This window comes from Neomonachus schauinslandi, chromosome 4 (assembly GCF_002201575.2).
Source record: "Neomonachus schauinslandi chromosome 4, ASM220157v2, whole genome shotgun sequence".
In the NCBI taxonomy this organism is placed as follows: Eukaryota; Metazoa; Chordata; class Mammalia; order Carnivora; family Phocidae; genus Neomonachus; species Neomonachus schauinslandi.
The window spans coordinates 77,221,064-77,365,242 of NC_058406.1; the positions used below are offsets into that span (position 1 = coordinate 77,221,064).

At 40.0% G+C, this 144,179-nt stretch overlaps 3 protein-coding genes across 8 annotated transcripts in view; 1 reads left to right on the forward strand and 2 right to left on the reverse strand.

Moving 5' to 3' along the window:
* The first annotated feature begins 24,030 nt into the window (after positions 1-24,030).
* FNBP1L (formin binding protein 1 like) lies at positions 24,031-90,199 on the forward strand. Of its 3 annotated transcripts, XM_044914564.1 has the most exons (17): positions 24,031-24,078; positions 34,555-34,670; positions 55,073-55,126; positions 56,353-56,500; positions 57,247-57,309; positions 62,714-62,818; positions 66,305-66,433; positions 68,219-68,365; positions 70,534-70,737; positions 72,136-72,294; positions 76,903-76,917; positions 79,428-79,537; positions 82,070-82,202; positions 82,576-82,670; positions 84,548-84,696; positions 86,512-86,670; positions 87,931-90,186. In XM_044914564.1, the coding sequence occupies exons 1-17, from the start codon at positions 24,052-24,054 to the stop codon at positions 87,936-87,938; spliced, it is 1,821 nt and encodes a 606-aa protein (XP_044770499.1). In that variant the 5' UTR covers positions 24,031-24,051; the 3' UTR covers positions 87,939-90,186. The 3 variants fall into 3 exon arrangements, with proteins under 3 accessions (XP_044770499.1, XP_021545670.1, XP_021545668.1); XM_021689995.2 differs by lacking the exons at positions 72,136-72,294; positions 76,903-76,917 and having other exon boundaries at positions 87,931-90,199; XM_021689993.2 differs by lacking the exons at positions 72,136-72,294; positions 76,903-76,917 and having other exon boundaries at positions 86,512-90,186.
* LOC110580321 (40S ribosomal protein S24-like) lies at positions 27,227-27,720 on the reverse strand. Its single transcript, XM_044914565.1, has one exon. It carries the CDS (start codon positions 27,714-27,716, stop codon positions 27,324-27,326), a length of 393 nt encoding a protein of 130 aa, XP_044770500.1. The 5' UTR covers positions 27,717-27,720; the 3' UTR covers positions 27,227-27,323.
* A 10,315-nt stretch (positions 90,200-100,514) lies between the features above and the next one.
* Positions 100,515-144,179, reverse strand: part of BCAR3 (BCAR3 adaptor protein, NSP family member) — a 110,588-nt gene continuing 66,923 nt past the window's right edge. For 2 of the 4 annotated variants that reach the window (XM_021690012.2, XM_044914067.1), the window contains 9 exons: positions 130,785-130,913; positions 127,683-128,125; positions 124,424-124,527; positions 122,716-123,368; positions 117,505-117,620; positions 113,778-113,949; positions 110,910-111,021; positions 104,452-104,664; positions 100,529-101,135 (listed from right to left, as the gene is read on the reverse strand). In XM_021690012.2, coding sequence (XP_021545687.1) covers positions 100,957-101,135; positions 104,452-104,664; positions 110,910-111,021; positions 113,778-113,949; positions 117,505-117,620; positions 122,716-123,368; positions 124,424-124,527; positions 127,683-128,125; positions 130,785-130,913 — 2,121 coding nt within the window. In that variant the 3' untranslated portion in view covers positions 100,529-100,956. Of the gene's footprint in view, positions 101,136-104,451; positions 104,665-110,909; positions 111,022-113,777; positions 113,950-117,504; positions 117,621-122,715; positions 123,369-124,423; positions 124,528-125,341; positions 125,524-127,682; positions 128,126-130,784; positions 130,914-144,179 lie in introns of those variants that run through there. The other 2 variants (XM_021690011.1, XM_021690013.2) reach the window with 2 other exon arrangements.

Here is a 144,179-nt window from a genome sequence, read left to right on the forward strand (position 1 = left end):
GGCCATCAGCCTGGAGTTACTGGCACTTGCTTTTCTATTGATACATCAGAATGGTACATTTCTTACAAATAATGAATATTAGTATATTATTATTAACTAAAATCCAAAGTTTATTCAGATTTCCTTAGTTTTTACCTAACGTCTTTCTGTTCCATGTTATATTTAATTTTCATGTCTCCTTAGGCACTTCTTTTTTTTTTTTTTTTTTTTAAAGATTTTATTTATTTATTTGACAGAGAGAGAGATAGCGAGAGCAGGAACACAAGCAGGGGGAGTGGGAGAGGGAGAAGCAGGCTTCCCGCAGAGCAGGGAGCCTGATGTGGGACTCGATCCCAGGACCCTGGAATCATGACCTGAGCCGAAGGCAGACGCTTAACGACTGAGCCACCCAGGCGCCCTCCTTAGGCACTTCTTGTCTGCCATTTCTTCAGACTTGTTCTTGACCTTGAGAATTTAGAGGAGTATTGGTCAGGTATATTGCGGGGTGCCTCTACTGGAATTTGTTTGATGTTTTTATTTGTGATCGGACTGGGGTTACGTGTTTTGGGGAGAATGATCAAGTGCCATTTTCATCACATCATTTCAAAGGTACATATTATCAGTAGGATTTATTACTGTTTGATTTTGCTCACTTGGCTGAAGTAGTGTTTTTCATATTTCTTCCCTGTAAAGTTATTTTTTCCCCTTTTTCTATACTGTACTCTCTGGAAGGAAGTCACTGTTGTAGCCCACACTTAAAGAGAAAGGGGTTATGCTCCCTTTTTTATGATTGGAGTAGCTACATAATTTATTGGAATTCTGCATGGAAAATTTATCTCTTCTCCCCCATTTATTAATTTACTCATTCATTTATAGCAGTATGGACTCAAGGATATAATCCAATGCTGCTTCATTTATTTTGCTCAGATTGTTGCAGCTTTGGCCATTGTGAGCGCTTTCAGTTGGCTGCTGTGCCCCTGTAACACATCTCCATCAGTAAGGACTTTTTTTTAAAAAAAGATTTATTTATTTGAGAGAGAGAGAGCGCGCGCATGAGCAGGAGGAAGGACAGAGGGAGAGGGAGATAGGGAAAGCAGACTACCCACTGACAGGGAACCCGACATGAGGCTCGATCTCAGGGTCCTGGAATTGGATGCTCAACCAACTGAGCCACCCTGGCACCCCAATAAGGACTTTTTTAAAGAACAGCTTTACTTCCTTGGACTATAAGATGGTCCAGGCTCATCTTGCATATTTTCTGTCCCAGTCCTAGAATCAGCCATTTCTACAAAGGGCCCTGGTTCCTTTTATTGGAGAATGGTATTAGAGACCAAGATACAGGTGGTAGATGTACTTGCTACTGCAGTTTTATTCTTTTAGTCTCTCTCAGCTGATAAAACAAAGAAATACATGTGTAGGTGCACTGTATCTATAAATAATTCTATATGTCATAATATGTGTCTATATTAAATTAAATATTTAATGATGTCTCCAACAGTAATCCATTTGTATATGTATCCTCCTAGCCTCTTCTTGCTTCTCTGTAAATTCCCACTTGGGACAACTCCCTTTGGCTGCCATCCATTTGCTTAATTGTTCCTTTTCAGTATAGCTGTAGTATAGCAATATCAGAGTTATTAACCTGTAGCCCTGTGGGGAACAACTTTATCAACTAGAGTACAGTGCTTATATGCAGTTCCTTTTCCCCCCAGTTCTACAGACTCTTAATTCTTAGTTACTTACGTCAGCACCATTTACTCCCCCCAGCCCCCTCAGTGAACTTGTTTCATACATTTATAATACAGTTAGATTTTTTTTTTTTTTAAATCTCAGTCTGCATTCTTTCTTGGGATCCTCTGACTTTCTCAATGATTTTTTAAAAAATTGCATAGATAGGGGCACCTGGCTTGCTCACTTGGTTAAGCTATCCTGTTGATTTCAGCTCAGGTCATGATCTCAGGGTTGTGAGATTGAGCCCCATTTGGGGCTCCAGGCTGGGCATGGAGCCTGCTTAAGATTCTCTCTCTCCCTCTCCCCTTGCCCCCACCAGTACCTCCCCTGCTCGAAGTCTCTCAAAAAATAAAATAAAATAAAAAATTGCATACACTAAGGCTATGACTAATAGACTAAGGCTCGTTCCTTGTGCTGTGAATTCTGTAGGCTTTGACAAAGGTATAATGTTATGTATCCAACATTCCAAGATCATATAAATAATAGTTTCACCTCTTAAAAATCCCCTGTGGCCTATCTCACCCCTGTTAGGATAGCTACTGTGAAAACAACAACAAAAAAAACAAGTGTTGGTGAGGATGTGAAGAACTTAGAACCCTGTGCACTATAGGTGGGAATGTAAAATGGTGCAGCTACTGTGAAAAACAGTATGGTGGTTCCTCAAAAATTAACCATGGAATTACCGTATAATCCTGCAATTCCATTTCTGAGTATATACCAAAAGAATTGAAAGCAGGGTCTTTTTTGTTTGAAGTTCTACATCCAAAGTGGGGCTTGAACTCAAGACACTGAGATCACAAGTTGCATGCTCTACCTACTGAGCGAGTCAGGCGGTCTGAAACCAGGATCTTGAGAGAGATTTGTACACCCACGTTTATAGCATTATTCACAGTAGCTAGAGAGTAGCAGTCCAGGTATTGATCAACAGATAAATGGATAAGCAAAATGGTGTGTAGATACAATGGAATGTTATTAAGCTTTAAAAAAGAAGGAAATGCTGACCTTTGCTGCTGAAATGGATGAACCTTGAGGACATTATGGTAAGTGAAATAAGCCACAAAAAGAAAATACTGTATGATTCCACTTATATGAGGTACCTAGAGTAGTCACATTCATAGAGACAGAACATAGAATGGTGGTTGCTGGGGCAGAGGGGAGGAGGGAATGAGCAGTTATTGTTTAATGGGTATAATTTTAGTTTTGAAGATGAAAAGAATTCTGCTGATAGATGGTGGTGAATGTACTTAACACTGAATTGTACAGTTAAAAATGATTAAGATGGGGGTGCCTGGGTGTCTCGTTAAGTATCTGCCTTTGGCTCAGGTCATGATCCTGGGGTCCTGGGTTCGAGTTCCGCATTGGGCTCCCTGCTCCACAGGAAGCCTGCTTCTCCCTCTCCCACTCCCCCTGCTTGTGTTCCCTCTCTCACTGTGTCTCTCTCTGTCAAATAAATAATAAAATAAAATCTTAAAAAAAATGATTAAGATGGTAAATTTTGTCTTATGTATATTTTTACTCCCCTCCACCAAAAAAAAAAAAAAAAACCTCCCGTGTGCTGTTACCTGTTCATCCCTCCCTACCCAACTGGTGATTTTTTTTTTTAGTAGACTTCTTTTTAAATTAGCAGTTTTAGGTTCGCAGCCAAATAGAGCGTAAGGTAGAGATTTCCCATATGTCTCTTGCCCCCAGGTATGCATAGCTTCCTCCATTATCAGCATCTTCCACCAGAGTGGTACATTTGCCACAATTGATGGACCTACATTTACAGATCATTATTACCCAAATCCATAGTTTACATGAGGGTTCACTCTTGATATTGCACATTCTATGGATTTAGGCAAATGTATAATGACATAGCCACCATTCGGATATCATACAGAGTAATTTCACTGCTCTAAAAGTCCTTTGTGCTCCACCTATTAACTCTTCCTCCTTTCTAACCTCTGACTACTGATCTTTCTTTGGACTTTTCATCACCCTTAAAGCCAGTACCCATTAGGAGTAACTATTTCTCTCTCGTCCTCAAACTCAAGGGACCTTTAGGAAACCTTTAGGACCTTTAGGAAACCACTAATCTACTCTCTTTCACTAAGCATTTGCTTATTCTGGACATTTCATATAGATGGAATCATACAATATGTGGTCATTTGTAACTGGAATTTTTCAATAAGCATAACGTTTTCAAGGCTTATCTATGTTACAGCATATATAATTAAAATTCACTTTTTTCGGGCGCCTGGGCGGCTCAGATGTTAAGCGTCTGCCTTTGGCTCAGGTCGTGATCCCAGGGTCCTGGGATCAAGCCCCGCATCGGGTTCCCTGCTTGGCGGTAGGCCTGCTTCTCCCTCTCCCACTCCCCCTGCTTGTGTTCCCTCTCTTGTTGTCTCTCTTTGTCAAATAAATAAATAAATAAATAAAATCTTTAAAAAAAATTCACTTTTTTCATTACTCAGTAATATTCCATTGTATGCATGCATATACCACATTTTATTAACCTATTCATCAGTTTATGGACATTTGGGTTGTTACTTTTGGCTGTTATGAATAATGCTGCCATGGACATTTGTGGATAAGTTTTTGTGTGGACATAAGTTTTTATTTCTCTTGGGCATATACTTGCTGGGTCATATGGTAACTCTGTGTTTAACTGTTTGAGGAACTCCCAAACTGTTTTTGCATTTTACATTCCCACCAGCAAAATAGGAGGATTCTGATTTCTTCACATCCTTGTCAAAACTTGGTATCATGTGACTTTTTGATTATAGCCATCGTAGTGGGTATGAAGTGATATCTCATTGTGGTTTTGATTTGCATTTACTTTATTGACAAATGATGTTGAGCATCTTTTTATGTGCATTTACATATATTCTTTGGGGAAATGTCTTTTGGCTTCAGTTATTAATGTTCACCTTAATTTGCTGTGGTGGTATGTATTAGTAAAATATAAATAAAAACCAGTATTGATGGCAGTGGTATTGTATTGAGAAAAAAAGAAATTTAATTGCAAAGCTAAGAAGATACAGATGTTTGATTTTGGCATTTAATTAGAGAAACTTAAAATCCAAGTGTAAATGTTAGCTATGCTCTCTTTTATGTTTAAGAAACTTTTCAGCTAAGTGGCACTCCACTTGGCTTTCTTCCTTTAGCTCTGACCATGATGGCAGTGCTTGTCATTGTCAAGTAGAAACTTGATGTTGTTCGATCTCAGTAGTTTCGGCTATGAAAGGCAAGGAAAGGTGGGGTCTAGGAGATACTTAAAAATAATGAAAACGTGGGGCACCTGGGTGGCTCAGTTGGTTAAGCAGCTGCCTTCAGCTCGGGTCATGATCCCAGGGTCCTGGGATCGAGCCCCGCATCGGGCTCCCTGCTCAGCGGAAAGCCTGCTTCTCCCTCTCCTTCTGCCTGCCACTCTGCCTACTTGTGCTATCTCTTTGTCAAATAGATAAATAAAAGATATCTTTTAAAAAAAAAAAAAAGAAAAATAATGAAAACTTCCGTATAATTCATACATGACCTTTTGAATTTTGAATTTTACTGCAGAATTTAGTTAATGTCTGGAACTAAGATAACTTTGTTCTTCAGATCTAGTCTAAGAAGACTAATGGCAATATTCTTTTTTAGTGATGCGAGGTAACAAATGCTGCAGTAGTGTTTATTTACTTACTCTTTTGCAGATATAACGTTAGTTGTTAACTGAAGTCACATTTTTGTTTTTCTTAGTATTTTGCCTATATTATCTAGGTCGAGTACCTAGATATGTTTTTTTTTTTCCCTTTTTCTTTTCCTCTATCCTAATTGTTTCTTGGTTAGGTAAAATGTTGATCTGTTTCTGCATTCAACTTCTGATAGTCCAGAGGATATTCTTTATTTTGTGGATTTCATACACTTGAACAACAACAGTTCCTCTCTAGTTTCACTCAGCTTTTGATTATTTGGCCAGTTTGTCCTGGAGATCTGATTTATTAAGTTGTGGGGGTGTAGGTTGGTCAGCCATCTGGAGTTTTATAAAACTTTACTGGTGATTGTGGCTCTTACCCCTGGCTGAGAAACATTGTTAATTAGCAGACCTTAAAACTAACTTGGTGACCATTAGAATCATCTTGGGAATTTAAAGGCAGTAACAAGAAAACAAACTCCCAAGCTCTACTCTAACCTCCTTGATCAGAATCTGAAATATCTTTCTCCTTGGGCGTCTGGGTGGCTCAGTCGGTTAAGCGACTGCCTTCGGCTCAGGTCATGATCCTGGAGTCCCGGGATCGAGTCCCGCATTGGGCTCCCTGCTCAGTGGAGAGTCTGCTTCTGCCTCTGACCCTCCTCCCTCTCGTGCTCTCTGTCTCTCATTCTCTCTCTCGCAAATAAATAAAATCTTAAAAAAAAAAAAAAAAATCTTTCTCCTTTAAAAGCAACCAGAGCTCCCTGGAGAAATAGCTAATTCCAGGGCTGGGGCAGGGAAAGTACAAGATGAGCCTGAACTACATTGTTCTACAGGTAAGGAAGTGCTCAAAGTATGGTGAGGACATGTCAAACAGATCCCAGCTTAAAGGAGCTCCCACTGGCTAAATAATGGGACAGTTTAAAAATCAAAATAAATGGCGCCTGGGTGGCTCAGTCATTAAGCGTCTGCCTTCGGCTCAGGTCATGATCCCAGCGTCCTGGGATTGAGCCCCGCATCGGGCTCTCTGCTCAGCGGGAAGCCTGCTTCTCCCTCTCCCACTCCCCCTGCTTGTGTTCCCTTTCTCTCTTTCTTTCTGTCAAATAAATAAATAAAATCTTAAAAAAAAAAAATCAAACTAAATAATGATGTTTTGAATGATAATCTATGGAATAAAATGGGAACCCATGAATACTGACAAAAATAAATGAATACATTGAAAGTTTGATGAAAAAGATAATTCATAGTTTCACAGTTAATCACAAAGGGAAAAAGAGTACTTTACACTGGAGAGGCTTGGTAGTTATCACCTTAATCAAGTGATCAGTTAGCATCACCAGTAATGGGACTAATTTAAGTCCTGTGCCACCTGACTGAAGGCAATGAGGAGACTGCATCATTTCCTGTGAAAGATGCTTAATCTGAATCATGGGGAAAGATCAAACAAACTCAGAATTGATGGTCATTATACAAAATAACTGGCTTGAAACCTTCAAAAGTGTCAAAGTCATTAAAGATAAGAAAAGACTAAGGAACTGTTACAGATTGAAGAACACTAAAGGAACATGACAATATTGTCACATATCATTCTTTTTTTTTTTTAAGATTTTATTTATTTATTTGAGAGAGAGAATGAGAGAGAGCAGGGTCAGAGGGAGAAGCAGACTCCCTGCAGAGCAGGGAGCCCGATGCGGGACTCGATCCAGGGACTCCAGGATCATGACCTGAGCTGAAGGCAGTTGCTTACCCAACTGAGCCACCCAGGCGCCCGTCACATATCATTCTAGACTTGGTCCTATTGTTCTAAAGGACATTGTTGGACCAATTGACAAAACTTGAATGAGGTCTGAGAATTAGATGGCAGTATTGCATCATTGTTAACTCTGATTTTGATGGCTATATTTTCATGTAGGAGAATTTCCATGTTTGTAGAAAATATATAGTAATGGATTTGGGTGTGAGGAAAAAAAAGTAAATGGGAGGTGCGAGAAGTAGAAACAGCAAGTACACAAACAGCTCTTTGGAGGAATTTGCTAAGAAAAGAAAAATAACGTGGGACTAAGTAGGGGAATGGAGTAACCGACTTTCTTGGTTTTTGTCTTTTTTTTTTTAACATGGATATTAATGGGATGTATGTTTATGATGAATAGGAAAGATCTAGAGGATTGGGGAATTGATAATGTGGAAGAGGGTACAGTTTTAGAATGTACTTAAGTAAGAAATGGCATGGGGTCCATGCACAAATGAAGGAATTGATCTTAGGAGCAGGGACCAAAAGAGCAGAGAAGAAGGTAGAGCACAGGCAGATAGTTTAATAATGTGAAGATGAGGTAATTAGAGATTGCTTCAATTTTCCTAGTGAAAATAGAATCTAAATTAGTAGTTGAGAATGAGGAAAGATGGCATTGGAGGTTTCATGAGCAAGAGGAAGTGGCAAATTGTAAAGAGTAGGAGAGTGAACAGACCAGGAAAATGTAGGATTAAAGGTCACCCCTGAAGGCCCTCCTGAATTTTGTGGTCAAAAATTTAAAAGTGAGACCAAGTAATATGGATGGCTGTTTTTCTCCAGCTCTGTTCAGCTGACATGATATAGGCCTATGGAGGAATTAGACAACTGTATGTAACCAGGATTGGATTTTATCAGAAGTACAACAAAGCAAGAGAAGGGCAAAGGAACTGAGGATGCTTGCAAGGGAATGATTACTGTGATAGACCAAAGAAGACTATTTAACATTGACCCTCTCCCCGTTGATGTTTTATTATTCATTTAGTACATTGAAGAATGTTTGGGAATCCAAAGAGTTCAGTTCAAATACTGAGTAAATTTAAAAGATTTTACTGGCTTTTTTTCAACAGTTCATGAGTCAGGCAGGATCCAGTCTAGTAGATAGAAAAGGACCTCCGAGGAGCTGTACGAAATGAGACTTTTATAGGCAGAAGGGAGCAGGAACAAGGAAGTTAGCATATTGGTTATTGCAAGGTTACTTTCCTTTAGGGGATGACTGGTCTATCAGGAAGATTATCTAACTAATGCTGATCAGGTGACTCCTGATCAGTTTAAGATTTCATTTCTGGGAGAGCCAAAACTGTAATTAAGTCTCAGTTTGGTTATGTGTGATTTAGCATAAGCAAATCCATTTTGAGCTGTCTTGTTTTTAACATCCCCTGTTGCCTTTATCCTGAGGCAGAAACATTAAATGGTATATCTCTGGATATGTTACAATTTTGAAATTGTTGAATTCTCAGATTCTGTTTCCTTGTACTAAAAATGTTATCATGGAGATAAATATCTCCCTTACTACTGGTTTTCATTATTTAATGAACATTTCCAATTCTAAGTTTTGGCTGCTGTCATCTTCTCTTTAACATCTGACCCAGAATCTCATCACCCCCATTTTTCCGTTCTTTAAAGTTTAATTTAAAACTCTCTTGGCTTTTTCTCATTTATGTGTGTTTTAAATCTGTGAGGGCTCATAAAGGGGACACCCTGTTTCTCTCATGTGTCCTTTGCACCCAGGTCACTTTAGAGCATTCATTGCTGTTCTCTTACGAGTTTTCATATAATTTCTGGGTTTCCAATCTTAAGATTACCAGCATATCTTCTAGAAGAAGCATGGACTAGGTTTCTCAAACTTGGCTCTATTGACATTTGGGCTGGATAATTTTTTGTTGAGGCAGAGTAGGAGCTGTCCTGTGTACCATAAGAGATTTAACAGCATCCCTGGCCTCTCTCCACAGGATACCAATAGCAGTTCCCCCTCCCGCTTCTCACCATTGAGACATCCAAAAATATCTCCGGACATTGTCAAATGTTCCCTGGGTTGGGAGGGGTTGAAATTGACCCAGCTGTCAAATGTCCCCTGGGTGGGGAGGGGTTGAAATTGACCCCAGTTGAGAACCATATTGTGGACTGTTGAACTTTTTTTTTTTTTAAGTACGCTCCGTGCCCAGCATGGAGCCCACTGTGGGGCTTGAACTCAAGACTCTGAGATCAAGACCTGAGCTGATATCAAGAGTCTGACGCTTAATAGACTGAACCACCCATGCACTCTGTAGATTGTTGAACGTTTAATAAAGATTGTTCATCTACCTTCAAGTCTGGCATAAATCTAACCTGTATATAATAATTTAGATTTTCAGAAAAAGTGGGATATAAGCTTAAGTTTTGTAAACTTTAAATCATTTTAAGTGAACTGGATGAATATATCTTTAATATGATAGCAGGACATCGATAGATTTTTACTGAGCTGAAATAAATGAAAACAACTTATTCTCAAAGAAATTTGCTAGTGAGTTCTTCTTAAAGCAATTAATTTGTCCATTTAGTTTTTATAATTTAAAAAACTCTGAATTTCTTCAAAGAAATTGCATATACAGGGGCACCTGGGTGGCTCAGTCGGTTAACTGTCTGCCTTCTGCTCAAATTATCCCAGAGTCCTGGGATCAAGTTCTGAATCGAATCGGGCTCCTTGCTCAGCAGGGAGCCTGCTTCTCCCTCTGCCTGCCACTCCCCCTGCTTATGCTCTCTCTCTCTGACAGATAAATAAATAAAATCTTAAAAAAAAAAAAAAAACAAGAAAAATATCCAAATTATAAAAAAAAGAAATTGCATATACATACACATGTATAATGACTGAGCAATAGTCTTTTTTAATGACCCTGAATGCATCTTTTCTATGTTCAGTATAAAGCCACAAGATGGGTCAACATTCAGTATTAACTGATACTTGCTATTAAGAGATAAAGTTTCTACGTAGTCTTTATATTTAATTTTTATAGCGTCTATGTATTATACCTTGACATTAGCAAGAATAAAAATAAGAGTAGAAAAATGTAACTCAGTTTGCTTATAGTTAAAAAATTTGACTAACATAAACTCAAATACTAGTCTGTAAAGAAAGCATTCTATTTTTACATATATATTTATATATGTATATTTATATATACATATATAAATATTTTTAAAAAATTTATGTAGTCACAACATAATGAAGATCACTGATCTAATCTATAATCTATATTTAATCCTAAGGAAGGACAGTCATTCCTTCTCAAAACTTTATGCCATAGATGACAACCCATAGCTCATTTAAAAAGTTAAAAGTCAAAAGATTCTCAAGTCCATTGAGGACTTGCATTTTGGCATATCCAATAAAAACGCTTACAGGTGTTCAGGGCCATGTTAGCTTGCTTTGCCCACTATTAATCTCATCTGGTAGAATGTTTAAATTGACCTGAAGTTGGAGCGCATGCCACCTTTTTAAAAAAAAAAATCAGTTTGCTTAAAATGAGATCAGGAGTTTTGATGTATTGAGTGTTTGATACAACTTAATTGTTATATCATTGTGTATGTGATAACTTCATGAGAATTAAAATAATATCCTTATTCAGTTAAAAAGAAGTCAAAAAGTGGGGTGCCTGGGTGGCTCAGTTGTTTAAGCATCCTACTCTTGATTTCGGCTCAGGTCATGATCTCAGGGTTGTGAGATGGAGCTCTGCATTGCTTCTGGCTCTGGGCTCAGCGGGCACTCCGCTTCCTCTTTCTCTCCCTCCTCCCCTCCGCCTGGCTTGTGTACTCTCTCTCTCAAATAAATAAATAAATAAATAAATAAATAAATATTTTGAAAAAAGTCAGAAAGGTCTGTAAAACTGGAATCAGTACTTGTTCCAAATTAGTCAAAGCAACATATTGAACACTTACCATATATGTTTTACACATACCCATTTACTTTTTTTTTTTTTTTTTAAAGATTTTATTTATTTATTTGACAGAGAGGGACACAATGAGAGAAGGAACACAGGCAGGGGGAGTGGGAGAGGGAAAAGCAGGCTTCCCGTGGAGCAGGGAGCCCGATGTGGGACTCGATCCCAGGACCCTGGGATCACGACCTGAGCCGAAGGCAGACGCTCAACGACTGAGCCACCCAGACGCCCATACCCATTTACTTTTAATAAAAACCGTAAGAGGTAGGTAGTATTATTATTCCCTACTTTACAGATAAGGAAAATGAGACACAGAGACTCAGTAGTTTGAACAATGTGCAAAAGCCAGTAAGAGGTGGGATTGGGACTCAAATCCAGATGGTCTGGCTTCAGGATCTGAATTCTAGACTGCTCTGCTATTCTGTGTCCTACACATACTGCTGGTGGCAAATGTTCCATCTTGGATTAACTTTCATCTGCCAGCCAGGTCTCCCAAAATGAATTGGTATATACTGAAAAAAATTCACATTAATATAGATATCAGTTGAAGAAAAATGTTTGGAAAGTAAACCTGATATAAAAACTTAATGTTAACTGTATTGCAGAGTCACTTATTAGGGTCTTACAAAATTATAAACAATTTTGTTCTTTTCTACAACTCTTGATAACTGAGAAAGATCTGTGTATTATTTACTTTTATTGTGAATGTTTTTTTCCACAAGGAAAAGGTCCTTGTTCTGAACTCATGAGTGTGATATATTAAACCTGTTACCCTATCTTGTTTTAAATTGTGTACATTTCCCAGAATCTCAAAACCTTTTCCAAGTGTGGAAGAAAAATACAGTTTAAAAAAATGGTTTTTTTTGTTTTTTTTTTTTAAAGATTTTATTTATTTGACAGAGAGAGCACAAGCAGAGGGAGGGAGAAGGAGAAGCAGGCTCCCCGCTGAGCAAGGAGTCCGATGCGGGACTCGATCCCAGGACCCTGGGATCATGACCTGGGCTGAAGGCAGCCGCTTAACTGACTGAGCCACCCAGGTGTCCCTAAAAAAATGTTTTAAAGTAAAAATTGACTTTACTCAGTGCATATATATTGAACATTTCCTATGCATAAACACTGTGTTAAGCACTTTCTTAGTTAATCCTTAGGGAGCTTAAAATCACAGGGCTTAAAACAAATGACATTTTCCAAACTTGGGATTTGCTGAGATGGTAACTCTAAGTAACAATACTATATGCCACGGTGGTCCCAGTGAAAAACCTGTATTTTTGCCTTAGTTTCTTCTTGGTTATTTAGCCTGCGTTGAGTGTTTTAATCCCCCTGGAGAACCATGGCCCTACTACCCTTTCCTAGTTCCTGCCAACACTCTAGCTCCTGGCATACTATTGTTTTAAGTACACCTCACCCACTAAGGTAAGTCAGATGTACTCTTCTTAGTACATCTGCCATATAAACATAACTGAATTCCAAGCAGCACTTCCACCGACTTCCCAAAGGATTTCTTCCTGGAGCTTTTGTTGCCTGCATCAACCAGATTGGACGTAACTGTTATGAAGAACTGCCTAAATTATACTTGTTTATGAAGCACTTGGCTGGCTCAGTTGGTGAAGCATGCGTCCCTTGATCTCGGGGTTGTAGGTTTGAGTCCCAAGCTGGGTGTTGAGATTACTTAAAAATAAAATCTTTTTTTTTTTTTAATTTAAATTTTACTTAGCATATAGTGCAATATTGGTTTTCTGGAGTAAAAATAAAATCTTAAAAAATTGTACTTATTTATATATATTTTGGACCGATGTTCCCAAATCCAACTGTACATCAAAATTCCTGGGTACGTAACTCCAGAGATTGATTCAGTAGTTCTGGGGTTGAGTCCCGGGATTCGTTATTTTTAAAACTCCCTAGGTGCTTCTTAACTAATGATCATGTTTGGGAATCTTTGCTTTGGACTGTTGATTCTGATTCTCAACTGCTGGTCTCACAACAAACATTTCACAAATAATTGCATAAAATGAGAAAAATAATACATGATTTTATTTTAAATATAAGTTGCTAATACTAATTTAAAGGACTCTTACTCTGAAATTATATTTTCTTCTGGGGGATTGTATTATTTCTTTTATAAAATGATGGTAAGTGAAGGCAGTAATTTATGGATTTTATTTTTTAAAGTAAAGACATAAACACAGTGTTGACAGTCTTTTGTCATTTCCCAAATCTAATCTGAAATTGTAGTGGTCCATGAAATTCAAAAGTCCAGGAACCCCATGTCTTAGACTACTCAACTGCCAGGTCAGGTAACGAACCCAGGCAGTTTATCCAGGGGCCATTTCCCCCAGTTTGCCTTGGCTGTTCACTCTTCCTGCTTTGTACCCCAGATAGCCTCAGAACTATTCCCCATGCTTTATAACTTGGAAACTTGGAAGTGTCTTTACAGTGGGAACCTCATGTTAAAAAATTTAATATGAATAGGTCCTTAACATTTTTTTATTGATAACAGTGATGATCATTAGACTGTGAGATATATGAATTTTTAGTAATTAAAAAATTTAAATTTAAAAACAACAGAAATGCAGTCAGCTATATTTATAGGAAAGTGAGAGAGTCAATACTTCATTATAGAGTTGACTGTTACCAAGAATTACAGTATTAGGTTTAAGGCCTGAATCCATGCTAAGATTTGGATATTGTACCTTTCAGCTTTTAGCAGTTTTATGAAGGAGAATGAACTTCTTCCCAAGTCAGGTGGACACAGCATTACACAGAATTTAGCCATTCAGAAATTCCTGGGGAGTGCTGAGATTTATATAGCAATTTTGAAAAATCCCAGAAATAATATTTCTTCTTATGGGAAGTTTAATTTTGACTCAGGTTTTCTCTAATTCATACAGTCACATTGACAGGAAATAATTGATGATTCAGACACATACTGAGGTTTGCTTTCCAAAAGGCAGCCATTGAATCATCAAAATTTGTAACTCTTCTAAATCTCTTCATTTCACACTTCCCTAAAGTACTGCAGTTCTTCACAGTTTATGATTTTACTGAACTCGGGACAATTTAGCAAGGAGAAATGAGTAAACCTCTATTAGCCATAATACCAATAATACTCATGCACATCGTACCAGCCTGAGTCTGAATACAAATACAAATCATTAATGCTTTTGTCTTTTCTGCAGTGTCAAATGGAAAGGCTCCCAACTTTGTACCCCTCACAAACCGCTCAACTTCTGAGAACCCATTCCTCTCTATACAAAATAAGGATAATACCACTGACTTCATAGGTTTGTGGGTTAAATGAGATAATGCACATAAAATTCCTCCATGCTTTGGGGGCACTGGAGTGTACATCCCTTGAAGTATCTTTATACATCCTCACTCATGAACCCCGGGGGCCCTACAAGTCGGGTCTCTCAGGATCTTTTAATTCTAAATCCTCCTAATTTATTTTATTTATTTATTTTTAAAGATTTTATTTATTTATTTGACAGCGCACAAGCAGGGGTAGCGGCAGGGAGAGGGAGAAGCAGGCTCTCCACTGAGCAGGGAGCCCGACATAGGGCCCGATCCCAGGACCCTGGGATCATGACCTGAGCCAAAGGCAGATGTCCAACTGACTGAGCCACCCAGGTGCCCCCAAATGCTTCTAATTTAAAGAAGCAGCTTATTAAATCTCTTCAAGTTTCTACGTAATAAAGTTTCCAGACTGTATTTCACGTCTTCCAAGAGCAAACAGTGGTTTAAGGTAGAACTGTGAAAAAAAAAATCATAATCCTGATGATCACTTCTTCTGATGCCTGTTATTAATAATCTTACCTGTGTTACCATAGAATCACTCCCAAATAAATGCTACAGTAGAAGAGGTACATAACCAATAAGTAGCTGAAGCTTCCACTCTTTTGTTGTAGGTGTCTCTCCATATTGTAGAACAGACTTCTTAATGTCTATATAAGCAGTTAGATAGGCCTCAGTTTAAGTAGGCCTATATAAGAGATTTTGGCTAAAAATCTCCGACAGTCACTTGCTGAATACTACTCTCTGAATATTTTAGTGACCGCACGCTTTAGACCCAATCTTCAGCACTACCAACCTGTCAATAGTCATTTGGTATTAATACCATCAGAAAGGAAGACAGTATTGACGGCTGAAATGATTAAGAATTTTTAAGAGGAAAATTCAGGAAACTAATGGACCATTAATTATGGGATAAAATAACAATTCTCAAAAAAATTTAATCAATTTAATAAGTCATACAAGCCTATAATTGTGTTCTGTGCTTAAATGAAGGCATAGTAAAACTCAAGAGAAATTGAGATTCAAAACAGATTTTACCTCTGAGCTGGGAATACAACAAAAAGTAGCAGACTGCTGTCCATTTATAATATCTTTTTAGCACTTTATTGTATTTCCTTGCCACCTGTGAATAAACAGTCTAATTCTGAAAAACTGTTGGTCATTTTCCTCAATCCTTTTCGGAAGTAGAGAAATAAATTGAAAGAAAAAAAAAGGGAAAGTATTTGTATGTAAAATTTCAGTCTATTCTATTTGAATACAAATCTACCAGAAAAACAAGAGTGCTAACCTGAAAGTTTTTTGTTTGCCTTATTTCCAACTTTTCTTAGCTGCTAATCCTCTTTTGTTATTCTAAATATATGATGTAATTTACATTAACAAGTACAAGTCATTCCTTTTCTGTTGACAGTCATTTTGCTGTAGACATTAAAAGTCTAGGTAAGAATTTTAATAGTTCCTCTTTAAATTTATCTCATAGATATAATACTTGTTAGTACATCTTCATGTGCAGTATAAGATTTACTCCAGTGCTCTTTTAGGAGTAAAAAAGGATCAATCTTAATAGGAAGTTTTTTTTTAAAAAGTCTGAAGTTATATTCACTCAGAGTACTATGCACAGTGATGGGTATGTGGGAATGAAAGCTAGTATTAACTACCCCACCTGCTCATAAGCCAGTTTTTTTGAGGTTGAAGTAAGAATCCTATAGAATCAATATGAAAAGGGCAAGGTGGCCATGTAAATTTAAAGAGGTATTAATAGTACCTATTTTATGTTAACATGCAAGAGAATTCATTTACTTGACCATTTTACCTTTTACTCAGTGCCTACCAGCAATAATCTAATTGCATTACATAAAAGAAAGAATAAATAGCTAAGTCATGTATGTTTTCTGAATATTCCTGCTTTTGGATCTTAGAGACTCTTCTGAGTAGGTTAATGTACACTACTTTTGTACCATATAAAAATTTACTTTAATATTAACAATTATAATTTCTCGATTCTACGGATTAAGATTTTCTCATACTATTTAGAAAATAAGCCATAAAAATTCAGTCTGGGCCAGTTCTGCTTCTTCCAAATATAATAGAGCATATATAGATATAGCTAAATTATTTCAGTACTTAAACCATAATTATATGCTAAGAATAGTATGAGGTCACTCTTTGGAGTTATTCCCATGAATATACCAACAACTAAGTAATTCTTCAGATTAGATTAGGGCCAGGAAGCCCATTTGCTCTCTAAATAATATAGTCTTTGAGCATTTACTTAATTAAGTGTACTCTTTTTTTTTTTTTAAGATTTATTTATTTTAGAGAGAGTGCGGGGGTGGGGGCAAAGGGAGAGGGAGAGAGAGACTCTCAAGGAGATTATCCTCTGAGTGAGGAGCCCTACACAGAGCTGATGTGGCTTGATCTCGTGACTTGAGATCATGACCGAGCTGAAATCAAGAATCAGTCGCTCAATGAACTGAGCCATCCAGGTGCCCCCTAAGTGTACTAATTTGAAGGAAGAAAACAGGAACAACTAAAACATCTGTATCCTTAATTCAGCTGTTACTCAGCTCTATTCCCTTGGACAAATAGCATAATCTTGGCTTTAGTTTTCTCATCTGTAAATAGAGAGGCTGACCTTTGATATCCCTTCTAGACATATGATCTGTGATTAGATTTCATACTTAAAATTGTGCTCACAATTTTAGATTTAAGAGTCTGAAATGGGGGAAAGGGAAAGAGGCTAGGATAAAAAGGAAAATGAACTCAGGGGGAAGAAAGCCAAGAAATCAGAGATTATGCAAAGGGATGCTTAGTACTGTTCTGGAGAATGTTCATATTAAAAATTTGAATGCGTATATATAGGGACTGGTTCTGCTCTTGACTCTACCTTTTGTTAATCATGTTCTTTGGTCTGAGGACAGAAGAGAAAATGTCTGCTCCAGGGGATTGATACTGTATTATTGGTGTGAGGGTAGAGGAACATTGGCAGGAAGTTGTCCAGGATAGAAGGTAGCAGGGACAAGGATGAAAGTTGATGACCAGAGAATTTGAGCCAGGGCAGAAGAGTATAGCATAAAACTAGATTTAAAGTAGTTAATCCTGGGGCACTGGGTGGCTCAGTTGGTTAAGCATCTGCCTTCAGCTCAGGTCATGATCCCAGGATCCTGGAATCGAGCCCCACATTGGGCTGCCTGCTCGGTGGGGAGTCCACTTCTCCCTCTTCCTCTACTGTTCCCTCTGCTTGTGCTCTCTCTGTCAAATAAATAAATAAAATCTTAAAAAAAAAAAAAAGTAGTTAATCCTATTCTGTAGTCTCAGCTTTACCCTTAAGTAACCACTGAATGACCCTGAGCTCAAGTTTGAGATTTGGGAAGCAGAGCAGTGCTAAACAAGAGGCTAATGTGAAGCAAGTGAAAATCAGTAGGATCCTCAAATTACAAAGAACTGTGAAATGAGAGGGACAGGTGGGAAGATGGATCATCAATATAGATGCTATGGTATTGTCAGAAATTGTAAAATTAAAGAAGATGTTAGATAATTTACAGGTGTAGTCCTTGCTTTGAACATTGTTTCATAGAACAGATATGTCTGGTAGTATGTAAATTTATTTTGGATCAGTAGAATCATTTTAAAGGTATTTTAAAAATTTATTTTGAAGGTCTACAGAGAACAGTTATCTTGTAATTTAAGTGTCTTGTAAACATGGCATTTATATGTTGAGTTTACTTAAAGACATAAAACCTGTATGTTGATGCACGTTCAGATATACAAATCTGACCACTGAAAATTAACCATCACTGCAGTATTTAATTATTCTGAGTATTATTCTGAAAATACTAGCCAATGAAGTTAAAGAGAAATTGTGATTATTTAATTATTAACTCTCCTTCCCACTAAATATTTTTGCTCACATTATGTCCCTACTGCCAAGCTCAGCACTCTTTCACTTGTTGAATAAATGAATAATAATAGACACCAGTGCCAAGTACTGTGTTGAATGCTTTATATCGTTTAATGTTCTCACTTTAGAGTCCTGTAATTACACTAGTTTTATAGTTGTGGAACCTGAGGCTCAGGGGTCAAGAGCTACTAAATAATACTAGTGTATGTGGGGGGTATGTGGGTGGCTCAGCCCATTAAGTGTCTGACTTTGGCTCAGGTCATGATCTTGGGGTCCTGGGATCCAACCCTGTGTGGAGCCCCGCATTGGGCTTCGCACTCATCTGGGAGCCTGCTTGTCCCTCTCCCTCTGCCCACCCCCCCAACTCATGCACGTGCGCTCTCTCTCTCGCTCTCTCAAATAGTAAAATCTTAAAAAAAAAAAACAACAAAAAAACCCCTAGTCTAGGTGGGAGATACAAAGAATTATAAATAGATCCTGCACTTAGAGCTTGTAGTCTACTGAAAGCTGAATAAATGCTTTAAGTGAACGCAGGAAACATTAGTAGTCTGTTTGCATAGTTATTGAAGTATTGATGTTTGGTCTGATATATCATGTGCTATTTTAATGTATTGATGTGCCACTATTTTTGTTAGTATAATACCGTTATTTTGGAATCTAAAAAATCTGAATCATTTGCATCTTGAGATGTAACCGGGTAGTTATATATGTACTCCACATTAGAATTTCAGATTAAACAAAGGTCAGAGTTCTATAATTACATAATTTTCAAGAGGAAAACAAAAATCATTGATAAAGCGTAACTCTGTAGCAAGAATAATTGTAATTTAATTCAGAGAATATGAGCATGAAAGTACAAAAAATGATGTATAGATAAATATGTTGGAACCTCCATCTCTACATGATGAAACTAAAGGAGATAAAGACCAATCTACAAATTTTTTTTGAAGTAAAAGCTATAACTTTCTAACAGTAAAAACGATTTTAGTTCCTGTTAAAAGACAGTTCAAAAGATTTTCTCAAAAGCTATTCACGAGATGAGATTACTTGAAGATTAAAGCATCATAGGAAAATACGTGGTGGTAGCTTGTAGCTATCTCCTCACTGCTCTCTTCAGGCAGAAAATGTATCAGCAGCTGGAAAACTGCATAAAAATATGCACAACAAAAAAATGTTATTGGCTCTTTCAATGAAAGATTACTTTTAAAAAGTCAAATGAAATTTTATTTTCAGGTGTCATAATTAAGTGATCATCAGTGTATGTACTGTTCAGTTTATTTTAGAATATTTTTATTAAATGTGCTAGTTTATGTTAAAAATAACCATGTGTGTTTTACATTGTTTTGTAAATTTATATTTATGAAAGTTGCCATTTTGTGATGTTTAGTGTTGTATTTATAAAAATGTATTTGTAGTCTATATTTTAATTTTTTAAAAAAGATTTTAGAGAGCATACGCATGCAGGGAAGAGGGGTAGAGGGTGGAAAGGGAGAGGGAAAGAATCTCAAGCAGGCAATGCATGGAGTGGTATGTGGGCCTTGATCTCACTACCTTTAACCAACTGAGCTACCCAGGTGCCCCCATAGTCTATATTTTAAATGCTTTAGTTTCACTGATTTTTTTTTCACCTGTTTTTTTTTAAGGAGTTACTAAATTGTGAACACTTCAAAATACTGGTATTAAAACTGATGTTTCTATGGTAAATGAAGTAAATGCCAAAATAAATAAATACTGGTATTAAAATTAGTATTTTAGTATTAAATAAATTCTGAGAATATTTTTGTAGTAGAAACTACATATTCATTGCATACATTCTTTTGCATGTTGGGTATGTTGTGCAATAAAAAGAAAAATATAGAATTGAAAAAAATGCACTGCATAGGCTGTACCTTAGATTTGGGTATTCAGAGAAAAGAGGAATTTTGTGTATTTATTTTATTTTATTTTTCATTTCTTGGTTTTTTTTTTTAAAGTTTATTATTTTTTTGGTAATCTCTATACCCAGTGTGGGGCTCAGACTCACAACCAAGAGATCAAGAGTCGCATGCTCTTCTGAATTTGGTTATTTTAGAAGTATATAGATTAAGGTCTTTAAAATTTTGTGATTTTTCTGAAAATAATATCAAGTTTTGTATGTGCTGTTCTTTAGAAATTTGTAGCTTATAATGATGTCCTGAATGGTGACTAACATAACATAATTTAAAAAAAAAAAATTTGTAGCTTAAAAAAACCCTTCGAGTGTGACTTACCAAAGATCACATCATTTGCTTCCTTTGTGCACATAGTGAACTATTCAGAAGTTAACCGGATATTTTTCTTTCTAATGGCCACTTTTTAATTTTTTAAATTTTAATTCTGATATAATTAACATACAGTGGCATATTATTTTCAGGTATGCAGTGTAGTGATTCAACAATTCTATACGTTACTCAGTGCACATCATGATGAGCTCATTATCAGGGAGCTTCACCTATTTCACCCATTTCCTTCCCCTACCTCCCCTCTGCTAACCATCAGTTCTCTATATTAAAGAGTCTGGTTTTTTGTTTGTGTCTCTTTTTCTTTGTTCATTTGTTTCTTAAATTCCATGTATGAGTTAAATCATACAGTATTTGCCTTCACTGACATATCATTTGGCATTATACCCTCTAAATTCATCCATGTTGTTGCAGATGGCAAAATTTCATTCTTTTTTAAGACTGAATAATATTCCAGTGTGTGGGTGTGGGTGTGGGTGTGGGTGGGTGTGGGTGTGTGCGCGCACGCGCGTGCATATCACATCTTCTTTATCCTTTCATCTATCAGTGGATAGTTGGGCTGCTTCCATAATTTGGCTATTGCAAATAATGCTGCAGTAAACATAAGGATGCATGTATCTTTTCAAATTAGTGTTTTTGTATTCTTTGGGTAAATACCCAAAGTGGAATTACTGGATCATATGGTAATTCTATCTTTAATTTTTTGAGGAACCTCCATACAGTTTTTCACAGTGGCTGTACTGGTTTGCATTCCCACCAGTGGTGTACTAGGGTTCCTTTTTCTCCACGTCCTCACCAACACTTGTTTTTGTGTTTTGGTTTTAGCCATTTTGATAGGTGTGAGGTGATATCTCATTTGTGGCTTTGATTTGCATTTCCCTGATGATTGCCGTTGAGCATCTTTTCATGTGTCTGTTGGCCATCTGGACGTCTTCTTTGGAGAAATGTCTGTTCATGTCTTCTGCCTATTTTTAGTTGGATTATTTGATTTTTTGGTGTTATGTAAGTTCTCTGTATATTTTTGGATACAAACTCTGTCAGATACATCATTTGCAAATATCTTTTCCCATTCAGTAGGTTGCCTTTTAGTTTCCTTGATTGTTTCCTTCACTGTGCAGAAGCTTTTTATTTTGATATAGTCCCAATAGTATATTTGTAATTTTGTTTCCCTTGCCTCAGGAGACATATCTAGAAAGAAGTTGCTGTGGCCAGTGTCAGAGAAATTTTTGCTTGTGCTCTCTTCAAGGATTTTTATGGTTTCAGGTCTCACATTTAGGTCTTTATTCCATTTTGAGTTTATATTTGTGTATGGTGGAAGTAAGTGGTCCAGTTTCATTCTTTTGCATGTAGCTAACCAGTTTTTCCAACACCATTTGTTGAAGAGGCTTTTTCCTGTTGCATATTCTTGCCACCTCCTAAAGATTAATTGACATTATATAATTGTGGGTATATTTCTGGGCTCTCTGTTCTGTTATCTGTGGGTCTGTTTTTGTGCCAGTACCATACTGTTTGATTACTACAGCTTTGTAATATAACTTGAAGTCTGAAATTTTGATACTTCAGTTTTGTTCTTTTTCAAAATTGCTTTGGCTGTTCAGGGTCTTTTGTGGTTCCATACAAATTTTAGAATTATTTGTTACAGCTCTGTGAAAAAAGCTGTTGGTATTTTGATAGGGATTGCATTAATGGACATTTTAACATTATTGTATTAAAGGCATTATTATAAAGCATGGAATATTTTTCCATTTGTGTCATCTTCAATTTTTTTCATCAGTGTTTTATAATTTCCAGAGTACAGGTCTTTTACCTCCCTGGTTAAGCTTATTCCTAGGTTTTTTGTTATTTTTGGTGCAACTGTAAATGGAAAATTTTTTTTGTTGTTTTTTCTGCTGCTTCATTATTAGTGTATAGAAATTAATGGATTTGTGTATATTTTGTATATTGAGACCTTAATGAATTCATTTTTCAGTTCTAATAGGTTTTTGGTGGAGTCTTTAGGGTTTTTTATATGCGGTATCCTGTCATCTGCAAATGTTGACAGTTTTACTTTTTCCTTACCAATATGGTTGTCTTTTATTCTTTTTTCTTGTCTGATTGCTGTGGCTAGGACTTCCAGTACTATGTTGAATAAAAGTGGTGAGAGTGGACATCTATGTCTTGTTCCTGATCTTAGGGGAAAAACCCTCAGTTTTTCACCATCAAGTATGATATTAGCTGTGGGTTTTTCATATATGGCCTTTATTATAATGAGATACGTTCTCTCTAAACCTACTTTGTTGAGGGTTTTTATCATGAATGGGTATTGTACTTTGTCAAATGTTTTTTCTGCATCTACTGAGATGATCGTATGGTTTTTTCCCTTTATTCTGATGTGAATGTATCATGTTGATTGGTTTGCAAATACTGAACCACCCTTGCACCCCAGGAAATAAATTGCACTTGATCGTGGTGAATGATTTTTTAAATATATTTGTTGGATTTGGTTTGGTAATAGTTTGTTGAGGTTTTTTGCATCTATCTTCATCAGAGATATTGGCCCATAGTTCTCTTTTTTTGGTAGTGTCTTTATCTGGTTTTGTTATCAGGGTAATGCTGTCTTCATAGAATAAATTTGGAAGGTTTCCTTCCTCTTCTATTTTTTGGAATAGTTTGAGAAGAACAGGTATTAACTCTTCTTTAAATGTTTGTTAGAATTTACCTGTGAAACCATCTGGTCCTGGACTTTTGTTTGTTGGGAGTTTTTTGATTACCAGTTCAATTTCATTGGTGGTAATTGTTCTGTTCAAATTTTTTGTTTCTTCCTGATTTAGTTTTGGGAGGTTATATGTTTCTGGGAATTTATCCATTTTTTTCTAGCTTGTCTAATTTGTTGGCATAAATTTTTAATAATATTCTCTTATAATCCTTTGTGTTTGTGTTGTTGTTATTTCTTCTCTTTCATTTCTGATTCTGTGTTGTGTATAATTTGAGTTCTTTCTCTTTTTTTTTTCTTTGATGAGTCTGGCAAAAGATTTATCTATTTTGTTGTTCTTTTCAGAGAACCAGCTCCTGGTTTCATTGATCTGTTTGTTCTTTCAGTTACTATATCGTTTATTCCTTTTCTAACCTTTATTATTTCTTTCCTTTTACTGGTTTTAGATTTTGTTTGTTCTTCATTGTCTAGCTCCTTTAGGTGTAAGGTTAGGTTGTTTGAGATTTTTCTCACTTTTTTTTTTTTTTTTTTGAGATTTTTCTCACTTCTTGAGGTAGGCCTGTATTGCTCTAAATTTTCCTCTTAGAACAGCTTTTGCAGCATCCCAAAGATTTGGAATGTTGTGTTTTCATTTTCATTTGTCTCCATGTATTTTTTTATTTCCTCCTGATAACTTGGTTGACCCATTCATTGTTTAGTAGCATGTTATTCAACCTATCTATATTTGTGTTCTTTCCAGATTTTTTCTTATGGTCGATAGCTAGTTTCATAGCATTGTGGTTGGAAGAGATGCATGGTATGACTTCAGTCTTTTTGAATTCAGGATCATGTCTTACCATATATCTTCATGAGGACCACTTCTGTTGAATTCCAGGTAAAGGTGTTTAACTGCCTATTCAACATATCTTGGATATCTAAGGATATCACAAACTTAACTGCCTAAAACCAAAACTTTTGTCTTCCCCTTGACCACACTTGTTTACTTAATTGCCTGTTTAGTTCAAAGCAAATTTATTCTTCTAGGTCATGGTGCTCAAAATTGATGTCTCTCTTTCACAACCCATACTGAAAACGTCAGAAAATTTTGTTGCCACTGCCTTCAGAATATATCCAAAATCTTACCACTTTTCACTCTGCTCTTCTACCCTGGTCCAAGCTAACCTGATTTCTGGTATGGATTATTGCAGTAGCCTTCTCCAAAAGTCTCCCTTGCCCAGAATAATTTTTTTTTTTTTTTTAATCAACATAGAAGCCAGAGTGATCTGTTTAATAATCTGAGTCGGGTCACGTTAGGCTTATGCTCAAGAACCTCCAGTGTGTTTTCATCTCAATCAGTGTTAAAGCCAATGTCCTTATGGTGGAAGATAAGGCTTGTGCAATCTCCATACACTTCCCATTTTAACTTCTACGCTTCCCTCTGTTCATTCATCTGTGGCTTGCTTATTCAGCTTCTTACTCTTCCTGGAATACATCAAGCATATGCAGGCTCAGGGTCTTAAACATTTTAACAACTACACCTGAAATCGCACTCATTTTTCAGGTAGGCTGAAACACTAAGGCTGTGGATGGTTATCCAAAGTAGTAAGCAGGAGGGCAGAATAAAAGCACATAGGTGTTCATGGTAAAAATAGAGTTGGAGAATGAGGAATTATCTTCTGATTGTGTCTTTTATTCAGGTAGGAAGCAAGGTTATTGGCTGAGAGTGAAATGGATAGAAAATCGTGTGAATTTAAACTGAAAGAGGGTATAAGATAGTTGGCTGGGATAATGGGATGGGGAATGGGTTCAGGCTAAGTAGTATTTAAGCCTTTTGGGTTGATAAGCACACATTTCAAAGTGTGACCAGTCAGTGTGGTTGGTTGGTTGGTTGGTTCTTCTGCCTGTCTGTCCTTCCTTCCTTCCCCCCCCCCCCACCTTTTTCCAGCAGCATGAGGAAGGGTTGGTAAAGAGTTAAGTATAAAACCAGGGTTGAAATTTGACAAAGCAAGAGAGGGCAAAGACAGTATAGGCTATTTGCATGGAGTGATTACAGTGATGGCTTATGGAATCCAAGCTGTGTCAAGATGGAAATGCAGATAGGAGGGGGATGAGCAATAGAAGTAATTTGTCAGGATCAGTGGATTGAGGTCTGTGTGGGGTCAAAAGTTACTCTCCCTGGGGCGCCTGGCTAGCTCAGTCAGTAGAACATGTGATTCTTGATTTCCGGGTCATGAGTTCAAGCCCCATGTTGGGTGTAGAGCTTACTTTAAAAAAAAAGTTACTGGCCTTGGGGTACTGGAGTTTGTGAGTTGGCAGACAGGGTTAGCCATCTGAGAATGAGAGTCTTGAAATTTATTGGAGGAGGAGATGTTGTAGTTATTGCTAATAACAATGGGGATGACCATTGGAATGAGTTGCTGAGATAGAGTGGAAGAGAAAGTCATGAGAAGAAAAGTAAAATAATGTGCTGTAGGGATTGGAAATATTATCTGTATAGATTTTGAAGTCACTGAGAGCTTAATTTAAAATTTAATTGAAAATTAAAACGTAATAGGTAAGTTTTCCAAATATACAAGTTTTTTATCTATTTTTTAAAGAACGGGGGCACCTGGGTGGTAGCTCAGTCGGTTGAGTGGCTAACTCTTGATTTCGGCTTAGGTCATGATCTTGGGGTCCTGGGATTGAGCCCTGCATCAGGCTCCTTGCTCAATGGGGAGTCTGCTTGAGGATTTTCTCTCTCTCCCCCTCTCCCTTTCCCCACCACTTGCTCTCTCTCACTCAAATAAGTCTTTTTAAAAAAAAAACAACAAAAAACCACAAGGAAACAAATCCAAATAATTATTTAATTTAAAATTAAAATATCCCTGTTTACTTTGGGGGTAGATGTTGTTGACTCTGAATTACAGATTGATTTTTTAGCTCCATGAGACTTAAAAAAAGTTTCATTCCAGTTTCGTATGAATCCAAGAATGAGAAAAGTCAGTTGTGTTAGATCTTAAAAATGTTTTTGGTAGTACTTTGGTATTCAGAAGTGCTGGAGAAACTTTGGCAGAAAACCAGAGCTATAGAGTAAGCCCAAACTAGGACAGCAAAGTCATTATTCTGGTTTTTAGTGAAGAAAGTTGGTTTTTTTTTTTTTTTTTTATAAATAGTGTGACCCTTGGTGCTTTACCAAAAGTACTTTACTGGGACTTCATTTGGATGCAAGGCTATGTCAAAGTAATTAGAAAAACAAGGATTGAATATAAAATAGTGACTTCTGAAAAAAATTACATTTTGTGATACATAAAATACTTATTTTTAAATTGCATTAAAGATATAATTTTATAGATAAAAGTAAGGTGACTGAGTAAATTTAGTATTTATTATCACACATCACTATACAGTAGAACCAGTAGAACCTTGGAGCAACATGTAATTCATTTGATTTATGCTGAATAGTGTGGACATTTAGTTGGTGTTGATGCCAACTTTAATTTAAAATGTTTTCCTTGTGTTCCCAAATGAAAAGGTAAAATAACTTTAAACATTTTACAGAATTAAAAAACAATACCTGAAGGAAACAAAGTAATAGCTTTCTTGAATTTAAATATAAGATAACATTTAATTAGTGCATACCACTGAGGGGAGAGAGCACATTTCACAGAAGCTGTGTAAGAACGAATGTGTTGGAAAAGGAAGTGAGGGGTTAATGAAGGCAAGGAAATGGAAGAAGTTGGACTCTGCTAGTAATCTAGAGTAAATCCATAGAAATAAGAGCAATGCTAGAGGTAGGAAGAATGGGGGAGTAAAGATAAATTGCCTGTTTTGATAACTGAATATTATTTATTTGTAATCCATAGGTGGTTTCAGAATACTGCTTAATTTCACTTCTTTGGCTTGTTTTGAGCATTTCCTGACATTTTCCACTATATAGTCCAAGGTATTTGCTGGCATGGACTGGGGAAAAATGTGATCTCGGGCTTTGAAACTAAAGGGATTAGAGGGTTTTACCTGTGAATACATAAGGCTTTATGATTGATTCTTATTTTTTTTTTTTCACGTTAACATTCTTAGTTTATTGATCCTCTCATGAAAAATCTGCACAACCAGATAAAGCCACTGTAGCATCTTTACTCCTTCTGTTGTCCAATCTCCAGCTCACTTTTTGCCAGCACCAACATTGGCTTTTGCAGTCCCCCTGACTTTCTTCATTCTGTTCTTGCGTTCCTTTCGCTGTTTTCTTGATGTCTTTTTCTTCTCATACAGGCCATGTCTTGCAAGTCTGTGTTTGGGTTCATTTTTCTTTGCATAATCCAAGGAATCATATATCATGCCAAAGCCGGTTGTCTTGACACCACCAAAATGGGTTCTGAATCCAAACACAAATATGACATCTGGTGTGGTCTTGTACATTTTGGCTAGTTTTTCCCGAATTTCTGTCTTAGGTACTGTTGCCTTTCCGGGGTGAAGAACATCAATGACCATCTGTTTCCGCTGAAGTAGTCGGTTAGTCATGAACTTCCTGGTCCGGATAGTTACTGTGTCATTCATGATGGCGGCCTGATTCTTATTTTTTGACTTAAGAGTTTTCTGCTTTATTTTGTGTTAGTAAAAAATTAGCATTCCTCGATGTCCAGCCATGTTCTCTCATGCTTTTGGAGTTGTTCTGACCACTAATGATATGACTGCTCAAAAAGGCTGAACAACTTACCAGGGATCTTGTAAAGAGGGTTTAAATAGTCAATGTGTGTTTGTGTTAGGCAGTTTCTAACTTTGAGATTTTTTAATTTGTTCCTTTCATGGTGCTCAAAGCTCCCCAGTGACCCAGAAATTTTTTTCAAACCATCTATTTCTTTCCTGGTGAAAGAAATGCATCATTTTTAGTAATAATATTCATAACAGTTACTCATTTGGTTATTAAGAATATAAGACTGGCAATGATTTTAGAAGATAATCTTTCTAGCCCCATCCCATTTTGATTGCTAGCCAGCTATGGGCAAATCACTTAAGCATTCTGGGCACCAGTTTTTATATTTGTTTGGAGTCTATGATATTTATACTGTTTTTAAATGTATTGTAATTAATATATCTAGTTGAAAACCCAGATAGGTTATTCAATGGATTAAATAAAATTTATCTTTAAAATAAAGTGTTTCTTCTGCATTTTAAGTGTCATAACATTAAATCTATATTTGACATAAATTCTTATTTACAGTTTGTGGATTGACTGAGGCAAAAAATCATTCATAATGTGGGTATATATGTAAAAGTACTTAAAATTTTCTATTTTAAGACTTCTGTTTTTCAGAGGTACTTTTTTTCAATTCAGATTTTTTTCCCCAAAGTAGTTATTAAAACAGAGAACTTTGTTTCACTTTCAAACATGTGTATCTTGCCTTATCCTGCCTTTTAATGCTGATTGGTATGTTTTTTTAGCTGGCCTTTATTTGGGATCTATTTACTTAATAGGTATATGAAAATCTTAGTTAAACATAATTAACTCAATTATTTGGCTGTCTAATTTTTTACTTGTACAGTTGTCCAGTGATATTTTTGAATATTTAAAAAATAAGAGATGAAAAATTTTATCAGAAGAGATTTTATAGGTTGTAACTTAACCTTCAGTAGCTGAAAAATAAAATTTTACTATACTTTCTTAATATTCTGATTGGGCTTTAATACTTTTGTTACGGCGACCAACTCTAAAAATACCTTTTGGTGAGTTAATGTATATAGTCCAAGATTCTGTTCAGTGGAATTATAACATAAATTATTTTGAGTATTGGGGCACCTGGGTGGCTCAGTCGTTAAGCGTCTGCCTTCAGCTCAGGTCATGATCCCGGGTCCTGGGATCGAGCCCCACTCGGGCTCCCTGCTCGGCGGGAAGCCTGCTTCTCCCTCTCCCACTCCCCCTGCTTGTGTTCCCTCTCTCGCTGTGTCTCTCTCTGTCAAATAAATAAAATCTTTAAAAAAAAAATTATTTTGAGTATTGGAGGAAATAGGAATGACACTTTTTAAGCAGTTTGACATAGGTCTTAGATACGAAGTTCTTTAGATTTAATTTTTCTTTGAGAATCCTGAAAGAGCTTGAAAGAGACCTGGGGGATATGTAAATTTGGACCAGTATTCTTAATTTAATTTGGAAGGTGATTAACTAAAATAGAAAAGTAGAATTCTATGTGGATACAAGAGAAGGTAAAGATCACAAAAAGCAGTAAGACCATATAGTAGATTAGGGAGGACTTGATATAGGTCAGATAATAATGCATAATTTAAAGCAAGGGTCTTCAAAGTAGAGCATACAAGATGATCCACTGAGATAAGGAGAAAAGAGCTTAGAATTTTTACTTATATATGTTATCTAAAAAAGAAGAACTAGGGGCTAGTCCAACTAGGGTGGCTCAGTCGTTAAGCGTCTGCCTTCGGCTCAGGTTATGGTCCTAGGGTCCTGGGATCGAGCCCCGCATCCGGCTCCCTGCTTGGTGGGAAGCCTGCTTCTCCCTCTCTCGCTGTGTCTCTCTCTGTCAAATAAATAGATAAAACCTTAAAAAAAAAAAAATGAAAAAGAACTGTAACACTTTACTAGTATTTATTTTTATTTTTATTTTTTTTAAAAGATATTATTTATTCATTTGACAGAGACACAGCGAGAGAGGGAACACAAGCAGGGGAAGTGGGAGAGGGAGAAGCAGGCTTCCCACGGAGCAGGGAGCCCAATGCAGGGCTCGATCCCAGGACCCTTTGACCAAAGCCCCCCTGAAGATTTAATCTTAATAGTAAATGATTTGAACAGTGTTTTATGAAGAAATCATATAACCAGTGATACAGCAGTGCACTGACTGGAATTTTAAAAAGGAAATGGGGATATGGTTGCAATTTATTCACTTCATCATTTATTGGTAAGCAAAAAAAGTGAAGCCAGAAGTTCACAGGATATTACAGCATATTTTTATTATGGTCATTTATAAAAATGGTCATTATTTATAAAAATAATGCCTTTATAATACAGTAGATAGACTTTTTATAGTATCTTCAAATGAAATGGGGAGGGACCACTGAAAATCTTTGTTTCACACAGGTTTGTTATTCATCTCCTGGGTGTTTCAAATTTGTTGACCATTTCTTTTTTTTTTTTTTTTTTGAGATTTTATTTATTTATTAGAAAGAGTGAGTGAGAGAAAGAGAGCACAAGCAGGGGGGAGGGGCAGAGGGGAGAGGGATAAACAGACTCATCCCTGAGCAGGGAGCCTGATGTGGGACTTGATCCCAGGGCCCTGGGATCATGGCCTGAGCCGAAGGCAGACGCTTAACCGACTGAGTCACCCAGGCGCCCCCGACCATTTCTTTAATAAGTGGTGGTTAGTAATACGCTTTCTTAGCAAGTATTTTTGAGAAAATTTAATCTGTTCCTTCAAGATAAGGAACATTTTATTTTATTTTATTTTAAGATTTTATTTATTTATCTGAGACAGAGAGAATGAGAGAGACAGAGAGCACATGAGAGGGGGGAGGGTGAGAGGGAGAAGCAGGCTCCCCACCGAGCAGGGAGCCCGATGCGGGACTCGATCCAGGGATTCCAGGATCATGACCTGAGCCGAAGGCAGTCGCTTAACCAACTGAGCCACCCAGGCGCCCAAGATAAGGAACATTTTAATAATGAGTGAATAGCTACTTTTCCAAAGAAGTTTGAACTGTGGAGAAAGCATTTTGATGATGAATGTTTGGGAATGCTTCCATCATTATATAACTTTGTTGCTGAAAATGATGTGTGTACCTGCAAATATTCTATCTGTAGTACCAATAGGTGTGTGTGTGTGTGTGTGTGTAGAGAGAAAATAAGAGAGATTGGTTTATAAGAATTCAGTCACATGATTTTAAAGGTTTAGCAAGTCCAAACTCTGCAAGGTAGGCCCAGGGAAGAGTTCCAGTTGCAGTTCTAGCCCAAAGGCAGTGTGCTGGCAGTATCCCTTCTTGCAGGATAAAGGTCAGTCTTTGTTCTGTTAAGGCCTTCAACTGATAGGATGAGACCCACCCACATTACAGAGGGTAATCTGTTGTATTATAAATGCACCAATTTAAATATTAATCTCATCTAAAAAATGCCTTCACAGAAACATCCAGGATAATATTTGGCCAAATATATGGGCAACGTGGCCTAGCCAAATTGACACACAAAATTACATCACAGTTTCAGTGGAGTTTGAACTTACATGTTAAAAATACAAAGATGCAGTGCTCTCTGATTAGTTAGTAAAAATAACAGACTAACATCAAGAACGTTTATTAGCCAAATTTTAACACGAACTGTTGCGTATTAGTGAATGAGATTGAAAAAGGATTTGGAAAGTATTGTCAGTAGTGAATTTTTTTCCACTTAGATCTTTAGATCTTTGTGAGGTGTCTTTTGTTTCTACAACTATGACAGCCACTAAAAACTAAATGTCGCAGTTTGGAACCAAGGGTTTAGATTTCTTTGCCATTAAATTTTTTTTTTTTAGGATTTATTTTAGAGAGAGAGAGTGCGTGTGAGTGCATGTGTGGGCAAGTGGGGTGAGGGCAAAGGGGGAGGGAGAGGGACAAGCAGACTCTTCACTGAGCTTGGAGCCTCACTCAGGGCTTGATCTCACAACCTGAGATACTGACCTGAGCTGAAATCAAGAATCCAGTTGAGCCACCCAGGTGCCCTGCCATTAAGTATTATACCAAGATTTTAGAAATAATGAAGCATATTTAATTCATTGATCTCACTAAAATTGTTAATATTTTAAAAAGTCATGGCCCAATGACTTTTGTTTGTTAAATAAATTTAAAAAACTATTTAAAACTAATATTTACCTCATTTTCATTTTTTAAGATTTCTATTTCTATGGATTTCACAATTACATAATTTAATAGTATAGTCTATATAATTTATAAATAAACACATATAATGGGGATATTTGTTTAGATTTTTTACTCATAAGGGTCTGTAATTTTAAAAAATTGAAGATTTTATCTAGAAGATAAAGAGCTATTAATGTAAAATTTGATGAAGAAGCTGGTGGGAAGAAGCCTTTAAAGCATTTTGGGAAAATGAAGGGTGATTGCTTTAGCTTCAGACTTGTCCTTTTTGGGGGAACGTATTTTGTTGAGAGTTTTACAGTTTGAAAGGGAATTTAATTTATATTAGGAAATATTAATAATATGCCAGTTAAGTTCACTGGGCAGTGCATTCTCTTGCTGTTTTCAAGTCTACTTTAGAAGCCAAATGATAATGAAAAAGTTGCGTGAAAGAATAGAATTACAGTAGTAATACCAAACTGTGATAACCAGATGAATTCTATTTCTGCTGTTTAGGTAGAATTTACCTTTACAAGTAGAATTTTTAAATGATTTAAGGTAGGGAAAGGGATAAAAGGCAAAGACTTGGAGATGATTTATTTGTAAATAACGAATCCTGTTAAACTATGGGTGATTTAGAAAAAGAACAATTAGGTAATAGAAAGGGATGATTTTTGAACATTTTATCAACATTATAGACTTTTGTTATGGGAGAGGGAGAAAGCACCAAGTTATTCATCAATCTGGAGATTATTCTTGAAGGATAGGAAATGATGGTTTCTTAGGCAACAGGTAGAAAGGAGTATCATTTGAGGATTGAAAGAGTTCTTCAGGACAATGATACTTTGTGATGTATTAGTATCATGTTTACTGCATTGTAGAACACTTAGTAACATCATCATAACCCTATTGAGGTGTGTGTCCGGACTCCCATTTTAAGATGGACAAAGTTTAGAGAACTTTGGTAACTTACCCACATCTGGGCAGAATTTGAACCCAGGTGTATTTGATTTTATTTAGCTTCATTGGGTGCCTGCTACGGTGCCAGGCATGGTATTTACGCCTTTGGAGTTCAGAGTTGAATAATACGTGGTTTCTGCCCTCAATAGAGTATGGCAAGTAAATAAGATAGTAATTTTTTAACTTCTGCACAGCAAAGGAAACAGTCAACAAAACTAAAATGCAACCTACGGAATGGGAGCAGATACTTGTAAATGACATATCCCATAAACGGTCAGTATCCAAAATAGATGAAGAACTTAGAAATCTCAACACCCCAAAAATGAATAATCCAATGAAAAAAATGGGCAAAAGACGTGAACAGATATTTTTCCAAAGAAGAACTACAGATGGCTAACAGACACATGAAAAGTTGCTTAAAATCACTGATTATCAGGGAAATGCAAATCAAAACTATGGTTATCACCTCATACTGTCAGAATGGCTAAAATCAACAACACAAGAAACAACAGGTGTTGGCGAGGATGTGGAGAAAAGGGAACCTGGAACCCTCTTGCAGTGTTGGTGGGAATGCAAACTGGTGCAGACACTGTGGAAAACAGTATGGAGGTTCCTCAAAAAGTTAAAAATAGAACTATTCTATGATCCAGCCATCACACTACTAGGTATTTACCCAAAGAATACAAAAATACTAATTCATAAGGATACATGCAACCTGATGTTTATAGCAGCATTATCTACAATAGCCAAATTATGGAAACAGCCCAAGTGTCCATTGATTGATAAATGGGTAAAGAAGATGTGTGTGTATACACACACACACACACACACACACAAAGCCATAAAAAAGAATGAAATCTTGTCATTTGCAACAACCAGAGAGTATTCTAAGTGAAATAAGTCAGAGAAAGACAGATATCATATGATTTCACTCATATATGGAATTTAAGAAACAAAACAAGCAAAGGGGGGAAGGAGGGAGAGAGAGGCAAACCTAGAAACAGACTCTTAACCACAGAGAACAAACTGATGTGTTCCAGAAGGGAAGTGAGTGGGGGATGGGTGAAACAGATGATGAGGATTAAGGAGTGCACTTGTTGTGAAGAGGCACTGTGTGATGTATGGAAGTGTTGAATCACTGTACTGTAGAACTGAAACTAATAATTACATTGTGTGTTAACTAATTGGAATTTAAATAAAAACTTAAAAGATAGTAACTTTTGGGAGCCTTGGAGACCCAGACAGTCTGAGAATTTAGGGCCATTTTCTGGAAGCCATAGTGCCTGAACTAAATCTCAAAGGAGGAGTAAGAGAAAATTGTAAAAAGGTGACCAGGGGAGGGTGTTGCATCCAGGGGAAACCACATATGTAAGGCATTTAGACATAAAGTAGTGTGAATTATGCTAACAAGATTAGCATTCTAAGAAATTTAGCATTTATAACGTATTTCTCTGTAGATCTTAAAGGATGAGGTGGGTAGAGACCAGAAGAGCCTAGATTTTTTTCCTTTTTTACCTCATTGCCTGTCTGAATAAATATCAGAAGCTGATTAAAATATTTGTGGATAAAATTTTAGACTTTTCAATGTGTTTTTACCTTCTTTTTCTAGGATCAGTTCGACAGCTTAGACAAGCATACACAATGGGGAATTGACTTCTTGGAAAGATACGCCAAATTTGTTAAGGAGAGGATAGAAATTGAACAGAACTATGCGAAACAATTGAGGTAAGTTTAAGTTTTTTCAGTTTTCAGAAATGAAATTACATTTTTAAGTAGTTGAGTATTAGATAAATGTAAATTCTGTGGGGTTTTTTTTGGGTCAGAATTAGATTGAATTAGGTAACTGATTTTTTAAGTGATCAATTTAATTATTAAATCATTGCTAGTACCACAAGGAATATTGGCTAGCTAGATCATGAACAGACATCATTCCAGAAACATCTTAAAATCCTAAAATCAGGAAGCCAAATGCTAGGAAAAAGAAATACCTGAGTAATACAGTTTTTCCCTGTAACTTTTTTGCTTTAGTAATCTTTCGAAAGCATTGACGATTTCTTCAGTTTCTCAGATCTTCAGCGTTTCTATAACTTGGAAATCCAAGTGTGTTGAGCTGCATTTCTGTCAAAAATCAGATATATTTCACTGATGAAAGTGATGTTGGAGTAGGTGTTAGAAGATAATAGTTTTAAAGGGAAAATTTTAGCCTTAAAACAAATGGAATTTATCTTAAGATTTTGTTCAAGTGGAAAATCATTGTTAGACTACAATTTGACAGTTTTTGCTAGAACTTAATAAAAATGGTGCTTGAGGGGCAGAGAGAGAGAGAATCTCAAGCCAGCTCCGCACTGAGTGTGGAGCCTGACACATCTCGATCTCACAACCCTGAGGTCAGGGCCTGAGCCGAAACTAAGAGTCATCGCTTAACCAGCTGTACCACCCAGGTGCCCCAAGTTTCCAAGTTTTTCAGTGGAAATGAGAAGAAATAGAGACAATGCAGTGATGGCAGTATGAAGTGACAATAAAGGAAAAGTTTAACATATTATAAAAAATGGATGAAAACAATGTTTCCAACCTAAAAGTACTTTGTCAGTAAGGGTATGATGAAAAATACTATGGAATATGCAGTTTAAACAAATCAGGTGTAGCAGGATAAACTTAAAAGGCTATTCAGTCCCTCAGTGTAAAAAAAGCAAGTTGTAGAACTGAATGTACAGCAAGATCTCCTTCTTGTTCACTCAAGTTTGTGTATACAGTTATATATAAAAATTGTATGTATTCTGAAGAGATCTAGAATACACCCCAAATTATTTTACAGTGGTTATCCCTGGGGGATGGGAGTGAGGGGTTGGTAAGGGAGGAAACTTAAAACACTTTTTACTTAGACTTTTGAATTACTGAAGGTTTTTCAATGATTGTATATTATTTTTATAGTTTAAAACACTTGTTTTTGTTTTTGTTTTTGTTTTAAGATTTTATTTATTTATTTGAGACAGAGAGAATGAGAGACAGAGAGCCTGAGAGGGAGGAGGGTCAGAGGGAGAAGCAGACTCCCCGCTGAGCAGGGAGCCCGATGCGTGCGGGACTCGATCCCGAGACTCCAGGATCATGACCTGAGCCGAAGGCAGTCGCTTAACCAACTGAGCCACCCAGGCGCCCCTAAAACACTTGTTCTTAAGCAAAGAAGATGATATACTTCAAAAGAAAATTCTGTCACAAATTATAAAATAAAAATTGGTAATTTATAAGGTGAACTTCAGCAATCTGAAGTTTTTTTTTTTTTTTTAAGATTTTATTTATTAATTTTTTGACAGAGAGAGACACAGTGAGAGAGGGAACACAAGCAGGGGAAGTGGGAGAGGGAGAAGCAGGCCTCCCGCTGAGCAGGGAGCCCGATGCAGGGCTCGATCCCAGGACTGTGGGACCATGACCTGAGCCAAAGGCCACGCTTAACAACTGAGCCACCCAGGTGCCCCAGTCTGAAGTATTTTAACTATCTAGAATGTCTCTGGACTCAAAGGTTTCAGGAAGGCCAAGATTGAACTAGAGTAACAGAACTAATCAAATCGCAGATTTCTTTGCCTTTCTGTTTTGTGACTGATAATAACCATTATAATTTTCACTTACTTGTCAAAATTGATTTGAATACCACTTCATTGAAGCAAGGATGACTAGAACACACAATTACATGATATAGAAAATACAATTTTGTAGTGAGAAAGTAGGCTTTTTTTAATGTATAGATGCTCTCGATCAGTGATTTGCATCTTCTGTCCCAGCACACTAAATAAATTTGGCACATTTCCATTTTAACAGTGGCTCTCCAATGTAGTGATTTTCAACAAAGGCAGGATTATTGGAAGGTGCTGAGAAATTTAGTAAGGAAGAATTGGAAGGAGGCACGTATAGCATGAAACCACTACTCCCTTCCCTCCCTCTACATTGAGATTTGTTCCTTTGGCTGAATACTTAGTAAATGATTGAATTATCAACTGCTCTTTATAGTATCTGTTTATCCAAAGGGAAGAAGTTTGCCTTGTTTATTTCCTTTTCTTTAATGGGAAAAATTCTTTTGGTTAACTCCCTCCTGTTTTTGCTACTACAGAAGACAGTATCTTTCCTAGTGAGGCAGCCTTTTTTTCCCCTTCTAAATAATAACTATATTCAGAATGTTACACATTTACATTTTAGATATGTTGTAAGATTAAAATTTGTCAGTCTTTAGTACCTTCAGCTTATTCTTTTTTTCCCCTTCTTTTGTCTGTTTTGATGGTTCTGGTTTAACTTTATTTTGATTTTTGGTATTGATTGATTTTGGTAGTGGCTTGAGGATGGGAATAAATAGACAATAAAGCATCTATTCAGTCATGTTTGGAGACAGATAATTGAAATCATGTCCATTTTAATTGATGGTATATAATGACTTCAGGTTACTTGGTAAAATGCTTTTTGGTTTGCAGGCATAAAAAACTGAAATTGGTCATTCTTTTAATAAACTTACACTATTTGAATGGCAGAGATTAAAATTAGTAAAAGAAGCTGAAGTGATAGGTATGCATCATTTTATATTATTTATTTATTTTGTAAGATTTATTTATTTGAGAGAGAGAGGGCGCAGGGAACAGGGGCAGAGAGAGACAGTTCCAAACAGACTCCACATTGAGTGTGGAGCCTGATGCAGAGATTGATCCCAGGACTCTGAGATCACAACCTGAGCTGAAACCAAGAGTTGGATGCTTAACCGATTGTGCCACCCAGGTGCCCCATTTTATTTTTTCCTAGTAAAGATAATCACAGTATTAAGTTCCATCATAGAGATTGCTCTGTGAAATTATATTCCCCTACTTCCACCCCAGACCATTCCCTTTTGGTTCAAATGTGGCAGTGTGGTATACCGGAAGAGAAATAGACTGGACGACAGAAGCCTAATAGCTACTTTTATTTTAACCAGAACAGAAATCTCCAAATTCCTTTTGATCTTATGTTCTGTACCAATGCCAAGCCTGGCTCTAGAAGGATAGCTGGTCCTTCTAGAGCTGAGTGACTATAACTTGAACGAATAAATAATTGAATGATCTGTATTTCAGTTTAGTTTAGAAATTAGGATCTCTGGGAGCTCCTGGGTGGCTCAGTCGGTTAAGTGGCTGCCTTCAGCTCAGGTTGTAATCCCAGGGTTCTGAGAATGAGCCCCACTTCGGGCTCCCTGCTCAGCAAGAAATCTGCCTCATCCTCACCCTCTACTGCTCCCCCTGCTTGTGCGCTCTCTGTCTCTCTGTCAAATAAATAAATCTTAAAAAAGAAAAAATAGAAATTAGGATCTCTGGACATATGCTGAACCTTTGACAAAGTACTGCTTTTTATCCATACTAGAGTTTTTGTCATGTACATCCTTGTGATGAGGTGGTTCTACTGAGAGCTGTCCCAAATATTTAGGGTAGGTTTATATACCGAATAATCCATATAAAACCAGTTTTTATTTTCTAATTAGTCTTTACTTTCTCATGCCTCTTTATCAGAATTTTCTGTTTCTTTGTCACTTTGTTTAGTTTCACAAGAATCCAGGGAGCTCTTCTTAGTACTGATTTTTCTTTTTTTAAGATTTTATTTATTTATTTGACGGAGAGAGACACAGTGAGAGAGGGAACACAAGCAGGGGGAGTGGGAGAGGGAGAAGCAGGCTTCCCATCAAGCAGGGAGCCCGATGTAGGGCTCCGTCCCAGGACGGTTTTATTTATTCATTTGAGACACAGAGAGACAGAGAGAATGAGCAGGGAGAGAGGCAGAGGGAGAGGGAGAAGCAGGCTCCCCGCTGAGCCAGGAGCCCGATGTGGGGCTCGATCCCAGGACCCTGGGATCATGACCTGAGCTGAAGGCAGACGCTTAATGACTGAGTCACTCAGGCGCCCCTTCTTAGTACTGATTTGATGAAAGTGGAGGTTACTTTAATTTTTATTATTTTTCTGGATTTATTTATTTATTTTAGAGAGAATGTGTGCAGCGGGGGGGTGGCGGGGGCAGATGGAGAGAGACTCTCAAGCAGACTCCCCGCTGAGCACCGAGCCTTAGCGGGGCTTAGTCTCATGACCCTGGGATCATGACCTGAGTCGAACCAAGAGTCCACACTTAACTGACTGAGCCACCCAGGTGCCCCTAAAGTAGAGATAACTTTTATTCTTTGGTTAGCCGTTGTTTAACTCTCTACTGCTTTGGTCTCTTCTGAGTTTTTGATCAGCTGCTTAATGTAGTAAACCCTAATAGTGCCATCTGGATAGAGGCAGGAAGAACTATTCCCCATATTTTGGGGTTTAGATGAACTTTCTTCATAGAATTAGATTTTGTGGAAATTCTTTCATTCCTGTCAATCCCCAGTAGTCACTGAGCTTGCCTGAATACATATATCTAGGTGTCATGTATTGGATGATTTATTGGCTAAATAATTGTCTTCTTAATTCTAGAATATCATCACCTACTTACTAAAATGTAAACTTCATGGGGCGCCTGGGTGGCTCAGTTGGTGAAGTGTCTGTCTTTGACTCAGGTCATGATCCCGGGGTCCTGGGATTGAGCCCAGCCTCAGGCTCCCTACTCAGTGGGGACCCTGCTTCTCCCTCTCCCTCTGCTGTTCCGTCCTGCCTTTGCTCTCTCTCTCTCTCAAATAAATAAATACAATCTTAAAAAATAAATAAATAAAATGTAAACTTCACAAAGGAAAGAGATTTTTGTTTGTTATGTGTGTTGCTTATTCCTAGCTTCTAGAACAGTGCATGGCACATAGCAAGCACTTTTTTGTATTTATTGAACACTTACATAGCATTTAATGTCTCGGTACTGTTCTAGTGCTTTTACAAATAATATGTTTTGTTTTCATAAAAACCCAGTGAGATGTCAGTATTATTTTAAAGATTAGGAAACTGAGTTACAGAGAGGTGAAGAAAGTTAGCTGTATTCAGACTAGCTGCAGAGTCTGGGCTCTTGCTAGTACATCATGCTGCTTCAGTATAGGGAGAATGAATAATTCTCTATTGAGGATTTTTTTTTCCCTATCACCAGTGCCTAGTACTACTGAGACATCTTTGGGTCTTGAGTATTTTACTAGAGACAATAATAAATTGTTTAAAAACTATATAATATAGTATTTACAACTAACATATCTGTTTATAATGTTACAGTTAACAGAAATTTGATTACAATGTAAATTAAATTATTATGTACTTCATAAATTTAGGTCTAGTTGTATGTTTTCCATAAAGATAAGAATAGGTTGGGGAAAAGAAGGTTAACACCTTAGAAGTCCTTCTTCCTTTTAAGAAAATTTTTTTCATTAAGGAGAAAAAACCTTTCAAGAAGCCCTATTTATTTTCATTTCCTTCTTGAGAAATTAAGAATACTTTTGGGGGTGCCTGGGTGGCTCAGTCAGTTAAGGGTCCTGGGATTGAGCCCCTCGTCTGCTGGGCTCCCTGCTCCCCAGGGAGTCTGCTTCTCCCTCTCCCTCTGCCCCTCTACCCGACTGTGCTTTCTCTCTTGCTCTCTCGCTCTCTCTCTTTAAAATAAATAAAAATCTTTAAAGAAAAGAATACTTTTGGGTATTTTTTCAACTTCGTGTAGAAAGTGTTTCTTTATGAGAATTTAAGATAAATTCTTTTTACTTTTATTGTTCTCATAACCTATTGTAAATTGGTGTGAGGGATAGTATAATGTTACTTTAGTTCTCTCTGATTCTTGACTTTAATATTTTCCTTAACTCTGTTAGCTCTTTTCTCCTGATGACTTAGAGAGCAAACACCATGACAGCAGGAGAACCTTTTCTTTAATGTCACGTAACTATGTTTTCTTGATATGTTTGGATTGGACTTTATGTAGTTATCATTAGCATATTTTAGCTTTTTGATGTTTTGTTTTTTGATTATTGGCATTTTTCTCCTATCCTTCTTTGTACTTTTTGTGAGCCATAGAGCTCTTTTTTTTTTTTTTTTTTTAAAGATTTTATTTATTTATTTGACAGAGAGAGACACCGTGAGAGAGGGAACACAAGCAGGGCGAGTAGGAGAGGGAGAAGCAGGCTTCCCGCTGAGCTGGGAGCCCAATGCGGGGCTCGATCCCAGGACCCTGGGATCATGACCTGAGCCGAAGGCAGACGCTTAACGACTGAGCCACCCAGGCGCCCCCATAGAGCTCTATTTTTTATCTCATTTCATGCTGTTATACCTAAAATGCTGCTGCCTGCCCCCAGCCCTCCTAACTTAATTATCATAACACCAAACTACTAACCTCCATTTTTAACAACTGGATTGAGTGTCCATTTCAGTATATATATGCTGCTGTCTTATTTAATCTTCACAAGAGTTTGATGATATTTGTTACCATTGTATTTTTAAGACCTGTAAAGTATTTTCCCTATAGTAAACATCCAACAGTAAACTGTTGAGGAAGAATTCAGTCAATGTGGAATGATTCATTTAACTAGTAAAGAAACTCAGGCTCATCACCTTAATGAGAATCACAAACCCTGATCCTGATTTTTCTATTAAAATGTTTTAGATTTTTTTTTTTTTTTTTTTGGATTAAATGATGAAGCAGAACCTAACAAGTAAAACACAAAGCTCTTAGGAAAGAAAACTCAAATCAGTATTAAATATTTTGATAGTAAACTTGCCAATGAAAAGGATTTAAAGACCTCATTATTGTTTAAACAACTACAAAAATAACTTGATAATGGTGTTGGCTGTGTAGATCACTTCATTAATCTCTTGGCTCTTTCATAATGCCTTGAGTAGTTTCATTTCCGAATTATTTTTTTACCATTTGAATTGTGTAGCAGTGATTAAAATGAGGTAAAATGTTTATTTCATTATCCTGTATGTATAAAATATAGGTAAATCAGACCGATTTAGCTGCTTATTTGAATCTGGACTTTGAAGATGGTATATAGTTGTCTTTTAAGAATCTAATATTTAGAAGGGTCATTTTAAGTGTACATTTGAGGTGCCTGAAGTATATTCATACCATTATGCAACCAATCTCCAGAACTTACTCATCTTGAAAAACTAAAATGCTATACCTAATTAACAGCAACTCCCCATTTTCTCCTTCTCCCAGCCCCTGCAATTCTACTTAATGTTTCTGTGAATTTGACTACTCTAGGTACCTCGTAAGTAAAATAGAGTATTTCTTTTTTTGCGACTGGCTTGTTTCACTTAGCATAATATAAGGGTAATACATGTTGGAACATATTCAGAACTTCCTTTTTTAAGGCTAAATATTATTCCGTTGTATGTGTATACCACATTTTGTGTATCTCTATCTGTTAATGGACATTTGGGTCTACCTTTTGGCTGTTATGAATAATGATGCTGTGAACATGTGTGTACAGATACTTGTTTGAGTTCCTGCTTTGAATTCTTTTGAGTGTATTCCTAGAATAGGAATTGCTGGGTCATATGGTAAATCTGTGTTTAATTTTTTGAAGAACCATCATACTGTTTTCCTCAGTGGCTGTGAACTGTTTTACATTCCCACCAGCAGTGCCCAAGGGTCCAATTTCTTCACCTTCTTGCCAACACTTGTTATTTTTGTGTTTTTGTTTTTTAAGTGGTCTCCTCGCGCAGCATCAAAACCAATGCGGGGCTTGAACTCACGACTCCTGAGATCAAGACCTGAGCTGCTGAAATCAAGAGTCAGGTGCTTAACCAACTGAGCCACCCCTTTGTTTTTGTTTTTGGTAACAGCCCTCTTAATGGGTGTAAGAGATCTTGCTGTGGTTCTGATTTGCATTTCTCTAATGATTAGTGATATTGAGTATTTTTTCATATGCTTGAGGGCCATTTTTGTATCTTTGAGGAAATGCTATTCAAGTTCTTTGTCCAATTTTTAAATCAAATTATTTGCTCTTTTTGTTACCGAATTTTAGGTGTTTGAATATATTTTCTGGATTTTAACCCCTTATCAGATACATGAGTTGTAAATTCTTTCCATTCCATTGGTTGGTTGTCTTTTCATTCTGTTGATTGTGACCTTGGATGCAGAAGTTTTACATTTTGATGTCCACTTTACTTTTTTTTCATTGCTTGTGCTTTTGGTGTCATATCTAAGAAATCATTGCCAAATCCAGTGTCATGAAGCTTTCCCCCTATCTTTTTAAGAGTTTTGTAGCGTTAGCTCTTATGTTTAGGTCTTTGATCCATTTTGAGTTAGTCTTTGTGGTGGAAGGTAAGGGTATACAGCTTTACTCTTCCGTACATGGATATCTTTTCTGTTTAATTTTACACTATATGAGAAAAGATTCGTGGCTGTAAGTGGTGGAAAACCCAGTTTGAATGATAAGTATAATGGCAATAATAACATTTATAGGTTGGAGACTGTAGTTATAATCAAGGCGCTCATAAGTTAGTTACCTTGTAATTGCTAAATTCCATGGATATTTTTAGTACCAGTGTTTTTACATCTCTGATGAATTGACTATTTCTTCTTAGAACTTAAAAAAAATCATCTTCAGTGATACGCTTTTTTGGGTTGTCCGAGTTATCTCTCTTAGGGGTTGGAAAACTTTTCTTTATAAAGTGCCAGATAATAATTTTGGCTTTCGGCACCATATGTCACAACTATTCAGCTTCGCTGCTGTTGTTCATCTCTGCTGTTGTCGTGCAAAAGCAGCCTTAAACAATACATAGATGAATGAGTGTGGTGTGTTCCAGTAAAACTTTATTTATGAAAACAGGCAGCTGGGTGGGCCATAATTTGTTTACCTCTGATCTACCTGATTGTTCATCCTTATTGCTCTTCTCACGCAGTTTGTCTTTCCCTCTTAAATGTGTATTTCTAGATTATTTTTAGCTACCTTCTCATTTCGTACTTTTTGAGTAGCCTCATTCTCATTCATTATTGTTTTAACTGTCTTAGGTGTTGGAACAGATTTGAGGTGGGGTTTGGTGTTGTCCTCCCCCCTCCCTTTTTTTAAAGGGGGTGCAGGGCAGAGGGAGAGGGAGAGAATCCTAATCAGGCTCCGCGCCCAGCACAGAGCTGACCCAGGGCTGATCTCACAACTGAGATCATGATCTGAGCCGAATCAAGAGTCAGACGCTGTACTGACTGAGCCACCCACGCACTTCTGGTGTTGTCCTTTATTAGCTATTTGACCATGTCTTAGTCCTGTAGAATAGGGCTAATAATACCTGCTTGTAAGTTTGCTGTAAGTATAAGATTATAGAGTGCTTAGCATAGAGATTGGTAAATAGTATTGTGGGTGACAAATGGTAGCTCTTGTTTTTGTTATTGTCCTGTTATGTGTTAACTGTCACATCTGTATCTAGATCCCAGAAGTTTCTTTAGTGTTCCAGTTTTTACTACATTTCTCTGTTGGACATTTTTATTCAGCTCTTCTGTAGTGTCAGTTAAGAAGCATTCCTCTTCAAGTAAGAGTCTTAACCACATAACAAGAAGTTTGGAAATGGGATTCTAGAGCTTAGTGATGTCAGCGGCATTGTGAATTTCTTGATCTTGGTTGCAAGATGTGGTAGTAGTTTCAGTCATCCTATCCTCACACATCTGTATCCAGAGCAGTAGCAAAGTGTGAAGAAGGGACTTCTTCTGGGGTAATTTTTTCCTTTTTATTATTAAAAAAGTTAAAAAGTTAGGAAATAGAATCTCTAGGACTTGAACACCCTAAGGTGTTCACCTTGATAAAGTGTAGTAGGGTGATTGCCAGATTTTTGGCTGAAATGTCTAGGTTGATGGTAGTACCATTAATATAAGAAAAGAATAAGGTTTATAAAGAGAATAAATTCCATTTTAGACTTGTATTTGATGTACCTGTGGCAGATGGACTGCTGTCCTGTAGCCAGTCCTCCTATAACAGCTTTATTGAGGTATCATTTACATACCATTAAATTCACCCTTTTAAAGTATACAATTCATTGGTTTTTAGTATACTCACAGTTTAGTATACAGTTTAGTATACTCATCACCATTATTTAATTTTAGAACATTTTTATCGTAAAAAGAAACCCCTGTACCTATAAGCAGTCATTCCCCATTCACCCCTCCCTCAAGCCCTGGGAACCACTAATCTACTTCCTGTCTTTGTGTATTTGCCTGTTCTAATTAACTGAGTTTTTTATCTTTCTTTCTGTTGATACAGTACCTGAAGTAATTAATGTGTAGCACATAGATTTGCTCATGTTTGAATCAATAAATTCATTCATCCACAAAAATGATTTTTGGTGGCGTTTCAGATAACCATGATTAAGAACCACAGGTAGAGGGTATTTAGTTAGACTTCTTTAATATGACATAGAAGGGCCTCTGCTGCCCCCCCATATACCTTTCCAGCTCACTGATTACCATAGTTTGGTTCACGGTTGATGTTCCAGCAACATGAACCCATTCATAGTTCTTCATAAATGCTGTAATTTTTCTCTTCCGTGCCTATGCTTATTAGATCTTCTCTATTTAGAATCCTCCCAGTCGTCTAGTTCTTGTTCACCTCTTAAGGGTATGTCAGGGAATCAGAAATTTCAGACTTTCTCCTCTGGGGAGGCCCCTCTATAGAGTCCTCTGTTGTTCTTACCATATTACGTTATGTAAAAGTGTTTTATATATTTGATTTCTCTAGGCCAGGGATCTCTGAACTTTTTATTGCTTACCTTTAAAAACTGAACAGTGCATGCACAATTTTTTTATAAATAATGTACATGTACTAGTGCAGTAATGTGTTAAATATTAAAACTTTAAAATTTATTTATTTTTAAAGATTTTGAGAGAGAGACAGCGACAGAGTTAGCGAGAGAGGGCGCGAGGTGGGAGGAGAAGGAGAAGCAGGCTTCCCACTGAGCAGGGAGCCCGATAGGGGATTTGATCCCAGGACCCTGGGATCATGACCTGAGCCAAAGGCAGATGCTTAACCAACTGAGCCACCCAGGCACCCCTAAAATTTATTTTTAATTGTAGTATAGTTGACATGTTATATTAGTTTCAGGTGTACAACATAGTGATTTAAACATTTATATGCATTATATAATGGTCACTCTGATAAGTGTAATTACCATCTGTCACCATACAGTTACTGCAATATAATTGACTCTGTTGCCTATGCTGTACTTTAGATCCCTGTGACTTATTTTATACCTGGAAGTTTGTACCTCTTAACCCCCTTTACCTATTTTGCCCATCTCCTCCATCCCCTCCTCTCTGGCAACCACCAGTTTGTTCTTTATAACTCTGTTTCTGTTTTGTTTGTTCATTCATTCATTTTTCTTTCTTTTTTTTTTTTTTAGATTTCACACACAAGTGAAATCATATGGCATTTATCTTTGACTTATTTCACTTAGCATAATATCCTTTAGGTCCATCCGTGTTGTCACAAATGGCAAGATTTGATGCTTTTTTATGGCTGAGTAATATTCCTGTGTGAGTGAGTGTGTGTGTGTGTGTGTGCACATGTCCCATACCTTCTTTATACATTCATCTATCGATGGGCACTTAGGTAGGTTGCTTTCATATCTTGACTATTGTAAATAATTCTGCAGTAAACATGGGTGTGCATAGATCTTCTTGAATTACTATTTTCATTTTCTTTGGGTAAATATCCAGAAGTGGAATTACTGGATCATCTGGTATTTCTATTTTTAAATTTTGGAGGAACGTCCATACTATTTTCCACAGTGGCTGCACCAATTTACATGTCCAACAGGGCACAAGGGTGCCCTTTTCTCCACATCCTCACCAACACTTGTTTCTTGTCTTTTTGTTACTAGTCATTCTGACAGGTGTGAGGTGATTTGTCAATGTTTTGATTTTCATTTCCTTGATGATTAGTAAAGTTGAACATCTTTTCATGTGTGTATTGGCCATCTGTGTCTTCTTTGGGAAAATGTCTGTTTAGATCCTCTGCCCATTTTTAATCAGATTTTTTTTTTTTTTTTGGTGTTGAGTTGTATGAGTTCTTTATATATTTTATTTATTTATTTTTATTTTTTTTTAAAAGATTTTTAAGATTTTATTTATTTATTTGAGAGAGAGAATGAGATAGAGCATGAGAGGGGGAAGGGTCAGAGGGAGAAGCAGACTCCCTGCTGAGCAGGGAGCCCGATGCGGGACTCGATCTCGGGACTCCAGGATCATGACCTGAGCCGAAGGCAGTTGCTTAACCAACTGAGCCACCCAGGCGCCCTATATATTTTAGATATTAACCCCTATTGGATATATCTTTTGCACATTTCTTCCATTTAGTAGGTTGCCTTTTCATTTTGTTGATGGTTGCTTTTGTTGCCTTTGCCTGAGAAGACAGGTCCAAAACTAAAATGCTAAGACCCATGTCCAAGAGTTTACTGCCTATGTTTTCTTTTTAGGAGTTCTATGGTTTCAGGTCTTTAATCCATTTTAAGTTTATTTTTGTGTATGCTGCAAATAAGTGGTCCAGTTTCATTCTTTTGCACATAGCTGTCCATTTTTCTCAGCAACATTTATTGAAGAGACTGGCTTTTCCTCATTGTTTATTCTTGCCTTCTTTGTCAAGGATTAATTGACCATATAAACATAGGTTTATTTCTGGGCTCTTTATTCTCTTGATCCATGTATCTATGGCTCTATGGTATCTGGGTGTTTTGAGCACTATAGCTTTATGGTATATCTTGAAATCTGGGATTCTGATACCTCCAGCTTTGTTTTTTCAAGTTTGCTTTGGCTATTCAGGGTCTTTTTTGGTTCCATACAAATTTTAGGATTATTTGTTTAGTTCTGTGAAAAATTAGTATTTTTTTTTTTAAAGATTTTATTTATTTATTTGACAGAGAGAGACACAGCGAGAGAGGAAACAAGCAGGGAGAGTGGGAGAGGGAGAAGCAGGCACCCCGCGGAGCAGGGAGCCCGATGCGGGGCCGATCCCAGGACCCTGGGATCATGACCTGAGCCAAAGGCAGACGCTTAACGATTGAGCCACCCAGGTGCCCCGAAAAATTAGTATTTTGATAGGGATTGCATTGAATATGTAGATTGCTTTGGGTAGTATGGCCCTTTTAACAATATTAATTCTTCCAATCCACGAGCATGAAATAGCTTTCCATTTATTTGTGTCATCTTTAATTTCTTTCATCATCTTTTTATAATTTTCAGAGTAGGTCTTTCACCTCTTTGGTTAACTTTATTCCTAGATATTTTATTCCTTTTGATGCAGTTGTAAATAGGATTAATTTCTCTTCATGCTACTTTGTTATTTTATAGAAACAGAGTTTCTATAGAAACCCAGTTAGTTTATAGAAACACAACAGTATGCTATTTTTGTATCCTGCAGCTTTACTGAATTCATTTATTCTTAGCTCATTTATAGTTTTTGGTAGAATCTTTAGGACCTTACTATATATGGTATTGTGTCATCTGTCAATAGTGACAGTTTTACTTATTCCTTACAAATATGGATGCTTTTTATTTCATTTTCTTGTCTTATTACTCTGGCTAGAACTTCTAGTATAAACGTTGAATAAAAGTGGCAAGAGTGGTCATCCTTGTCTTGTTCTTGATCTTAGAGGAAAAGCTGCTTTTCACCATTGAGGATGATGTTAGCTGTGGGCTTATCTTATATGGACTTTATTATGTTGAGTTATGTTCCCTGTATATCTACTTTGTTGAGAGTTTTTATCATGAATGGATGTTGAATTCTTTTCCTACATCTCTTGAGATTATCATATGATTTTTATCCTTTGTTTTGTTAATGTGATATATCACTTTTATTGATTTATGGATTTGAGCCATTCTTGTATCCCTGCTATAAATCCCACTTAATTGTGTTGAATGATTTTTTAAAATTTATTGTTGAATGTAGTTTATTCATATTTTATTGAGGATTTTGCATTATGTTCATCAGGGATATTGGCCGCTAATTTTCTTTTTTTGTAGTGTCTTTGGTATCAGGATAATGATGGCTACATAGAATGAATATGGAAGCCTTTATTTTTCTTTCTCTAATTTTTTGGAATAGTTTGAGAAGGATGGGTATTAATTCTTCTTTAAATGTTTGGTAGAATTCACCTGTGAAGCCATCTGGTCATGTACTTTTTTTGTTGGGAGTTTTTTTTTTATTGTTATTACTGGATCAGTTAAATTACTAGTAATTAGTGTGTTCAAATTTTCTTTCTTCCTGATTCATTCTTGAAAGATTGTATTTTTCTGGGAACTTGTCCATTACTTCTACATTGTCCAGTTTGTTGGTGTATACTTTTTCATAGTAGCCTCATAATCCTTTGTATTTCTGTGGTGTTGGTTGTAACTCCTCTCCTCTTTCATTTCTGATTTTGTTTGAGTCCTCTCTTTTTTTTTCTTGATGAGTCTGGCTAAAGGTTTATTAATTGTTTATTTTTTTTGAAGAACTATTAGTTTCACTGATATTTTCTTTTTTTTTTTTAGTCTCTATTTCATTTATTTCTGCTGTGATCTTTATTATTTCCTTCCTTCTGTTAGCTTTGGGTTTTGTTCTTTTTCTAGTTCCTTTAGATGTAAGGTTAGAGTATTTGAGATTTTTGTTATACCACTATAAACTTTCCTCTTAAAGAACTGCCTTTGCTGTGTCCCAAAGATTTTCAGTGATGAGTTTACATTTTCATTTGTCTCAAGGTATTTTATTATTTTCTCTTTGATTTCTTTGTTGACCCATTGGTTATTTAGTTGCATATTGTTTAGCCTCCACGTGTTTTTGTTTTTTTCCAGTTTTTTTCTTGTGATTGATTTTTAGTTTCATACTGTTGTGGTCAGAAAAGATGCTTGATACGACGTCAGTGTTTTTAAATTTATTGAGACTTGTGTGGCCCTAAATGTGATCTATCCTGGAGAATGTTACATGTGTGCTTGAAAAGAATATATTCTGTTCTCTTTAGGTGGTATGCTGTATGTATCTGTTAAGTGCATCTGCTCTGATGTGTTGTTCAAACCCAATGTTTCCTTACAAATTTTGTGTATACATGAGGTATCTGTTGATGTAAGTGTGGTGCTACAGTCCTCTACTATTTACTCTATTACTGTCGATTTCTCTCTTTATGTCTATTAATGTTTGACTTACATATTTAGGTACTTGCTGTGTTGGGTGCATAAATATTTATAGTTGTTATATTCTCTTGTTGGATTAACCTCTTTATCATTATGTAATGGGCATCTTTGTCTCTTGTTACAGTCTTTGTTTTAAAGGCTGTTTTGTCTGATATAAGTATTGCTACCTCAGCTTTTCTTGTTTGTTTCCATTTGCCTGGAATATCTTTTTCCATCCCTTTACTTTCAGTCTGTACATATCTTTAGGTCTGAAGTGAGCCTCTTGAAGGCAGCATATAAATTGGTCTTGTTTTTTTTATCTATTCAGTCACCTTATGTCTTTTGATTGGAACATTTAGTTTATTTACATGTAAGATAGTTATTGATATGTATATACTGATTGCTGTTTTAATAGTTTTCTGGTTGTTTTTGTCGTTCTTGGTTCTTTTTTTCTTGCTTTTTTCCCTTGTGATTTGATGACTTTTTTTTTTTTTTTTTAGTGTTCTGCTGGATTCTTTTCTCTTTATTTTTTGTGTATGTGTTACTGGCTTTGAGTTTGTGGTTACCATGAGGTTCATATATAGCATGCTATGTATATAGCAGTCTCTTTTAAATTGATGGTCACTTAAGTTTGAACACATTCTAAAAGCACTACATTTCTTCCCCTCCCTTTATTTTATGTATTTGACATATATATTTTACATCTTTTTATTTTGTATATCCTTTAATTACTGTAGATAAAATTGATTTTACTACTTTCGTCTTTTAACCATCATAGTACTTTTATGAATGATCTACCACTTTTACCATATATTTGCTTTTACCGGTGAAATTTTTTTTTTCTTTCTTTCTTTTTTTTTTTTTTTGAAGATTTTATTTATTTAATTGACAGAGAGAGACACAGCGAGAGAGGGAACACAAGCAGGGGGAGAGGGAGAGGTAGAAGCAGGTTTCCCGCTGAGCAGGGAGTCCGATGCAGGGCTCGATCCCAGGACCCTGGGACGATGACCTGAGCTGAAGGCAGACGCCTAACGACTGAGCCACCCAGGCACCCCGATATATTTTCTTTCATAATTTTCTTCTAGTTGTGGCCTTTTCTACTTTAAGAAGTCCCTTCAACACTTCTTGTAAAGTCAGTTTAGTGGTGATGAAGTCCTTTAACTTTTGTTTGTCTGGGAAACTATCTCTACTTCAATTCTGAATGATACCTTGCTGAGTAGAGTATTCTTGGTTATAGGGTTTTTACCTTTTGGCACTTTGAATATATCGTGCTGTGGGCTGCAGAGTTTCTGCTGAAAAATCAAACAATAGACTTAGGTGGTTGTTCCCTTGTACATAACATTTACTTTTTTGTCTTGCTGCTTTAAGATTCGCTCTTTAATTTTTGATATTTTAATTATTATGTGCTTTGGTGTGGAGTTCTTTGGGTTTATCTCCTTTGGGGCTTTCTTTCCTTCCTTGACCTGGATATCTATTTCATTCCTCAAGTTAGGGAATTTTTCAGCTGTTATTTCTTCAGATAATTTTTTTCCCTCTCTTTCTCTTTTCCATCTGGGACCCTGAAAATGCAAATGTTGGTATGCTTGATGTTGCCCAGAGGTCACTTAACCTATTCTTTTATTTTTTTTTATTTAAATATTTATTTATTTATTTATTTATTTGAGAGAGAGAGGGAGAGGGGCCAAGGGAGAGGAAGAAAATCTCAAACAGACTCCCCACTAAGTGCGGAGCCTGATGCGAGGCTTGATCCCAGGACCCTGAGATCATGACCTGAGCTGAAACCAGGAGTAGGACCCCTAACCGACTGAGCCACCCACATGCCCCAGTCTATTCTTTTAAGAATTCTTTTTGCTTTTCAGCTTGATTTCCACTATTCTGTCTTCTGGATTGCTGATTTATTCTTCTGCTTCCTCTAGTGTATTTTTCATTTCATTTTTTGTATTTTTCAACTCTGGTTCTTTTTTTTATATTTTCTAACTGTTCAGATTCTGAGTTCATCTACTCTTCTCTCAAGTCTGGTGAGCTTCTTTATGACCATTATTTTGAATTCTTTATCCAGTAGATTGCCTATTTCTGTTCCATTTAGTCCTTTTTCTGAGATTTTGTGTTGTTCTTTCATTTGGATCATATTCCTCTATTTCCTTGTTTTTGTCTCTCTCTCTGTGTTTATTTCCATATGTGAGGTATGTCAGCTATGGCTCCTGGTCTTGAAAGCAGTGGTCTTAAGTAGAAAGTGTTCTGTGGGACACAGTAGTGCCAGTTCCCCCTGCTCACCAGCACCATGCACTCCAGGAATATTCCCCGTGTGGGTTTTGTGCAGCCTCCTGTTGTGACTGGGCTGCAGCACTGCTGGCTGAGAGGCCTGGTTGGCCTCGCTGGCCTGCTGTGAGTGTTCTGGTAGGCAGGGTTAGCTCCTGCTATAGCTGGCTGCCAGGCCCAGCTGTGACTGTTGCAGGCATGCTGAGGGGTGGAAGGCTGGGTGGCTGGGCTCCAAACCCTTCCCAGGACAGGAGTTGCTTTGGAGGGGTACTCTTCTGGCTAGGGTTGCCCACTGGGTGTGGTGAGGTGGTAGTTGCTTTGGGGGATGCTGGTTCTGAGGCTGCCTGCCAGGTGTGGTGAGTGGGAACTGCTTTGGAGGGCTACCTGCCAGAGCAGTTAGGTTGAATGTGGTAGGTCTGCAAGGGAACACAGGGCTGGGTGAGCACAGCTACCAAAGTAGATGGAGAGTTTCAGAACTGGTGCCTGCCAGCTTAGGACCAAGTAGGCTGAAGGAGTACAAGAAAAATGGTACCTGCCAGCACTTCCATTCCTGGAGAAAGTTCCTATGATTCCCTGCCCCTGTGCACACATCCTAAAATTAGTCAGTAAATGAAATCCTTTACGTGTGGCCCGGGCACTTTTTAAACTTCTGTCTCTGTGCTATATCTCCCAGTGATACAGACTCTTTGAAGAGTCTTGGTTTCCTATAGACGTCTCGCTCTCCCATAGTTAAGTCCTGCTGATTTCCAAAGCCAGATGTTATAGGGTCTTGTTTTCCTATGCAGATCCCCAGAGTGGGAGGGTATTTTATGTGGGGCTTCATGCATTTGCTCCTCAGGGAGGACTTCTGCACCTGTGATATTTCTACCGCTTGTGGGTTGCCATGATGGGGTTTTGGTTCCTGACTGTGTATCTGCCCCTAATATCCTTTTTGACATGGCTTTTTCTGTATATCTTTAGTTGTAAAATAGGTGTTCTGCTAGTCTTGAGGTCATTACCAGAGTGAGTTGCACTGTATATAGTTATAGCCTTGAGTGTTGTGGGAAGAGAGAAGCTCAGGATCTTTCTTCTCCATCTTCCCCTCCTTTCTAGTAAAACTTTCAGTAAACAGGTATATATATGTAAGGCCTAAGGCTTTCATTCTGTACCTTACTTTACAACCAATGATGACTGTGAGGTTTTTTTTTTTTTAAGAGATTTTATTTATTTATTTATTTGTTTGTTTATTTATTTATTTATTTTAGAGCAAGCAGGGGGAGGGGCAGAAGGAGAGGGAGAGCAAGAATCTCAAGCCGACTCTGTTGAGCATAGAGCCTGACTCGGGGCTCAGTCTCATGACCCTGAGATCATGACCTGAGCCGAAATCAAGAGTTGGATGCTTTACCGACTGAACCACCCAGGTGCCCCGACTATGAGTTTTTTTGATTAATTTGGTAAATATTAACCCTTCTCAGTGTCTTGCCTGTTCTTTTCCCCCATTGTTCAGGGTGTTAAGACCTTCTCTTGTCTGTCATAGCACCCTTTGTATACTTTTATCATAACATTTATTATGTAATTGTGATATTGTAATTATTGGTATATGCTTATCTCCTTTCAGTAGAGTATAAATCTCTTGAGCATGGGTACTCTCTCATTTCTAATGTTCCCAGTAGCTTGCCCAGTGCCTAGCATATAGTAGGTAATTATAGAATGAATAAGCTGAATTGAATGGAATGAATCAATGATGATTTGAGAATAATTAAGACAGTGATTCTTTTGAAATATTTATTTGAAAGACCATAGGGCCATTTATTTTATAAATGCCTACAGGTTAAAACAGTGTATCTCTATTTGTGTTGATGGACTAGTTTCTTTTTAAATTTCCAACCCATTGTGTATTAATGCTTTTGTAAAATACAGTAAAATTTTAGCTAAAAAAATGACGTAAAAGGAGACATAAAATATAGGCACCAATTTTTTTATTATTAGATTCAACAGACAAAATTACTCTCAAGTTCTGTACTTAGCTTTTTGTGGATTGGCAACAAAGAGTCTGTGGACCTTTACTTGTCCTTTGACCATATTTTGAGAACTGTACAAAGCACTGGTAAATGCTTTACAAATATTGTCCACTTTAATTTTCATTACCCTGTAGGGTGTAGGTACTGTTACCGCCATTGATCGGAAACTAGGCAAGTAAATTACCCAAGGACACATAGGTGTCACACAAAACAGTTAGGATTCAAACCCAGGTAGTCCAGTCTGACTTCAGAGTCCATGTTCTAGTCTCCTCTGAGTTTGCAAAGGTGAGATGAGGTAGCATTTTAGGCTGAGACTGTGTAGAATGAACACAGATGCAGGCAAAGAAAGTTACAAGTATAAATATAATTAATTTGCCTAAAAAAGAGAATGTTAAGGGTCATATAAAAGCAGAGTTATGGAGGATACTGTTCTTTTATCCTGTTAGTGAGTCAGTATCTTGTTTACATGTTACCTTACTTAGTTCATATTAAAATTCCTGATTTGCAAAACAAAATAGTGATGATATTTCTTTGAAATACATCTTTTTGCTGTCACTGAGTTTCATATACTGAAATTTGTTTCTTCTATTTTTGTACTTTGTTTCTTCTTACCTCTCTTGTTTGATAGCATAATTATTCAAATTATTATGATTACGCTCATACACACACAAAAATAACATTTCTTTTTACAGGTATCAGTATTTCAAGAACAAAATGTAAGGATCATATGATGTTAATGGTAGTAGAGGATTATGTTGCTGTCCTGTTTTATGTCATTAAATTCTTGATATCATGAAATTGGCAACTTTTAGAATATGTTTCAACAGTAGTATTTTTTATAAAAAACTTGGTTTCTTCCTGTAGAAATCTGGTCAAGAAGTACTGTCCCAAACGTTCCTCCAAAGATGAAGAACCAAGGTAAATTATATACCTGTTTATTATTGCATACTGAAATAAAAAAAACCCATATTTTTGTTATTTAGTAAAATATGCTGTTAGCTTTTTTAATGATTTTTTTTTAAGTTTTAATTAAAAAAATCACAGGTGTTTGAACAAGGGACTATTCTAATAATGAATGTTTCAGTGGGCTCAGTTTTCTGAAATAGTTGCAAGTATGGGTTTCCAAGTAAAATGTGGACTGGGACTAAATTTACTTGAGTGATTTAGTCTTCAAAAGAAAAGGGTATTTTCCCCTTACTTTATTTTGTAGTTGTTACCTTGTTAGATTCTTGCTTTTACTCTTACAGGTATTAAAACAGTTTGGCTGGTTAGTTTAAAGGGATATCAAAAAGGAATGAGGTTTTCAGTAACCTTGGAGCTCTGAATAAAAGTTTAGGAATTGCTTATGAGCTTTTTGGTAATCTTAAGCAGGGATATGTGGATGGCTCTAAAATACAGAAACAAAGAGACTAGCCTTAGAACAACTTTGTATATAATTGTTAGTTTTAGGATTCTTAGGTTTAGTGTTAATGGAGTACTGAGTTACTTGCTTTCTACTGAAAGAGTGTTGGGGCAGTGTATTTAGAGTAGATCTATACATGTTAATACAGCGATTCTCTTTGGTTCTCTGCTTCCCTCCACATGCATTTTTTTACCCTTATTGCCCCGTTTTACCCCTCTTTGGTGCCAACCATAATGGCACTTTACTTCCATTCAGGATGTGGGCAGGCATACAAGCAGCTGTGTCCAGAGCTGATAGCAAAATTGTTCTATAGATCAGCCATCGAAATGCATTTGAGTGGTATGATTGGCAGGTTCTGTCCTCTAGAGCAAGCACATCATCTCTGCAACAGGTTCAGCTGCCAGTCCTAGGAATCTAAGCTCATTCCCCAGCTCAGGCCAGTCAATTGGCTACTTAAGAGATTCCAGTATACCAAAAGAGCCTGCAGGTAGTATTCTTACTATTTTTTGACCCCATATATCCCTTTATTTATAAATTAAGACTACTTGAAGATATCCAAACATATACAACTTGAGTTAAATGCGGTATTCTTTTCATACAAAGTTAATTTGGAGCTACTAGTGGAGAGTTAGGTTGAGTATGTTAAAATTTGTCAAGTGTCAGGCTCAATCCATACCTCACAGAGAATATTTGTAAAGAAAAAATACATAAATTTCACCATTTTTTAATGTGTTTTTGTCAGGTTTACCTCGTGTATAGCCTTTTTTAACATCCTTAACGAGTTAAATGACTATGCAGGACAGCGAGAAGTAGTAGCAGAAGAAATGGCGCACAGAGTTTATGGTGAATTAATGAGATATGCTCATGATCTGAAAACTGAAAGAAAAATGGTAATTATTGTTCTCATCCAGCTATATAGTATATGAAATATTTTCACATAATTACTTTGCTTTTTAAAGTAATGTTCAGTATAAACTGATATACTATTTTAATTTCTTTTAGCTAAAATTATCTTAAGCTACTCTTGCTAATTTGTGATCCTTTTGGATTTAAGACCAAGATTTTGGTAACCTACAGCCCATGGGCCAAATCTAGCTTACTGCCTGTTTTTCTTAGTTCCCATGAGCTAAGAATGGTTTGTATATTTTGGATAGTTGAAAATCAGACTGTTGCATGGCATGTGAAAATTGTTTGAAATTCACATTTCAGTGACTGTAATTGAAGTTTTATTGAAATAGACCCACACTTATTATGTATTTCCTGTGGCTGCTTTTGTATTATATCAGCAAAGTTGAATATTTGTAACCGAGACCACATGGCTTGCAAAACTTAAGATATTTGTATCTGACCCTTTATAGAAGACATTTGTCAACCCCTATTCAAGACAAATCATGTATTTTTCTAGAGATTATATCTGTCTTAAAGGATATACTTAAAGTATTCAGATAATACTTATTAAATGCATTTTAGAGAGTTTTGCTTTACTAATAGTCTCTTTCTAAGTCTTGATAAAGTTATATAATTAGTACGTTGAAAAAATAAAGTGAAAAATAAAGGTTTTTTGGGGTTTTTAGACTTTTAGTATTTAAATCTAATTTTTTGTTTGTTTTATTTGTTTTTTGGTTATGATCTTCAGCATCTTCAAGAGGGACGGAAAGCTCAACAGTACCTTGACATGTGCTGGAAACAGATGGATAACGTGAGTTATAGTGTTTTCATGCTTATAAAGTTTTATAGACTAGTCCCAAATTCTCCTATGCTTCACATCTTTTGAGTTTAATATTTCTTGATGTATTTATTCATATTTGACATTGGTGTAAAGAATATGAGATCATTTTGTCATTTTTCTTTTTTTTTCCCCCTATATGGCTTTATACTTGTACCAACTCCGTAATCTTCAGATAACTCTAAAAGTTTAGGAGTATACTTTTTGATTTTTGCAATAGTTACTATAAAATATTGATAGAGGGTAGGGGTAATGAGAGTATTAATAGTGCCTGGGTGGCTCAGTCGGTTAGGCATCTGCCTTTGGCTCGGGTCATGATCCCAGGGTCCTGGGATCGAGCCCCACATCGGGCTCCCTGCTCGGCAGGAAGCCTGCTTCTCCCTCTCCCACTCCCCCTGCTTGTGTTCCCTCTCTCGCTGTGTCTCTCTCTGTCAAATAAATAAAATCTTTAAAAAAAAATAGTGATGCATCTCAGAAGACCATTTGACAGAGATTGAGGGGACCTAGATTCTAGTTCTGCCTTTTGTGATTTCTCTTGATTTCATCTTTAGCATATGAAAAATGAAGACAGTGGACAAGATTATATGAAATGTTTCTTCCAGTTCAATGATTCTGTAATAATGTAAATATTCCTAGTACTGGGCTCCTGGTCATAGACCATTCAAATTGTAGGAAAGAAAATACTTGATAGTATTTATAGGTAAAATTATAAAAGTATAATAATTATTTACTATAAAAACTTTCCAAGGGTAGGGGCGCCTGGGTGACTCAGTTGGTTGAGTGGCTGACTCTTAATTTCAGCTCAAGTTGTGATCCTCAGGGTCCTGGGATCGAGCTGAGCGGGGACCCTGCTTGAGAATTTCTCTCCCCCGCTCTCTCTCTCTCTCAAATAAAAAAATCTTTAAAAAAACCCCAGACTTCAAGGGTGCTTGCTAATGTGCTTTCTCTTAAATATTCTGGCATACAGTCATTTGAAAAACAAGATGTCTACATGGAATATTGTCTGCTTTCCTTAAAATTCTCTACCAGATGTTCTGTAGTATAAGATTAAGATTCCTTCTGGGGGCACTTGGGTGGCTTAGTTGGTTGAGTGTCCGACTCTTGGTTTCAGCTCAGGTGCGTTGGGCTCCCCACTGAGTGCAGAATTTGCTTCAGATTCTTTCTCCCTCCCCCTCCCCCTCTACCCTTCCCTACTTCACAGGCTCTCTCTAATACATAAATAAAATCTTAAAAAAATATATTCTTTCTGAACTCTCAGGTTAGTAAGCAGCTTATTCTTTACTCTTTTACTTGCATATTTTTATTATGGACACTGTATTCCTTGAAAATTATGCAAAAGGCTGTTTTTCCATGTTAAATTAATTTAGTTTGTCTTAATTTAGTTTAGGAAAAGGACTTTTAAGTTTGAGATTAGAAAAACCTCATGTATATATGTGTTTTGGCCTTTTCTTCTTTTTTTAAAAATCACATCAGAGCTTAAAATCACATATTCTAAGAGTAAAGTCCTGCTATATAAATGTCATTGATATAAGATTCTAGGCACTAGTGCTGATTGAGAATTCTTAGTTATATTAATAGTCCCTTTCATTTTCGTTTTCATTTTCATTCTAATTGGTTTTAACAAGACTTTTAGGAGTGTTTACATTTATTAAATTTTAAATTACCTTAACTAGCATTCTTAGTATCTGTCACCTAATGAGTGTGTATATATGTGTGTTTTCATTTACTCATAATAACAGACTCCTACACTTGTGAGTCATTGGTCCCTTTAAAAACTTGGGTTGGCACAAATTATTCCTGTTAATATGTGCTGACTTGCCTTTAGAACAGTTGGCAGTTACTAAGCAAAAGTTAGAGGGGTCATAAGAAAGAAGCATTGAAAAAAAATGTGGGAGTGATTTCTTTAAGTCTAACAATACCTTTAAAGATGAGTTCAGCTCAACTCATATTTATTGACGGCATCCTTGACATGTACTGAGTCCTGGTACAAAAGTGAACAGTGGGGGAAAAAAAGTGAATAGTGACATAGTCCTTGTTTTTGTGGAGCCTGCAGTCTAGTGAGGGAGACAGACAAATACAATTTTTGTGGAATATGTAGAAATATGTGCAGGATCCCATTTCTTAGTTCTGTATCTTCCTGTTTAATCAAGAAAATGAAATTGCAAAATTCCTAACATTTTTTAAATAATTGAGAGGAGATTTAAAGAAGTGGGAGAGACAGGCTGAATTAGTGACCGAGTATTGAAAATTGAGGAAAATAGTTTAAAAAGACAGTTATTAACCCCAGGATAATGAAAATTTTGAAGGAATGGTGAGAGATTACCAAGACTAAAGTATCAAAGATGCTAGGTCTATCAGGCAGCTCAGGTAACAGAGCGTGCAGATTTATAAGAACAGAGCTCAGAAATGGAGCAATTTCAGAGTTGGTCAGTAGCTCAGTGATGTCACTCAAGCTGCTTCTGCTTTCTCTGTCCACTTTTTATGTCTTGACCATGTTGGCTTTTTTCCTCAGGCTTGTCCCAACCCTTATGGTCAACAGTCAACTTAAGCTGCCAAGCACCACATCCTCATTCAGCTGCATGCGGAAGCAGGAAAAAGAGGGCATCTCTCTTCTAACTGTTCCTTTTTATCAGGGAGGGAAAACTCTCAGAAAATCCCCAGCAGACTTCCTAATGGGTGCCTTTGACAAGATTAGATTACTTGACCATGCTCCCGCTGTGGGGAGGCTGGTAAAGCAAGTATCAGCTATTTCCAGCCTTTACACTGGGAGGTGGGCTCTTCTAAGAAGGGGTGGGGGAGGTATGTCTGGTTCTAGCTTTATGACAGTTTGAGCTAACTCAGAAACCTCTTGGCTACAAATACTTAGATATAATAGCTAAACTGTTTTTTATTGTATTTTTTAAGTTCTTAGAGCTGAGAGAAGGGGAGATCTGTAACTGCTAGAAACTAAGGGTAAACTGGAAGCCAGAGCAATAGGTATATGAGCTGATACAGTGGCATTTGAAGAATGAAGGCAGAGGTGTTGGAGTGTGGTGGTTTATTGGACCTTGCTAAGGGCTTAAGTTTTAATATACAGGGACAGAGATGATGTTTTAGCTCTGTATGTTGTAGAGAGTTGGCACTGATACCCCTGTGTAAAGTTTTGAATCTTCAAAGGACTAACTCTCTAGTAAAAGATGGACTATAAGAACTCTGCCCCCTGGTCAAGGAAGACAGCAAAGAAACTTGTCTCTATCTGAAGGTCAAAGGAGGAGAGGTATCTTGTGAAAAATTTAAACCTCGACCTGGTAGTTAAGAGGTTTGGAACCCAAATTTGTCCCATTTATCATTTTGTAATCCCCAAGATAAGAAATTGACATCTAACTTGTTCTAATAAGGGGGTTAGGTACATAGAAAATGTTGACATCCTCTGCTTTCTTCTGAGCGATTCTCAGAATACAGGTAGCAAGGGATATGTTTTTCCAGGTAAGAAATTGAGGAGTCTCCTCTGGGAAATCTAACTAGCTTGAGAGAAAAGACTTACAGATAACAATAGTAGGGTTTCTCCAAGGAAACTACCTGGCCATATTACCCTAGAGGAAGAGACAATAATCCTCAAGCCCCACCTGTGGAACTTTCAGTTGGCTTTTAAAATAAGAACAGATAGGCAAGGATCCTCAGACATTTAGAGAAAACAACTAATGTAAATACTAAAGACCAAAACTAATATGGGGGTGGGGGGTGGGTAGCAGCTTTGAAGAAACAGTGACTGTGAAAGGAAATAGAAAATAGCAAAAACAAGCAAAACATTTGCAACGCTATTAATATTGAAAGGGAATAGAGAGGATACTACATCTGTGAAATAGGAATAAGATGCTGTCAAAGGAACACACAAAGAACTTTAGGATAGCAGAAATTAAAAACTCACTTAGAAAAAATAAAATTGAAGAAATCTCTAAAAGTAGAGCAGAATGATAGAAATTGAAAATACAAGAAAAGTAGAGGGTTCATCCTATAGGTTCGTTTTCAAAATAATAAGCATTCTAAAAAAGAGAAAACATTGAAAATGGACAGACAAAAATAATTCAAGAAAATTTTCCCAGAACGGAAAGACATGAGTTTCTAGATGGAAAGGATTTTCTAGGTGCTCAGCACAGTGGACTCACAGCAAGACATATCTTCATGAAATTTCAGAAAAGTTAGGGGAGAGAGAAGATCCTTACCAGTCTCCAGAGAGGAAAACAAAACAAACATGTTTTATGCAAAGGATCAGGAATCAGAATGGGATCAGGAAGCCAGAAGATAGTGGATTAGTTAGTACTTTTACATTTCTGAAGGAAGACAGTTTCTGACAGCATCATACCCAGCCAAATTTTATCAATTAAAAGTGATGGTAGAGGTATTTTCAGCCATGGAGATGTGAAAAGTTATCTCCCGCAAATCTTTGAGGAAGCTATTGCTAAATGTGTTCTAGCAAAATAAGGAAATGAACCAAGAAAGGGGAAGGTGTGGAACTGGGAAATATGAATTTCAAATCAAAGGGGAGGTGAAAGGAATCTCTGCAATGATGGTGAAGGGAATTTTTAAGGAAGTAGCTATGCAATAGGTCTAGTTTGTATAAGCAGTCCAAATTTCAATAGGTCAAAGCCTTTGGAAGAGATTTCATTAAGAAAATAAAATGGATAGAATTCTGAATATGTTTGAATTAACTGAGGAGAGATTTTTAAAGAACTGTGCACACTAGGGTGGAATTAGAAAAAAAATACGTTGAAAACTAAGCAAAGGTAAAAAAAAAGAAATTAAGTCCAGGAATTAAAAAAAAGAAGTATGCCTGGGAGGAAATATGGTACATATCACATGGCTCTGTTGTGAATAGCTTTTACAAAGTCATAGTAATTTGAATTAAGTAAAAATTTTAAAGGCCTGGTTCTGGGCTAACGGTATTCCTGAGATTCCTGGAAGAAACAATATGAAGCCACTTTGGAGGCACATTTCCACATTCCACCACAAAAAAATGAAACAAGCAAACACCAAAACCAACCAGCCAAACAAACCTACAAAACCAAACACAAAACACCAAACAAACCAAAAAAGTCCTGCTGAAGGTGAGCTTATAATAAAAAACTACCAAAAAATGTGATTTTTTTCTTATTGGCAAACGATGAGGTATATTATAAATATTAACTCAGTCATGCCAATGTTTTTTTTTCCTTGACAGTCTATAATGTCTGATATTTAAGTCACATGGATTGATTATAATACTAACATTTCTTTTCTAATTTAGAAAAATTTTTAGTGTGTAATTCTATATAATATACAGTGGCAGCATTTTAAATTTATTTTTTAATGAGATAAATTAATTTTATTTCTCAGTGTGATATTTTAATTTTTTAAACAGAGTAAAAAGAAATTTGAAAGAGAATGTAAAGAGGCAGAAAAGGCACAACAGAGTTACGAAAGATTGGATAATGATACTAATGCAACCAAGGCAGACGTTGAAAAGGTAAGAAATAATCCAAACTGACTTTGATATCGAAATATCATCACTTGCATATGGAGGGTAGTTACAATATTTGTATTGGTAGCTTCCCCAAGAGAAAAACTATGTCTAAATCTAAAATATACAAATATTTGTGTACTTCAAATCACAAGTTAGTCTGAGAAAGTAGTTAATATGTGTCACTTTATTGTAATGTCTTAACTGCATTCAGAATGCATAGGAAAGACATGATTGCTATTGAGAATAAATTTCTATCCTATTCCAAAACAGAATAGAAAGTCTGAGGTAAGTTGATGGTGTGTGCAAATGGGAGTTGGGTAGTGTGCTTCCCAACTTGACACAAGGCAAAACAAGATCAGAGTGTCAGAGGTATGTGATGTTAGTTGTTTATGTATTTGTTTCATTCATTCATTCATTTTGGGAAGCTGAACTCTCTTGTCACTAACTGATCTGGGTCAGGTATTCTGTAACATAACTATTTGTAGGATCAGTCCTGTAACTGCTGCTGCTTAGCTTTTCCTTCTCCCGTGCTGTATGCTCTTTATCTTAGAACATTTGACATAGTGATAGAGTGGAAATGTTGGTATTTTGAAATACAGGTGAACCTTACTCCACATTTTTGTACATACAAAGGCCCACCATTTGTATATTTTCAGTTTAGGATTTTATAATTCTCTATGGGATTAGAGCAAGAAAAAAGTAAAAAGGGAGGGAGGAGTAATTTATTTTCTGCATTCCATTTTCTTTACCACTTAAAAGCTATAAAATTATATAAAATCCAGAATTTGCAAATACCTTAAAGGCCTTCTAGTATAACTTGTGAGGCTTTTATTTTTTTCTACCTGATTTTTAATGACTTTAAACCTCTAATGATAGTAAGTTCCATCTCGTTAGAAATACACAGTCTTAAGGCAGTTTGTTCTTTTTTCCCCCCAACTCTAGCATTTCCTTATTATATTGATCTCACTCATCCCTCTGTTTAGTTTTAATTTCTTTGAGGTACCAGAAAAGTATCAAATCTGTTATTTTCCTCATTATAGCTTTTCAGATATTTGTAGCAGATTCTCTACCCTTAGATAAACCATTGTGTTTCTTTATTCTATGTAGGAAATAGCTTCAAGTTACCTTTCATTGTAACTATTTTCCTTTGGATATCTATTAATTTGTCAGTGTCCCACATAAATTATGTTACTTCCGATTGGATGTAATAATCTAGGTATGGTCTTACCGGTCCTGAGTTTGATTACCTCCCTTGTTTTGAACACCAGATTTATGTTAATTATGGCCTAAATGTGTATCGACTTTTTGGGCAATTACATTGTTTGGATGGACTCCCATTGAGTTTATGGTTAACCCAATGTTTTTTCCCATATGGTGTGGTATGAGAAATGTGTCTCAGAACTTGTACTGTTGGTATTTTAAATGCATATGTACATCTCTGTCAGTTACTAGACTTAACTCTGCTGTTTAGATTTTTGGATCCTGATTTTGATCGTCCATATATTCATTTCCTTCCTAGCATCATGTCATGCACATAATGTGTTATCATTATTTGATAAAAATGTGGACCACAACAGTTGGAAACGGCACTGTTTTATACATGGGAGACATCCTTGCTGGTTGACACGGGTTCCAACTCCTTTGACCAAACATTGATTGAATATATAATTTATGTACTAGACAAGTTAAGGAACTCTTTAACTAGACTCTCATTTAACTTATTTTTTCATTTGGTCTGTAAAGATATCTTTAGAGACTAATTAGACATTTTGAAATCCAGATATAACATGTTTAATAGTTTGACCTAACTTAAGAATTTTAATGTTTATAGTTTTTTATGCTCATTTGTTTGTAGTCTCCTTACTTATTAGAAAATTTGGAAAACTTTGAGGATTTGCTTTAGGAACTATATAGAGGCATTCTGTTGTCAGTGACCAGGTAGGGAAGGGAACATAGTTTCAATTGAGCAACTACTGATAAAAGTTAAAAAAAAAAAAAAAAAAAAAGTGAAGAGGGAGCAAACCAGTTACTGATCTTCCTTAAGAAAAGGAAGGCAGTCGCACAGCATGAGTATACCATAACACTCCTGAACTATACACTTAGAAATGATTAAGATGGTCAGTTTTATGTTACGTGTATTGTGTATTTTACCACAATTAAACATTTAAAAGATTTTTTAATGCAGTGTTAAAAAAGAGAGAGAAGGCAGTTAGTATGAAGCCCACAGTACGCCAGAGAATTCAATTGTATTAGCTTTCTAAGAAAGCCTTATACTTCTACATACCCTGTGGAACCTTTGCCCTAGGCTTTGGGAATCACAGCCAGTGACTTTAGAACAGGAGCGGTTTCTCCTGACAGAACCATTGTGGGTAGGGAGTAATTTAGAATACTGTATTCCATCATAGTTTGTGGGAGCAGGGAGAAAGGGGGAAGAAATAAATGAATGTGTACTTAAGGTCCCAGGTTGGAACTTCAAATGTATTTTTCTGTAGAAATATTTTGGGCTGTGGTGTTTAGTTTCCGTAGCACTTAAGTATTGTAATCAAGTACACTGTGGATTAAATGCATTTTTGTGGGCTTATTTGGTATCTTGGCTACCATGTAATTCCATAGGTCAGTTTGTTTCTGAGTTCAGAATAACTAACTTGTGGACCTCCTTTTAGAAGGTTAGAGACTACATTTGCAGAAAATGGAATTAAAATATTGAAGTTTATTCACAATGTGCTTTACAATTTCCAAAGCACTGTCGTATAACATGATTTATTCCTTGGAACACTGAAAAATTGAGTTCAGTTCTTATTTTGTTTTTTTCTTACTACTTTAGAACAACAGAAATTTATTTAGATTCTCCTTCATTAAATCTAGAATTAATGATTTTACATTAAATTTGTATTCTAACATTCTTATCAGTGTAGATGATGCTAACCTGACTCAGTCAAAAAGCATTTCTGTAAGACGTTGAGATGAATAGAACTGTATTCTAAATAAACATTTTTAAAAGTACTTCTGGTTTTGTATAGAGATGGAAATCATTGTTGAGTATTACTTTATCCAAAATTAACATTTCTATCATTTGATTTCACTGTGGTTCTAGTTGGATATAAGTGGATTGTTTAAAGGAATGTTTCACTACTAACTTTAACTGTCTAAAATATTTCTGTACTGTTTTTCCCTTCTGATTAAGAGCATCCTATTTCAAGTCAAGCCATAATGTTGTCATTTATTTAATTTTTAAAAATCTGGATTTGGTAAGGAGAAACTTTATTTGAACAGATTGTTGCAAGGGGGAGGACTATTGCAGTAAGAGAAAGAGAATGTTGCAAAGGTGAGTGCTCTGGCCAGAAGATCTGCAAGCATCTCCTTAAATTTTAAATGATATTAATAGTTAGAAAAAGTCTAGTTTTAGTGTAACTTTTAGAAAAGCGAATTAGCTATGATTTTTTTCGTTGTTATTTTTGTTGGTAATGATCTGGACCAATTTGTCTCTAGGCCAAACAGCAGTTGAATCTGCGCACACATATGGCTGATGAAAATAAAAATGAATATGCGGCACAGTTACAGAACTTTAATGGAGAACAACACAAACATTTCTACGTAGTGATTCCTCAGATTTACAAGGTAAAGGTTAGGTATATGAAATTAATGTAGTTTTAGAGTTGGAAGAACTATTCTTTAAATGTAAAACTTAAATTTCAGGAATCAACCAGCATGTTTCTAGATTTACTAGTCATCAGGATTAGTGATACGAACTTCCTTTATGATTATAGATTTGAAAAGTAAATTTTTCCTAACTTTGAAATCACAAATTTTCCTATAGATTTATTATTAGTGTAATAAACAGTCCACTAAAGCAATGACATTTTCTAGATAAAGCTTAATACCATGTCACTGAGCATTAGGCCATAGGGGGGAATTCAGTGGAATTGTACATTGTAATCTGCTTGACAAGAATTGGGATGTAGCTTTTTGACAGTATACCAGAATCATTGGCATTACTCCACGTGGCAGAAATAACTCTTATGAAATGTATTCGCTAGCCCGGTTTTTATCTGCTTGTCTTCCTAGCTGCCAGATCATAAATGTAATTCAGGCTATAAGTTTGCTTACAAATCCCATCTATTATCACTTGATGATAAACAGTTGCCAAACAGCCTGAGATAAAAACCCAGAATTTACATGATGGTTAAGTTATGAAGGACAAGAAATTAGAGAAAAGATTTTAGGTGAAACGGTGTTCAAAGTAGTATCTGGGAGAGCAGAGCTTATATGGCAAGAGTTGTGAGCCCAAATATATTTTCTTTTTCTTTTTAAGCAAATTAGCAGTACAAAGGGAGCATAGTTTGAGGTGGTGGCCTAGAGTGGGTATCATATTCCAGTCATTTAATCCAGAGTATCTAGCCTGCCAGTCCTCACTCTGGGTGCTTTTCTAGGCTCTCCAGCTAAGCCTTCATGTTCTGGGGAGACTTTAACTTGGAGATCAACCACTTTCTGTGTTTGGGGGCTTGATCCTTTTGTTTGGACCTTGCTGTGGAGCAGTCTTGCCATTTTGTAATGCTGGGAGCAGTTCCTTTGTGAAAATGTGGGTGTCAAACCCACAGGCTTCGGGAAGTAATTAGGAAAAACTGGTATGAAGGCTGTGGGAGTTTGGGGATTTGAGCAGTGTAGCTGCTTCCTAGGAGGAAGAAAGGCTTAGTAGTATTGGCAAATATTAAGTGTCAAAAATGCCGTTAAGTTATTGGCTTCACTTGTCACAGCATAATTCTTAGTGGCATATGTTAGTGAATTTTTGAATTGTGGGGATTCCATTATATGTACCATTTTCACCACATAGCTTCCTGTTTTTCATCTTGTGTCCCCAATACTTTAACAGTCACTCTGAGCTGTAGATTGACTGGGTAGGTCTGAGTACCTGTTGGTATTCAGTCAGCTGTGGATCCTTAGTCCAGCCAGATCTTAACCAAAGTAGTCTGAACTAACTTAAGGGCTTAGAAGTCTCAGATTTATATATGTTATAGACCAGTTGCTTTAAAAACGGGGGGGGGGGGGGCCATCAGAATTCTCTTTTCAAGTGCAGCTTTTCCTGGACACATAGACAACTGCTCTGACTGAAGAATGAAAGGTAGAGGTGGTAAGAGGAAGGGAGCTGGTAGCCTGTTAGGGGGTGCCTTTAGAATACTTGAAAACCAGTGTCACCTGGTTTTAAGATGTGCTAAAAGGCTGGATTTTTTTTTTCTTTTGTTACATGACAAGTCTCAAGTTTTAAGTATTGTAAGTCTGTAGCACTGAAAAGATACTAACAACAGTGTAACTATTTCTGTAGAATCCTTAATTTGGAGGTGGGGTTTGCTTCAGCGTGAAAAGAAAATTCAGTATTCCCTTTTTTTAAAAATTTCTGATTATTAGCAACTACAAGAAATGGATGAACGAAGGACTATTAAACTCAGTGAGTGTTACAGAGGATTTGCAGACTCAGAACGCAAAGTTATTCCTATCATTTCAAAATGTTTGGAAGGAATGATTCTCGCTGCAAAATCAGTTGATGAAAGAAGAGTAAGTGCTATATAATTATATTTGAATAAGTGTATTTGGTTTAGGTATGCAGCTGGAGTTGGTGAAATGAATTGGGAAAGGGGTGAAGTAATTGATGAATAGCTGATTCTAAATTATATTCTTTAGAAGTCTGGCAGTAGATTGGATTCCTTTGGGCTTTTTTTTTTTTTTAAGATTTTATTTATTTATTTGACAGAGACACAGCGAGAGAGGGAACACAAGCAGGGGGTAGTGGGAGAGGGAGAAGCAGACTTCCCGCGGAGCAGGGAGCCCTATGTGGGGCTCGATCCCAGGACCCTGGGACCATGACCTGAGCCGAAGGCAGATGCTTAATGACTGAGCCACCCAGGTGCCCCTCGTTTGGGCTTTAAAGATAGCCATTCTAAACACTAAAATTCTAGTTGTTCTGAAAGAAAAGAGTTCTAATCCTTCTCCTCCCCTCACTAAATTTTCAATTTTATTCCAAGAGTATAACATAACCTGTGAACTGTGGGTTACAAACTGTATTCTTACTCTCGTGAAAATTAAGAGAAAGAAATAGATCTAGAGTTACTGTAAGAATTGCTTTTAGTATAAGACTTGGCACTTGAAGCATGGGTAGTGTGTGGAATAATGGCCCATGGGAAAAAGGAAGAAGGGCGTCATGAGTAGAAGGAACAGCATAGCCCTGCTCCCCTTGAGGAAGAATATCCAGTCACATTCTGTCTTGATTAAGGTCTAGCAAGACTCTTGTACCTGGTCATTTCTCAGTAAATGTTGATAGAGTGACCAGAACGGATGGTTGGCAGAAACAGAGATAATGAGGAAAGAACAAGAGAAGAGAACCAGTGTTTGGGGAGTACCAAATATGTACCATATATTTTAGTCTTCATAGCAAGTTGGTTTATTATATTAATTAGCATCCTTCCTGTAACACATAGAATTCTAACTTAAATTTTAAAAATAAAAGGATTTTGGGGGTGCCTGGGTGGCTCAATTGGTTAAGTGTCAGACTCTTGGTTTCGCTCAAGGCTCAGGTCATGATCTTGGGGTCCAGGGATCAAGCCCCGGACCCCTGGCTCCGTGCTCAGTGGGGAGTCTGCTTGAAGATTCTCTTCCTCTGCCCCTCCCCCCCACTCGCCAGCTTCCCCCCCCCAAATAAATTAATAAATCTTTAAAAAAAAAAAAAATAAAAGGACTTTTGGGTTCTTTAATTGGGAATTCAGAGATCACATTTATATTTCAGTATGGTTGGATCCAAGATTACAAATATAGTTATGTCTCTTCTCCTTTCTCATTCTTCTTACCCTTTAGTGAATGATTGGTAGGGGTGGCATTAATGACAAAACTGAGGTATGACGTGTGGATAACTTTTGACTAAATGACAGGCAAAATGCACAATTAACAGAAATAGGCAATAAAAGAGAAGTGGTTAGGGGTCGGGTTGGGAGGAGTTTGTAGAGATAAAGTATTCTGTTTGAAAATAATGAGCTTAAGGTGTCAGTAGCTAACATTGGGATAGTGGTAGGTATGTCCAAAGACAATATATAGTAGTTATGTGAGTTTTAAAGTTTTAGGGAAATCATACTGAACTTTATATTTTTAAAGTTGCCTTTTATATTTAATACTGTTTGTGAGATCTTTCTCTGTTGCTTGGTTAACATTCCCGAGTATGTCTTTAAGATATTTTGTTTATCCTTTCCCCTTTTGGATGAATGAAAGCCTTTTGTACTTGTTTCTTACTCTCTTTTACAATTAGATGTCCTTTCCCCTGTTCCAAAGATCATCTTCTTTGTAGATACCCTGTAAGCAAAAAGCCCTTTTCCTTTGAAACTTCTTAGAATTTCTACATGAGAATAACCTCTTCCTGTATTCCTTTTGTCAGTTAGATCTTACTTATCCTTGTCCTCAGATGAATTTCAGTGGGTTGAAGCTATGAAATAAAAACATTCATGAATATTACAAATTAATAATATGTTAATTTGATTATAAATTAGTATCTTTATTGGGATTAAAATATTTAAAGGTTTATTACTAATCCACAGGGACAAATTATTCACTTTATTAAACCTTTAATGATAACTATAGAATTACTTCCTTTAAATTTTTGTTTTCTTGAATAAAGTTTTAAAAGCTAATGGTATTAAAAATAAATAAAATGGTTTTAAAAACATGTTTCATATGTGTAGGACTCTCAAATGGTAGTAGACTCCTTCAAGTCTGGATTTGAACCTCCAGGAGACTTCCCATTTGAAGATTACAGTCAGCATATTTATAGAACCATTTCTGATGGGACTATCAGTGCATCCAAACAGGAAAGTGGGAAGATGGATGCCAAAACCACAGTAGGAAAGGCCAAGGGCAAGTTGTGGCTCTTTGGAAAAAAGCCAAAGGTAAAAGTCATAAAATTCTTCTATGCTAATAATTTTGTTTTAGTGTGTCATTTAAATCAATGTAGGTGTTGATTGGATAATGGCTTACTATTAATAGAGAATAAGCATTTTTATTTGAATGATTCAGTTAACTTTTCACTTATTAGAAACTGTTTTGTATCTTAATAGTAAAAATTATTTCTGGATTTAACATTTGAACCCCACTTGATAAGTAAAAATATTAAATAGTTGTTAATATCTCTTGAATTGTATGCTTTTGAAAGTTCACTTGTTCGTAGTTTCCAATCAGAATTTCTAAGGAATCATTATGATCTAACTATAAGACCACTAAAATTGCAGTTTCTCTATTAGAATGAATGATTGACCATAGCAATAATAAATGTCACATTAGGTCTTACAGGTTATACCAATAAGGTTATTTTTATCATCCGTGTGAATATTTAATGGGAAGGGCTCAATGTTTGTGGTTATTTGAAGTTTAAAAAGTCTCTAGTTTACTAAGAGATCCTCACTCTTCTTGTTGGAATCCATTTTTTGATGTGTTGTATATGTTAGATAAATCTAGCTCTGCAGATGAGCAAATGGAATAGATGAGTGCTTAATCTTACCAATTTAGTGATTATAACAGTGTCTGTCTAGTTTGAGAATAGATATGTACTTTTAATCTGATATGCTCTATTAAAATACACGATTATAATTCATTTTTCTGCTCTTGACACAAGAATGTAGATAAATTTAACTCAAATTATAATATACCTATAAATATCTTTAGAAGTGCACTTAGAATTAACTCCATTATTCATGCTTTTAATATTTTCCAGGTGAGAAGTTGAGAGGTGAGACTTAAAGTAGATAGGAGAGCTTAGAAAAACAAGGACTACTCAGTTTTTTTAAAAAAATGAGGTGTAATGAAGATGAAATAGAAATGGTCTGAGAGAAAAACCACAAACGTAATGAAATTTGTCTATTTGTGATAATAATCAGTTGCAATTTTAATATTTTAGTAGACTTACCTGTTTAGATAACTTTACCTGTAGCTGCCACCTTTATCTCTGACAAGTTACAGGTTAAGTATAACCAGTTAGGTAGTGCTAATATTCTAGAAACTAGAAGAGAATTTTTTTATGTAGGTCATATTGCTCTCTCTAACATTATAATTTGTGTACTCTATATTTTTAATGTCAGCTTGTAAAAAGTGATCAAATGAAATGGTACATTTTTAAAAGTAAATTTGACTTTTAAAATGACAGTTTTGGCAAGACTGTGTTAATTCTCTTATTTTTATAGAAAACTTTGAGATTTATTTTGTGAAAAGTATGTTGCCAAAAATAGAATTTTCATTTAGGAAAAAACTATGCACATTTGGCTTATTGATTCCTTTCTTTATTTCCATATTAGCCACAGTCCCCACCCTTAACCCCTACTAGTTTATTCACATCCAGTACTCCTAATGGGTCCCAGTTTCTCACATTCTCCATTGAGCCCGTGCATTATTGTATGAATGAAATAAAAACAGGGAAGCCCAGAATTCCTTCTTTCAGAAGCCTCAAAAGAGGGGTAAGTTTAATAATGGGTTAAAATGCATGATGGCCTATTGTGTGTGTAGTGTGGCTTTTAATACTCTCCACCCTCATTATAAGGCTCTCTCCTGTGAATATGTAGTTTAAAAACACCACAGAATTAAGTATAGCTGCCCTCAAGTTAAAAATAACTCCTCTTTATAACATTTGAAATGCTCAACCATAAAAGAATGGTATTATAAAGAGGGTGCTGGGTACAATCATATTAGCTATTTTTTTTGTTTATGTGAAATCATATGTCCACCATTGTCTTGTAATGTATTTACATTTTTAAGACTTTCAGTAATTTGTCACTGGAGTTACTCATGCAATAATTTGTCACTAATAATGACTTCTGCCAATTTATAAAGTATTTTGTTGACAATAAAAAAAATCAAGTTCAATTTTAATTGCCCTACTTTTAGAAGTATAAAAACAGTTTCCAGTAGTTAAAGAATTAAAGATAGGCATGTTAAATATCAGGATTGTAGATCAAAGTAAGATAATACATTAGTAGGTATTTTATAAATTAAAAAGCCTATAAAATACTAGATATTGAGTAATGTTTACATGGAATTTGTGTTCTTGAACTAAAACAAAAGTATTTTTTACCAGAATTTTTCCTTTTAAAAAAAAATTGGCCAGCCTTTGATGTTTACTTAAATCTAAAGATATTCTCTGCAAATGAAAAATTTTAGAATAGTAAAAAGCAAATATTAAACCATTTTTTAGCAACAGCTGATTATACTACTGATAAATATTAGTGTTATTCCATTATGTTAGTAAAGCTAATTTCTCATATTTGAATTTAAGGTTGTGCTTGTAATATTCATAGCTCATAATTTAGATATATTTATGAAACTTGAGCATTTGTTTGGACATATGAAAAACATAGGTTTGAAAGCCCACAGGTGAGAATTCGAGTCTATCAGTGCCATAAAAAATCTAATCATTAATGGTGATATACTGTAGTTGGGCTCACTGTTGTTCTTGCTGCTCACTCTTCCCCCACTGTCCCTCCTCCTCCCTCCCTCTCTTCCTTCTTTCTCTCTTTTTCATGTCTTCTCTTTTCCTTCTCTGTCTAGCCTATTTCCTTCTCATGTCTTCTCTTTCCTTCTCTGTCTAGCCTTTCCTTCTCTGGTTTTATTACATTTTGTAGCCTTTTCTACAAATTGCTTTAGTTGAGTTTCTCTTTTGGCCACATGTAGAACAAGATATATTTGTTTAGGGCAAGATTACATTATCCTCTGCATTTTCATTAAAACAATATGACAAACCAAAGTGATGTCAGTAATGCAGCAGACATGTTCTAGTGTATGGTGTCCTTTTTTGGACTTCCTTTTTTCCTATAATGTCATGAACATTTTTACATCTGTCTTACTTAATTCTTTGTGAATGATGATATAGGAAATTAATGATATTCTGAAAAGTCGCTAGAAATAAGTCTGTATTATACTTACAAGCACTACAGGTACCTGTGTTCATTTTTAAAAGCCCTTAACACTTGTTTGAAGGACTTTTAAGAAATCATATTTGGGATTTCTGTTGCTTGAGTTATGAGGGTAGAATTTCCATCTTTATTCTGAATGATGATTTAGACTTAATTAAATATTATGTGTTACATAAATCATGAAAAATTACTATTTATAGCTATAGTTTTGTAATTGTGTATGTATCTTACACACTGAGTCTACCAGACCCAGTTACAGTACTCTACACGGTATAGTTACAGAGATATGAAATAAATGTAGTTCTGTGAAAAAAAGTTAAGGAAGTTAAAACTGTGAGCCCTGGAGAGAGAATTTTAAATATGTGACTCTTCATTCTTACTGAATAAGTTTATAGGTGGAATTTTATAAACTGTAGAACTTAAAAGTATCTGCTTAGTCATTATTTGTCTTATTTACACTTACTGCTTTAATTTTAAACATTAGTACATTGTTCGGGGGGGGTGGTGGGGGCAGTTCCAGAAGGCCAAAGTCTTCCTCCTCTTGTCATTAGTTATCATACCAAAGGAAAAAAGCAATATGCAAGGTAGAAAATATGATGGGTAAATGGATTGTAGGGGATTAGAGGATAGAGCAGAAAAGAAAGTTTATTACAACCTTGGCTTTGAGAAATTTTTCATTTTGATTGGTTTTTGGTAGTTTATCAGATTCTATTTCAAAATTAACCTGTAGAGATATTTTTCTGCCACTGAAGAATTTTCTCAATGTAGAAAAATCCAAAAAGAAGAGAAGCTTTAAGAGGCCAGTTTTTTTTTTAAACATGGATTTACAAGTCAGTCTGTTAAGCTTACAAAGTAAGTCTTAAGGTTTCTTAAAGCTGATGAGTTGTACTATGTTTGCTACATTGTTTTCCTAAATACCTACTTTTGGCTTTTCTAAGAAATTATAATTTCTTTTTCTTTCCTTTTTTTTTTTTTTTTAAAGAAACCTAGTATGTATAGTTCCTAATATTTTTAAGGATATGAGAATGTTACATTGGACTGATGTTTTTGACCAGTAGACTTTACTGAGGGCTGGTGGTGTGTAATTTCCTTCTGTGACATCAAGATCTAACCATTAGGGGGTATTTGGTGCACACCTAAAATTAACTACTTCATATAGAAACAAATTTATTTTACTCTATAACTTTTTCATTTGAGATTCTGTGTAATTCTTTTTTGGGGGAAAGATTTATCTAGCAATAGTAAGTCCATGTTTTCTGTCTAAATTATTCATGGTCTGAAAAACCAGGAGTCATATTTGTAAGCTTTTATTTGTTCAGAATACAGTTATCAGGATTTTCCTATCTTTAAATGAAATACATCTAATAATTATAATTGCCTGATTTCCTGTTTAGTTCCTTTGTGTATTTATTAAGGTGTGGGGGTATGTGAAATATTCTAGTTATAGGTACGTGATAATTGTTTATGAGAGTAAGATATTTATGCATTGAACATGAATTACTTAAAAAATATTTTAATGTATTTCTAATATTTTTACAAAGAACTTGAGTTTTTTGTATCCCCAAATCTATGGTTATTGAACTATAAATTAATTTTCTAATTGGAAACTAGATTAACTAAAAACAAACATTTGGTACTTCAGTTATAATCATCTTAATGTTTTCTTTAAAATATAGAAACTGGAAAAATAATTTTTATTTCACTTAGAAATTTAGCTGGGGAAAATTATAAAAGATAAATTCAAATACTTCACATATTTTGTTTCTTGTGCTCTGTATAATTTTGTATTAATAACATTAAAGAAGATCGTGAATATCTTTTAAAAATTTAATCCTTTTAATCTTTTTATCAGGAATTTTGTGATACCAAAATAAGTTGTGGTTTTGTTCCCTGAAACTACTGACAGTCTAAAGAATGTTAAGCTTAATTTGGAAGGATAATGGATAGTAAATGTCATCTTTCTTATCATCATAACCATCAATATATATAGCTAATTCATTGGAGATAAGGGGTAGATATTTTTGTCAGTTATTTATTAAAGTTCAAATTTTTTATGTGAAATTCTACCTGACACCCCCCCACACACCTTCTTTAAAACATCACGATTTAGAAAATAGGAAAAAATAAATTTTAGAGGTTGCGAACCAAGCACAATGAATGTGAAGGTTAACTTTGTAAAGCTGTATTGCATATTATGGATCTCAAGGGGTGTGTGTGTGTGTGCGTGTGTGTGCATAAGCGTGCACATGTGTGCACACGTGTTTACTGGGGATGCTTGATAGATGCGATGTCAGTTGCAGAGTCCTGCTAACTCACGTAATGTGGGTTGTATATACTAGTGGTATATATACTGTATGAGAGCACTCTGGCTATGTCATTTCATATTTTCAGAAAGAAATTTTATCCAGTTTTCTAAAAATTGGCATTATATTTTTAGTGTTGCTTATTGAGCATATGGATTTCAGAATAAAATTTGAAAAATAGAAGCTCTATCTTCAAAACAACATTCACCCCATATAGTTGTGTCTGTTAGGAAATATGTATGGGAAACTTGAATCTGGGTGACTCGTTTATTATTTTGATAATGTAATTTTCTTAAAAAAATAAAGCCTTAAAACTAAAGTAGAAATGTTACCCTTATCTACCCTTGACATATTTAAATTCAAAATAGTATTTTGAACTATAAAAATTCCTATGATGGTGTTTTGTTTAATGCATTGGGAAGAGCCTTTCATTTTTTAATACTTCATATAAGATTTCTTTTAAATGGCTCATATTAGATCTTTATATTCAGCTCTTCAAATATTAGTATTTTGAGAATAAAGAGCTATATAAGTGAATCCACTTAAGGAAAAAATTATCTCTTAAAGAAAATAAATGATTACTGATCAAATGATTTCTATTTACTTTTGAGTTTTAGTTGCATTTAGAAAATATCTGCCCATTATCGTCAGTGTATTTTTTTTTTTTTTTTGCAAGTAATTTACTTTCCCCAAAATGTGCTTAAAATTGTTTTTCTGGCATAATTGTTTGGATTGTGAAATGTTCATATTTATTTTAATACTGTAAAAAAAAAGTATAAGTTATTGCATCTTTGTATTATGATTTCATGTGAATAATTTACCATTTCTTTCTGTTTTCCATTGAACTATTCAGTGGTCGGTGAAGATGGTAAGCCTTATGTGCTGATCTATATACTGTGCCAACATTAAATAATTTCAAAACATTGTTTTTTTTTAATTCAAAGTAAGTGGTAAGGTACAACCCCATATTTTCACCTTGTATGCGTCTTTTCTTTTTATAATTTATTCCATAGTCCAATATATGCCAGTACTTCTTGATGTCATAAAATTCAAAAATAATGTGATTAACTGTAATCAACCCATTAAGTTCTTAAATGTTATTGAGTGGAGTCTTTGTCATGTTACAGAGCGTAAAATTATAGTTAATCATTATTTTTAAAAGTTACATGATAGAACAAAAGTTCATATTTTTACAGAATGAAAATTAAAAATGATTTTTCTTTTAAAAAGATTGTATAAATTTTTATTCGTAGTTTACCACAGGAATCATTAGATTTTCAAAACAGAAAGAAAATTTCCTACTAATTTCATTAGAGAGTCAGTGCTTTCTTCTTCTGTACTACTGAATGGGAATAAAAGCACACATAACCTAAGTATTTTGTGTATGTGTGTGTGTGCGCACACGTGCGCAATATATGTATGTGAGTGTATGTGTGTGATGGTCCTTTATACATTTGAACACATTAATGGAACTACATTGTGAAGACCTAACCCCCAAATCTTTGGGTGCTTGCATAGTTTCTTATTTTTGGAAAATAGACCACTCTCTTTCAGACCACTTTTTTTCAGACTTGCAGGCTAGCCTTTTAGAAATTAATTCCCTTGTAGTAGGAAAAGTTGTTAAATGCCTCAGAGGTCTTTATATCCATAGGAAGTAGAGTGTTCAGTTCTCATAATCTGTAAAAGAACAGGTTATAATGTCAAAATGGGATATCAGAAATGCCTAGGTATCCACTGTTAATAAATTTGAGAACAAGGTTTAATTAGGGATAAGTGGAAATCTGGAAGGTTTACTTATAGGTAATTATGAGTTTATTGTAATACTACCAAAAAACACATTGAAATATATTTCTTTACTTCAGTAAATAGTTTTTCAGAATTTTAAGAAATATTTTTAAAAATATAAATTATGCAGTTTTATCTTTGGCACATATATGATAGTTTTCAAAACCTGTACCAGAAATTAGATTAAATCTGACAACTTACATTAATAATTGACCACTAAATTCCCATCAGAATTAGGAGATTCTGCCATTCATTTATTTAGGTCAGATTTAGTTGATTGACAGATTCTTATTTCTGCTACCTGGTAGATTAAAAAACAAAAGCCATTTAGACAAGATGCCCTGCTTTATTTAAGGCAAGCTTGTTAAATATCCATAATGTGTAGGTCACTTGGGGAAAACTCTGGAGATTCTATTTATTAATTAAATGTTACCTTTGGTCCTGGCTCTATCCTAAAAGTGAGTTTTTTAAAAGTCAGGGAAGCATTTTATAGATGGCGAAATAAAGCTACCTAGCATACGTTACAGGCATAAGTGGCCCAAAGAGCAAAGATGTGTTTCATTTCAACAGTACTTGAAAAATTGAACTGGCATATTCCTAAAATCACCAAAAGAAAAATGTCATCAGTTTTTGGAGTGTATAAAACTTATGTAAATATGGGTTTATAGTAAATGGAATCAATAGTTGCTAATATTGGCTCTGTTGTGTAAGCTCTAATAAGATAAATAAGAGTGACATGATTAACATTTAAGATGAGAAAGACATAATTTGAATCAGAAGTTTACATCTAAATACTAGTGCTTTTTCTTGAATGATAGTTTCTTGACTATTAAAACATTAAAAAATTTTCAAACATCAGGCATTCCTAAAGAAGGATCCCATCTTTTTTTGGATTATATCTTTCTTTCAGGAATAACGGAGGAATGTTATTAGGTTGTACAAAAGGATAATTGAAAATAAACTCCTTATTAGAATAATTTCTTACATTTCACACAGTGGATAGTTCTACCTTTTGTTTTTTAATAATCACGTAATGTTTGGTTCTAAGGAGTGGCTTAATAAATGTAATCATTGGAAGACTATGCAATATTAAACTATTTCACCAATTAGATTATCTTCATGAGGTAAGTTGCTTATTTGTATAAACTTTTCATATTTGCAATCAACATTTGCAATATTTGATTTGGCAATGTGATGTTATCTATAAAACAATAATTTGTATAGGTGAGAAATGTTATGTGTTTCCATTTTGTTGTTGTTACTGTAAGAAGGTTCATATGTATTTATTTTAACTGCCAAGACCTGAAAATAATGTGTTAGTGGTCATTACCAATTTTCTTTATCTGGTTATATTTTTACCTGTTCTTTTTCATGATTTTATAAACTGACTGGAATTTGAGCTCTTTCTTCAATACAGTTGTTTTAATTAACATACATACATACCTGTTTAGTTCTCTTCTTAAAAAGGGTTGTTTGGGGGCTAATTTGAAATGAAACTTAAAATTGATGTGTATTTTTATTTTATAGTGGGTGTATTTAAAAAATAAAATTTCCTGAAGATGTCTTTTATAATGATTTAGATTCCCTTTTCAGGGCCCAGCATTAGAAGATTTCAGTCATCTGCCACCAGAACAGAGACGTAAAAAGCTGCAGCAGCGTATCGATGAACTTAACAGAGAACTACAAAAAGAATCAGACCAAAAGTATTTTTCCATTAAGTCTTTTCTACCATATTATTCCTTAAGGGGTCGACTTTGAATAATGTGTTTAAATGTGATGTATAAAAGGTTTAAAAATCATATATCCTAATTGACATATCTTTTGAGGGAAAAATAAACTCCTAAACTTTGAAAAGTTTTATGGTTGCCGTATCACAGATCAAAACGAAATGTTAGTTTCTTAGGTTGCAGATTACCTGTTCGATGCCAATAGTCTTTATTTATGCTTTCCCTAATATTACAAAATAGTTTGATGATTCATTAGCAAGAATAGTTTCACCAACACTAACCATCTCTTATACTTTGATCCATTTCATTTTGCTCCGATATATAAATTGAGTTCAGTAGAAACCTAAAGCTATAATTATTTTGTTTGCAGCAAATGTGTTGGCAAACAGTACTTGATTACTTATAGCATTGGTTCAGAGCTGTAATTTTTTCCAATTTTTAAAGATTTTACTTATTCGACAGCACAAGTAGGCAGAGTGGCAGGCAGAGGGAGAGGGAGAAGCAGGCGCTCCGCTGAGCAGGGAGCCGGATGTGGGGCTCGATCCCAGGACCCTAGGATCATGACCTGTGCCTAAGGCCGCTGCCTAACCGACTGAGCCACCCAGGCGCCCCAAGTTTTTTCAATTTTATGAAAGTTTCCTTTAGTTCAATTTTGTTTTCATGAACAGATAGTTATGAATAAAGGGTTATTAGAGTGAATCACTGCCCTACTATCTGATTTTATACTGAAGATAAAATTGGAGCTTAAACTGTAGCATGAGTGATTGAAGGTTTTTGGGGGGGGGTTGTTTTTGTTTTTTTACAGCTCAGGCAGTTTTATTCCAGATTTAGTGTTTTGTTTTTCTTGTTACTGAAGTATAGTTGACACACAATGTCACTTTAGTTTCAGGTGTAGAAGTGATTCAATTTTGATCTTAAGAATTTTACATCAGGTATGATAGGATGCTTAATCATAAATATTGTAATATAGTCGATTCTCATTATTTGTAGTAGTTATGTTCTATAAAGTCACTGTGAACACTGAATTAGTGAAAACTAAAATGGAAAATAACAAGTTTAGGCTCCATTTAGCCTCTGGTCACATTTTCATCAACTGATTGATTATAACCTTGTTTTTTTTTTAAGATTTTATTTATTTGAGAGAGAGTGAGTGGGGGGAGGGACAGAAGGAGAGGGAGAGAGAAATCTCAAGAAGACTCCCAGCTGAGCATGGAGCCCAACACAGGGCTTGATCCCAGGACCCTGAGATCATGACCTGAGCTGAAATCAGGAGTCGGATGCTTAACCCACTGAGCCACACAGGTGCCCAGATTATAACCTTGTTTTATGTGTGTTTCTGTTTGAGGACACATAATTTAATATATACTGTTGATTCATTAACTTTGAACTCAAGGCCAATAGCGCTATAACTCATGTGTGAACAAAGCCTATCTAACCACATACATTTTCTTCATAAGGCACCTCACAGCCTTCTTGCACTTAGAAACACTAGACAATACTTCACTACACTTAAGGGCTTATTTTAAAAAGAAAAATCAACAAAGAGCACAAAATTTTAAAAAACATGGCAGTAGATGGACCACAAAAAGGATACTTGTTCAGGGTGTCTAGAACTTAGGAAAGAAAGAAGACTGGAGATATTTGAGTATCCTCTGAAGATAATAAGAGTCAATTGTATCTCAATAAAACTAGAAAAAAACAAGAAGAGATCATTTTCAAAAACGAGTGTAGGATGAGGTGAGAAGAAACCTTTGTCATTTCATGTAACACACATTTAAAGTTTGAACAGAGGTAGGGAAGGAGATGAGACAGTAGAGGTGAGAAGGGAAAAGAAAATGTAACCTCCAGGAATGAAGAAGGAAAAGAATATTAAGAGTGTTAGTCAATCATGTCAGATGTTAGAGGGAGTCACAGAGTGCTGATTGAGGTATAACCAGCAGTGATATGATAAGAGAAATGAAGAGGAGATGAATGAACTGTGAGAGGGGCAAGTGAAAGATGGCATTCCTATTTCTAGCATGGTTGAGTGGGAGGACAAAGATGCTATGATTTAAGATGAGGCACACTGGGGAATGTATGGCTACATGGGGACATAATGAATTTGATTTGGGACATGAATTTAAGAATATTGAGGAATATTTTCCAGGCCTTGATTAAACCTATATATACAAAGGCACATGTAATATATATATATATACATACACACACAATATACATATATACAGTATATATACTATATAAAATCTCATAAATGAGAAGCAAGAGATGAGAAATCTGTTTTTTTATTCCAAATATTTTAAAAGACTCTCCATAAATCCCTAACTCTATATACATTATCATCTTTATGCAGATTATCTTTAAGCAGGTAATGTTTGATTAAATTTAAAGAGATAGGACTCTTTTAAGATTAGCTTACGTGAGAGTCCCCAAAATCAAATGAAACTCTTATATCTGGGAATTCATATATGAAGTGAATATTTAATTCTGTGACTTCTTTCCCATTTCCAGAGAAGCACTCAACAAAATGAAAGATGTGTATGAGAAAAATCCACAAATGGGGGATCCAGGGAGTTTGCAGCCTAAATTAGCGGAGACCATGAATAACATTGACCGCCTGCGAATGGAAATCCACAAGAATGAGGTATATTTATTGTTTTGCAGTTGTCTAAGGTAGAATCATTTTTAGAAGCTTCATTATGATAGATTGGTTTTTGCTACAAGTTCATCTTAAAATTTTTATTTAATTTTAGGGTTTATGATCTGAAAGGAATCATTAAGGTATATAATCTTTAGAATTAGTTCCTCATTCAAGTTTTTCTTAATTAAAAGTATGTAAAACTAAACATGCTTTTCTTACCAGCTGTAAAGTTGATCGTTGATCAAACTGGAATAAATGTTTCCCTTCTCCAAGAATTATATAATTATAAAAACTTAAAGCACATTTTAAATGTAGACTATTTCAGGAGCTTTTAAAAATATTTGTTGAGCTCAGTTTTACTTATTTTTTTCCTAAGGCTTGGCTCTCTGAAGTTGAAGGCAAAACAGGTGGGAGAGGAGACAGAAGACATAGCAGTGACATAAATCATCTTGTAACACAGGGACGAGAAAGGTCACTTTTTGCATTTTATTTGTATTTCTTCTTTTCCCTCAAATTTTTCTCACCCTTTTGTCCTAACAGTTCTTCCCTGATTTAGCAGGTTTGGCTTTTAATAACATTAGTCTTATGAACCTAAATGGTTTTTCTGTTTCCTTAAGTAGCTACAGGTAAAATATGAAATTTCCTATTTGCTGGTCTGTTCTAGATTGTCATGCAGCCAAAAACAGGGGTCGGAGCAGAAAATTCATGGAGCTACAGTCTGCAGGCATAGGCTCCTCCGACCTGGGAAGATTCCAAGGTTTCGATGGAGTTGGGTGGCTTATGCCAAGGAAAAATTTAACTGTTAAGTTGCTCAAAGTTTTGTGAAGGAAAAAAAGAAATCTGTATTGTTAGTTTGAATCAGAGCTTCCAAAAGGCATTTTGCTAAGTTTCCATGTTTTCATACCATTTATGACATTTCCCCCTCTGTGTATATGTCTTCTCCCCTCCCCCACTAAAATCCAACAAATTAGGATTCTCCTTAGAGAGGATTTGAGAGATCTAGTATCAAATCTTGGTTTACTACTTAATTACAGTATAATTTGAACAAGTTCATTTTTAATAATCTGAGTCTCAGTTTCTTAAAATATAAAATAGAGATTAAAATACCTATCATACAGGGTTATTAGTAATAAATGAAATAATGTACATAATCACCTCACAGTAAAATACCTGGGAATAGTACGTGCTTGACAAATACTAGTTCTTCCTTCTCTTTTCTTACGTTACCACTTTTTGAAAGAATACCTATCTTTAGTATATCAAGAGGTACTCACAAATATACTGCTTTTTTGTTACTAGGAAAAACCTAGATTAAAGTAGTCTAATCTCTGGTTTGTGTTATCTAAGAACATGGCTTCCAGGCATACTGAAAGTGCTTTTAATTTCTAATCATACAGATTTGCCCATTCTCTTATTCAGTCATTTGATTCTTCAGCAAAATTATTAACATTTTTCTCTTTAAAAAATTTTTAAGTAAAACAATACCTTTGGATTACCTGCTCTTTTGAATTTTCTGAGTTTTACTGACTTCCTTGTTAGCATGATTAATTGGAAGTTAACTTTATTAGGAGTCTTTTTGCTTTCAGTGACAGGATAAATACCCATACTGGCTTAAACTAAGAAGGGATTTTATTGGCTTGTTTTAGGAAGAGCTTGATCTAGGAACTCAGAACTATTTCTCTCCACCTCACAGTTCTGCCTTCCACTGTGTTGGCTTCATTTGAAGACTTCATGTGATGGTCTTCCAAAGTTCTGGGCTCATATATCTCTAGGTTCAAGTCCAGTGGAGAAGGCAGGGAGGGAACTTTTCTTCAGTCCCTAAAGAAAAGTCTCCGTGGGTCTATTCTACCTGATTGGGTTATAAGCCTACTCGTGAACTGTTCACTCTGGCCATACAAGTGCTGTGCTGAGACGGGCCCTCTGGAGCCAGGACACAACTCTGCCTGAAGCCTGGGAACCGATTATGGGTATGGGTGGGTCCCCCATGGACTTTTAGGGTTCTTTTGCCAGAAGAGGAGGTGATAAATCCGGGATGATGGAAGACAAGTGTCCCCTACATTTTCCCCATTTTATCTCTGGGCCCAGTGATACTGAGACCTATTTATTGAATGCATGCCATATGGCTAGAACATTGTAATTTTTTAATTTCAGGAAATTCAACAAAGAAGCATTTTGTATTACCAGCAATTTATGTATATCATCATGATTTAAGAAAATAAAGGCTTAATTTGGAACTGTGTCATTGATATTTAGTTCTCTGAATTGATCCTGAGGAGTTCAACTTGTAGATAGCATAAAAATTTCCCATGTTTGTGATACTTGATGAGGCATACTTTTATGTTTTATAGTCCCGAGGGAAGTTACACTGATGATGCAAACCAGGAAGTCCGTGGGCCACCCCAACAACATGGGCACCACAATGAGTTTGATGATGAATTTGAAGACGACGATCCTTTGCCTGCTATTGGACACTGCAAAGCTATCTACCCTTTTGATGGTGTGATTTTCTTTTGTATTGATAAAACTGCTGGTTCCTTAAAGTCTACCATTGAATGATGCACTTTACTGTCCTTAGTTATATAATTCATTGTCAGCAAATTGTAATACCAGCTCATTAGTATGAATATTTTTGTTTTAACTATATTGCAAATAGAGGTTTTTCTTCTGTACATGACACTGAAAGAAAATTACTTGTGTTATCAACATCCTAGTACAGATTTTAATTATCAACTTTGGTCGATACAGAATTTAATTTCCCCCAGAGATCTTACTAATACTACATGTTCTCATCACAATTGAAGCAGCTTGAGTGTAGCTCAACCTAGGAAGTGGAAAGCTAGTAGATGCCACTTTAAGCTCTTCCTTGTAACTTGCTGTCATTGAGAGATAGGTACAAGGCACATGGCATAGCTGAATGTCCCTACTATATCTGTACTCTGTAGGCCATATTTTCAAGTGAGAGAAGGAGAGAATGTGTCACTTCTGACTACACCACCCTTCTGCTGTGATGGTTGGAGAACAGTCCCTGTGAGGGAAGGAAGACATTGTGGTTCTCTCTTGGAGATTTTTTGTTGCCCTTCCCTCTCTTGGACTGTGAAAAATCTTTTTCCTCAATTCACAGAGGAGCAAAGTAACACTTTCATAAACCATTTATTATAAAATGGTATATGGTTTAAGGTCCTTCCCCACCCATCCATTGTATTAGTTTTTTTATTTTTTATTTTTTAAGATTTTATTTATTTGACAGAGACACAGTGAGAGAGGGAACACAAGCAGGCAGAGTGGGAGAGGGAGAAGCAGGCTTCCCGTGGAGCCCGATGCAGGGCTCAATCCCAGGACCCTGAGATCATGACCTGAGCCGAAGGCAGACACTCAACGACTGAGCCACCCAGGCGCCCCCATTGTATTGGTTTTAAAGTTGAGTAAAGGGGTGCCTGGGTGGCTTAGTCGGTTGGGCGTCTGCCTTCGGCTCAGGTCATCGAGCCCTGAGTCAGGCTCCCTGCTCAGCGGGGAGCCTGCTTCTCCTTCTCCCTCTGTCTCCCGGCTCGTGCTCTTGCTTTCACTCTCCATCTCAAATAAATAAATAAAATCTTTAAAAAAAAATAAAGTTGAGTAAAGCTTTTAGTTACTCCTCATTCTGTGAAATAGTATTAAATAAGATCTTGCTATAATGTTACCTAGAGAATTTAGGGTATGTTAAATGAAGATTCATTTGTGAAAACTGTTAGTGCTAATTGGGTTGGAAGTAGTTGGCAGTGGAGAAGAAAAAGAGCCCTGAGTCTGATGAGATTTCGAAGAAAGTTCGTGCTTTGTGGCTGTGACTATTCTGCCTCCACCATCACCAGAGTTGAACCTGTGTTTTTCTCTGCTCCCTCTCCAAACTATATTCTTTTCTTCTTTCTTCCCACCCTCCCACAGTCAGTAATATTTTCCTGATCCACACCTCATGAATTTTTTAGATAGCAATGCACTCAAATTTGGGAAAGGAGTTGGAGTAGTGAAATAAAAGAATATCCTGTCAAATCATATAATGTCATTGTAGCTCAGATACTTCATCTGTTACATGGGGGGGGGGGTGATATTAATGCCAGTTTCCCAGGGTTATTGTGCATTTCCAGTGACATAATGTATGTGAAAGTGTTGGATAAACTACAAAAGCATTATGGAGCTGTTGCTAATGAGAGTCAGTGGGCTCTTGGTTCTAGGTACATTGAAATCTAGTAGGGTATCGTGTCGTTTTGTGTGTTGTATTTGTAACTTTTATTTGAAATTATCACTTAATTATGGTTGTGCTATTAAAACTTTCACTTAGGACATAATGAAGGTACCCTGGCAATGAAAGAAGGTGAAGTTCTATACATTATTGAGGAAGACAAAGGTGATGGATGGACAAGAGCTCGGAGACAGAACGGTGAAGAAGGCTACGTTCCCACGTCATACATAGATGTAACTCTAGAGAAAAATAGTAAAGGTGCAGTAACTTACATCTAAACTAACCAGGCAGCTTTGTGACATGTATAACATAGGAATGATAACATAAAACGAAAACACATTCACTGGGTGGGAAAACATAAGAAAACTTAGAGGCATCCAAGATACATTGTTCACTATGTGAGCTGAGTGTAGGCTCGATTTTAAAGATGTGAATATTACAAGAAACTGTTCTCGTGATGTTTTACCATTTGAGTGACGTCGGTGTGAAGCTTAATTGATGCCTTTTGCTTTATGTCCTGCTTAAGTCTCTGTGACAGATTTGTGTTTTTCTGCCTTATAAGTCCTAGAATTTGATCTGTTGGGCAGGAATCCAGATATAGGAAGCCCTCCTCCCCCAACACACTCTTTGCTCCAGAAAACACAGTGACTGTAAGTGAATTCAAATAAGGAAAACTGCTCTGAAAGCTAACTCCCAAAAGAGTGGTTTGGCCTAGGAGTTTGAATTTTTGTAGCTACAGTTTCCAGGGAGAAAAGTAATAGTTGGCTAATTGAAAAAAATAAATACATTCATTTTCATTTTTCTCCCTATTCTTAGCTTTGGTTTCCTAAAGGAAGAAAACACCTTGAACATAAATCTGTTTTAGTAGTAGGCTAATTAAGAGACCTGTAAAAAAAAATCAACCTGGTCTAGCTCTTATGTGAATAAAATGGGGTTTTTTTGAGACCTGAAAATATTTTCATCTAGTGTACTGATTGTTTTCAATAACATACAGACTTCCTTCCAGGTTAACACTTGTATTTTTTCATCTTGAAAATGTCTTTTGGGAAATACCCCACTTTCGTGATGATTTAGCATTTAGCAATTTATACATAGGAAAATAGATTCTAAAAGAGGAAATCTTGAGTGGAAGGAAAGTACTGGCAAATTTTACTTCGAAAAGAAAAAACTGCTTTGACTGGGTTGCAGGACTATCTGTACCACTGTTTAGGACATTTCCTCATTTTAGCTCAATCATCAATTCAAGATTTTTTCCAATTAATTTTAACAAGCATTTCTTGGAAAATACTGTATAATAAAGGATTGTGCAGTGCTGGTCGTGTGGGGAAGTAAAGTGAGGAAGCAGTTAAGAGACTGGTCCTTAATTTTGCTCATGTCCAGATTTTTCTGGTGTTCTCACATAGCTGACTATTAAAATGATGTTAGACATTTGGGACAGACACTTTAAACTGAACACCCCTTTTGGTCTTACCAAAGGTCTTCAGTAATTGTTCTTTTCTTTTTCCTCCTGGACTACAGGTTCCTGAAGAGGGTTTCTGAGGAAATGGGCAAGATGTTGAAGGAGGTTACATGCAGCTGCTTTTAGGGGGAGGGTATTAGAGTTGTCAGGCTCAAACAGAGAGTGAGAGAAGCAAGTTGCATGAGTGCATGCAGACATTTTTTTTTTTTTTTTTTTTTACTAACTTCATTATCGTTTCCATACATTGTTTTAAAGAATCATTGTAATACCAATCCTTAAATTCCTCATTCACAATTATTCACATAAAGGGAAAAAAGCCAAAAATGGCTAACTTTTTGTCCATTTCTTTTACTGATATTTAAATCAGAAAGAATGCAGAGCTATCATGAAATGTGTCTTACATTGGCTGTCCCAGCAGGACCGTCTATACCAGCTCTGTTTTAATTGGCTTTTAGACTTGTTGTCTGTTAGAACCCTTGCCATTTGTCAGTGTCTGCCTGCGCCACCTCTGTGCTTGCTTAACATCCTGTTGCATGTCTAGAGCAATCGGGCTAGCGTTTTCAGGCATGTCTTTATAATCCCTTGTTCGCGTCAAGATCTTTGTTTTGTTTTACATTTGTAGTGCGAGTCACTTTGTCAGACACCTCCAGCACTAATGTTCCCATCCTAGTATTCGTGTACGCTGCTGTAACTTTCCCACTGCAAACTTCCAGTTTTGGCATTATGAAGTAGTAGTTTGTGAACCTCAAGTATTTATGATAAGAAAAAGAAAACACCTCTGCTCTAGCCTACAGCCCAGTTGAAAGAACTCTGAAACATGATACATCTTCACCTCAGTCTGAGAAGAATCTATAGTCAGCACTGAAATCCTGGCATAATAAACACACAAGATACTCACCACCTCAAGACAAAGGACTGTTGTCAGAAGTCAGCTGCTTCCATTCAAATGCTGCCTTAAACTAGAGTGCCTCAATCTGTTGATTGCCAACCCTACCACTACAGTATCCCACAAAGGGCTTTATGTGTCAGCTCAGTGCGACCTCCTTTAACTCGGCAGCCCTGCTGCGGATGCCGATGTAGCCTTGGTAGGTGGCTTTTAGAGCTCTACCATGTTTGATGGTGCATCTTCAAATTTATGCATCAAGCTAAAGACATGTCCAAGTCCATTTTACTTTACTCCGTGTTTTTATGAGAAGTTTTATGGACCCCCCATTGTGTTTTAATTTGGGGTGACCATGTTCTTATTTGATTATTACGACGATAGTCTGTTTCCAGGTGATGCTTTTGTTTGAACCAGATAAAATTTAGTGAAACTTTGTAATGATCTATGTGCACTTTTACTTGTAAAATGGAAATTTCTGTATGTTTATACTTGTAAATATAATTGTCGTTACTGCCCCTGTTGCTCATGTTGTCCTGCCTCACATTTGTGATTCTGTTAATGACTTGTATCTTAACTAATTTCTTAGTGGTGTTTAATAGGAGTTGGGCATAGGTTCGGGGGGGTAGGTGTTTGTACCACAGAAGCTTCATTAATTTTGTTCGTTACTGTTTTGAGGGAAGAAGGAACGTGAAATGGTCTGTGTATTATTGGATTTTAAGCAATATTTTAGAAGCTGTGCGACTGCTTTAATAATTTTTTCCCCAGTGTTATTTGAATCGTACTACCAGTTATACTAAAGCTGAATGACAATTGTGTGAAAGTTAATGCCTTCATAAGATCAAGTACACCCCAGTTACACAGCTGACATGTAGTGTATTACCTTTGAGGCTAGTAAACTATAAAGTTTAGACTTTGAATCTCTTTACAGGGTTATTTATATAATGTGACATTATTCAATACTGACAGACTACATAAAGTAGTTTTAAAATCTAGTGCTATTTTTATTTTAAAGTTTAGCATTGAGGAGGAAATGTGATCTGGCTGTGTTTGTCCTCTGTACAAAGCCTGAAGTGCTTGTGTTTTTTTGGCTGACAGCCACAGAGGGCAAAGTTTAAGGCTTTCTTGTAAGGACTAACTGTTCTTTTCAAGCTACTGTTTGTTTTTCTCAAAGCAGGATTTGCTTCCGTAGGAGGCAAGGTCCTTCACGTGGAATAGTGCAACCTGTACATGGGTTATTACAATAGGACAGACATTTGTACTTGCACAGTTTAAATCATTCTTAAATTTTGAACATGTGAATCGTCCAAAAGAAATCTTTAATTTTTCAGTAATTTTTACTCTTTTTGTGCACATGTTGATTTAATGGTAAATGCTTTGTTTAAGATCGTGTTCTCTGTTGAGAATATTTTCACAGAATAAAACAATCTTTTCATGGTCAGTTAAGGTGTGTATAGTGTGTTATCTCTTATTCCTATGTGAACTAAAGAGAGGTAATGATTTTGTTCTTGGTTGTGCTGAATTCCTGATGATACAAAGTAAATGACAAATTCCATAAGTGGAAGCATCTGTGTTGGGTGACATTTTTTGCAAAACAGTTTTGGAAATTTTATTCTAGTTTTAATTTCTTTCAAGCTTTCCTAAAGGTAAGAAAAATTAACTGTTTCTTTAGAGTAATTTTAAATTGAGTGTAATAATTTGCATTATTTTAACCTTTGTTTTACCGTAGCTGTGTTACACAGACTTGACTTACACCATCTTATCCTCTGCATCCATAAGAAGTGTACCTGTACCACATAGCTTGATCTACGCACATGCTGGTCAGCATTTGCTGTGCTTCTGCTTGAATTCCTGGTCAGAGAGCACCTGTATCTTCCTGGCATGTCAAAGCATGGAAAGGCAATGTTTGTCACAATAGTGTCACATCTGTCATTTTAGGAAGTTTTAATTTCAGAAGGCTCAGCTTTTTAAAAGGACAAATATGAAACCATGACTATTAACTTCTAGAAACCCCAGAAAATACTATAAAACTCTGGGTTGGTCCTGAACAATGATGGGTTGCAGTTGTTGTGATTAAAATTTAGAGATCCATGCCAAGCTTGGAAGTAGGGACACATACAAACTAGCAGGAAAACAGTGTCAACAACAACAACAAAAAACAATGAAAAGGGCTTTTACTATCTGAATTGAGATCAGGGAAGTCAAATCCTACTTGCTAGGGAAAGATAACATCCTTATAACAATATTAACAAGAGAGGATCTCCAGACTTGTTGAAAAGGATAGATTTTCTTTGTGAGAAGGTATTTCCTTCAGATGAAAAAAATACTAAAGAAACACCAAACCTATTTCAGTGAGCTCATATACCTCATATACCCGTATACCTGGGGTCAAATATATTCCCAAGTATAGTTACTGTGAATAAGAAACTACAGAAAATATAAGAGGTGCCGAAAGATTAGGGGTGGGAAAATACAAAATGTGAACAGTAAATTCTGGAAGTTTGACAACTCATAAAAACACTGGGTAATTTTGTCAACATTTAGGAGAAAATGTAATGGGCAACTGACTTAGATCCTAAGAACAAGCCACATCAAATTAGCCTCATTCCTTTCTTTAGATACAATTGGGAAACTCAAGAGACATAAGTGTCTTTATTTCAGCACAATTTCAAGTCCTGTCAAGTTCAGGACTTGACAGGATTTCTTACCCATTTTTGTAAGATGGTGATAGCATTGTTGTACAAAATGGGAGTTTGCAACGAGCTGATATGGTAAACCCAGAATGTCAACCCTGAGGAAAACTTCTTGTGGACAATATGTATATATTATGAACCATACATAATGTAAGTATGTCACCCAATTTAATAGAAAATTACCATCTTCCTCTCCTTCAAGGATAACCACTATCCTGAATTTCTTAGTTTTTGTTTTCTTAGTTTCTCTTATTGTTACCACAAGGGTGTTTTTTCCTAAACTTGATTAGCTATCCATGTTTTTGAGTAAAGATGTTGTCATACTCTGTATGTGCAGGCCTGATAGTGAGCCAGTGCACGCCTGATAGTGAGCCAGTGCACACTGATAAAGCCATGGTTAATGCTAAATACTGAAATATTTCCATGCCGATTGGTAAATGGTAATTCCAGAAACTAGTAAAATCAAGTTCCAGAACATGTAGTTTCTCAGAAACCACACATGATAGTTCATGATGTATTTCTGGTTTGAGCAATGGGGACAAAGCTGAAGGGCTTACTATAGATTACTATTATTTCAGGCTTGGGGAAATCTTTTCTGGTTTTGTAAGCCCTTGAGTGGAAGAGGAACCTGGGCAACCAAGCTGAAGAAGATCTCTTTTGTTCATCCTCCCAAAGAAGTGCCTCATCCTGCTCAAGGGGAGATGTGTCTAAGCTCTGGTAGCAGCTGGGAAGATTGGGAGTGTGGGTAGACACAAGTGTTAGGGACATAGCCCTTTGTGGTGCAGTGATAGCCCTTTAGATGGTTTTTTAAACATTTTGACAGCTTATTTTGTGGTGGAGGGTGACCTGCCTTGTGCACTGAAGAGGTGTGAGGAGAGTGACTGTAAAGAATGTGCTCTCCCCAGGTGATAGCACAACTCCTGCTCTTTTCTCCCCCATCCTGTCTGTAGACCGGAATATCATGTGTGTCTACCCTCTTCATCTTTACCAGTTTACACTCACTGGCCTGACCAAGCTGCTCCGTCTCAGGGCCGGCAGAAGCTCTGGCAGACTTGCCCTGTTATTTATTCTCTTCGCTTACCCCTTCTTTCTTTGTCCTGAATCATCCGACCAGTCATTGGTTCTTTCTTGTTTGGCCAATGTGGGACCCAGTTTTGGGTATGGAATGAGACAGACATAAAACACAAGTTCCCCGTTCTGGTAACCAAGATCAATCCCCACCCAGCTAGTACTCTTTACCTCCCCCCACCCCACCATTCTTTCCTCTTAACTAGGAGTTCTTACCACTGGCTCTTGGCATGGAGCCAGCACCCAGATGGCAGTATCCTGTCCGATGAGGTAAGATGGGGGTCAGCTGCATGTCCCTTCTCTTCAGGGGCCAAACAGCACAGTAGTACATTAATGACTATCAGTTGAATGGGGGAAGTCACTGGAAGAGTTTGCAGCCCTGTGTCAAATAATGGTATCATTTAGCTGGGGAGAGCCATGTCAAACAAATTGTATCAGCCAAGCTGTTCGAAGTGCTTTGGGAATTATTAGTGGTTGCTGAATGATTTGTACTACTTTCATCACTTTAGATTAAGTTTTATTACGTAGTTTATTTAAAGAATAAAAGGGATTATTTTACTTGATTTGCACATTGACATATTAACTTATTGGTTCATATATGATTTATATATTATTAACATCCCACTTTTAAATATTTTGAATATTGCATGGTATCTTCTGAGACTTGCTTTTCACTCAGCGCTCTTAAGATTTATCTGTGTTTATGTATAGTTCATTTTAGTATGGTATTCCATTATATAAATAATATATCCATCCTCCTGTTGATGGACATTGGCGCTTTATCCTGATTCTTGCTTGTGCTATGTACATCCATATGCATGTTTATTGATAACAAAAGTTATGTGTCAGCTAGTTTGTAGGTTATATTTATCTTCAATTTTTATCACATTTTCCTTCAGAGTGTAACAGTTTTACACACCTACAACTTGTGTATAAGGGTTACTTATGCTCCATATCCTGGCCAACAGGAGTTAGACTTTTCCAATTTTTGTCAATTCAGTGAATGAAAATGGCATTTCATTGTAGTCTTAATTTGCTTTTCCCTGTGTGTCGAAGTTGAGAATCTTTTGTGTTTCCTTTTCTGTGAAAAACCAGTTTATATCTTTTGCCCATTTTTTGTTGATTGTCTTTCCATATTCATTCATCGGAATTCTTTATGCATTAAGGATGCTAATTAGTTATCTTGCTATGTAGTATAGCTGGTGACTGGCTCAATTTATAAGGAGATTGCAGTCAAGGTGTTGGTGTTGCAATCACCTCAAGGCTTTGTGTGGACCTGGAGAGTCCACTTCCAAGATAATTCACACGATTGTTGGCAGGTCTCAGGACTTTGTCATGTGGACATCTTCATAGAGATGCTCAGAACATGGCATATTCCTTCCCCCAGTGAAGTATCCAAGAGAAAAAATTCAAGACAGAGGCTGTGGTTTTTATAACCTAATCTCAGACATAATATACCATGACTTCTGCCGTATTTACTTAGTGATGCAGAGCAAACCTGGTGCAGTGTAGGAGGGGACAACAGAAGGGTATGAATATTAGGTGGCAGGGAACAGCAGTAGCCAATGTTGGAGGCTGCATTTATGATATGATATCCTTTGATGAATAGAAGTTTGTTTTAATGTAGACTGATCAATCTTTTATAGTTAATGCTTTTTCTGTCTAGTTTAAAAGATTCTTCCTTGATTCAAAGTAAAAAGGATATTCTGGATTTCCTTCTAAACGTGTCATGGTTTTGTCTTTCACATGGAGGTTGTTAATTCATCTAGATTTTATTTTGGTGTATGATAGGAGGCAAGGGGCCATTTTCCTCCCCTTTTATTTGCTTAACCAATTGTCCAAGAGTTATTTATTTAAAAAGTTACCCTTTCCCCCACTGATTGCCAATGTTACTTCTGTCATATCAAATTGCCAATGACAATTTAATTACTATAGCTTAATAATGAACTTTTATATCTGGTAGAACAGATTTCCCCCCTTCATACATTTTATCTTCCTAGGATGGTCTTGACTATTTCTAGCCATGTAAATTTTGGGAAAACCTTATCAAGTTAGCTTGAACAATCCTGTTGGATTTGGGGATTACATTGAGCTTATAGGTCATTTTAAGAAGTAGTATCTCTGATACTAAGTTTTAAAGTCTAGGAGCATCATGTTCCTGTTTATTTTTCTAAAATGTTTTTCAGATTTTTAAAGTTTAAAAATTTCTTCACCAAATTCTTGTACATTTTTTGAAATTCCTAGGTATCCCATGTTTTTATGAATGCTTTAACACCTTGTTATAAAATACACATTCAGAGAAATGCTTGAAACATAAATGTACAGTTTGTTACTAGAAAGTCAACACTTGAGTCAAGAAATAAAGCATTACCAGCACTCCAGACACATACTGCATCCCCCTAATCACACCCTGTTCCCTCATAATTCTCCTGACCTTTTTATATGGACTTTAAATTTTTATGTGTTTTTATACTTTTTCTTATAAAGAGTATAGGTTTTATTTTTTATTTTGGGGGGAGACAGAAAACTCAAGGGGTGGGGAGGGAGAGAGACTCTTAAGCAGGCCCCATGCCCAGCACGGGGCCCAATGTGGGGCTTGATCTGACAACCCTGAGATCATGACCTGAGTTGAAATCAAAAGTTGGATGCTTAGCCGACTGAGCCACCCAGGCACCCCAAGTGGTTTTATTTTAAATCTAAATGGCTATCTCTGACTTTCAACTGGCAGGTTCGGTCTATTTGTATTTATAGTGGTTATTGATAAGTTTGGAGTGTTTTCTGACATCTCTGTGCCTGTTATTCATCTCACTTTACTGTTTTTACATGTTTTTTGTTTTCTCCATTTTTTCCTCTACTAGTTTGAAACTGACCCCAATTTTTATTCTTAATAGCATTTACCCTTGACATTTTACATACTTAAAACTTAAAGCTAATCAGTATCTTTAATCCTCCTCCTGATTAGAAGAAAACACTTTATCAGAACTCTAGTAACTGATCACCCCATTTGTGCTGTTTTAATTGCCTTTTTAACTTCACACAGTAGACACTATTGTCTCAATATACCTAAAAGATAACCGATTTCACTGCTCAACAATCCTTAAATCTCCACCCTTTCTTCTGGATGAATTGCTTCCTCCCCACCCCACTTTCTTTCCTTCTGGAGCTCTGATGAGATGCTTTGGGTCATTCTGTTTTGGTCCTTTAAATCTTTTCATCTCTGTCTTCTACTTTTCCTCTCCTTGTCTCTCTCTATTCTGGGCATGGTCTTTAGAGTTCATTAGAGCTTCAGTTGGATCTAATCTGGGTTTTTGCTGTTTTTTGTTGGAGAGAGAGCATGAGCATGGTTGGGGACATGGAGGGGCAAAGGGAGAGCGCGAGAGAGAATCCCAAGCAGGATCCATACCCAGTGCAGAGCCTGACACAGGGCTCGATCCCATGACCCTGAGATCATGACCTGAGCTGAAATCGAGGGTCAGACCCTTAACCAACTGAACCACCCAGGTGCCCCAAGATCTAATCTTCTGTTTAATATTAGCATCCATTGAGTTTTTTGAGTTTTTAGTTTATTACACCTTTCTAAAGGATCTACTAAGTTTCTCTTAAAATGTGATCATTTTTAAATACTCACTTCCTGTTTGGGTTCATTTTTTCTTTATACACAACCATATATGTTTGCATTCAAAATATGATAATTCTAGTATCTGAAGGTATTGAGGTTCTAAATCTTTTCTCCCCCAGCATTTTATTCATGATAGCATTGCTTCTGCTTGATTTTATATTCATATATAAATATATATTTAGTTTCAACATTATTTTTTTCATTTTTAAATTTATTTTATCCGTATAAATACTGGATGCTTTCCTGGTGAGAGTATAGGTTTATCTGCTAGGCCCCAGGGATGCCAGCAACCTAGGACCATTGTAAATCAATTTGGTTTTGGGTTTTTACTCTAGATCTATTTGAGGATAGGCTTATAGTTGCAAATCCTCACTAAAGACCATTATCATTACAATTCTTGTAGCTGTGCATAAAAGAGGGCTATTTCTTGGTAACCTCTCTTTGCTGGCAGATGGTTGTTTGTTTCGTTTCGTTTTGTTTTGTTTTGTTTCTGCCTAACAACAGGGACTCTTTAAGGGTCCTTACTTAATGGAGATATTTCACGCTTGGCTCACCTAAGACACCTTCTCCCATTCACTGACGTGATGTCAGTATTTGCCTTAGGGGGCCACCCAGGTTTTTAAATTCTCTTAGGGTTTATATTTGCTGATCCTTTTGGTAGGTGAGGTGGGGTGGATAGGATTATTTCTTGGGGATTTCCCTTTCATTCAAGTTTAACAGTGCATTAAAAGGTAAGTTTATTAACATTTATTGATTTAGTTATAATGAAAGGGCTGTCCAAGAGCACCTAAACCACCATATTTCCAGAAGTAGAATTGTCCTTTTGGGTTTTTTTGTTTTTTGTTTTTTTGGGGTTTTTTTAGCAAATAAAAAATAGTATTGTGCTGGCTCCTTTAAAAGAATGGGAGAGGGCCTCATGATCCTAGGTCACATTAATGGAAATACAGAGACTCAGGATTCAAAACCAATATTTCTCTTACAATAAATAGACCATAATGAGAGGCTCATACTTAGTTCTAGTAGGCATATTTAAGATGGAAGGAAAGTGCTTAAATTATAGTGTAACTTATGTAACCAATAAATTGTATTTTGTCAAAGGCTATTTAACATCATGGAGAAATTTTTGTAACTTGAGAGAAGTTGGATATTCTGTATGATACCCAAATTATTTAGAAGACAGGAAGAAGTAAATTGGTAAGTGTTTGCACTTTGTGGCAGAGTGATTGAAATTTATTATTTTATTTTAAAATCTTGTATTCCAAATTTTCTACAATAGAAAAAAAATGGAGGGGTACTGATAAACTAGAAAGTATCTCCTTTGTGCAGCCAAAAGCCTAGAAAGTAAGCCTAGAAAACTCATACCTAACTAACCAGCTAGAGGAAAAGGTAACAGTCAATTATTTTTATTGGAGCATTTAGACCATTTACATTTAATTATTAATAGGTATGTACTTAATGCCATTTTGTTCATTGTTTTCTGATTTTGTAGTTTTCTCTTGCTCTCTTGTGATGACTTGAGTGTTATTCTTGGCTTTCTTTCACTTTATTTCTTGTGTATCATAGGTTTTTGGTGTGTGGTTTCTATGAGATTTGTATGTAACATCCTAAGTATATAGCCGTCATATATGTAAGTTTATGGTCACTTAAATTTGAACACATTATAAGAGAACTTCATTTTTACTCATCTGCCCCCCCCATGTTTTATGTATATGTTGTTATATTTTACATATTTTTATTTTGTGAGTCCCCCTTAACTAATTGTTTAGATATAGTTTTACTACTTTTGTCTTTAACCTCCATACTAGCTTTATAAGTGATTACTACCTTCTCTGTATGTTTGCTTTTACTTGTGTCATTTTTTTCTCTTCATAATTTTCTTCTCATTACTGCCTTTTCTTTACCACTTAAAGAAGTCCCTTTAACATTTCTTGTAAGGCTGGTTTAGTGGTGGTGAACTCCTTTAACTTTTGTTTGTCTGGGAAACTCTTTGTCCTTTAATTCTGAATGATAACCTTGCTGGGCAGAGTATTCCTGGCTGTAGCTTTTTTCCCTTCAGCACTTTGAATGTATCCTGCCACTCCTTTCTGGCTTGCAAAGTTTCTGATGAGACGTCAACTGATGGACTTATGGGGTTTCCCTTGTATGTTACTAGTTGCTTCTCACTGCTTGTAGAATTATCTATCTTTAATCTTTGACATGTTAATTATTATGTGTCATGATGTGGACCTTCTTGGGTCTATCTTTAGAACTTTCTTTGCTTCCTGGACTTGGATGTGTATTTCCTTCCCCAGGTTAGAGAGGTTTTCAGTTATTTTAAGTGTTCTTCCCCTTTCTCTCTCTCTCTTCTCCTCTGGGACCCTTAGAATACTTGTTTACCTCATGTTGTCAAGAGATCCCTTAACCTATCCTGATTTTCTTTTCTTTTCTTTCTTTCTTTTTCTTTTTTTTTTGCTGTTCAGCTTAGGTGCTTTCCACTACCTGCCTTCCAGATTGCTGATCCATTCTGCTGCATTCTCTAATCTCTTGTTGATTCCCTCTAGTGTATTTTTCATTTCAGTTATTGTATTCTTTAACTCTGGTTCTTTTTTATATTTGTCTCTTTGTTAAAATCCTCACTGAATTCATCCACTTTCTATCCAGTCCAGTGAGCATTTTTACAGCCATTACTTTGAACTCTATCAGGCATATTGCTTATCTCTGTTTCATTAGTTCTTTTTCCAAGGTTTTGTCTTGTTCTTTTGTTTGGAATATATTCCTCTCATTTTGGTTGAGTTTCTATTTTGTTTCTATGAATTAGATGGAACAGCTATTTCTCCTAAGTTTGAAGGAATGGTCTTGTGTATTGTTGTCCCCTGTGTAAACTGTTGTGTGCCTGGTGATTTTGGTTGGCTGGAGCTGTGGCTGGCACAGGCTAGGGGTCCTGGGCATTCTCTGCTAGGGCTGCCCTGGTGCCATGGCCAGAGCTGAAGTGGGTGTGGGCCAGGGTGGTCTCAGGATTTTCTGTGTAGAGGGCACCTGGCAGGATAGCTGAAGCTGAAATTAGTGCAAGCCTTGGGTTCCAGGGCACTCTGCAGAGGGTGCCCTGGCAGGGCAGCTGAAACTAAAGTGGGTGTAAGCTTGGGTGTCCCAGGGTGTTCTGCACAGGAGGCGCCCTGGTGGGGTGACTGATCCCAAGTGGGGTGCAGTCTAATGTCCCAAGTCATTTCACACAGGGGGCACCCTGAGCCATAAAGGGCATGAGCCAGGAGGTCCTGGAGCATTCTGCCCTAGCGAGTCATTTGGAGCCAAAGTGGCATGGGCCTGGAATGTCTCACCTTGCTGAGACAGCTGGAGCCATAGGGGTGCTAACCAGGGGTGTCCAGTATGTGGCACACTGAGGCCACTCTGGTGGGATGGCTTGGGGAAGCAGTAGGCTGCTCCCTTCCACGCTATAAAGGCGGAGGGAGAATGTAAACAGTGTCACCAGCTCCTCTGACCAGAGAGCATTGCAGCGGCTCTCTTGCCTTTTGGTGGAGTTCCAGGGCTGGACCTTTTATATTCTAGTTGCTCTTATAAACTATGGCTTTTATCTGCACTCCAGGCATTTGGGGCTGGTGTGGGCTAGGGGCTCTGGTGCCAGGACCATGCTCTATCTGCACTGTCAAGGTGAAGGGGAAACAAACTGTGGTGCTCACCAGTCCCTCTGACCCTCTCGAGTTCCAGCAGCTCCCCCACTATTTGGCAGGGTTCTAGTTGCCCTTTTAAACCATGGCTTTTCTGTACCCCAGAGCAAACAAATCTGCTCGTGGTCCTTCATTACCATCCCTCCCCACTGCAGTTTGCAGCTTTGGGAGTAGGGGTTTCCTTTGTTACTGTGTCGCTATCCCTCTTGCTGTTCTCTGTGTGGTCTATCTTTTGCTGTAGAAGCTATTCAGTCAGCCCTCACTTCTTTAGGAGGATGTGCTTTATAAATAGGAACAGATTTGGTGTATCTGTGGAAGAAGTGAGTTCAGGGTTTTCCTATGTTGCTATCTTGAACTGGAAGCTCAGCAGTCGGTTATCTTCAAATGCATGAAGTGATGTCATGAAGTATACTAGCATCTGGGTACTCACTTTATACCGAGTGCTGTACTGCACACAGATGATGAGCTTAACTTGACCAAAGCCCAACTGCTAGCAAGTACCACAGCTTCACTTTGAACCTAGGTCTTCTAGAGCCAGGTCTACCTTGTATCACTATTCACTGTCTCCCAAGCCACAAATATTAAATTTTCCATATCATTCTCATTAATTTTGGTTTATTATTAGGATATAGTATCTAGGGAAGAGGATACCCCAGGGAGGTAGGAGGTATAATTAATTATTGTACTATGAGTTATTTAATATTAAAGAGACCAGATACAATTATTTCACAAAAAGATATATTTTCATATACTGTTTACATTTTTCATATTTAAAGAATATCATACAACTGATACCTTCCATAATGTTTCATGCTTTTAAACTCTTTTCTATTTACACTTATCTGACAAGGAATTTAAACTAAAATGGTCAAATACCTCAGAAAAAGAAAGCAACCAGCCAACATAGCTAGGTCTTCTCTTAAATTTGCTGATCAACATTAGCAATAGTTACCTTCATAATAAATTATCATTTTAAAATCAGTAGTAATTTTAAACAATTCATAAATAAGTGTGCTGTGTAATTTACATGTTTAATATCCTGTGGATACTAAAAGCTTGTATACTGTCAGATTTGCACATTATTACTTTATCAAATGATAAGCCTTCCCACAGAGGAAACTGGAGAAGCTTCAAATAATACCCTAAGGTTCTCTGGAGAGTTATCAAAGCTCTGCCTGCTTTACAGGAGGAGGTTCCAGTTTACGTGAGAGGGCAGTTAAAATCTGGCTGAATTTCTCATATCTCTCTGTCTGATTCACTTGTGCACCTTTGCTGCCCCATAGCAATCGCATTTGAAATTCAGTCTTGAAGATTTCACTCATTTCTTCATCTGGTTGAAAACCTAATAAAAAAAGAACAGTTACTTCAGTTTTCAAACGTAATGTCAGCAATAGACTAAAAACCTACTTGCTTAAAGTTGGATCAAAATGAACTTCAAAATGCCCCCAAAGAAAACTATAGACTCTGCTTTATATAAGAAAAGGGCAGAGCCCAGTCCTCAAGGACCTGAGCACCTTTGGAGAAGGAATACCAAGTACTCACTGAAACATGATAGAATAAAATTTGTGTGCACAAGCCACTGTGGGAAGGAGTGTTCAAAATACCTTGTTTTGTTTGTTTTTACAGCTTTATTGATGTATAATTAATTTGTGTCATGATTCACCTATTGTAGCTGCAGTTTGATATATAATAGTAAGCCTATACAAGTTATACATCACCACCACCAGTGTTAGAACATTTCCATCACCCTAGAAAGTTACCTGGTACGTCTTTGCTTTGTGTTGCTATTGTTTTGCCTTTTCTAGAAACTTGATATAAATGGAATCATACAATGTGGACTTTTTGGTTTCTTTTATCTAGCACCATGTTTTTGAGACTATTCCATATTGTCACAAGTTATCAATTCATTCCTTTTTATTGCTGAGTAGCATTTGGTTATACGGACATTCCACATTTTGTTTATCCATTCACCAACTGATGGACATTGGGATTGTTTCTAGTTTCTGGCTGTTATGAATGATGTTGTAAACGTCTGTATGTAAGTGTGTGTGTGGACATGTGTTTTCATTTCTCTAGGAGAGGAATTACTGGGTCATACGGTAGTATGTTTATTTTAAAGAAACTGTCAAACTCTTCCAAAATGGCTGTACCATTTTATATTCTCACCAGCTCCAGTTTCTAAGTTGCCAAATCTTAGTATTTATTGTCTTTTTTTTTTTAAGTAGGCTCCACATCCAGTGTGGAGCCCAACATGGGGCCTGAACAGACCTCAGCTGAAATGAAGAGTCAGACGCTTAACAACTGAGCCCCCAGGTGCCCCAATATTATCATTCTTTTAGACAGTATGTGGTATTGTCTCATTGTGGTTTAAATTTACATTTCTCTAATGACTAATGCTTTAAATGTCTTTCCATATAGTTATTTGTCACTGGCAGATCTTCTCTGGTATATTGTCTCTTCAAATCTTGTTTGTCTTCTCATTGAGTTGTAAGAGTTCTTTACATAGTCTAGATATAAATCCTCTATCAGATAAATGTTTAGCAGATGTTTTCTTCTAGTCTGTGGTTTGCCTTTTTACTTTCTTAATGGTGTCTTTTGAAGAGCAAAATTTATAATTTTATCAAAAATTTTTCTTAATGGTTCCTGCTTTTTGTGTCCTAAAACAGCTTTGCTAATCCAAGGGCAATGAATTTCCCCTATGTTATCTTATAGGAGCTTTACACTTTAGCTCTTACATTTGGACCTATGATCCATTTTGGATTGATTAGTGTGTATGGTATGAGGTAAGGATCAGGATTCACTTTTTTTTTTTTTAAGATTTTTTTTTTTTTTTTTGGAGAGAGAGAGGGTGAAGCTGACTCCCCACTGAGCAGAGAGCCCGATGTGGACTCGATCCCAGGACACTGAAATCATGACCTGAGCTGAAGGCAGACACTTAAACGACTGAGCCACCTAGGCACCCAGGATTCATTTTTTCTTTTGCCTAGCATATCCAATAATTCCAACACCATTTGTTGAAAGACTATATCCAATGAATTACATTGGCACCATTCTCAAAAATATATGGACAGTCATATATGTGTGATCTGTTTCGTGACTCTTTTCTGTAACGTAAGAGAAGATCTGTCTACTTAAAGCCAAGGATATTCAGTCAACTATTTGAGAGGTAGAAAACTCCAAAGAGTCATACAGGCATGTGGTTCTCATCCTTGGTTCCTGCTGGATTAATCTGCTCTGTCCTTAAATCTATTTCTACCATCTAGATTTATAGGATCTTTGTGAGAAAATAGAAGCCCTCCACTCCACCTTTCCCTGTGATGCCAGAATATCTTTGACAGATAACACACCAGAGGCTCGACAATGTCTTCCAATCATTCAATTAATATGCTTTGAGTCCCTGCCTTGGGCTGGGTATATGTTGGTGTGAAAATCTCTACCTTTACTGGGTTCATAGTTACTTCCAGCAATGGAAACTTGCCAAATAAACCTGTAGCAGGATTAACTGAGAAATGCCATAAGATACCTTTAAAGTGATTTGCTGTAAAGCAGCTTAAAGCCCTTTTCTCAAAACCCATCCTAATATATTGGCTTAGGCAACATCTAACTAAAATAGTTATTAGCTTTGTATAAGCAGACACTCTAATATCTGGGGAATTGAAATTAGGTGGTTTATTTTCTGAATCCTACACTGCCAACCCTAGAGAACTTTCTGAGATAAAAATTGAAAGAGGTATGTAGTTCTTAAACCTACAGCAGATAGAGTGTAAACTGTTCAGTCCCAAATTCTGGTTCTGGAGCAACAACTTTGTTTTAGGATGAAATAAATAGGCCTCTCCTGCCCCATGTAGTTCCTTCTTAACCTTGTGGGTGAAACTTTGGGCCCTTGAAGAATTTTAAAAATACAGTGAAGAAGAGAAAATAATCATTCCTGATACCACCTTGGGTAAAGCCCTCCTCCTTATCTTGCTTCCTAAATGATCTTTTTGCCTGCAAGCCTTCAGCCCTCCCACAAACAGATGCCATATTTAAAACATCAATCTGACCATGTCATGACTATCTATGTTTTAAACTATCCCATGTTTAAAACCCTTCACAGGCTCTTCCTCAGCCGGAGTCCTACATGGAAGGCCTTCCCACCTATATCCACCTCCTTCAGCCTAGTTGGTCATTCCTTAAGACACACTTTACACTGATCCAAACCTAAGTACTGGTGGTTTATACTTTTCTCCCAGCTCTCTCAGCAGTGCCTTTGCCTGTATTGGACCCTCTGTTGCTAAAAGCAGGGGAGCTCACCTCCCAATGTGGGAAGAAACAGGAATGCAGATAAATGAATGCACATAGAACTCTAACTCCTTATGTTAGTCCACCTTCACATAGCTCCAATCAGAAGTACTCATGGTAGGCAAGCTGACCGATTCCTTCCTGACCCTCTCAGTTTATTCTATGCCACTGACACAACAGAACACATGGAAAAGGAGAAACAGGATTCTCAAGTCACTTAGGGACAAGAGGAAATAATGATCAATCATAAGAAAGGAAATTCCATGCCTTAATCTTTCCTACTTTGTCTTTTCCTAACTGAGAGCATCCATGCTCTTTGTTACTTCATTCTAATTATTATGCAGAGTAGAGAGCAGCTTACAGAAAACAGCTCTTACCTTCCAGGATCCTCTCAGCATTCATCCGGTAGCTGTCTGCAGTTTCTGCCATGAGCCGGGCTGTGGCCAAGTGGTTCAGCATAATCTCACAGCTTTCGTCATTTTTTTCCCACATGTCAGTTCCTTCAAAAGTGACAGCCTGGCGCTCCATCAAGGTCACAAGAGGCATCAATAGTGGAACTGATATTTTGTTGGGGGGAACACACGTAGACTCTGAAAAACGGGGTAAAGTTTTCCATGTTGTATTTTTTTTTTCAAAGTTAAGCAAAGAGAGTTCCAATTCAAGATGGTGACATAGGAAGAGCCTGTGCTCCCCACCCCCAGTGGACACACTGAATCTGCAGCTAAATATGGAACTTCCTCTGAAAAAACCCTAAAAACTGAGCAACTCCTACACAGTGGGTAAACAAGGCCCACATCGAAGCAGGTAGGAGAAGCCAGGACCCAATCTCGCCATAAACCTCAATCCTGGCACTATTGGGAGAGAACTCAAAACTTGGAGCTTTCTCCCTGAGGAGTGAAGGGTTTGAACCCCACATGAGACACCCCAACTTTAAAACCTGCACCTAAGAGATGAGCCCCTAAAACATCTAGCTTTGAAAATCAACCCTGTCACATCCATGAGACCCACAGGCTGTAACAAACTAAGAAAGCCTCTTAAAGGGCTTGTGCACCCACTTGCACCAGGGCTCAGCACGGAGGCAGTGGATTGAGAGGAGCTCATTTGCTAATCTTGAAGTGTTGGTCTGAGGTGCAGGCTAATTTAGCACACATCTAGGGGCCCGCTGGCTGGCAGCACCATCTTCATGCTCTCCCTCTGCCAAACTGCACAATGCTAGTGTCTTCAGAGGGAAGCTTTTACACACATTTGGAGCCTCAGTTTTTGCGGGTGCTCCCCATGATACACTCTTGATCACCTGGCTGTGAAGGCTAGGGGAACTGTGATCCTGTGTCTCACAGAACTGTAACAGTTGGAAACAGAGTTCTAGGCAGGCACCCCCAGGGCGCTGCAAAGACAGCAGACTGAAACACACCCCAGTCTTTCTGTGAAGAAGGCCTATTTGCTTGTCCTGTAGCTTTAGCCCGAGAGGCAGCCTTCACTTTTGGCACACAACTGGGGGCCTACAGAGATGCTTTCAGGTAATGTAGGCTGGTGGGCACCATCTTTGCACTCTCCCTCTGCCTTGCTACTGCTTCCTGATACTGCCTAGAAGGGAGCTGGCTAACACACTTGTTTGAAGCTTTTTTTTTTTTTTTGCAACTGCCATCCATGGGACACTTCCACATCACCCTGCTCTGGTGGCCAGTGGGGCTTATGCTTGCATTTCCACAGGACTATATATATTTTCATAATTAAAAAAACTAATGCCTGAGGGTCTGGCTTCCAACTGGCCTGAATTTAGGTGCTGGCTGAGACCCTCCCCTTTGGGACATTGACAGGTCTTGGCATATCCTCAACTACTGGGAGCCATTAAAAATAAAAGACTGCTTAGACAATCACAAAGGTTAGGGAGACAACCAAGAACTAGATCAGAGTTGAATAAGGTTCATTTCCTACATGAGGCCACTTCTTCAAGCCTGGGAGAGGTGGCTGTTTTATGCACAGAAACCAACACAAAGAGTCAAGCAAAATGAAGAAACAGGAATATGTTCCAAATGAAAGAATAAGAGAAAACCTCAGAAAAATCCTTAATGAAATGGCGATAGGTAATTACTTGATAAAGAGTTCAAAATAATGGTCATAAAGATGCTCACTGAATTTGGGAAAAGGATAAACACAGCGAGAACTTCAAGAGATAGAAAATATAAGAGTACCCAATAGAAGTCACAGAGCTGAAGAAAACAACTGAACTGAAAATTAGAGTTTCAAAAGACTAGATGAAGCAGAAGAAAGGATTAATGAACTCAAAGACAAGATAATGGAACTCATACAATCAGAGCAGCAAAAGAGAATGAAAAAAGTGAAGATAGTCTTCTTAATGATGTTCCATAAGTCCCTTAAACTAACATTTGCATTATAGGGGTCCTAGAAGAAAAAAGAAAAGAGACTGAAAACCTCCCTAAGGAATAGACCCGGATCCAGGAAAGCCCAGAGAGTTACAAATAAGATCCACACCAACCAAGACACGTTATAATTAAAATGTCAAAAGTTAAAGAAAAGGAAAAAATCTTAAAAGCAACAAGATAAAACAACCTGTAATGTACAGGGGAACCACCATAAGACTCTACCAGCAGATTTTTCAGCAGAAACTCTAGAGGACAGAAGGGACTGGCATAATATATTCAAAATGCTAAAGGAAAAAAGATTCCAACCAAGAATACTCTATCTGGCAACACTATCATTCAGAATTGGAGGAGAAATAAAGAGTTTTCTCGACAAATAAAAGATAAAGGGGTATATTACTACTAAACTGGCTGAATAAGAAATGTTAAAGGGACTTCTGTAAGCTGGAAAGAAAGGGCGTTAATTAGTAACAAAATGTAAAAATACAAATTTCACTGGTAAAAGTAAACAGACAGTAAAAGTTAGATTAATTACTTATAATGCTAGTATGAAGGTTAAAAGACAAAAGTGGTAAACCTAACCACAATAATTAGGACACAGATAAAAAGATGTAAAATGTGGCATTGGAAACAAAATGTTGTGGGGAGTAAAAATGTACAGATTTAGAATGCATTCAAACTTAACTTGGTATCAACTTCAATAATAGACTGTTATAAGTTGTTATATGTAAGCCTCATGGTAACCACAAAGCAAAAGCCTACAGCAGATACACAAAAGATAAAGAGAAAGGAATCCATGCATAGCACTAAAGAAAATCATCAAGCTACAAAGGAAGAGAACAAGGGAAGAAATGAGCAGAGAGGAAGGATAAAATAGCCAGAAAACAATGAACAAAATGGCAAGAAGTACATACCTATCAGCAATTAAATGTAAATGGACTACATTTTCCAATCAAGACATACAGTAACTGAATGGATAAAAAAAGACCCATCTTTATGCTTCCTACAAGAGACTAACTTCAGATACAAGAACACACACAGACTCAAAGTGAAGAGATGGAAAAAGATAATCATGCTAGTGGAAATCACAAGAAAGCTTGAGTAGCTATACTTTATCAAACAAAATAGACTTTAAAACAAAGACTGTAATAAGAAACAAAAAAAGAGCATTACATAAAGAGGTCAATCCAACAAGAGAATATAACATTTGTAAATATTTATCTACCCAACACAGAAGCACCTAAATATATAAAGCAAATAGTAACAGACCTAAAGGAAGAAACAGACAACACCACAATAATAATAGAAGACTATTTTTTTAAAGATTTTTTAAAAAATTTATTTGACAGAGAGACAGTGAGAGACGGGACACAAACAGGGGCAGAGGGAGAGGCAGAAGCAGATTCCCTGCTGAGCAAGGAACCTGATGTGGGGCTCGATCCCAGAACCCTGGGATCATGATCCGAGCCTAAGGCAGACGCTTAACGACTAAGCCACCCAGGCGCTCCAATATTAGAAGACTTTAATACTCCACTTACTGGATAGATCATCCAGACAGAAAATCAGTAAGGAAATACTGGCCGTAACAACATGTTAGACCAGATGGACTTCACAAATATATACTACAGAGTATTCCATCCAAAAGCAACAGAATACAGGGATGCCTGGGTGGCTCAGTCTGTTAAGCGTCTGCCTTTGGCTCAGGTCATAATCCAGGGGTCCTGGGATCGAGTCCTGCATCAGGCTCCATGCTCAGTGAGGCGTCTGTTTCTCCCTCTCCCCCTCCCCACTGCTCATGTGTTCTCTCTCTCAAATAAAATCAAAAAAAAAAAAAAAAAATCATATGATCAACTTAGTAGATGCAGAAAAAGGATTTGACAAAATTCAACATCCATTTTTGATAACTCTCAACAAAGTAGGTACAGAAGGAACAGACCTCATATCATAACATAATAAAGTTCCTATCTGACAAACCCACAGCTAATACTCAAGATTGAAAAGCTGAAAGCTTTTTTTCTAGGATCAGGGTCAAGGCAAGGATGCCCACTCTCACCACTTTTATTCAACATAATATTGGATGTCCTAGACAGAGCAAATGGGCAAGAAAAAAATAAAAGGCATCCAAATTTGGAAAGAAGTAAAACTGTCACTATTTGTAGGTGACATATTATATATAGAAACCAAAAACTGTTAGAACTAATACACAAATTCAGTCAAGTTGCAGAATACAAAATATACAAAAGTCTGCTGCATGTCTATACACTAACAATGAACTATCAGAAGGAGAAATTAAAATCCCATTTACAGTTACATGAAAAAGAATAAAATACCTAGAAATAAATTTAACCAAGGAGCTGAAAGACCTATATACTGAAAACTATATGACACTGATGAAAGAAATTGAAGAAGACACAAACAAATGGAAAGATATTCTGTATTTGTGGTTTGGAAGAGTTAATATTGTTAAAATGTCCATATTACCTAAAGCAATCTACAGATTCAATGCAATCCTTATAAAATTCCAATGGCATTTTTCACAGAAATAGAACAATCTTAAAATATGGGGGAACCACAGAAGACCCCGAATAGCCAAAGGAGTTTTGAGAAAGAACAAAGCCAGAGGCATCATGCTCCTTGGTTTCAAACTAGATTCTAAAGCTACAGTAATCAAAACAGTATGGTATTAGCATAAAAATAGACATCTACACCAATGAAACAGAATTGAGAGCCCAGAAATAAACCCATGCATCTACGACCAATTTATTTATGACAAAGGATCCAAGAACATACAGTGGAGAAAGGACAGTCTCTTCAATAAATGGTGCTGGGAAAACTGGAGAGCCACATGTAAAATAAAGAAAATGGAGCACTACCTTACACCACACAAATATCAACTCAAAATGGATTCAACACTTGAATGTGAGACCTGAAACCACAGAACTCTTAGAAGAAAACATAGGCAGAAGCTCCCTGACATTTGTTTTGGTGATGATTTTTTTTTCTGACACCAAAAACAAAGACAGCAAAGGCAAAAATCAGTAAGTAGGACTACATCCAACGAAAAAGCTTCTGCACAACAAAGAAAACCATCAACAAAATGTAAAGGCAAACTACTCAATGGGAGAAAATATTTGCAAATCATCTATTTGATAAGGGGTTAACATCCAAAATATATAAAAAAAAACTCACATAAGTCAACAGAAAAAAAAAAAAACCCGCAATGAAAAAGGCAGACGATCTGAATAGACATCTTGCCAGAGGAGATGCAGATAGTTAACAGGTACCTGGAAAGTTTCTCAACATGAGGGAAATGCAAATCAAAACCACAATGAGCTATCACCTCACACCTATTAGAATGGCTACAGCAAAAAGCCAAGAACTAAGAAATGTTGGCAAGGATGTGGGGAAAAGAGAACTCCTGGGCACTGTAGGCAGGCATGTATATTAGTACAGCCACTATAGAAAACAGTATGGAGATTCTTCAAAAAATTAAAAATGGAACTATCATATTATCCAACAGTTCCACTTCTGGCTATTTATCTGAAGAAAACAAAAATACTCAAAAAAATATCTGCACCCCACATTCACTGCATTATTTACAATAACCAAGATATGGAAACAACCAAAGTGTCCACCAATGGAGGAATGGATAATGTGGGATACTTAAATATATAACTATACACACACACACGCGCGCGCGCATGCGCACGCAATGGGATATTATTCAGCCATAAAAATATGAAATGACGTCCTTCTGTTTGACAAAATGAATGCACCTTGAGGGCATTCTGCTAAGTGAAATATGTCACAGAAAAAAGTGATCTCACTTGTATGTGGAATCTAAAAACGCAAAAACAAAAACCCCTCAGATCATGGATATAGAGAACAGATTGGTGGTTGCTTGAGGCTGGGAGTCAAGGGTGGGCAAAATGGGTGGAGAGGGTCAAAAGATACAAATTTCCAGGTATAAAGTGAGTAAGTCATGGGGAGGTAATGTACAGCGCAGTGACTATAGTTAATAATACTGCACTGCACGTTTGAACGTAACCCAGAGAGTGGATCTTGAGAGTGCTCATCACAAGAAAGAAAAATTTTATAACTGTATATGACGTGGATGTTAATTAGCTTGTGATCATTTTGTAGTATATACAAATATTGACTCATTACATCGTCCACCAACAACTAATGTAACGTTACAGACATTACACCTCAATTAAGAAAGGTAAGCACAGAGTAAGGTGACTGGTAGCCCGTGTCCTGTTTTAGCAACTGTAGTTCTTCTAGAAATGACGCTGTCATCTGATGAAAGCCTGATGATTCATCAACAGTCCCACAGATAACTCTGAGAAATGTCCTGCGAAAGCTTTGATCAAAGCAGAGCAGATTGGACCTAACGGTCTCACAAACACACGAGGGGCGGCCACCACGCCCACTTGTGCTGACCCTGTGCTCACCTCGGCCTTCGTGCAGGATCTTGCTGAAAGGCTTCAGCTGTTTTTCATAGAGGATAGCAGTTTGGGTGTACTGGTGCCTCAGGGCAGTCCACGTTTTTTCTAACCTTGTGATCTGGAAGAAAGGAAGGTGTTACCATTTTGGAAGAGGCTCTTTTTAAAATCAAGTCACAGCAGTTGAAAGCAGTGTAGAGAGAGAGGCTAATCCCCGCCCCGCCCCTCCGCTCTGTATTGTTCTAATGGCTTATCCCAGAGCCAACTCCACATCAGTTTCTTGTATGTGTCCATGTATCTGTGCATACACACATATATATGACTTTTAAAATAAAAGGCATATCATACCTTACACATTTTTCAGTTTTCTGCCTGGAAATCATTCAAGTACGTATAAAACAGCAAAGAACAGCCTTATTTTGTTAAACTTCTGTATGATGTTCCAGTTTATGGATAAACTAAAGTCTACCTAGTCTCCCATAGAGAAGAGTTTTACAAATTTTCTTCCATTATGAAATTACCTTGGGAAGATTTTGCAAATGTGTATGTGTGCGAAAATATTTGGAGGATAAATTTCCAGAAGGAACTACTGGGTCAAAGAATACACGTATTTTAAATGTTGATGGGAACTACCAACTGTCCACAGAGATTATAATGATGAAAGCATGTAGGAATTCATCTCCTAGCATTTTCATTTCCTCGTAATAATGTCTGAGACATACAGAAGATTGCCCAGACCACACGACACCACCCTACTCGCTCCTTTTCATTCTTTCTTTTAGAACGGTTTAGTCAATGCCCACATATGCCACTGACTCTGACCGCCCCCAGACAACCTCCACCTCCCCCACAAAACCAGCCAGCCCGAATGTCTGAAGTTTCTTTTACATGAAACAAGAAAGAGGAAGGGCACGAATATTTGGGGAATGAGCGTCAACTCTCTGTCGGGTATTTGAAGAATTCCATTTAGTCCTCCAATGCCCCATGAGGCAGTATTTTGGCCTCATTTTACAGATCAGAAACCAGAAGCTCCAAGTTTTACAGCTGGTGAGTGACAGAGAAGAGATTGATTCCCTTGGCCTCTAAGAGCTGCGTCTTCCCAGAGGAAGGGGAGAAGCAACTGGCGCCAGCAGGTCTGCTGGGACGGAAAGGAGGCGACTTGTCTTCCTCTGACCATCCTCCCCCACCGCCACCCCATGCACCTCTCTCTTCTCACTGTCCCTTCTCTTCCCCTCCCTGAAGCACCTGCCTTTCCCAAAGCAGCCCTGGCCTCTCATCTGGGCCCGTCTGCTGGGTGCTCTTTCTTGATACTAGGAGCTGAGAAGAGAAGGCACGTGAGCCTGTTGAGTAGAGGATCACATGGGGACGATGACACACAGGAGTGATGTGATTCCCCTCAGCCTTCCCTGGGTCTGCCACCTCTCAGCAAGGAGGGCATGCAGTCCTCCAGGGTATTCCCCCCCCGCCCCCGGCAGTGCCCTAGCTCACGGGGGGCGGGGGGGAATACCCTGGAGGACTGCATGCCCTCCTTGCTGAGATGCCCCAGCAGGGAAGAGTCTGAGGCTGCTGGAGGCGAGGGAGCCCCGCGCACAGGCACATTAAGGTGCGCTGGGAGAAGTCCCTAACCCGAGTGTGAGGTCATGGATGGCAAGCACATGATCCCACAAACCTCCTCTTCACTACTCTCAGAGGAAGCTCTGGGCTGGAGGGCTACACGCAGCTTAGCCTGGTGCCTCGGCTTTCCAAAATTAGAGGCCATTTGGGATAAGAAGAAATAAACATGATGCAAATTAAAAACACTTGAATGAAAAATTATAACCCCTGTTATTACAGGAGTCAGTATATCATGAAAATACAGCTGGATTTGCTTATTTCAAATATGGATCCTACAAAATTCCAGTACATTAAGGAGTTTTCAAATTCTTAGGATATTGTAGTTGGAATTGATTCCCCTCAAAATTTCCTGGTGAAGGCCCTAAGTTGTTCAGCTTGTCTTTAAGGTGACCTTGCTTTAATGCCAGGAAATGAGGTTCCTAACATGCTCTGACTTGCAGGACATGTGACTGCGGGGTCTTTTCAGTGAGCGCCTCCCAGCAAGCTTTCAGAGATAGCCTGTAGTTAGCAAACAGCCAAGCTAAATGACCAGTGGTTCTGGTGTTACCGGTTGCAGACTGTGTTTATAGGACCGGAGGACCCTGAGAGCGAGATTACAAACATCTAGGGCTCGTGGGGGAGGACAGAAATGGGAACACTGACTCTGGGCAATCAAGATGACAGAATGACTTTCCTCTATAAGGTCCGTCCACTTGATTTTAAATACAGGCTTTCAGGTTTGACACTCATCCTAAAAACAGCCCATCCAAGCAGATAAATTCAAAGTGCCCGACTTCAGAAACTCTAATTAGGGGGTTAAATGGCAGATGGGCCAGAAATCTGAATTTTTTAACAGAAGTCTGTTTTAGGTGACCCGAGGAACATAATTTTGAGACAAACCACTCTGGGTATCCTCAGAGATAAGCTCCCCAAATGTCTGGTGACGCAGATGGAACAGTCTCTTTTGACACACATTAGCCAGACGTATCTGCTAATTGGCTCTTAAGGAAAACCAATCGTTCTTGATGATGGCTTTTCTTAAAACACCAAAGAGAAAGTGTGTACTGTCGACAACGATCCAGTTTTTAAAAAAACAGAGCCGAAACACTCAGGACACTGCTTTGGGTTGCCCCCTAACCAAAGCTGCTTTCACTAAGATTTAGTCTACCTTTCGAGATCGACTAAAAGCATGGGTGGTTTGCTAAGCCTGGGCTTGCAGACCCCCTTTCAGAACTCTTAAGGCCACACAGGCGCGCAGGGTGCACCGATCCAGGGGCGATTTACCTGCGGCATTTCCAGGGCTTTCATGATGGCCGAGAAAGAATAGAGGTCCCCCATGGAGTCTTTCAGTTCCACTGCCACCTGGATGATCCTATTGAGGGTGGCCGCTCGGTCCTCCAGAGTGCCCGTGCAGCCCAGAATGTCCACTGCGATGCCGATGGCCATTGTGTTGTGTCTGGGAGGGAGGGAGATCAGTGGTCAGGCCCAGGGCAGACAGGACCAGGGAGAAAGGAACGCAAACCAGCCTGGAAAAGGACTCGATTTGCGCTGTTTGCCGTTTCGCCTTGTGATGCGCTGGCAGCTCAATCTGGTGGCCGATTTCAACGGCAAGACACCCCCCCGCTCACAGGCTGACAGCAGCAGGGCCCGGGCTAGGCCTCAGAGGGTGCCCTGTTTAGAGTCAGAAAGGACAGATGCCGTAGGACAGGGCCACGTTCGACCCTGCATCTGGAGCATGAAGAGGCCCTCCTGGGGTGAAGCTGCTCAGAAGTACACGGGACTCCTTGTACCTTGCACCACGAGAGGTCTGGGGAGACCCCCGGTCCCTCAACACGCTGGGGAATCCCATCCTCAGGGAAGCCCTGGGCCACCTCCACTGTGCACCCCGGACTGGGGAAGGGAAGGAACGGAAAAATGAGAGCATATGCTTGACCCAAGACGACAACATGGGTCTTGGAACTTAAGAAGGAATGAGGAACTAAGAATGGAGAGTCTGTGGCTCTGGTCAAGAGGCCAGAAGGTGAATGGAGATGCGGACAGAGACTGCATGGCTGACCGACAGGAATTTCCCTGTCAAGTTAGACCCTAATAAAAGAGATCTTGTATCTGCCAACAATCCTCCCTTTTCTCATCCTGTACTACCCGGGTCAAGCTCACAGACCCACAACAGGAAGCAGAGTAATCTTTTCTCCACATGACAAGGGGACTAATATGAACGGGGTCGCAGAGCAGTCTCCACTAACGGCAGGCGGCACAGACCGCGATCCTTTCCTTCTCTCTCTCAGTCAGGACAAGCGAATTGACTGCATTGGCCACAATGGCCTCCATGAAGTTTCCCTCAGGCCGTGGTACCAGTGCTGGAGGCGAAGCCCCCATCCACAGGTATGGTTACCAAAATACAACATGGCTTTGACACTCTGGGGCATCTTGTTCTCAAAGTTCACAGCCAAGGATGTCACTCCAGGGCGCACTCCTCTCTGCCCACAGAGGCCCACGGTGGTATGATTCATCAAGTGGCTAGCCCACCGCTTTCTCTAGCGATTATGAAATCCGTGATGAGCTCAGCTGCCTCCGAGTGTGTCAGTGTGTGAGTGTGTGTGTGTGTGTGTGTGTGTGGTGCTTCCTCGCGGTGTGAGCACAGGTTGTCACCTAACTGCTCCACTCCTCCATATCTTCACTGTAAGAACGGGAGCAAGGGTTGTTGTGAGAGAGAGGGTGTGGGGGTGTCAGAATCACGAGAGTGCCCGTTGCCGACAGGCCCCTAGCAAATGGTGGTTGTGACCACAGTTGTCTCTGTGCACAACTTCCTCTGCATCCTGGTCCGTTCTGTCAGTCTGTCTCTATCTACCTTTCTTCTCTCTTCTTCCTGAGGCCTTCATTAATGGATTCTAACAAAGTATATTTTTATTGCCTGCTGAATTTATTGAAGAGTTTTCTTGCTTATTAATTTCTTGCTAATTAATTGCTTAACACTAAGTGTTAAGGTTGAGCTGAGCATTTCCGATGTTTCTTTTAACTGACAGCAAACTGGCTTCCCGTGTTGCCATCAATTGATTCTTCTGTTCACTGCTTTTTTCCTGTGTTTTAAACGGCCCTTAATAAAAGACAGGTTCTCTACTTCTCTGGCATCATGTCAATGGTTAACGGAGTAATTCTATCCATTCATTCAACTGCCCTGTGCCTAAAACCTCCCGCGTACAGCACTACAGGAAAAACTACTCAGCATGGCAGGTCTGAGGCAAGAAGAGGCACTGAATGTTACAGAAAGGACATCTCCACTCAGCAGGCCTGGGATGGGTGAGGTGGTAAGTTAAAAATAAAGGGTGGTCTGTATCTGATTCTCAAACACAAGAAGATGATGTCATCTGACCCTTCGAAATGGCTATCGCCTTGGCCTTTATTTAGTACACAAGCTGGAAGGAAGAAACCCGCTCCCCAGGCTCTAGCAGGCAGGTCCCCCAGGTCAGCCCCGGCCAGGAAGCACAGCAAGGAGAGAGGCCCCAGGGAAGTGGTGATCAGGAGAAAGAGGAAACAGATGTAGACAGGCGAGGAAGTCGGAAAACAGCCCTGAGGAGCCCCCAGCTGGCCGACCTCAGCCTGGGCCTGAGTGCACGTCCAACATACCCAACGGCAGGGATAAAGTAAGGCCTGGAACCTGGGGGATTTGCGCCGACATGCCTCGCGTGAGGAATGGGGCCGCATGGCGACACGGCTCACCTCTGTTGAAACAGTGACCATGGCCCAGCAACAACAGAGGGCAAAGCTAGTGGAGCGGAGAAGCAGGCCCCTGGGGCTTGGGGAGGGGAGAGGGTGCCTGCAGAGAGAGGCTAGAATCTAGGAAAGCCTATAGGAAAAGGAGGAAAATTCACACAATTCTCCAAAGGCATTAAACAATAAGGACGCTTGAACAAAGCCAAGGACCATTTTCTAACCTTCTGCCTCCCAGAAGCCTTTCTTTCGGCATTCCGGGTGTTTTCTCTCCGTGGCTGGGAACCAGAGTCACGGCGGTATGGGGGCCAGCTCATCTGCTTTCTGGCCAGGGAACGTCGAAAGCAGCGGATCCCCCAGGCTCCCTGAAATGCACCGTTTACTTTCTAGGGGCTGACCTCCTAGGACTGTGCTGTCCACCAGCCACATACGGGTATTTAAACAGTAAAATACAACAGTGTGTCCCTCCAGTGCCACATTCCAGGCTCTCGATAGTCCCCTGTGGTTAGTGGCTACCGTCAGGAGCTAAAAACATTTCAGCCGCCACAGAAGGATGGCCTGGACAGCACTAATGACCTAGAATGACCGTGTGTCCATTACAACCCATGTTTGTGTTATGACAATTAGGAAATTGGCTGGAAAAAAACAGGATACTTAAGATAACAAGACAGTCTTGCCCCAAATCAACGGTCTTTTCACGTGTGTCAAGTCCAACGTCCGTGGCGATATGGGCATCTCGTCTAGCACTTCTTTTAAAAACAAGCCTCGCTATTTCTGTCTTTTTAATTTCTAGGCCTCCAGCGCTCCGGCATGTGGGTTTCCGCGGGCTTTTTCGGGAGACTGGGAGAAGGGGGCAGTGATGCCGCAGAGGCGGGGGGGCCTGAGCGCCGCCGTCCCCTGCCCGGCTCTCAAAGCAAACACTGTTCAGACTCTGTTCTTCCCAACCCTTCCCACGAACTCCCACTTACTCCCAGTGCGATCCTGAACTCCGGAGAGACAGAGCAGCGGCCGCTCAGGGAGGTGGGGCTGCGGGTGGCGAGGTGTCCGCCCGCCCGGGCCCAGGCCGGCGCAGGGGTGACTTGGGCTAGCGCCGGCCAGCGGCCTCTTCTGTCCTCCACTCCCTCCTGGAGCAGGGACAGGAGCGTGTTCTTTGTGCCTGGACTTCCTCGGTGCTATCTATTTGTGCCTCTCCAGGAATTCTGTGGCTAAGGCTTCCGGGAGAAGGGAAGGGCTCGGGCCGGGTCGGTCTGTTCCGGAAGCTGCTGCACAACGGGCCCGAAACGCAGGGGGCGGCACTGCTCACCTTTCAATTATGTCCAGGCGCAGCTGGTGGCCATAAGGCAAGGTGATGAGCTCCAGCCCTGAGCTCACGCCCATGCTCTTCCTCATCTCTTCCGACACTTCAAGTATCCTCACGACCTGTGGAGAACACAAGCTGAAACAGACTGGATCGGGAAGTGGGCTTGCCGTGAACACGACCGCAGCCCGTGGAACGAAACACATGGAGCTGGGGTGGTGTGGATGCACTGGCCGCGCTTCGTTTGGGGCAGCAGTGTCCCCCCCCCACAGTGTTTTAGAGGAGATCTCAAGGATTCTAGGACACCCCTGGAATCTAAGACCGGGGAGGAGAGCACCTAGCACGGCCCGCAGAATCCGCAGATCCGGAGTTTCTGGCCGGCCGGAGAACGGCGTCGCCCTCCCAGCTCCTGGCCACCACGGGCCGGGACAGCGACTGCGGGCTGACCGCCCGCGCCTCTGCTGCCAGCCCTGCCGGTCGTGTTCTCACTTGATGGCGGGGCAGGCTGCCAAGACCTTTAACTACCCCTCTCCTGGGCTCAGTGAAGGCACCGTACGTCTGGAAACCTTTAGAAACATGTAGAGCGATTTGAAACCCGAGGTCTCAAGCACACCCACTTCTCCCCCAGGAGGCCTTCCTTAAAGAAAATCTTTGTTTGTCCCAGCCAGCTCTCCCGTCTTGCTTCTAGTGCGTAATCACAGGCCATCGGCACCAGGTATTAGCCGACCATTTGTATTCAATACACGCTGCCTCGAAATGTTACAGCCGACTCACTGCCTCTCGAGCACCAGGCTCATGACGCTCTGCAGCACACTGACGTCTAACGGTACGTCTAACGGAGCCTGGACGCGTGGCCGGCACGGGACGATTCCTCTCCTCCATCTGCCGGAGTTGTCCTCGACTATCATGATCCCAGGCGTCGCAACAGTCCAGATGTCTTCAATAACAGGCCACAAAAAACATCTGAAGTTTGGCTGATATTATTAACGCTGACCCTTAACCTCTGTGGTTGAGCAAAGGAACCACTGTCAGCCCTGAGGAAATGGACCTGAGGGAACTGGCTATCCAGGGGCAGACTGGGAAGCAGAGTGCAGGATTCCTACTATGCTCTCTGGGCCTCAGTATCCCCTTCTCTAACTCAGCTGCTAAGTTCGCCTTTCCCAAGGACTTTGCAAAGGATCAAATGACTTTAAAGCTATTTGAAAATACGAGTTGTGAACCACTGGCATGTACAACAGGGAAGAATTTCCCTCTGGAAAGGGATTTACACCTTGACCGTGGTCAGTCAGCCCAGATGGATACCCCAGCCACCTGCAGTCACACACACTCTGCTTGCTTGTTTAGACAGCTGCCCCATCAGGGGCTCCAAGCCCAGCCTCTGGGTGGTGGGCACCCTCCAATTCACACACCGTCTGTGTAATGAGATTCAAAGGCTCATTACACTGATCCAGTTTTGTACCGGAAGCACTAGTAACCAGAGTGATCCCTGCTCTGAGAGAGAAGCCTCCAAGTCGGCGTTCCTTCAGTGCAAACACGCAACCCCCTGGTCACATTCCTGGAGGTTTGCCAGGATATGCCGACACCTGCTTGCCCCAAAGCTGAGCTAGGACAAGGGGATTCTGAGCTCATGCTGCAGAACCTGGATTTGAGCCTCTGGGAAAACGCCCAGGGCCATGCAGATCAGAGATAGAGAGGAGGGATGGACACTTCTGGAGCATTTACTATCAGACGGACCCGGCACGCAACATCAGCGCTCCCCGACGAGGCATTCCAGCCCCCCTCTGCTCTTCTGATCTCAGGTACCCTCGCTCTGCAGGATCGCCAAACTGCCCAAGGGAGCTGCTGCAGTGGTTTGTGGGGGTGTCGGTGGGGCCTGGCCCTCCTCCCAGCTGCCAAGGGATCTTCTGAGCTGCAGAGAGACTGCCTGACTCGGCCCACCATCTCTGCTGCCCTCAGCACAGGACTCTGATCGGCCCTATGCACTTAAGGGCCTGTCTCCCTCACTGACCTGCAAAGTGCTTTGAAGCAACAACCTGGCATGAGCCCAGGAGGAGAGACTTAGCATCCAAGGAAAGACCTGTGAGTCCCTCCCCTCCCCCACCCCACCCCCACCTTCACTGCCCACACAGCGAGGCCTCCGGAAACCAAACCCTTGACAGCAGAGTCTTTGTGCACCCGCTGCTTGCCACCCAGAAGACCGGGGTTTTCACATTCTTCGTCTGGTCAAATCCTATTCAGCCTTTAAAACTCACCTCAGACATCCCCTCCCTGATCCCCCCTCCTTCCCCCATGTTCAAGACCCTGCTTCAGAGGCCCCACAGCTCCTATGCCTTCCCCTGCGGAGCATGTCCCACCTGGGCTGTGGTCTGAAGTCCTGTATCACTGTCACCCCCCACGTCCCCCACCATGGCCCGACCCAGCCCAGCCCACAGTAGGTGCTCAAGCAAGGCTCGATACCCGACGCTAACACCTAGCCTCATTCTGGGCCAGGCATGGTGTGTGGAGGGCTCTACATAAGTTATTTCATTTGGTCTTAGTCCTCACAACCACCTGCGTAGCTGGTATGGTTCTCTTCCTTTTATAGTGCGGGCAGAAAGAACCAGAAAGTTGAGAACCTGAGTTAGACTCAGTGATGTCATCCCCAGAGGCCAACCCTTACCTACCGGGCCCCACTTCTAGATACCGCAACAAGTGGGTGGGAGACAGGCTGCACTCTGGGTGAGGCCAGGGCGGTGCCCACTTGCAGGGTGAGAGGGGCTCAGTGGATGCCCACCCCAGCCATGCTCAGGAAGGGTCGGACACTGCAGGACGGGCAGCCTTGAGGCACTCAGGACCACCCACTGTCATGACGGACTTCCTGGGCATCAGCCCCGGGCTCTGCACGGGGTGGGAACCAGCACTTGGGCCCCAAATGCTGTCCAGTGTCTCTTCGCAGCTTCTGAGTGGCCCTGTCCTGGTGGTCACTGCATGTGGAGTAACAACAGCCTGTCTATCTCCCTCAGAGACGCTGACTGCCTGCATTGTTGGCAACGCCCTAAAGTCAGTGGTTCCAGGAAGAGAATAAGGAAATGGCAGTGGACTCAGGAGGGAGGGAGGAAGACTAGAAACAGCCCTGCCCTTGGAGACTGAAGGTGAGCAGAGTCAGGTGGACTTCTGCTCCGGGTCTCCTCCTCGCTGCCAGGGGGCTCTATTCACCCCTTCTTCTAGGGGTGCCTAAAGGCAAACAGGGGGGCGCCTGGGTGGCTCAGTCATTAAGCGTCTGCCTTTGGCTCAGGTCATGATCCCAGGGTCCTGGGATCGAGTCCCACGTCAGGCTCCCTGCTCAGCGGGAAGCCTGCTTCTCCCTCTCCCACTCCCCCTGCTTGTGTTCCCTCTCTCGCTGTCTCTCTCTGTCAAATAAACAAATAAAATCTTTTAAAAAAACCCAAAAAATAAAAATAAAGGCAAACAGGGGAGATGGGCCCGACCAGGAGGACAAAATGCAAAGAAAGAAACCAAATGAGAAAAAGGGCAGGCTTCATGTTCCTTCAGTCGAGAACAGATTTGAGCTCTAGATTCATGGCTGCCAAGGTGGTGGGAACGTTCTAGACCCTCCTGCCAAAGGGTAGTCAGGCATTTCACCTCCGCCTAGACCCTCCTAGATCCTCCAAGCACTGAAGACACAGGGAAGAAGGATTCATTTCCTCCTGGGAATTAGGCTGTTCTGTCAATCCCGATCCATGTTTCTACGAGGAGCGTCCTCTCTCTGGAGAACTCAGGCGGACTCACACCAGACTCCTGGCCTGTTGGCGTACCAGGGCCCAGGCCAGGAACCAGAACAGGAATCTTAGATCCTCTTACTGCCCAAACGGGTTTACCCCGCTTTCACGTGAGGTAAGCACTTAATATGACCTGTGAGCCCTGCCCAAGGACACCTAGCCCACCAACGTGAACAAACCCTTGTTCTTCAGCACTGCCCCTCTCCTGGTTCTTTCCCCAGGGCGAGCCCCCCGCCTCCCGCCCCTCCAACACACACACATGGGGACCATCACCCAGGCCTCTTCCAGGTGCTGGGTTTGTGGAGCTCAGAACAGCTAGCACCTGCTTCAAGTTCCTCAAGGCTGTTTTGAGAGGCCTTCTGTCCCCCTAAGAGGTCCATCAACTAGGGACTTCCCAGGGGGTGCTCAGAGACTACATTTCCTGCCGTGAGTCATGACCCAGGAAATTTATTTAGGAAAATTCAGTTCCTAGACAGGCCCTGAACTTTGAAGGTTATTGACTAATGAGCTACAAATGAATAAGGGGTTTAAATCTCACTAAGGCCTTACCTGTCACTCCAAAGCACAGATCTATCTATAACTGAGAGGTAGGTTGAGCCCCTCCCAGCTGAGACACTTGCTTTCTAGAAAGATCTGTCTGAAGGATAACCTTGCCATGGGGTCACTTATGAACAAAAGCTGCCCATATCTAAAAGAAAATGCTTCCTATCAAAATTGATGATGTAAACATATATTCAGTCACACGAAATGATAGTCATGCTATGTTGTTTGGTCAAAGACACTGGGTTTAAAAGAGTATGTTTAGAAAAAAATACAATAAAACAGAATCATCTGTTTAGGCCTGTGGTAAACACATCCATGCGCACGACATTATTTACATATATCTGCAGAGCAAATGTTAACCACGGTGATCATCAGGAAAGTACACTTTGTATAATTTTTTTCTTTTCTCTTAAACTATATTTTATAATTTTTCTAAATTGACCAAATATTACTTGTGCAAAAAATCAAGGGTAAATTTTAAAATGTCTATTCTTAAGTCCATTTTAGTAACAATAAATATGTGTTGAGTGTGTATACGTATATATAATGCATCATGTATAATACAATAAAAATAACCTGGGCTCTGTGACCGCCAGAAAGTACATTTTCATCTACAGTCCTCTTTCCTTGGACTTGGCTTTCCCAGTTCTGACGGAGCTGAGGCCAGGGAGGACCCTGCAGCTGGCGGGAGAGGCCCGCCATCCCTCTGCCCGAGGGGAGTTCTACAAGCTTTTAGCCCGGGCAAAGGTTGTCCCAGGCCTGTGCTTCCCACCCTTTAAATACATCCCCGCCCAGGTTATCTTCTGACTTTTTCTCTGAGCCACGCATTTCAAGGGTGAGGTGGAGCGAGGCCAGCCTGCCAACTCCTTCCAAACGTTCCGAAGCCAGAACAAAACCCACCTGCCTGGCCACTTACCACGCAGTCCGTGCTCAGCATGTGCTGGGCAATGACCTTGGGGTCGTGCTGAGTGAACAGTTCTTTCGCCCGCTTCAGCAGTGCTGTTTCCAGGGGCTTGTTCTCAGGAGGAAGGAGCTTCGACTCAAAGTCATTGGGTCTGAATGAGGAGGCCGTCTCCAGACGGGGCAGCACAAACTCGGCCTCATCCTCCTCCGGCCCCTGGTCCATCTGCATGGCCGGCGCCGCCCAAGGCCCTGCCCCGTCATCGTCGAGGATCAAGTAGTTGGTGCCGGAGTTCCGGGGACCCGGCACCCCGTTCTGCTTGGCCGTTAGCAGCTCCACGTAACTGTCCTGGGCACAGAGGGGGGGCCTTGCCCCCCTGTCGCAGCCCGCAGCAAAGGCTGGGTTCAGTTCACAGTAGTTGGCGTCTGAGTTGAGCCAGGTGGATGGAGACGCGGGAGCCTTGAGGAAGGGTGCCTTGCAGGGCTTGGGCGGCGGCTTGGGGCATAGCTGGCTGTCTGAGCCCCTCAGGGCCTCCCCTGCCCTAGCGTCCGAGGAGACCCGCCGAACCAATGCCGGGCTCAGGGTGGGCTCGCTGCCCGTCCTGAAAACCGGTGAGTTTGGGCGGGGGCTTGTGTCCACCCCGGGGGACTGCGGGGGCAACTTACAGCCTGTGGAGGAAAAGAGAGGGTCAGGAAAAGCTCAGCTGCGCGGGGAACACAAAGCAAAACTGGAATGACAACTCCTCAGCTCTCCATTCATGCCCTTGGGTTTCAACTTTCACTTCCCAAAGACAACTCGGTAGGACCTCCCCACGCCCAATCTAGCGCAGTTCAGAGCATTTTGAGGGCTGGCTGGCTGCACCCCACTTCTGGGGGGATTCTAAATCCCAGTGACTTCCAGCAGCTGGGCTGCAGTGTCATTTTATGGTCAGAGGAGGTTAGTCCAGTCAGAACAGGACAAGACATGGCGCCTGGAGGTCAGTGAGTAATCTAGTCTTGCCCTAAGGAACAGAAGTCTTTAGTCACATAGCATGAGGGCCTGAGTCACTCTCACGGCCAGGGCGGATCCAGCCAGCCTTGAGGGAGAGCCAGAGGCACCCCAGGAAGGGGGGACAAGATGCTGAGCTAACCCACATAGAAGTGGTTCACCAAAGGGCATTAGGAAAATCACCCTGTGGTCCCAAGGAAGGTCAGTTATAAAAATAATGAACAACCATCCATGGCTCACTGACACAGTTGCTTACGAGGTCTGCCCACATCCCACAGCTCCTCGTTCTCTGGCTGCGAATGGAGAATGGAGAGGAGGAGGGGTCCCCCAGGAAGCCCAGCACTGAGCCAGCCCCCTCCACCCAGGGAGGGCACAGAGAGAGCGTGCCTCTGTCATGAAGGCTACCAGTTAGCGGGTGAGCGTGGGTCAGAAAACCTGGGTTCAAATGCTGGCTTCATCGTGGGCCGGACGGGTAACTCTGGATGAGTCATTTCACCTCTGTGCCTCAGTGTCCTCAGCAAGAAGAAGGTAATCATTCCCGCTCTGAAGGTTTGTTATGAGGCTTAAAAGCTAGCTAGCACCCATAAAATGACCTCATCTGGATACAGTTGCACAAACCCCCTACCCTCCAGCCTTGTGTCGTCCCCACCAGGGGACCAGACAGAGCAGGGAAACAGCCTGAAGGAAATCAGGCTAACACTGTCACCCTCCTCCCAGAAAAGTCCCAAAGACCTACCAAGTGGCAGGTAACTTTCCGACTGGTGCGCTTTGAGGGATAAGGCTCTTCTGTCCTGCATGTGATCCAGGGAGGCTGGCTGGCTACCGCTCTTCTCTTTATTTCTGAAGCAGAAGATAAGTGGAGCAGAAATGTGTCATTAAATCGTAAAACCTTTAGGCAGCGTCATGGAAAGTTTTTAAGAGAAAAGACTGCTTAGAAGGCGAGTGGTACAGCACATCCCAACAGTAATGTCCACTGGAGGAGGAAATTGCTGCTGGGGGCGGTTAACACAGGACTGTACTCTGGGCTCCATCCCCGCGTCCCCACAACCAACCCAGTCAGGTCCCAGGCTGCCTCCTCTGAGCCCTTCCAGCCGGTTGAGCAGAACAGAGCAAAGATTTCATGATCCTCTCAGGAAAATCTGATGAACTGGAATGTGTACTTTTAACAGAGCTTAAAATTACTTACAGACCCAGGGGCAGTGACTTGTTTAACTAAAATGCGTTTTCCACCATGCCTCGTGGTGTCAGTTAGGAAGGAGGCTGTGGGGCAGTCTGCATTTCAGCGCAAGTCACCATGTCCCCCAGACAATGCACAGGATCACCCAGGGAGCCAGCCACTCTCATCCTCCTGGAAGGACGAGGGCCGCACAGCCGGCCTCCTGCTGAGCTGGGGAAGTGCCCAGGCCTTCACTAAGCCGGGCGCTGGGAGGCACAGGGTGCAGCCCCCGCATGGAAGCGGAGAGATGTCACTCTCCACACAATTTGCTGGCACCCCTCTGCTTCCCTGCCTATTCAGACTGGGAGTTTCTCTAGCCCCCACAAACAGAATCTCTTCTTTGCTAGAAGAGACTGCACCGCACCAGTCAAGTTGTAATGAACTTTAATCAGCCCTCCCACAAGCTTAGGTTATAGAAATTGAAAAGTTCTTTCCTACCTTTGCAAGCACCAAAGGAAAAAAGCAAACAAACCCCCCCAAAAAAACCCCAAACGCCCAGCAACAGAGAAATTCCAGCAACCCCTCAGAGATAAGGCAGGGCAGAGGGCAAATTCCAAAAGGCAATGGCTTCGGCCAAGCGGTATTTCTGCAGTGATCTTCAGAGCAGCCAGACTCCACTGGCCCAGAACCCCCACCTGGGGCGCACCCCGCCAGCCGGCCAACCAGCGGGCCTGACGTCAGTGAAGGTGCGGGCGCCCGAGGGCGCGGGGTGGGGGGGGGCGGGGGAGGGAGAGGGCAGGGCGCTTGGCAGCAGGAGGCGCTTCCCTGCGGAGCCCACCCCACCCCCACGGTTAGACATTCCCGGCCCTGCGGCTGCCCAAAAAGTAGCAGGGCTTAAAAAACTCTGCTTTCACTGGGCAATCAGGCTCTGTTAGGCCTGCCTCATTGACCGAGAGGCTTTCTCAGTCTGTCTTTCATGTCTTATCTTTAAAAAATAAATTTCTATTCTAAATCCGGGTCCCTGAGGGCAGACCAGGAGGCAGGCCTTCCTGCCCAGCACCGCACTGGGCAGGGGTTCTGGGCATTGCCCAATACTCCCTGGCTCTGGTCAGGACATTACCTTTTTCTTCCTCCGTTGAGCAGCCAATCCCCACACTCACAAAAGAAACAGAGGAAGAAGTACCCCTTTAATATTTTTAAGGGATCTCCAGTCCATTCTTATTACTAAGAAAAGGAGAATTTCTATGTATCAGTTCTTGCCTCCCTCCCTGCAACTGAGTCCTACATTCTACTGCCCTCCAGAAAATAATATTAATTATGATTATTCACACCTACATAGTCCTTTGGCATTGTTCTAAGCACTCTGCAAGTCTTCGATCCTTTAACCCTCACAAACCCCATCATTCCAGCTGGGGAAAGTGAGGCCCAGAGAAGGTAAGTAGCTTGGTCGGTGGCGGACCAGCATCTGTGGCCAGGCAGGCAGCGTCCACAGCCAGACTCTGACTAACAGGGACCGGGAGCTCTGTAGCAGCACACGGCCTAGTTTGTATTACTCAGACTCCTGTGTTTTGCTTCTGAATTTTTGCAGTCTACCAATTACAGTTTATGACATTTCCTCCTGTCCAGAAAGAAAACCAGTGAGCGCAATAAAACATGTAGGTTTAGGTGTGTAAGTTTAGATGCCAGGGAGCCAGAGAAGGGGGGCTGTGTTACTCAGGGGCTGGAGCTAATCTACACCCTGCCAGGCCCGCCTTTTCCCTGCTCTCCTTTTCTGGAACGGGCAGAGAGCAGCACGGACACCCAACTCCATGAGAGACGGGTCCTATGTGAAGACAGCACGCGCCACTGGTCATCGAGGGCAGGGCGCCTCAGCTGGGCATCCAGTTCTCTGGAATCTTCTCTCTCCCACCCCCAGGTTCAGGGCACAGCCCTCCAGTCTCTCAGTGTCTCCCATTTTAGGAATCCCACCTTCTCTCACCGAGTCAACCACCCTTTCCATGTGGACCAAGCCCTAATCTAAGCCTTCAGGCTGAACCCCCCTCCCAAACCCCCAAACTGTTGCTGGACACTGGCACTCAGAGATAAGCCTACAGTCGAGTTTCCTGCAGATGCAGCAACTGGTTTTTCCTCTGAAGTCCATCCCCTCTGAGCCCTCCTCCAACCTTCCCCACACGCACAAGAGTCCCAGGAAGCCAAGGTCCCAGGCTCTCCCTCTACTACCCCTGTACAGCCTGACTCTCCAGCCTCATTGACTGGTCTTCCTGTGCCAAGCTCCCTCCCTGCCCCTGCAACCCATCGCCACCCTGCTCTATTCTCAGGACATTCACCATGTCATGTCTCTGGGGCTCCCTCAAACCATTTAGCCCGGCTTTAAAGCCTCCATGATCTGGCTGGGGTCACCTTCCTGAGCCCGCCCCCCCCAGCCCCTTACGTGGGCCCTTTGCTTGAGGCCCACCGATGTACCCACTCGAAGCAACTCTCATCCTCTCCTACTGCTCCACGCATGCTCACGCTGAGCCCCCACCTGGAACGCCCTCCCCTCTGCAGGGTCTGTCCAAATTTCCCCTAGGCTTCAGACCAGCCGGAATCCTCCTTTCTGCACAAATCTCCCCTGGCCAACCCTCCCCTTCCTCAGCAGCTGCCTCATTTCACGTGGGCACCGACTCAATCGGGAACTCATCCCCCATGACAGCTATTCCAGTAACACTTGGCATTCTCAGCAACACCTACTGTTCCTCGGTTCCCAGGTGAGCCCCTCATCTGCCTCACTAAGGCCGGGCCCGTCCAGAGCGGCCCCGTCGGCCCCAGCACCCGCACCCCCGACGGGGCCCTGACCCACCTGAGGAGGTTTCCCTTGGGCGAGCTCTGCTCCCGGGCCTGGACGCCGCCCACGGAGAGGCTCAGCCTCTTGCCAACGTCCGGCCTGCCGTCGGCCAGGCTGCCGTCCGGGTCCCGGCCCGGGGAGGTGCCGTAGCGCTCCTGCAGGCAGCGCAGGGGCACCGTCCTGTTGATGGGCTGGAAGATGATGGCGCCGCTCTGCTGGGAGACGGGCCGGCGGTTGCCCACGTAGCAGCGCACCAGGCCGGGGATGGAGTCGAAGCTCTCCGTCTCAAACTGGTACTGCACACGGCTGTAGGCCTCGCTGAGCCGCAGCACCGTCCGGTGGATCTTGAAGTGCTGAGCCAGGTTCTTCCACTGACAGGTCAGGACGAAGTTCCCGGGGCTGGACAGAGAGTCACGAACCAGGAAGTCGCCATCCCGCTGCACGAGGTTTTCTGACACCTTGGGGACAAAACGGTGAGGGGTCGGAGAGGCAAGCGAACATTCCTTTTCAAAGCGGCACCGCTCTCCGCTTCTCCGGGCCAACGGAGGACAACGCTACTCTGTCTCTTCCTCTTCAGGCAGCTCTTGAGTTTTTCAAACGTCAGATTCTCAGAAGACCCCCTCCTGCACCTAGAACTAGTAGCCGCCCACCTACCGTGCGCCGAGGACTACTGTGGGCGCCGGGCCCCCGGAGGGAGGGAGGCGGGCCAGCGTCCCCACCGGCGCAGAGCTCCCCCCAGTCTACCTGGGCGAAGGCAAGTAAGCAGCAGGTGTGGTATGTCGGGTGTTGTAGAGGGAAGGAAGAAGTCAACCGGCAAGGGAGATAAGAAGTGCCTGGGAGGGGACGAGGGCTGCTCTCTGAGACAGGGTGGTCAGGGGGGTGTCATAAGAAGACGACGTGTACGCAGACCTGAAGCAAGTAAAATGACAGAAAACAAAAGAAAGGAGAAAAGGCATGGCCAGGGAGCCTGATCCCTCCCCACCCCCAACAGGCGGAGGAGCGGGTTTTGTTGGCTGGGAGGAGGGGTCCACACGCAGGGGGAGGCCAGGCACTGTAGAAGTGGAGACTTGAGTGCGGTGCTGGGCACGCCACTCGCTGGAGGGCCTGTCACCAAGTCAGCTCCGTGTCTCATCTCACTGGCGGATTATATATTTGCATACATAATCTATGCAAAGCACCAGACAGTGCCTGGAACGTGGTAGGTGCTCAAAAATTGTTAACTATGGAGATGCTGATGTTTATAGCAAAAGGAGGATCTGTACTGTGTTGGAGATGGTCGTTCCCAGAGCCAGACCGCCTGGGTTTGCATTCTGGCTCTACTGGGTGACTTTGGACAAGTTACATCTCTTTGTGGTTTAGTTACATCACCTGTAAAATGGGGATAATGTCACCTACGCAATAGCTACAAAGATTTAATGGAGTAAAGTGTTAGCTGTAACTACCATTATTACTGTTACAGTGTGCCCTTCGACAACCTGAAATGATGTGTGGCTGAAAATCTATACTCGTTGCAAGTGGGAAACAAAGTTTATGATCACAATAAAGAGAAGGATGGTGGTGACGGTCATCAGTTTCATAAAACTTTGACATTTCTCCCAGGATATTCCAACATTGGATCAGTTTGCGTAGAAGAGTGTGCTACCATGGTTACCTTAAAATTGTATCTTTGCCTTAAAAATGTGTTTTCACACAGAAATTCCATTTCTTGGGACTGAGCCTGAGGAAATAATTATAAACATAGTAGTTATCTTAAAGGATGTTGGTGAGGGTGCCCACCAAAGAGTGGGACACGCATACAATGGACATACACACAATGTAGGATGGTGTAGAAGACTATCTTACGGCAGAAGAAAATGCCCAGAATGTATCATTAAATGAAGACAATGGGCTGCAAAAGTCTATGTGGTATGATCTCATACTTGCAAAGCCTGGGAGGAGGAATTATATCAAAATGTTCAGAGTGGCTATCTCCAGGAGAGAAAATTATGGGTGAGAGTTTCATTTTCTTCATTTTATACTCTGTATAGTCTACAATTTTATTTTTTATTTTTTTTTAAATATTTTATTTGACAGAGAGAGACACAGAGAGAGAGGGAACACAAGCAGGGGGGAGTGGGAGAGGGAGAAGCAGGCTTCCCACTGAGCAGGGAGCCCGATGCGGGGCTCGATCCCAGGACCTTGGGATCATGACCTGGGCCGAAGGCAGACGCTTAACAACTGAGCCACCCAGTCTACAATTGTGAATCAATTTTAAACTAAAAAAAAAAAAAAGGAAGTTAGAATAGGGATTATTTCTTTGATAGTGCTGAGAAATCTGCTACGCTAAAAAAAATTGTCACAATATGATGCCCTTCCCCCCACCCCCCACCCATCCCTTTTCGGTCATGTTGTCCTGGGTGAATGACTGGCCAGATCAGGTTACGATAAAAACCCAAGAGAAATTCTACACCCTGATTCTGCACTTACATTTTTCAGTTTCCATACTCTTAAAAAAAACCACTCACGCCTATCACCCCAAAAGACAATCACACAGAGTACATTCTAGGCTGGGGGGGCTGGGGTCGCTGGTATAATTCCTCTACTTCCTAGCTCCAGCCAGGGGCCCAGGCAGGAGAGGGATGGAGCATGAACAGTCACCAGCCCCACGAGGGCACTGGCGGCCTTGCTGCCCTGTGCCACCCGCCCTGACGATACGCTCTCTTCCCCTGAAATTAAACTACTGCCTTAAGAGAGAAGCTCCAGACGGTAGGAGGCTGCCGGCAGCCGGCCAGGAGTTCAGTGATCTGAACCACAGGCCAGCCTCGTACCTCCTCAGATGCTCCCCCTGCGGCCACGGCCTCCGGCCCGCTCCGGCTTTGCAGACCGCAGAACACCGGCCTTTCCTCCATCCACCTCCCGGGCCCGGGGACATGTGCTTTGGGTTCCTGACCTTTGTTCTTCCCAAGGTCTCCTTGGAGACAGACCTATGTTACTACAGTCCGCTTTATTATATTTGCTTTTAGCTGAACTGGGGCTTGCTCCGCCGGGGGGGTGGCACTGGAGGGTGAGCCCGCGGGGTGGGCAGTGTGGTGGCGTTTGAGGCTGGCCGGGCGCGCACTGGCAGGAAGGCGCGGGTACCTGGCGGGGGATGCGTCCATGGTACCAGGCGTGGCTTCGCAGGTCCTCGCCGCTCAGCAGCAGCTCCTCCTCCAGCTCCTTCTTCAGCCGCTCGGGGGTCCTGTCCATAATGTGCCTCTCCTTGGAGAACTGCAACACAGGATCACCGGTGACGTCCCCCCGCCCTGCCCGGGACGGCCAGGCCCGCCAGCTGGAAAGGCCCGCCCGCCTCGCGGTTAGCTGCTTGGCTAATCAAGCCAGGATATGCCAAAAGCCTCGTGCAGGTAGGGAAGCCTGGATAATGATTACAATTAGCTGTGACCTTTCCCTTCTCCGGCTGCAAGTATGTAGTAACATTTTCAGCTACACACGGGGACTATGAGAGGAGACGGGCGAGCTGTTCCTGTTATCAGTGGGCTCCGAGAGCCGCTGAAGACAAGGGGCGCTGGCTAGGGGGCGCCACAGAGAGATGAGCGGGGAGGGAGGCACAACTCAGCCAGGGGACCTTCCTCCTTCTCCCTGGGGACTGTCCGCACACGGAGCCAGGAAGGACAGCCGTCCTCGGATGGCCCATGGTCCGGAGCCGGGAAGGACAGCCGTCCAAAGCGCAGTCCCCAGGCTGATGATGGTAATGGCCCCGAATTCTTTGCTACTGGCAAACTGCAATCAGGAACTGAGTTCACCTTTAGAAACATTTAGAGCAAGCCTTCAGAAGAATTTTGTCTCTTGAATCTAACAACACAAGTCTGACTCTGTGTATTTTGTCTTTTTAATTTCATTTTTCTGATATTTCATTTTTATGACAGATTAGAACTTGAAACTTAAAAAACTGGTGTCTCGCCTCTGAGGGTTTGAGAATCGCGGATATAGGTCGCCGCACGGTGGCCGGGGCGGGAGTCCGGGAGGGCCACGCTGGCTCCAGGTTTCATTTAGAATCCACGCCCACTTTCATGGGAGCTGAACTTGGACACCTGCCTGGTTCCCAGCAAAACCAGGCTCACGGATCACTGGCTGAAGGTCATGGGAGCAGGAAAACGCTGGGTCCTTGTGTTTTCCCAAGTTCCCCAACTTGGCCTCAAAAGCCTCTAGGAATCACCGGATTCTCATCCCACTACTCTGCACCTCAGCCAGGGAAGAGGCTGCACCCAAGGGAAAGGAAACAGACTTGGGATTTTTACAGCCCTCAAGTCTCTGTGGGCACACTGGCCCAGGAGGGCGCCGGCTGCAGAGGATTCAGGGCCGCTCAGGGTGGGGCTCTGGTTTCCCAACTGCTCACTTCTCCCGCTCCGCTTTCCCACCACCCTGCCCCACAGAGTGGACTCCTGCACCGCAGAGATGCCCACGTGGGCCATGCCAGCTGCCCACAGGCGTCTGCAGCATCCCACATCCATCAATTATGCCCAGTCACATCTAAACACAGCTCATTGGGAAGACTTGAGTCCAGAATGCAGATTGTCAACCAGGCCGCATTCACTGATAGTTTATTATCTGTCTTGCCTCCCACTGGATTTTAAGTTTCACGAGAGCAAAAACCCACCTGCCTTCCTACCGCCCTGCAGCAATGCCTGAACGTATTAGGCTCTCCTTGGTCACTGAATGAACCAATACCCCAAGATGAGGTCTCTCTGGCCTTTTCTTCGTTACAGAGCTTCTCCTCTTCATTCTCAAACTATTCGAAGCCCCATGTCAGCTGAGCATGTTGCCACACAACTAAAGGATGTCATTCCCCAATTTTCCTTGGCCAAGGAAAGGCGCACTGCCGCTTAGCAGGACTTCTAAGCTGAGATGTGACGGCTGGAACTGCGCCGCCATCTTGGACACGAGGAGGGAGCTGCATCCTCCAAATGGGGCAGCAGAGGCCCCAACAGGCCCAGATCCCTCACAACGGTCCCAGATTGCCCACCTCCAGATATTTCGTGTGATCTTCTGTCCTGTTTGAGCCCATATTTTGGTTGTTCCTGTTACTGGCAGCTGAACTAAAATCCTAACCCATACTATGACCCTAGCTTCTATTTGGCCACACTGACAGTCTTTACGCAGAGCCTGAATCCCTTGTACTGTGCCCTGGGCCCACTTCTTCTTGGCCCGAGCTCTGAAAATGTAGTCATCAGGAGTCATACCCCCTGTGTAACCCTCCACTCAAACTGTATTCACCCAGACCCAAAAAGCTGTTCCCTTATTTCTCTTTACAGCCAGTATCCTTCCTCCCTGATGCCCAATACCCAGGCCACTTCCCACCATCACCCCCTCTCTCTTCTTCTCAGCATCCTTCACAAATAGCAAGATTTCTTAGCATTTTATAAACAACAATCCTTCATTCCAGATTTTGAAATAATACCGCTTTACACTTGTTACCAGAAATATAAAATCTGCTATCTTGTTACTTTTGCCCTACTTCCTTAGAGGAAAATCCACAATTATTGTTCTCCCCCCACTGTGGACTGTGGAGATGGGGCATGGTAGGGCACTGCAGGAAAGTACCAAGGGAGGAGAAAAGGGGGTCAGAAAGATTGACCCTCCCTTGAGATGGAAACTCAGACTTCAAAAACTGTGCCCTTAAGCTCTTGCATAATTTGTGCAAAGTCAGGAGGTTACACAATTGACTAGATTTATAATTTGGGGGAGAGGGGAGAAGGAGGAAGAGAGGGAGGGAGGGAGACAGATCCAGAGCAAGCAAGCAATTGCAAGCAAGGGCTCTTCATTTCAAACCATTGAGAGCCGGTTCTACTACATTAAAAAGAGCCAGGCTGGCCTCCGGAAGCCTCCACCTCAGCAGATGATGTGGGCAACATCTCTCAAACAGCTGAACAAGGCAATTCAAAAGTCACCCACATAGGGTCGCCCTCATGATTACATCAGTAGTTATTTTGGGAGTGAATGCCTTCTAGAACTTTCACATACTCTTTAAATCACACACATTAATGCATCTTCTAATTATTTTTCCAAAGTGCCTATATTTTGTGAGCCTTGCCCTTGCCAACTACGATTGTGCCACTATATATAAGGACTTTGATGGGCTGTCAACTTCATGGTGGGTGAGGGGTGACCATGTAGGAAAATTTGGCAAAATGCATCCATTTGCATCTTTGAGAGCACTGTGATGGACATTTGTGCTCCCTGGGGACCAAGCACGACATTCCTGCTTCACAGGATAGGTCACATGGGACTGTGATGTCAGCAGAATTCTGTCGGCTTGCCCCCAACAACCAGAACTTCTGCTAACAGTGCGCCCCTCCACTTAACTGCGGCCATCTGGACCGAAGATGAATTTCCCTCTGAAATGCAGCCATTTCAGGCATGGCCTAGGCTAGTTCTGGGGTCTTTGGGGCCGCAAAAGAAATTCTAGCAATTTAGGGTAACACAGCAGTACCACTGCCCTTGGCAATGGCTTTATCTCTTCGGTGTCCTCACCGGCGTCCTTTGAAGTTCTGACTGATTACACTAATGCCCTAAGAAGCCTCCTGGCCTTCCTGAGATTACCTTCTGAGGAAAGAGCAGAAGAGAGAAGTCCCTACTCCCACAGTTACATGCATCATTATCTTATGCCCGGCCCAGAAGTATGCATGAGACCTGCCGAAGAGGAAGTACAGGTCCCCGCCCTCCAGCGCCCTCCCATCTCGGGAGAGTAAAGAGCACACAACCCCTTCATACCAATCTGTCCCCGCTGTTGAGGCTCATCTCCCAGCTCATCTTTCCCAACGCTTTCCCATTTGTTTCTGCAGACATCTTATGAACTCAATGTGCCTCTAAGACTGGACCCGAGTCATTCTCAGTCTTCTGCGAGCACGGGCCAGCGGGCATCTGTGACAGAGGGCACTGTGGCACCCAGAGCCGGTACCATCTAGCTGGGCTCTCTCAGCAAGTTTACACTGAATGGAAAGCAGTCCTCACTGGCCCTTTGCATTTTATGTTCTTCAACCACCAGAGAGACAGATAGCAAGAAAACCCATGAATAATTGCTATCTCACCCAGATGCTATAAATGTTACTAACAAGCACATTATAGTACACACCTTCTCCTCCATGCTCAAGTTCTCTAACTGCTCTCCCCTGAACTGGAACTTCATGCCTAGAAGGCAAGTCTGATTCTGTGTTACCCGAGCTCCTTATGTTGAGGAGAGGAGGTGGCAGTGGGTGGGCTGGAGGCAGAGTCCAGTTTCTCTAGCCCCCAGTGCAGGCTCCGGATCCAGCCATGCTGAGCTCCCCCACCCCCCACAGTACCTGGGGTGCACCCTCCAGAGAAAGCGGAGCTGCTAGGCTTTAGATCAAGAACATTCTGCCCGTGAGCTCTGCCAGGTTCATTCGAGTGACCAGATCCACCCACGGCCCCCAGGAGAGAAAGATGTGGGCGGGCCCCACGTCTCCTACTCCGAGGCTTTGCCTGAATTGGATCTACCAGAAATTTGAGAGTTCTCTCTGGGGGAGGGGAGGGGTGCAAGAAAAGGGGCTATGGACGTAAATTAAGTAATCAGAATACCTAAAGAAAGAGAGGGAGGTAACTACTATATCATGGTTTCCCACTCACATGGCTCCACTTCCAAAATTTCATCTTGTCCCAGTCATTAGTTCTGGGGGCTGAGATGAGGGAGGTGAGTTGATAACTAGGGCAAATGCAGGGGGTGGATGAGGCCCACACCTGTCCTACCAAACTGAAGTTTAGTTAGAAAATTCATTCGTTACCGGAATTGTTGCTTTTCAGGGAAATCTGAGTCCAGCTACCTCCTTCCTGCTGCCAGCCTCTTAATAACCCGGACGCCACAGCACAGTACGTAAGCACGGCCAGCCCTCTCCCTCCATCCATGGGCCACGTGCCACTGACTGGCTGTGTGGCTTTGGTTAAATGACTTTACCTCTCCACAGAGCCTCAGGCTCCTGGTCTGCAAAATGGGGATGATAGTACGTGATGAGATGTTAATCAGGATGGAATGGGTCCATTTTGAGAAAGCACTCACAACGTCCCTGGAACACAGCACGGTTAACTGTTATCAGAGACATACCAGAATGCTACCCATCTGGTTACAGAAAAGAAACACTTCACCCCAGAGGTGCTTTCAGTCTGATGCACAGATGCGTAGGGGGTGGGTGCCTGGGAGGGAAGCAGTTAAGGAAACCAGCCACGTGTCCACGAGCTGCCTCGCACGCCCGCCCGCCCACCACCTCTGGTCCGGCTACACCGCCAGGATCAGTCCAAGCTTGCTGCGGCCTGCTCCAAAAATCATGCCTATCGCCCTGAATCTGGACTGAACGTCTCTGCAGCCCCACACAGCCCCAGCAAGTCTGTTCTTGACTGGCTGCAACAGCCAGAGCCCAGGGGATGGTCGGGAAACACATTCTGGACGTGCAGAGCCAGTTCCACAAACGTGCTGGGAACGTTAACACGGAAACCCACATTTCAACAACTCTCCCAGAAAGAAAAAGCTGTTCCAGCCCAGGAGGAACAGAGCGCGGGGTCTCCTCTCGCAAGGGCTGCCTGACATTAGCGCCTGCATTTCAAATCAGGCGCAACAATAGGCCCGGGGCCTCCTCAGAGGAGGTCTGCGCTCCTAAGTTTGGGGACGATGGAGGGTGTGCACACAGTAAGCTGTGGGAAAGCCCCAGAGAAGGCGTGACACTCATTTGTATGCAGGAGACAGCAGAGCCGATTAGAAAAAGATGTCATCTGCATTATAATTTTTATTTTACTCTGTTCCTACCTCTAAGAAAAGCTTCCCAGTTCCCATAGAATTGTAAATTGTGCAAATCACCTGGGAAAGACTGGAAAGGCATCACTTTGTGGCCATCAACAATCATGGCCAAGCAATATGCCAACATATTTGCCGGCAGGGGATGACACCCTGGGCCCTACCCTCAGGAGGGCACAGTGCTCTCGGAAGACCACACGCAGAGCAACCGTTGAAACCCAGCCCTGAGCGCTGGAGACACACAGCCCAGAACTTATCCCTGCCCTTCTGCTCTGGAGCCTGGGCAAGTTACTCCATCTCACTGGCCTTCGGGTTTCCCTGTCCCAATGAGAAAAGTCGCTGTGGCCCCATGTGGGGCGGAGGGGGGTGCGCCATGGGACTAGAAGCATACAGTTGCTGCACCTCACACTGACCCACCATGTGCAGCCGACTGGTGGAGAATGAAATCCACGTGCAAAGAGAAGAGGAACAAGAGATGGAGGGTGTCCCGGCAGCACGCACGTCTAAGCCCCAGCTGACTCCAACCACCAGCAAACTCCCCTGTGACCTAAGTTAGTTTGCCCTGGACTCCTGTTACCTGTGCCAAAGGGGTCCTGGTCCAGAAAGGCAGGGATCAGATGGAGGGGAGTCGGACACTGAGGGGTTAGACCTTCACACTCCAGATAGTGAGTCACCGAAAATCTCTGCCTAGATTTTCAACAGGCAACAGGTACAAAAAAAGATGCTTTTAGACAGATCAATCTGGCTGCCGTGGGCAGAAGGGCCCGGCTGGGGCCCGGGGCACAAAGCCAGTTCGAGACTTTTGAAATGTGCTGATGATGGCCAAATTTCTATCTCTAGCCCTTGGGGTGGGTGCTGGGATACTGACCAGAAGCCACTCCAGAACTTGGATGCCGATATAAATCAACGGAACCCATCTCTGCAAAGCCCGCCCTTCTCCCCCTTTCCTGGTCACTGGCCCCTCTGCCCTCATTACCCAAACGAGAACCCTCAGAACAGGCTCCATCAATCAAGAACCTCCGGACTCTACCTCTTACCAAATGCATTCTAACCCCCACTGAGGTTACCGGGTTCTGTTCTCCCTGAACGTCTGCAATAGCCTCATAACAACCTCCCTACCCGTCTCTGCTCCTACACTCTACCACCTATGAGGCCACCCACTTATCACAGCTTCCCGGCTGGGAGATGTTAGTCAAGGGGTGCCCCAGCAAGGGCTGACAGGAGATCCAGAGACTCTTCTAGCACCCCCACAAAGAACCGGATGGGCTCCTATGCCTGGTTTTTACTCTCCCAGGGCTCAGACCTGGTTCCGGGGGGACACAGACCCTTAACCTGCCCTGTCCTCCTAGACCCCTGAACTCCGAATGCATTTCTTTTAACCCCAGTGAAGTGACCCACCCCCTTTGCAATATACTGACACCGCATACCGGGATCCATGTCTGAATCTGCTAGAAGGCCTGGATCACAAGAGGGCTATGGATGCCTATGTGAGGACAAAGTAACTGGCAGAGGTTTGACCGGGGCGGGGGAGGAACGGGCCAGGGTACTGCCGTTCCGCAGTGGGAGTCCATGAGTCGGCAAGGTCACCCCCGCAGAGGCTCCTGGCAGGAGTCCAGGCTGGGCAATGGGGAGAGGACAGAGTGGGAGCTGGATGAGGCAGGCAGGGGCCTTGAAGGCCTAACTAAGCCAATCTGTTCTTCTCTAATCCACTAATGACAGCTAGCCAGTGAGGCAGTGTGGTCGGCGGGACATAAGCTCTTTGAGGACAGAGGCCAGGCCATATTTGCCTTTGGCTCCCCGAGCCTAGCCTCGTGCCTGGCACACAGCAGGTGCCCAGTAAACACTTACTGACCGGAGCCAAGCTTCCTGTCACCGGGTGGGGAGAAAAAGAGAGTGTGGAGGTCAATCAAGAACAGGTGACCCTGGCCACCTTTCTAGACTTTGCCTACCTTGCTTCTGTACGCGCCAAGAGGGTAAGAGGTCTCACTCCCTGGGACTCCCTGATCTAAGGCACAGAAAGCATGGGCACCAGCACCCGGCCTGGTGCCCGGCAGGCGCTGGCTTGAAACGATATAGAATTTGCAAGCCCTTTCCAAGCAGGCTGGTAGCCACAAGAATGGAAAATAACTTAACCGGAGAATTTGTTTTTAAAGACTTATGAAATCCATCGGAAGGTTGTAGAGATAACTGGCGTCTGAGACTTGAGTTCTGATGGAATAAAAAAGCTAGAAGTTGGAACAACCGATTTCTCCTTAGGCATGGGGGGAGGGGAGAGAGAGAGAGAGAGAATGAAGAGGGAGGCAAGCTTCTGGGCTATTCTATCCCAGTCAGGAGCGGCGAGCCAGAGCACCCAGATTCTACCAGCTCTCAAACAAAAGCTTCCTTTCTTCTGCCCTGGGCGGTTTATTCAGTTGAGGGAGAAGTCAACAACAGTCCAGGCCTCCCATCAAGTAGCACCAAACAATTCGATTCTGGAAATCGAATCCAGAAATTATGATCACAAACAACACCGTAAGTGTGCCTGGGGTTGTGGATCATCACACAAAATTGGCTTATTTTCTGAGCGAAGCCTGCATCCTCCTGCGAGCTGCTGGGAAACCCCTCAGGACGTGCCTTGAGCGGCCACCAGGTGGCCTGAGATGGGACAATGCAGGAGTCCAAAAGGACAGACCCTCATCTCGAATCCACCGAACCTGTAATGCCCTGGAGCCTGCGTCACTGCAGTCCCGAAATAAGCACGAACATACGAAGGGATTGAGCTCCCACTCTCAAAAAGCACACACTGGATAACCGTGACACAAAGCGTTCTGAAGCCTTGCTGAGGCCGCCACACACAGGACCGTCCTGCAAGTAAATCTGCCTAAAAATGAGATTCTTTGGAGATGTCAGGCACTCGGCGCCTTTGAGTCCCTGCCCTGTGTTGAATTTCAAGCAATGGACTAGTTTATAATCAAATTCCATAGTATATCAAGGGCTTTTTAGAAGATCGGGTGCTATTTTTTACCATTGAAAACCTGCATAAATTGATCATGAACCCATAGGATGAATAAAGCCCAGTTACTCCTGCCACTCTTAACCCTGCCCACCGGCCAAAAAATAAAAATCCAGTTCTCCCCGAGCTTTAAGCCCAGCAACCCTGAGCAGGACCCCTCAGATGTTTTCATCGGAGGCAGAACGGAAGGAAAGAAGGTAGCACTGGTGGCAATCTTCAAGCCTTGATATGAAACAATTTGTATATTAGGTTCTGTGTCACCTTTTATCGACACTCACTTTCTTTTTGGCTTGCCTAAAAATATTTTATTATACTCCAAAGATAAATGAAGAAAGGCTTGAATGTACTGACGCAGCTCTCCCGCTGGGTGCTAGGCTAGACAACCAGCATTTCCGTGCTAATGACTGTGATTAAAGCCAAAGGCTTTAGTTAAGTAAACAATTAACTTGGTAAATAAAAGCCCAAAGAGGAAAAAAAAAAATGTCAAATTAAAGCTTTAAATATCCCATTTAGTAGACAAAAGCAAATGGTGGCATGGGCAATTGGGCATTTCAGCCTGGTCCAGCCCAGTGCGTGGCACACGGCGGCCTGGCCATCGGCTCTGGGACACGTACAGCACGCAGCGGCACTGTATCCAAGGAGATGCCCCTCACACACAGCCACGGAAAATCTCCATATTGATTGCAACGGCTGCCTGGCAGATGGCAAGAAAGTCGTTGCGGAGAGGTGCCTTATTCGGATTCACGCGCAGGTGCTCTCTGGGCTAGAAGGGAGAGACCCCGAGCATGTCCCCACCTTTTAAGTGTTGGGCTGTTGACAAATGGGGACCTCTGGTCTCACCGGGGCCCCTTCCCCTGAGCCTGCTCCTTTCAATCCTTACATTAAAGCTCAGTGAAACCCGGGGCTAGATTTGCTGGGAGACGCGGGCGTGGCTAAGAATGACTCCGTGGCCTGATGGGTCACAGCCTCTTTGAGGGGACAAGACATCTGAAGAGCAGCAGTTTGGTGCAGTTCTCAGAGTTCTCTAGCTTATGTGAGGTCAGCGAGAGGTCTAGCCCCTTGTGAGAAAGGAATCAGTAGCGAAGACAGCTCATAAAATCTCAGAAAGTTTGAGCATTCTGAAACACTTCAATTAATTTGATGTTGATGTTTAAGTACCTTGATGACATAAATTCCTCCTTTCCGAATCCTAGAAAGAATCTTATCTTCGGAAAAGATTCTGCAGATGGCTTTTGATGCCATTTTACCATTTTATAATTAAACCTGTATAATTTATCACAGTTAACACCAGATTCTTACTCCAGTGCCATTAAAAACAGATTTGCAATTTGCTGTTAAATTAAGATACTTCGTTTTCCTATCACATGTGATTTTTCTTTTCATAGACAGACGATGATGTGGGGGCCATCACACCCTGGCGCAGACAGGAAACTGCCATCAAACCCACTGGAGAGCCCAAATCCAAGAGATTTCCTTTTTGTTCATTATCAAACCTTATCAAACACTTATCAAAAGAGGCTCATAAACCATGAATAGGAAATATGAAGAGAACATCTGTGGATGTTTGGAACTCCTTTGTTTATGAAGGTTCTGAGAAATTTCCATTAAAATTCTGCTTTCCATGTGTGTGAATGAAAAAGACTAGTTCATTTTAAATTGTGCAGGTTGAAGTCTTAACATGGTGCACCCCCTAGGTGCAGAAGTAACTTGATCCCCCTCAGGCTTAACTTATTGCATTAGGCTCCCCATTGTGATGGGTGCCTGTAGCTCCCCTAGATGTTCAACCCCTGTTGCCTTTTATGCCCCATCATTCTCCACACCTTCCCATCCTGCAGGGTCATGACGTTATTGCTTTTGACGCTTGGCTTTATTTTGATGGAACACCAGGGGGCTGAAAATTATTTTTTACAGGAGAGTGATGAGTTTAAAAACTGTAGGAGGAATTCGAAGTTGGACAGCATGCGGCACGCCCCACACCAACCGATGTGGCTGTCTCCTTCACGATGGTTACCTACACGGGTGGGAAATTGCTTCACACGCTCCTTGGACACCGTAAGATCTCCTTCCCCCGCTGCCTGCCCCAGTGGCTTTGCCCATCGTGTTCTTACCCTCTCGACAAAGCACCCATGGACTCACTCAGTGCTCAGCTCCAAGGGGGGCTCTCATCTTTCCCTGGCAAAAGATAAGCTGAAACACAATCACATTCTCAACAAGCCATTTGTTAGCATCTTGCCCTACTGAAAGCCGGGGAGGTACCTTCCCCTCTCGATCAAATTGAGATGATGACTTCCTGGGGCAACCTGCAGAGAAGTGAGAGCCAAATCATCCCCATGAGGCAGCCCTGTTTTCTGATTCCTCCCAGCGAGAAATCGGATGGCCACACTTAGGATGAAGGCTGAAGGTCACCACTTGCACTTAATCATTTAGTGGGTCTGTGAAATAAAAGGTTTCGAATAAAAGCAGAGTACCAATCAACCCATGACAACCCCCGTCCACTGCTTTGCTCCCTTTAACCATGTCCTCAGCTTCCGAGAATACTTCTCTCACAGGGTCGGCACCCAGGCTAAATGAGACAATGAAGTGAAACATTAATCACTGGGTCTGGCAGTGAGATTCCATTCAGTAAGAGTAGTCCTTCATTAGCATCTATGGGGAAAGGAGAAACAGAGACTACCCTGGCTAAGGCAGACCCAGGATAAGGGTTTGGAGACCAGCTGACTGAAGTTCAGAATGCGAGGAGGTGCAAGCCAGAAATCTTTCCCGCTGGTAATTCAACCTTGTTAATTCATCTCGATCCAAATTATGAGTGATTTGGTGGAACATAGCTGTTCTCCAAAACAGATGTCCTATTTGCTCTTCAGTAGAATATCAGAAAATCAAAGTCAACTCAATTCAAATATAGTTGACCCTTGCACAACACACGTGAGAACTGTGGAGGTCTACTCACATGCAGAGCTTTTGGGGTAAATACAGCACATTGCTCTAAATGTACTTTCTCTTTCTCATGATTTTCTTAATAACATAGCTTACTTTATTGTAAGGATGCAGCGTATAATACATAAAACACACAAAATAGGCATTAGTTAACTGTTTATGTTAGGCTTCCAGTAATCAGTGGGCTCTTAGGATTTTTTTTTAAAGATCTTATTTATTTATTTGAGAGAGAGGGAGATAGAGTAAGAGCGAGCGGGGCGGGGAGGAGCAGAGGGGGAGGGAGAAGCAGGCTCCCCACTAAGCAGGGAGCCTGATGCGGGGTTCGATCCCAGGACCCCAGGATCACGACCTGAGCCGAAGGCAGCCGCCTAACCAACTGAGCCACCCAGGCTCCCCTCTTAGTAGTTAATTTATACATGAACTTTCCACGGAGGGGTTGTTCAGGGTCAACTGTATCATCCTTTTCTTAATGCACCTTGAATGAATGAGGCACCACTGAATAAATAAAACGCATCGTGGTTGAAAGACACTAGGAGATGTAACTGGAAGAAAAGTGAGATATGCCAAACACATGGAGGAAAATCCAAAGATTCAGAAACCTTTCCAGTGTGGGGTGTAGAATAAATGCCTTTTTCCAAATTTACCTCTCCAAAAGCATGCCATGACTAACAACTGTCTCCGACATCTGTGTTAGGATAAAGCACATCGTATGTCAGGGCGAAGTACACAGTAGGTTCTCAGCAAAACCAAATGATTCATCGCAAGATGGGTTTTGGCCAAGTATCGACTCCACCACTTCCAACAGACAACTCACACATCACTTTAAAGGTTTATTTCTCCCAGAGGAGCTCAAAACACTTGATACTCACGTATCTCATTTAACAAGCTTTTGAAAACCACAATCACCATGCTAGAGCTCATGGCAGAAACGGGCAAACAGCAGCTGAACTTCAGAGAACCAAGACACATAAAACAATACAACTCAAATCTGATGAATCAGTACAACATCCCTGGAGTTCAAAAGGTAGTAAGATTTCTATCTCCCAAGAGAAAACCTCACCAAGGCCCTGAACTTTCATGATTTGCTCAGACTTACAGAATAAGGGATTGACTAAAAACTAGAATCCAAGTCTCCCAAAGTATATAAAGAACTGGAAATGTTTAGTCCATACCGCACAGACTTAAGAGAAACACGAGGGCTGTGTGGAAATAGCTGAAGGCTTGGGCTGTTGCCATCACAAGATGATGGTCAAATATTCTTGGTTTAAGTCGCTAGGGAAACTAATCTAGAATCAGCCCCCCAACACATACACACAGTTTTATTTCTAAGTGTTCACTCATACCAGCCAATTTGGTTTAGAACAGACATGCTCACAATAATGCGAGGGAAGAAATGCATCTGAAGGGCTATGATGCCCCCTTAGCTGCAGAATAATGTAGACACTGCAAGGGCACAGACTGACTCAATGCAAGGAAGGACCTTCTAGCAATTAGAGTTGTTCGCATGCGGGGCGGGGAAAGCAGTGCCTCAAGGGCACAGCCCGCTCCCGTGTCTAGAAATGTCAAACATAAGGGTGAAATAATTTCCTATGAAGATTTAGGGCAGGAGGACCAGTGAGAAGGCTTCTACAGAATTTCAACCAAGAGATGGCGAGGCCTGAATTAGCACAGTACTGGTGGTGGTCAGGGAGGAAGAGACAGACGACAGAAATGTTCAGGAGTAAAATCATAAGACATAACTGATGAGATCTGAAAATAAAGAGTGGGGGGAAGAGGCATGGGAGCTCCTGGAAGATGCTGAGCCACCAAC

Bases quoted from the DNA above. Each gene is read 5' to 3' on its own strand.
- LOC110580321 (XM_044914565.1), bottom strand. From the start codon at position 27,716: ATGAATGACACAGTAACTATCCGGACCAGGAAGTTCATGACTAACCGA.
- FNBP1L (XM_044914564.1), top strand. From the start codon at position 24,052: ATGAGGACCACTTCTGTTGAATTCCAG. The intron at 24,079-34,554 runs GTAAAGGTGTTT...TTCTTTTTCTAG, and splicing joins CCACTTCTGTTGAATTCCAG to GATCAGTTCGACAGCTTAGA. The intron at 82,203-82,575 runs GTATATTTATTG...TTTTTTCCTAAG, and splicing joins TGGAAATCCACAAGAATGAG to GCTTGGCTCTCTGAAGTTGA.